Genomic DNA, 144,179 nt, shown 5'->3' on the forward strand with positions numbered 1-144,179 from the left:
AGTTGGGCACAACAACATGATCTTCACGTTATCTTAGATCTGGGATCTGATAAAAAGGTTTTGGTTATGGATGATTTCTCCCCTATGGATGATGTCTTATCTAAATATAAGGACGTTTTCCGAACAGGTCTTGGGAAACTAATTGGTTATGCCCATGAAATTAAATTAAAGGATAGTGCTCATCCTGTCAAACATTCCCTTAGGAGAATACCTGTTTCCATTTGTCAGGAAGTTAAGGATATGCTTGAGGACATGCAGAGGCAAGATATCATCGAGCCGGTGGAAGTCTCTGAGTGGCTTTCTCCGGTCGTAGTCACCAAGAAAAATGATGGTAAACTTTGCTTCTGTGTGGACCTCAATTCACGGGACATAAAAAAACAGGGTCCTATATACACCAATACAGCCTCACTACAATTATCAAAAACATTTCATTCAGTTCCTTAAGATAATAATAATAGCAGTAATGTACATAATTTCAACATTTTTCTCCAGGCAGTTAAATACATTATAAAAACACAATAAAACATCCCATAAAAAGTGCAACAAACTAAAATATATATTACTTCAAGTATCAACCACTCTGACCATCAAGTTCACTTTAGAGTCATTTGTTTGAACCAGCAACAATTTCCCTCCTGTGCATAAGCAATTCTATCTTCCAATACCATATAAGGGCTGTGCAAATACACAAAAAAGTGCATGCAATTAACTGCAATACATAATGGAAAAAGATCAACCAACAAAACTCATTATTCCAAAGCCTTTAGGATTTTTGCTCTCCTATACCACATTGCTTCTAAAAATGTACTTACCGCAAATACTGTTTTTTGTGATGTATCACCTTTCAGAATCCAAAAGGCTTCTAGGTGACTGTGAAGAGCATAGAAACCTTCTCAGGGTCTCACTGATACTTGGTCCTTTTAAACCAAGAAAGAAGAAATTGGCACAGAAGCTGAAATATAAAAAGAATGCATTTATTCACCTCAGATGAGGGAGACTACGTCACACAGAAGCCTTAGCAACTGAATGAGGCAGTCTAAGAAGTACAGAAAACTGGGGCCTTATCTATGCTTAGGGTTACATAATCAGCATAAGACCAAGGGGCAGTCCTGGCTCATGTAAGCATGCAAAATAACTAATATAGGCATGCAAGATCTGCTTGCTCAACAAAGTGGGAGGAGCTAACAGTTGCTAATTCTGGTGAACACATCCTGACATTTACAGACTAGAAACAGCTGCAAGGAAAGGTGCAAGCTGAAATGAGCATGTGCGAAGGTGGAAGATGCTAAATATAGTTTGTTTCTAGGCAGATTACAAGAGCAGTCAACACTGAGGGAGGACAGAGCACATGGCGAGCATGTGGCAGCACGTGGCAAACAAGATGGCTGCCAGAAATACAAAATGGCTTTCAGCTCATGCTAACAAACCCTCCAATCTTTAACAACTGCCTGTGGCAATGCTATGACAGATGGGAACTAGCCATTTACAGCGTATGTAAAAGTACTCTTTGCAAAAAAACAGTACATGCTTCGTCTTCAGGTGCCAGGTTGCAAATATGGCAGATTTCAGTTTCTTAGTTTCCCGACCATTTGCTTGTAAGGATTCTCAGTGGTAAAATTCCATAACAAAATCTTATATACGAGTTTCTGGTTGGAGATGGGAAAATTAAATCTAAAAATTCTTCAAATATTGGAGAGTGCTTATGAGCCAGGAACGTAACAGTTGCAGGGCCATTGTGGGTATTCATAACAGATTGGTCATTTTTATAAGCCCAATACCTATATTTAAGTAGTTTAATATCAGATTTTAAAATAGAATTGGGCTCATCCCACAAGTTCTGCATACTGAGTATGGAAAACCATCCAGAAACAGATTCAATCCAAGGAATTTCCCTGGCTCCTTGAAGGTTCATTACCTCTACCAGAGAGTCTTTAAAGACTATAAGTTCTGGTGTAGACCATAGTCGGATCCCATATACTAAAGTTTTCAAAATGGCCCGGTGAGCAACTTGTTTTATTCCAACATCAAGCTACATGGGGATTAATGGGGTACTAGATGGTAAGTTTAATATCCTTCTAAAAAAGCTGTTCTCTGCAATGGTGTTATAAAACCTTAAAATGGCATTGGATCTGTGTTCAGTAATTAGTTTTCCTAATATATCTGAGATGGTGCTCCTGATGAATAAGGCGAAATTTTTTAGCAAACTCGATTTGTGATCAGCGTATCATCAGGTAGCTTTACACCCTGACTCTCGTAAACTTACAGCTTTCTTAACCATGGAAGGTGCTTTTCAATTTTAGAGGTTTCCTTTCGGACTAGCCTCAGCAGACAGTGTCTTCCAACGCATGATGCACGCTTTGTTGAAAGATTCAGAATGTATATATTATTTTCAAGGGAACATTTTTATTACTGGTAGAGATGTAATTGATCACAACAGCAATTTACATAAAGTGCTTCAAATTTTACTCAATGCAGGCCTTACGTTAAGAAAAGAGAAATGTAAATTCTTGATGGAAGAAGTAGATTATTTAGGCTATACCATCTCAGAGAATGGAGTTAAACCCAAAGAAGATTTATTGAAGGCGATCAGATCGGCACCTGTTCCCTCCAATAAGGATCGACTTAAATATTTTATGGGATTATTTGACTATTATTCCAAATTTGTCAGCAACTTTGCACATAAAACTGAGGCTTTACGCCTTTTACTTAGGAAATGTTTTAATTTACGTGGCAAGCAGCACAAGCTAAATCTTTCCAAAGTATTAAGGATGAGATAATTAATGCAGGAATCATTACCCTCTTTGAACCCAGTAAGAGTACTTTTATTACTGTTGATGTGAGTGCTCATGGACTCGGTGCTGTTCTTTCCCAAATTAAGTATGGTATTGAGAAAACAGTTGCATTTGCTTCACGTACGCTCAGTAACTCTGAAAGTAACTTTGCTGTCATCGAACGTGAAGCATTAGCTGCTGCTTGGGGCATTCAGCATTTTCGCACTTATGTATGGGGTACACGTTTTATTCTCAGGACCGATCATAAGCCCCTCATAAGAATGTTACATCCAGGAGGTGCCAACAATCGTTCTCCTAGTTTAATGAGGATTGCTGCTAGGTTACAAGAGTTATGATCTCGAGTACATCTCTGGCTGGAAGAACATTCAGGCCGATTGTTTTTCCAGATTACCAGTTCAAAATGAACAATGTGCAGAACCAGATGATGATGAAGTAGTGTGTGTTGTGGCCAGTTGGAGGATGGGTGTTATGAGGAATTTAAGTCTATTTCCAAGGAGAAGTGGCATCAGGCTGCTGTTGACGACCCAGATTATTTTGAACTTGTTAACTCTATTCGTTCGGGTTGGAGACATGAGGGAGATGTCAAGCATTCCTTACGCAGTTTTGTTAAATTGCAAGACAAACCTAGCATTGGTCTTACTGATGATTTGGTTATGAGAGGGGAGAAATTTGTACCTCCCGTGTCACTCAGGAAAATACTTTTTCTATTAGCCCATGAAGGTCACCTTGGACAAACCATTACTGTTAAGCGTCTTAAGAATAATTTTTGGTGGCCTGGTCTTGACGATGATGTGCGAAGTTGGGTGGAAAATTGTGCATTGTGTAAGGACAGTGAAAAAGGATTAAAGGTTAATTCTCAAGAATCAGGCTCTATCTCAGATTGCTAAACTGATCTTCCGTGGGAAAAGGTCTGTTTAGACTTTATTGGTCCCATGGATTTTCTATCTTTTGAATATCGCTTTGCTGTGGTCTTGGTGGATGTTTATTCACGGTGGGTCATTGTTGATTTTGTGAAAAACATCACTAGTAGTACTGTTATCAAAGATTTGAGATCCATCTATTTGAAGGAAGGTTTTCCTCACATTTTAGTCACAGATAACGGTACTCAACTTACTTCATTGGCCATGCGCAGTTTTCTTTTGAGTAATGGGTTCAGCCATATGTATACCTCACTATATAACCCGCAAGGCAATGGCATAGTGGAACGTATGAATAGAGTTGTCAAAGGCACCATTCAATTAGTGGTTCAGGGAGGTTGTGATATTCAAAGATGTGTGGATGACATGGTTTGGTCTTATAATACTACGGTGCATAGTGTTACAAATCAGTTTCATTTTGAATAAATGAAAGGGAGAATACTCAAAACTAAGCTCACTCCTCAGTGGATGCTTGAGAATTTGTCTCTAATTTCTCTGATCCCCGTCCCAGCAGTAGTAACAAAGTAGAAGTGGGTGACCTTATCAAAGTTAAACTTGGCAGGAAAGAGCAAGGTATAAACACATTTTCTGATCCTCTTAAAGTAAAAGAGGTGCACAGATGGCATGTTGTATTATGGAAAGTGGAACTTCAGGAGGATTGCTCTTTATTCTAAAAAAAGCTTTTAGCCCCTTGTTGATAATGCAGGGTTGCGGCAACAGAATGTTGGTAAAATGCAAAGACACGTAATGTTCGCCTTCCAGGAAAATTTAAGGGATTTGAAATGGATTAAATGTTGATGCTGCTCATTTTTCTTTGTCTTTTAGTTAATTTCACAGTGGTAAGACTGTACACTGTATTCAACATTGTTGGTAAGCTTTCTTTTGTTTACTTATCTGTATTTTACAATGTTTATTGGCATGTGTCATAGTATAATGATTTGGGTCATAGTACAATGATTTCCTCTTTCTTGTTCTTTTTCAATTTTTGCATTCTGTTATTGTTTTTGTCTATCCTTCTCATTTTGGCTGTAAGAGAAGGAGATGTGTTGTGATGGTATCTTCTTTGTCCTCGTGCTTCACTGCTCCTTGGAGATGGCATGTCATGCTTGGAATGCTGCCGCGTTCCGAGAGTGTCAGTTCATTCTGAGAGAGGCGGTCGTCCGAGGCAGAGGCAGAAGCAGGGAACTTCGTATGGTGAAGAAGTTTGAATAAACTTACCTGTTTGGAACTACCTGGGAGTCCACTTCCATCAATTTCAACCTGAACATTTAGCAGTTCTAATACTGGTAACACTACTGCTGAGATACTTGAGCCAGCTGGGCCAATGTGGCTAACAGTGGCCAGGGCCATAATCTAACATGGCAACCAGTGATGAACAGCACTACTATCAAGCAACGCAGATGGCATCTCACAGCACAAACACTGTGCTATGGGGCTTTAAGTGTGCACCACTACCCGTGATCCAGAGAGCCAGCAAAGAACAGCACTACAGTCACAACTTGTGATCATGGGAAGGCAGTACTATGGGAACAGCAGCACAGTGCTGGCAGAGAGCAACAGGTTCAGCAGGGTAAAGCACTAAACCATGGTGCAAGTAGAGTTCTACCATAGAGCCACTGGCTCAATCAACACAGCACTAACCCACAGACTGCAAGACTACCATTAACCTACTTTGCATAGTAAAGCTATGGAGAGAGCAGAGCACCACACTACCGTCAATCCATGGGGCCCGCAGAAACAGTAGCCCACAGCACTTATATCAAACCATAAAATCTACAGAACACAGCACTACCATCAAGCCATGGAACTAGCAAGGCCAGTAATGACCTCAAACCATAGAACTGTAAGGATCACAGTACCTGGTCCACCATTATACCAGGAGCCTGCATACCACAGCACTGCCAGTGGTAGACTGGATGAGCAGAACACAGCACTGCCACTGAGACATGGTGCTAGCAGAGCACAATGATGGCGTCTCGCGGACTACAGAAAGAGGATAACACAACCAGTGAGGCACGGATGCAGCAGAATCTACCGCCATTATCAAACCATGGAATGAGATACGAAACATGGAGAACACATCACTACAATATAACTAGTAGAGCACAGCTCTATCATTCAGACACTATTATTCAGACACGGCGTGTGAAGATTACAGCACGATTGTCCAACCCTGGGACAAGCAAAATTGTCCAACCCTGGGACAAGCAAAGCGTCTGTGGAGCACAGCACTCTGCAACCCACCTTCAGCATCTATGGAGCACAGCACTGTGCAACCCAGCTTCAGTATCTGCGGAGCACAGCACTCTGCAACCCAGCTTCAGCGTCGGTGGAGCACAGCACTCTGCAACCCAGCGTCGGTGAAGCACAGCACTCTGCAACCCAGCTTCAGCGTCGGTGGAGCACAGCACTCTGCAACCCAGCTTCAGCGTCGGTGGAGCACAGCACTCTGCAACCCAGCTTCAGCGTCACTGGAGCACAGCACTCTGCAACCCAGCTTCAGCGTCGGTGGAGCACAGCATTCTGCAACCCAGCTTCAGCGTCGCTGGAGCACAGCACTCTGCAACCCAGCTTCAGCGTCTGCCGAGGCAGGGCGTCTGTGGAGCACAGCACTGCAATCAAGCCTCATTGTCTGCAGACCACAGAACTGCCACTGAACCACAGTATACGAAGAGCACAGCACTGGCTCAGCCTCTGCATTCTCACCGAGCCATGGCATCTGTGTAGAGCAGCCCTACAACAGAACAACCGTCTCTGCAGAGCACAGGACAGCCACCAAGCCATGGCATCTCTGTAGCACAGCACTGCCACCGAGCCACAACATCTGCAGAGCACAACACTGGAACCAGGCCGCAGCCTTTCCAGAGCCATCATACCCACTGAACCACGGCTCCTGTGGAGCACAGCAATGCCACAGAGCCACAGCACCTTCAGAGCACAGGACTGCTACCAGGCCACCGACATCCTCTACAGAGCACAGGTTTCCCAACGAGCCACGGCATCTGTGGAACACAGCTCTGCTACCAAACCACAGCGTCTCTGGAGCACAGCATTACCACTGAGCCGCAGAGTCTGTGGAGCGCAGCACTGTCCACAGACTCTGTGGCGCACAGGATTACCACTGAGCCACAGCCTCGGTGGAGCACAGCACTGTCAACAGAATCTGTAGAGCACCTGATTCCCACTGAGCCACAGCATCTATGGAGCACAGCACTGCTACCAGACCACCGCGCCTGTAGAGCACAGCATTGCTACTGAGCCACAGCGTCTGCAAAGCACAGCACTGTCACCAGACCACAGCCAACCTCTGCAGAGCATATGATTCCCACCGAGGCACTGCGTCTGTGGAGCACAGCACAGCTGCTGAACCACAGCTCTGCTACCAAACCACAGCGTCTCTGGAGCACATCATTACCACTGAGCCGCAGAGTCTGTGGAGCACAGCACTGTCCACAGACTCTGTGGACCACAGGATTACAACTGAGCCACAGCCTCTGTGGAGCACAGCACTGCTACCGTACCATACCGCCTGTGGAGCACAGCATTACTACTGAGCCACAGTGTCTGCAGAGCACAGCACTGTTACCAGGCCACAACCAACCTCTGCAGAGCATAGGATTCCCTGGAGCCAAGACGTCTGTGGAGCACAGCACTGCTGTTCAACCACAGTGTCGCTACCAAACCACAGCTTCTGTGGAGCACAGCACTGCAACGGAACCACAGTGTCTCTAGAGCACATCATTGCCAATGAGCCGCAGAGTCTGTGGAGCACAGCACTGTCCACAGACTCTGTAGAGCACATGATTCCCACTGAGCCACAGCATCTATGGAGCCCAGCACTGCTACCGTACCACAGCGCCTGTAGAGCACAGCATTGCTACTGAGCCACAGCGTCTGCAGAGCACAGCACTGTCACCAGGCCACAGCCAACCTCTGCAGAGCATAGGATTCCCACCGAGGCACTGTGTCTGTGGAGCACAGCACAGCTGCTGAACCACAGCTCTGCTACCAAACCACAGCGTCTCTGGAGCACAGCATTACCACTAAGCCACAGAGTCTGTGGAGCACATCACTATCACTAGGCCAAAGACTCTGCAGAGCACAGGATTCCCACTGAGGCACAGCATCTGTGGAGCACAGCACTGCTACCGTACCACAGCGCCTGTGGAACACAGCATTGCTACTGAGCCACAGCGTCTGCAGAGCACAGCACTGTCACCAGGCCACAGCCAACCTCTGCAGAGCATGGGATTCCCACTGAGCCACAACGTCTGTGGAGCACAGCACAGCTGCTGAACCACAGCTCTGCTACCAAACCACAGCGTCTCTGGAGCATAGCATTACCACTGAGCCGCAGAGTCTGTGGAGCACAGCACTGTCACCAGGCCACAGCCAACCTCTGCAGAGCATAGGATTCCCACCGAGGCACTGCGTCTGTGGAGCACAGCACAGCTGCTGAACCACAGCTCTGCTACCAAACCACAGTGTCTCTGGAGCACAGCATTACCACTGAGCCTCATAGTCTGTGGAGCACAGCATTACCACTGAGGCGCAGAGTCTGTGGAGCACATCACTATCACTAGGCCAAAGGCTCTGCAGAGCACAGGATTCCCACTGAGCCACAGCATCTGTGGAGCACAGCACTGCTACCGTACCACAGCACCTGTGGAACACAGCATTGCTACTGAGCCACAACGTCTGCAAAGCAGAGCACTGTCACCAGGCCACAGCCAACCTCTGCAGAGCATAGGATTCCCACCGAGGCACAACGTCTGTGGAGCACAGCACTGCTGCTAAACCACAGCGTCGCTGCCGAACACCAGCATCTGTGGAGGACAGCACTGCTACAAAACCACAGTGTCGCTACCGAACCATATCGTCTCTGGAGCACAGCACTGCTACCGAACGACAGCGGCTGTGGAGTACAGCATTACCACAGATCACGGAGTCTGTGGAGCACAGCATTGCCACAGATCACAGCGTCTGTGGAGCACAGTATTACCACTTGGCTACAGCATCTGTGAAGCACAGCATTACCACTGAGCCACAGCCTCTGAGGGGCACAGCATTACCACTGAACCACAGCGTCTGAGGGGCACAGCATTACCACTAATCACAGCACCTGCAGAGCACAGCACTGCTACCGTACCACAGCGCTTGTGGAGCACAGCACTGCTACCTAACCACAGCATTTGTGGAGCACACCTGACAGATCACAGCGCCTGCAGAGCACAGCACTAGTTAAAGCTGCGTCCCAGGCCCAGGCAACAAGAGACTTTTCTATACAAACTAATAATGAGAAGAGATCTCACAGTTGACCTGCAGTCAGCCAGGGGCTGTGACATTTAAAAACAGTATATTGATTTTCTAGCGGCTGCGAGGCTCGGGAGATGAGGACAGGAGCGCGAGATGCCTCAGAACAGAAACTGTCTTTCAAGCGGGCCCAAGAGCACTTACTGTAAGAGCAAGATTCGCTCGCCCAGATGGGAAACTCTCGGCAGACCTATTATTTCAAATATGATTTGCAGTTTGGTTGCCTGGGGCCGGCGAAGATGCATCGAGTGTGCAGTGTGATAGCTGGAGGGCACGCAGGGCGAAATAAGCAATTGTGTATGCCCGCGGAAAGACATTTCCAGCAAATATATCAGCAACTGCGGGCAAAGAGCAACCCATTTTGAAGCAGAGAAAATAAATTATCTGTACTTACAAGGCACTTGGAGGGGGTCTCCCTTCTGCGCGCTGCCACTCGGGGAGTCAGGGGTCATGCTGATGTACCCTTAACCCATCAGTTATTTAAAGGGCTTACTGTGGAAGAGAGGAGGGAAAAATAACCTGATTATTCATTATTAGTATTTATTGGAGGAATTTGAGATGCATGACTTCCTTGTGAGAGAGATACATCTTTGTGCTGCAAGGACAACGTCTGGAGCTCTCGGTGGCCCCTTTTATCATCCTTCAGCCACATTCTGTTTTCGTCCTGAAGTTTTCAGGGTTTTCAATTGCCATCTCTGAACAAGAACAGACCATCCAGATACTAGCCAGGGCCGGATGTATTCATGTTGCAGCAGGTGCAGTGTAGGGTGATAGAGTTTTAAAGCCCAAAACCGGGATATTTCCCAAGACAAGCATTGGCATAGCCAATAGGTCTTGCCTTTGGGACCTGATAAGTATTTAACCATGCAGCACATTATCCCCCACTGGCATGCTTATACGCTCTCAACAATTTAGGATTGTCGTACACGTGTGTTTCTTTGTTTAAATTTGATATTAAACAAGAAATCTTAAAAAGATTTATCCATTGCCACAGAACATATGAACACGGTTTGACCCTCTCAAGGACACACTCTGCACAATTAGTAGTGTGTCTAACAACTATCACACCATGGGTAAGGGGAGCGTAGAACATAATTGGTACAGCAGAACTAACTTAAAGCGCAAAAAACAGCCTCTCAAATCACTCTTGTATTCACAAACAGCAGGACATCAACAGCATGTGCACATCTTTCAGAAAATGCAGTCCTTCAACTATGTATGTATATTGTATTGTATTGTAATTGCATTTATATAGCGCTTACTACCCCTGACGAGGCGTCAAAGCGCTTTTTCGGCGAGTAGCACGCTACTCCGGGACCCATAGAGGATTAGTGTTGAATTAGTATAGTAAAACATGCAAGTACATTTAAAGTGGTGGATAGGTTAGTCAGTTACTTGGATTTGGAATGATAGCAGAAGGATAGAGTAGGACAAAGGTTTGTATTTATGTAGCACTTGTTGACGCACGCTACTCAGGAAGCCTGCATAGGATTAGTGGTGAATTAATATGGTGAAATATGAAGTAATTTCAGTGGTGGATATTAGTCAGTTACTTGGAGTGAGAAGGATAGCGGAGGGATAAAAGGGGAAGAAAGATTTGCATTCATATAGCACTTGTTACCCCTGATGGGTGTTGAGTCGCTTTTCTGGCGAGTAGCACGCCACTCCGGAACCCATAAAGGATTACTGTTGAAAATGAGTATAGTAAAAATAAAAAATAGGAAATAATTTGAGTAGTGGATATGTTATGCAGTTATTTGGGTAGTATATTAGTATAGTTTAATATGGAATTTGAGAAGTGAACATGTTAGTCTGTTAATTTCGATTGAAAAGGATAGTGGAGGGATAAAAAGAGATTTTTTCTTTTTTTTTTAGGTCTTAGCAATAGGAGGAGGCTTTTGGATGAGTAAAAAGGAGTTTTGGAGGGGAGGACTCAGAGGAAAGAGTTTAGAAAGGTTTGTTTTAGGGGATCGGTATAGTAAAGGAGGTATCAGATGATGCAAGGAGGGGTAGAGTAGGAGAAAGTCTAGAAAGGGTTATTTTGGCAATCATAGTAGTGGTATGGGGTTTGGGATAAATGAGGGAGTGGATGTAGAGGATATATTGATAGATGTATAGGATGAGAGACCGGGTAGTGCATTGGAAGGAGTAGTAGAAGAAGTTTGAGATGAGTCAGAAGGTTGGGCTAGAAGATATATTGAGCAAAGTATAGGCTGAGAAATAGGGTAGTGCATTAGAAATGCTAAATTAGAAGAAAGTGATACATGTATAGATCCATAATTACATTGAAAGTATATAGATACATAAAGGAGGTAAGTATATGTAGATTAAAGATATTGATAGAGGCACAGGATGAGAAATAGGGTAGTGCATTGAATATGCTTTTTCAGGAGAAAAGTAACAGACACACAGATCCAAGTACATGGAAGGTACATAGATTCACAATGGAAGTATGTACATGTTGACCAAAGATGATTTTTATTTATTTATTATTATTATTTTTTCTCTCAACAACATAATTATTTTACATGTTTATACAAAGTAATACATAAAGATAGGTACATATCTATAGTGAAAAACAAATGTTTGTATACAGAGGGATATGCTGGTGAAAATATGGCGGCCACTTGAAGCTCGGTCGCGGAGGCTCCCGAGGATGAGAGAGCTGCAATGATCGTTTTTTGAATTCTCAGTGACGGTAAATTAGAAATAAGGGCTGGAGAAGCAGTACGTAGTGTAGACTTGTCAGGATAGAAAGGAATTTATAATAACTAACCTTGTGGCCGTAGGTTTGGAAGCGCGGAGGTGCCGGGTCCTGGGTGTGTGTTCCTCGGTGCAGACACCGAGGTGTCTGCCTGCTACGGTCGGTCTTTGTTCTGTGGCGATGAGGGGTGCTTGGTCTGAATCGTGGAGTCCCGGAGTCTGGAAGCACAGGACTCCTGCTGGTCCTGCGCTGCTGGAGCACTTGGAAGAGGCAGGAAGGCGCTGGGACAGCGTTCGCAGAGAGGGTCCGGTGCCTGGGCTGGTGGGGGTGGTGGCAGAGTCAGAACAAGTCGCACAGGTCCCGGAGGTTTCGTGGTGAAGGTGAGAGAGGTGAAGTGTGGAGCTACGGCTGGTGCTGGGACTAGAGGTGTTTTTGCCCACAAAGGGCTTCAGGTGGAGAGACCAGGTAAGGGGAGAGAGCCCACAAAAAGAATAGAACCCGCTATCAGTGCACTTGCAAGAAAGCCGGCAAATGCGTGTTCTCCATACTCAAGCAGTATATCTTCTGAAGAGAAATCAAGTGACAGGAACATTGATTTAAAGGTGGCAGAACAGATGGGTAACAAAAGGGCCGAGAGAAAAAGTTATCCGGTCTTGTGGCTATAATTTGAGGAAGCTGGAGGCAAGAAAGAAGGTACATTTCACAAACACTGCCCTGTGTGTGCAAAACACTCCAGGCAGAGTTAGTGAAGAAGGTATTGAAGTAGGCCCCCCCAGTCTCCAGGATGTAGACGGGGAGTGGGAGACTCCAAGGACTCCGAAGAAAAAAGGGCCGAGAGGGAGAAAGAAAGATCCACTCTCCAGAGTAAAAGTCACGCCATCCCTGAGATCATATTTTAAAATAGCACCCAAAATAGTGGAACTGAAGAATCCTTCGCTAGGTGTTGCAAACCCGGGAGCTGATATAGCTATTCTAAGTCCTAACAGATATCAGGTACTGGGTGAGATCACCGAAGAGGGTGAGTCTCAGGCCTCGACTCTGCCGAAAAAACAAACAGTGGTACAGATAGAGGAATGAGATCCATCTCCTGGCAATATTAGTATACAAATCAATAGCAATAAACTGCTAGAAGCTCAGGCTGCAGCAAATTTGGTTGCTACAGGGGACATGGCCAGTTTTCACCCTCAAAGTAACTCACAAAACCTGACTCAGCCACAAACACTTACGCAAGCACAAGCACATTCAGTGTCAGAACTTATTCAAATACTGACAATGGAGGTAAGAAGTAGATTTGAGACTTCATAGACAAATCAAAAAGAGATTAGGATGTCCTGCGACAGCTTGGAAAAAAAATTGGACGACATCACCGAAAGGACAATACAGCTAGAGTGTACGGTAAAAGATCTGGAGGAGAAAACCGGGGCAAACCAAAAGCAAATTACAATCTTAAAGGGGAATGAGACTATGATTAGAGAAAAACTAGAATCGTTGGAAAATCACCAAAAGAGAAATAAACTCCGAATTCTAAGAGTACCGGAAGGATCTGAAGGGGAGGATATAAGAGCTTTCGTGGTACGATTAATTAAGCAGGGAGTACAGGTAGACATATCGGAAGAGGAGTTAATCCAAGATATTCAGAGAGGGCATAGAGATCCCTTTAGACCCTTGCAAAGAAACCCAAGCCAAGGAGAATTTTAGTCAACTTCCTTACTTATAAAGTCAAGGAGCAGATACTCTCAAAAGCCTTAAAACAGACAAGCCTATCATTAGACGGAATGATTTTTGATATTAGATCAGATGTGTCGCGGATAACGGCTAGTAAACAGTGGGAGTTGGGTAAGTTGATCGAACCTTTTAGGAAGTATGGTGCAACGGCGCAATTAAGATTCCCTGCTAGCCTGCGCGTCATGCATAACAATAAAATGCAGAACTTCCGAGTTGTAGAAGAGGCTGAAGCGTTTTTGCAATCAATATCCCTTCCGAAGGAAAGATAAGAGAAATGGAAAGTGATGAGAATGGTTTACCTCTGGTTTAAATCTCAGGTTCTAACCCTTTTTTTCTGTTCTTGACACATCAGCTGTCTATCAGCTATTCATCAGATGTGTTTGAGCAAGTGGTAGGTACTTCACCTACTTATTCTTTTTCTTTTCTTTCCTTTGGATTTTAGCCACAGGTGCTGGTGTGTACCTCAATTTAAGCCATGCATATATACGTTTTCTTTTTTTTCCTTTTCTTTTTCTGTTCCTTTTGTCTGAGTTATCACTTTTGTTTCACTGGGAAATGTTAGGGAGATATATCTCAAGTCCCGGGAAGACTCCTTAGGCACATGCCATGAAGGAAAAAGGAAAGGGGGGTTTTCCAAGGGAGGGAAAGGGTAGGACACAGTTAAGGGTGTGGGAGCATAGGGGAAAAAAAAATATTTGTCCTTTATTAGTGCTTTGCAGTCCCGACTATAGGAAAGTGACGGGTGTAAGGATTAGACCATGAGTACCACTAGGGAGGTCCAAATAAATTACTCTCATGGAATGTTAATGGCCTTAGAGTCAAACAGAGAAGAGAAAGAGTTCTACAGTACTTAAAAGATGCCTCTGCTCAGATTATAATTTTGCAAGAGACACACTTAACAAAAGAAGAAACTATGGAGATTTTTAACATCCAGTAAGTGGATCCAGAAAGTGGTATGCACTGACCATCATTTAACTATAAGTATTTTATTTATTTATTTATTTTATTTAAGAGGTTTTATATAGCGCTAGCCAGACCCGAAGGTATCAGAGCGCTTTACAGCGAGTAGAAAAACACATAAAAGAGGAACAAGAAAGCGTAAGTGATCAAAAGATCCAGTGTGCTGTGCGTCCCTCGGAGCACATTGAGGTAGAGTGGTTCCGATGTAGTTTCGATCCGAGGGTAAAGTCCTGAGCTCCGTTTCCCTCCGGGAGTGGAGGAGAGTAGGGGGTTAAGGGGCGTGGATGAGGATGGGAATGTTGGAGCAATTGTCTGTTGGCAGCAAGGTGTCAGCTTGTGCACTTCGGATTTCAGTTTGGGAAGGTACGGTTGAGGTATAAGTCTTTTAGGAGTCTTTTGAATTTTATGAAGGAGGGAGTAGTCCTGATGTCAACCGGGATGGAGTTCCATATTTTGGGTGCGTTTCCTGCGAAAGAACGAGCTGCAGTTTTTTGCTTGCGTGTTTTCAAAGGGATTAGTAGGAGGGTGTTGGAACTCCTAAGGTTTCTTGACTGGCCGGCTTTCTTGAGCTTGGAGGCCAGGTATTCTGGTTTCCCTGTGTGTAAGGCTTTGTGAGTAAGGCAGGCGGTTCTGAAGTTGGCACGCAATTCCACTGGGAGCCATTTTAGTTCTCTGAGTGCGGGAGATAGGTGGTCGTACTTTTTGACTCCGGTGACCATTCTGGCAGCCGCGTTGAGAGTTGTTTTGAGTGGGGCTAGGCGGGAGAGAGCTGTACCGGAGAGAACTGCATTCCCATAGTCCAGTCTAGATAACACCAGTGATTGGGTGGCTTGCTTGAGGTCCGTGGGTGGGATGAAAGGTTTGATTTTGTTGAGGAGCTTCAAATTAAGGAAGGCACTCTTGGCAGAGGTCATGATGTGATTTGTCATGGTTAGTTTTTGGTCGAGGGTGATTCCTAGAGATTTTACTGAGTTAGCCAGGGTGAGATTGCCATTGAGAGCATCTATAGCTTTCAGCCACTCTCTAATTTGCGGGTTTTCATCTTTGTTGGAGATAAGGAGGATTTCGGTTTTTTCATGATTAAGTTTAAGGTGGTTTGTGGCAAGCCATTGTTGAACTTCTTTGAGAGTGTTGTTGAGTCTTAGGATGTCATTAATGGAGGAGGTTTCCAAGTAGATCTGGGTGTCGTCAGCATATAGGTGGAAGGGTATGTTGGCTTTTTGTAGGATGGTTGTGAGGGGTTCCATGTATATGTTGAACAGTTGAGGAGAGAGTACTGAGCCTTGGGGGACGCCTCTGTTGACGGGGAGTGGGTCGGACGTAAAGGATTTGATTTTTATCCTTTGGGAGCGACCATGAAAGAAGGAAGAGAACCATTGAAGGACCACCTCGTCTGCACCTACTCGGTCTTTGAGAGCCTTGATGAGAAGATTGTGATCCACAGTGTCGAAGGCTGCCGAGAGGTCTAGGAGAATGAGTAGGCAACATTGGTCAGAGTCAAGGGATTTGAGGATGTCATCCACGATGTTAAGGATCGCAGTTTCAGTGCTACATCCTTTTCTGAAGCCTGATTGGTGTTGGTCTAGCAGGTTGATATTGTCCAGGTGCCGATTCAGTTGCTGGAGAACGCATTTTTCGAGGAGTTTGGCTAGGAAGGGGAGATTGGAAACCGGTCTGAAGTTGTTCAGGTCATTGGGGTCTAGGCCAGGCTTTTTGAGTAAAGGTGTGACTTGTCCGACTTTGAGACAGTCTGGTATGATGCCAGTTTTTAAGGAACTGTTTATGATTTCGCACCATCGTGGTGCGAGGGAGAGTTTCAGCTTTTTGGTCAGTTGAGAGGGTACAGGGTCGAGGATGTGTGAAGAGGGTTTGGAGTTGGAGATTAGATTGAGAATCTCAGCTACAGGTACGAGGTCGAAGGTTCTCCAGGTTTTAGTGGGACGCGAGCTAGGGGTGGTTTCAATTGCTGGGGCTGAGTTTTTAGAGGCGTGATTGAGGATGGTGCCGAGTGATTGCTCGACCTTGTTGATTTTTTCGTTGAAGAAGGTTGCGAAGTTGTCGCATAGAACTTTGGAGGCCAGCACTGGGGTTGAAGAGGGTTTGCTGCTTAATGATGTTAAAGAGTTCTTTTGGCCTGTTTTTCGCATTGTCGAGGGCGGTGCAGAAGAAACTGGTTTTTTCCTTAATGATATGTTTTTTGTACACTCTTCTTGCAGTTTTGAGTTTTTCGCAGAGGTTAGCAGAGGGATCCTTTCTCCATAGACGTTCTGTGGCTCTAAGCTGCCTCCTTTCGTCGTTAATGTCCTTGTTGAACCAGGATCTGGAGGGGATGTTCCTGGATTTTTTCAGTTTCAGGGGGGCAAGTTGGTCTAGGATAGAGGACATGGTTGTGTTGTAGTGGGATGTGAGGTCTGTTGTGGAGAGACCAACCTGGGGGGTGGGGAGGAGAGTGGTTATTTTTTCTTCCAGGTCATCCATGTTGATCTGTGTTAGGTTTCTTGTCCATGTGGGAGGGTCTTGGATGGGAGGTTGGCGCATGATCGGTTGGGAGATGCGGAATAAGATTAAGTGGTGGTCTGACCAGTCGACAGGTAGGATGCGGACTAATGTGATTACGTTATGTTGGGCGATGATGGCATCCAGAATTGCACCTTTGTTGTGGGTTTCTTCTGAGCAGTACTGGGTGAGGTCGTTGCTCTGTAATAGTTCGTTCAGGTTTTGTATTGGTGCGCTGTTTAAATCATTCCAGTGCATGTTGAGGTCTCCAAGAATTAGGTTGTTGCTGTCTCGTAGAGAGCAGTGGGCGACCAGGTCTGAGAAGTGTTCCATGAACGAGGGGGTGTTGCCAGGAGGGTGGTATAGGAGATGACAGAGTAGTGAATTATTGTTACTGGTGATAATGTTGGTGGCTAGGCATTCGAAGGAGTTGTAATTGAACGTGTCAATTTCTGTCACAGATAGGTTGTTGTTGTGAATGATTGCTAGTCCCCCACCTTTCTGGTCTGGCCTATCTTTGTTGATTATAGAGAAGCCCGGGGGTACAAGCATATCCATGATTGGAGGAGAGGTGTCGTTCAGCCAAGTCTCTGTGATGAAGGCTATATCAATGCCATGTTTGAGGATGGATTCCGCTAACTCTGTGGCATGTTTAGTAGCTGACCTGCAGTTAATGAGCATGCAGTTGGTCAGGGGTGACTCTTCTTTTGGTTCGTTCATGAGGGGGATAGTTGGGATGTTGATGAGGGAGGGTGGGGGTCTAGGGGGTTTCCGGATGGGGTGATCACTTCTGAGTCCAGTGATTACTTGGATCGAGGACTGGGGGGTGTGCGAAGATGGGGTGGTGTACGAGGAGGCCAGCTCGGTCACTTCGACAGGCGACATGGCTTCCATAGTTCTATTGGGTCTTGTAGTTCGGTTCGAGAGGGGGGGGTGAGGTACAGCTGGGCCGCGGAACCTTCGGAGTGGTTTGGTGAGAGAGGTTGGGGGTGATAGGGGTCACGTGGGGGTTTAAAGACGGCACATGACATGTGGCGAGGTTGCTTAGGATGACTTTCATCATAGGTGGTGTGGCAGTCCTTGTTAAGAGTAACCCCCAAATAATAATTGAGGATACTAGAATGGATAATCTAGGCAGGTGGGTAATTGTGAGAATAAGATGCCACAACCAGTTATTTACAAAAGTCGGCTATTATGGCCCAAACCTAGATGATCCTAATCCATTTAGCAATTTATTGGTAGAGCTGTTAGACTTTCCTGACCCAGTGATAATGGCCGGCGATTTTAATGTAGTACTAGATGAGAGATTAGACCGTTCAACTAAAAGTAGAGCTGTGACCCATAATAAAATACGTTCCTTAATTATAAACTCCATTAAAAATCTGGGTTGGTGTGACATCTGGCGGGAGAGGATGGGTGGTCTAAAGAGCTTCACGTTTAACAATATGAAATACAAACATCAATCAAGAATAGATTTTTTTTTAATAGATCAAGGTTTAAAAGAGCAGGTCAGGGATGTCAGCCATGTAGGATCCCACTTATCAGATCACTCGGCGGTGACCTTACGTTTGGCATTATTAAATACTGCACCCCAAAAAAGATGGACTATTGATCGTACTATACTGGCTGATGAAGCCAGAATGGAAGAGCTTTTCTTTGAATAGAACCTAGATAGTGCCCCATTAGGGGTAGTGTGGGATGCCTTCAAATCTTCTTGAGAGGAAGGATTATGTCGATGCAGATTTACAAACACAAACAAGGAAAGGCAGAGATAGCTTCCATTGAAGAAAAAATCCAGATGTTACAGTGTAAGGTGCATACGCAGGGAAGGGCGGAAGGCAATGAGCTGAATGCTATCGAAGCCTTGAGAGTGGAATTGAAAGGTGTCTTGGAGGGAAGAGTACAGGAGAGATGGAAGGCAAGCAGACTGGCTCACTTTAATTATGGAGAGGGTTGTGACAAGCTTCTTACCTGGAAGATAAAAAAACGATCAGGCAAGAAATCATATAAAAGAACTGAAATCAAATGGGTCAGTACCTCTAGCTAGATCAAAGGGATATGCTGTAAATTTCTGTTTGCGTATGGTGCTTATGTGGGGAAGAGCCAAATCTTAAGTAGTTTTCTGAAGATAAGGTGGTTGTCGGTGGACCTTATGTTGGGAGGTAAAGAGTTCCATAGTTTGGCTGCTTGAACTGAGAAGGATGTGCCAACCATGTTTTTTTTCTTGTATGGTGGGATTTTGAGAAGAGATGCTCCTTTAGAGCGGAGGTTCCTTTGTTGAATGTGTTTGGTGATTTTATTCCTGATGAAGAGCGGTCCCATTCCATGTATTGCTTTGTGGGTGATACAAAGCAGCTTGAACGTAAATCTTCTGGCAACCGATAACCAATGCAGGGCTTTCAAGGCAGGGGAGATGTGGTCTTGCGGTTTTATATGCAAGAGTAGTCTGGCAGCCGAATTCTGAATCCGTTGTAGTCTTTTCATGGTCGTTAAAGGTGATCCGTGGTAGAGGCTATTGGCGTAATCAAGTTTGGACAGACAAGGGAGATCCTTCTCCTACCTCGCCGCCAAGACCTGGAACACCCTCCCTACCCACATACGGCAGACCCAACACCTACTTGCCTTCAGAAGACTCCTCAAGACCTGGCTCTTCAAGCAGTAGCAGCACCCCCCTCTCCCCTCAGCACCTTGGGACCCTCAGGGGTAAGTAGCGTGCTTTACAAGTACTCTGATTGATTGATTGATTGATGGTAGCTTGGACCTTGTGTGGAAATCCCAAATGAGGGAAAATTCATTGCAGCGTTTTTATAGTAGCAAAGCTTGATCTTGCTAGTTTATCCACTTGGGCATTCATCGACAGCTTGGAGTCTATGGTCATTCTGAGGTTTCTTACTTCCTTCGATACTTTAGGCACTGATCTCAGTTCATCAGGCCATGCGGCAAGCGAATTGTAATGTTTCCAATCGCCACACGTGAGTATTTCAGTTTTTGAAACATTCAATTTGAGATGGCTCCAGGTCATCCACTGATCCACGGCTCTGAGAGAGCTGAAAATTGGTGATTTTCCAATGTCTTTGGGGCATTCCAGTTGAAGGAATATTTGCGTGTCATCTGCATAGTTATAGCACGTGAGGTGAAATTTATTGATCAGTACTGATAATGACTTCATATAGATATTGAAAAGCATGGACGAGATGATAGAACCTTGAGGGACCCCTGCTTTTGTGGAGTATTGTTTGGATGAGAAAGGTGGGCTATGGATGACATTAGTTCTGTTTCGAAAGTAGGACGCTATCCAGTCTAAAGCAGTTCCCTCTATGCCGGCTTCATAGAGTCTTTGTTTCAGAGTGTCATGGTCAACCATGTCAAAGGCAGCTGAGAGGTCCAAGAGGAGTAGCGCAGCAAGCCCGTTGCGGTCAACTGTATTCTTTAGGTCATCCCAGATGGCAAGGAAGGCAGATTCAGTGCCTCTTCCTGGACGGAATCCTGTTTGGAAGTCTGAAAGTATGTAATTCTCTTCAATGAACTGTGACATCTGGGCGAACGATGCTCTTTCTATCAGTTTGCCCAGGAACGGTCCATTTGTAATGGGTCTGTAGTTGTCATGGTTCAGCGGGTCCAAGTTTGTTTTCTACAGTAAAGGGCGTATGTATGACTTTTTGGGTTCTTCTGGAAATATTCCAGTAGTTAAGGAATTGTTGATGATTCTTCTTACTGGAGTGGCAGCAGAGGTTGTTAAAAAAATTGTCTTGAAAGTTTGTGGCGGACAGGGGTCAGAAGGGCTGCTGGTTGGCCTGCTTTCTTTGACCAGGACCATAAATTCATCGTGTGAGATGTGTCGGAAGGAACGGAGAGGCTTGATTAGAGCATTCTTGGATTGTTGTTTTGTACAAGGGTTAGTGCTGGTGCTTTGTTTCTGTTTTAAGTACGATTCCAATCTGTCTGCTTTGTCCGTGTAATGATTTGCTAGTTTGTCTGTGAAATCTTGAGTAACAGGATAAGTTCCTTCTAGGCAATTTGTTTGCGAAACTCATTGAGTATTTTATAGAATTCTTTATTTGCACATTTAGCGTTTTGAATTCTGCCTGAATAGTACCTTTTCGTAGCTTTTTTTTTATAGTAGACTTGTATAATCTGCAAATTTTCTGTAGGTGAAGTTTGTCTTCTTTGGCGTTTGTTTTGAGCCAAGTACGTTGCAGCTTTCTAATTTGTTGTTTTATGTTTTTATTTCTATGCTTCTCCAAGGCGCTTTTTTTCTTTTGCTATGTTGTGTGGTTGTGAGTGGTATCAGGATGTCAAAAGCTTCCTGTAGCCACTCATATAGATTTTGAACAGAATTTATGCTTTCCAGATTTGTACTGGATGTTTCCAAGTGTTTCAAATTGAGTTTGTTCCACGGCCGATAGGTGGATGGATGTAAGGTAATTTTAGGTGAGTTGCTTCGCGTTGTTTTATGTTGGGCTGGCCCACTGAGAACAGTGAGAGTTTAATTACCTGCTAGAGGTCTACCTTTGTCCAGCAAGTTACAACAGGGGCTTCTCTGGTGGTCAATGTACCACTGTTATAACTCAGTGAGTCATGCACTTGCATTAAAGAGCTGCACATACAGGACCAAACTGGCTACCGGGCAGTTTGGAATGCTGCTGAGCTGGGGGCTTATTTCGTTCCTGGAGACCTGCGTGTGCTAAACGAAATTCGTTTTGCTTTAATTATTTCGAAGCACACGCAGGTCTCCAGGAACGAAATCAGCCCCCACTGCAAGGAAAGCAGCCCTCAGCTCGACAACATTCAAAACTGCCCGGTAGTCAGTCCGGCCATGTGCACATAACCTGGAAGTCATGCATTTGGAACCTTGTAGGTTTTTTCTCAAGATGTCATTATAGTAATTCTGCTAAAATGTATTCATTTGGGTAGCTATACCAACCATTAAAATGGTCTCACATTTAATAGATGCCAATTCTGTGAGAATGCAATATAGTAAATTTCGTCAAAACTGTTTAAACACCCTAAGGATCAATGGCCAATGTATAATGGCACAGATACAGCTGTTATGTCTTGGTATACAATTGCTCCCACTCTTGTCGGACAATGGGAGCTGCTGATTGCCCTTTAGGTGTGTCAAACCGCACTGCTAAATAAAGCTGGGGTTTACTCTGATTATTGGAACAAGACAAGGGAACCCAGGGCGCAATATGCTAAGGACCTTGGGTAGGTACTTATTTTTGAAGACAGTGGTCCTTAGACAGGAAGAAGATTTTAGGCGAATGAATATAGACCAAATGGAACTATATTTTTAAGAAATGTCCAGCCGGACAATTTAATATCTTGATGAAAATAATCACAAAGCAATAAAACACAGAGTGTGATGAAAGTGGGACACCAGCCGATGTCCGACTAACACACTGGGGTGGCACAGACAGAAGTGGAAAATAGTAGGCAATAACGGGTCATCTGAATATCTTAAATCATAAAACAGATAATCCACAAATGTACACATATGCATGAAACATTTTTTGTCAGCTATGCATTTAGTGCATTTTGGTCGACAACGTTTCGAACCATACACAATATCGGTTCATCCTCAGGACAAAGAATAGTTGCCTAAAGAATTAACAATCACAGTTGTACCCACGGTGGGGTGGAGCTGAAAAGAGTTCAGCGCATCACGCAATGTTGAGCAATGATCAATGGGTGAGTCCAAGGCAAAATGTTGAAGTTATCCGCGGGAAAGTGCCCTTGTTGAATGATCTGACAATATGGGAAGCAGGTCCACAATGGGGGTCCTTGCAGGCGTGAAGATTCAACACGGAGTCAACATTGCATGATGCGCTGAACTCTTTTCAGCTCCACCCCACCGTGGGTACAACTGTGATTGTTAATTCTTTAGGCAACTATTCTTTGTCCTGAGGATGAACCGATATTGTGTATAGTTCGAAACATCGTCGACCAAAATGCACTAAATACATAGCTGACAAAAATATTTTCATATATATGTGTACATTTGTGGATTATCTGTTTTATGATTTAAGATATTCAGATGACCCGTTATTGCCTACTATTTTCCCCTTCTGTCTGTGCCCCCCCCAGTGTGTTAGTCGGACATCGGCTGGTGTCCCACTTTCATCACACTCTGTGTTTTATTGCTTTGTGATTATTTTCATCAAGATATTAAATTGTCCGGCTGGACATTTCTTAAAAATATAGTTCCATTTGGTCTATATTCATTCGCCTAAAATCTTCTTCCTGTCTAAGGACCACTGTCTTAAAAAATAAGGGGTTTACTCTGATGGCCTGGAGGTATTGCAACATTCATCCCGGTGTTTACACACTGCACCAGGGCACAGAAAGATGCACCCAGGATTGAATTAGATCAGTCTTAAATAAGTGCTGGATTCAAGCACTACTAACTAAGCAATCTCAGCCTGTGAATAAGCCTACAAGCTAGGATCATCACGTTCCGGATTTCCCCAGACAGTAAAGTTGTTTTGAAATAATGCCTCACATCCCGATATTAAAGGGTCGGCTGAGCGCACAGGGTTCAATGTTGTGCGTGCTCATGTTTTTCAGCCCCACCCTTTCTGCCGCCTTTTATATAAAAGTGCCAATTAATTTATTTGCTACAGTTTTTTTACTTACGTAGTGTAGCTTCAATAGCAACACCAACCTTTGACTAAGTAGCCACACCATTAGTTACTACCAGCGAAGCAATGCTGCGTGCGCGATGCCAGCACCAATTACCAATGCACTACAGGATATACGGGAGTACAAAGAATGCTGCAATCTAGGTTTAATAACAAAGTTAGACCGGGTGCTAATCTCCCATGCATTGGGATGTTTTGCACTCATTTATCTCAAGGATCCAAATGTCCAGAGCCCACATGCCTATTCTAAGCAGGTTTTATAACATCAGCACCCATGACTTACCTTAAACAAACAAGTTGTGGACAGAGTGCCCACACACTGGACTTCGCCGAAGCCTACGAGTACGTACTGTAACATACTCCCATAACTGATGAGGCACCCGAGCTGCGGCTTATATTTGGATTGAAAGCGGCGCCACGCTGAAATGAAGAAAAAAGTTTTTCTGTTAGTGATTTAGAAAGCACAGCAAGTCTCACAACATACCCACCTCAATTTCTTGGCATTGCAGCAAGCTTCTGGGAAGCCTGTGTGCTGCAAACAGTAAACTGAAAGTCCACAAGTTCCTTCCGAGGGCAGAGGGAGAGCTTAACTTGCTGATGAGTGTGCAAATTTGAGGACGCTAGAGATTGTGAAAGTGAAAGCTGAGCTAATAAAACAAGATGACAAGGGAGAGCGAGGGTGAGACAGGCAGTGGAGGAGCAAGCGTGCGCGGCCGCGTTAATTGATAACGATGGCCCTGCGCGCTGCTGTTCGCTCCGTCATGGTGGATGCCTTTTCAAGCATGAGTGAAAAGAGATAACCGATTTTTAAAGGTAATCTCCTAGTGCAGCGCATGCGCGCTGCCTAAGCGAGACTGAAATAGAAGAAGGAATACTATTTTACTTCAAGTGAGTGCTCAGAATTTCAGCGCTCCTCAGCAGAGAATTACAGAACAGGCAGTAAGAACATACATAAAATTCAATTTTTAAACCCAGTAGTTTGCCTGGTCCTTAATATGCTTTCTTGAAACTATTGCTACCTATCCCTGTTTTGTAAAACATAAAACAAGCACGGGCTGTGGGTAACTGCCTGGCTGGGGTAGAATTAGTTGTTAGTAGTTGGGATGAGTAGCAATGCTTCCCCTGGACAAAAACAACAGCTCTCTTGTCCCAGTCCTTCACCCCTAACAATCACCAACAAGAGGTATTCACTTCTCCCAGTCCTGCATCTCTAACAATCACCAGCAAGGGGTGTTCACTTCTCCCAGTCCTTCATCTCTAACACGAGGTGCTCACTTCTCCCAGTACTGTATCTCTAACAATCACCAACAAGAGATGTTCACTTCTCACGGTCCTGCAACTCTAAAAATCAATCACCAAGAGCTGCTCACTTCTCCCAGTCCTGCAACTCTAATAATCAATCACCAACAAGAGGTGTTCACTTCTTTCAGTCCTGCATCTCTAACAAACACCAACAAGAGATGTTCACTTCTCACGGTCCTGCGGCTCTAAAAATCACCAACAAGAGGTGTTCACTTCTCCGAGTCCGTGAATCTCTAACAATCACCAACTAGAGGTGTCCATTTCTCCCAGTCCTGCATCTCTAACAATCACCAACAAGAGGTGTTCATTTCTCCCAGTCCTGCATCTCTAACAATCACCAACAAGAGGTGCTCACTTCTCCCAGTCCGGCATCTCTAACAATCACCAACAATAGGTGTTCATGCCTCCCAGTTCCACAGTCACTTTTCCCATTCCTGTACGAGTGGAATCTGCGCCAAGCTATGGGTATTACACAAGGAGCTCGGCACGCATCTGCAGCCCTTTCTGTATTAGTGTCTGGGTCAACAGACTGTTAAATGATTGTTGAATATTCTGTGATAAAATGACGGACATATCCTTTGATAGTTTGACCAAATACGTTATTTGGGTATTAACATTTTCTTAAAGTTAAAAAAAATAATATAATAAAATAAACTAGTTTTAGGGTAATGCATGTGGGTATGCAGATATTGATTTTGCATATCTGTACGGGATCAGATCTCAATTTGATATTGGACTGTGTCTTTTGCTAGGGCTGCCTTGCCTTCGGAAATTGGTTGGCACCCCTTTGGAGTGCATAACTGAATAGATGCCTGTTCACTGATACACGTACAATGTGTCCCACCGAGTATACTAACTGCACTTGCGTTTGGGAAGTTAATATCTATTTCTACCACTTCCACAAGGCAGACTGTGGGCCTGATGTAGGTCTTCAAAATATCCAACCATGAAAGAGTTCAACTGTACATTAGTGTTGAAGTCTTCACCAAAAACAAGATCCAACTGCACAGAGGCAGCACAGTCTAAAATGTTTTATATTAGTTTGAGAGAGAAACACTCTCCAATAGAACCATATCAAGGATACTGAATCATAAAATGAGAAGGATACCTTCAGGATACTTGTAAAGAATTACTTATAATCATATTAAGACTGACACAGTCTGTTAACGTCAGAACAAGAAACTAAGGTATAACGTGTGGGCCGTGTGTATGTGTAGCGAAGCTGTGTGTGCTGTGCTTCAGTATCGCAGTACAGATGTAAGGGGCATGGAAAGAAAAAGAGGGAAGTAAAGTGTGGGCAGGGGAAGAGGGATAATGGAAGGGTACGTATAAGACAGGGGCATAAAGTCAGTCAAGGAGAGGTCATGATTATGCTCGATTCTAGTGCAATTATTTTTTTCCAATGAACGGCAGACCACATAAGAGATCTAAAGGTGAACCTGGCGGATAGACTGAGAGCTGCGTGCAGGGGCGGCTCCTCGGCAATGGCGGAGGAGCGTGGCCCCACTGGCTCAGAACCAGCAGCTAAAATATAAAACAATAGTTCAATATCATTTAATTTTTAAGCAGCTGGCTCAGCCAGTGTGTGCAGGGTGGTGCGGGGATGGGGCATATGAGGGATGGGGAGAGGAGGAGTGCTATATGCACTCTCTAAGTGAGCATATGTGTTTGGCCGGGAAACAACCTTTACAACGCAGTTATTATATCGCACTACATTTACAACGCAGTCATTACATCGCCACATCCTTTACAACTCATGTCACTACAAAGCAGGCATTACAACGCATACCATTACAACGCATTAAACTACATCGCATGTCACTACAACGCAAGCATTACAACGCATATCATTACAACGCATGAAACTACATCGTGTGTCACTACAACGCAGGTATTATAACGCAAACCATTACAACGCATGGTACCCCTACACTATCCAACATTTACCCCACTGTTGCACCCACTGGAGTTAGAATAAGAATTTTTACCCCTATACTATCCAATACTTACCTTAAATGCAATGTAATGGTATGCGTTGTGCTGGAATGCATTGTACAGGTAGTATGTGATGTAATGGAATGCGTTGTAAATGTAGTTTTTTAAAATGCGATGTAGTGTCATGCGATGTAATGGAATGCGTTGTAGTGTATGTTGCGATATAAAAACTGCATTGTAAGTGCATGCGTTGTAAATATATGCGTTGTGACCTCATACATTCGTTTGGCCTGCCGTCTCAGCTCACTGAAGTTTTTTCTAACCCGTCTGTATCAAAAAGCCGGGCTGGAGAAATCCCACAGACTCCCTAAGCGGAGTGTCTTTTCAGCCCACTCAGGCCAATTTCTGCACTGCTCTCGTAGCAGGAGAGCAGCGCGGGGTTTGGACAGGGAGTCTGTAGGTACCCTTAATGCAGCTGGTGCATGGCACTTGGGCCCCAAGTCCTGTGGGGCCCATTGGATCCTGATAATTGACGTGTTTTATTACCTCAAGATGAGTCAAAGGAGCCAGGTTCCTTGCTTGCACTAGAGCCCATAGCATCCTTGCTACGCTACAGACGAAGATATAGAGAAAGCCAACATGTGAAGGTTACTTCACAAAGAATTTTTGTGCATAAACTGTGACTGCTTTGAAATCCAACCTCAGTACACCAACATCATGAGAAATAAATGTTCATGTTCAAGTGGGATTTTATTGAAAGGGTCCTATAAATATATGTTTTGGTAATGTGCAATATTAAATAATCTAGCAGGAAACCTTTGGATGTGTACAATTAATAACAAAGTGTATGAGGTATACGAATTCCAGTGAAATACTCTAGTAACCCAAAATGCTAAATGCTAAAAGCAATGGAACAGTAATAACCTACATTACATCAGTGTTCACTCCATTATTTCAAATTTAATTGTAATGTGGTGGACTAGCATTAAGCTAAGAGCATTAGCTTATAAAAACAGCTCTAGGGAATAGTGATGTTGAAGCACACAATGCATTTTCTTAAAGAGTGAAATACTGTGATGAGATTAACAGGTGTATGCCAGCGGGACATATGTAGCAGCTGGTTGCTATGGTAACACCTGCTCATAAATTCTCAACTTAAGTTATGTTTTATTCTGACACTGGTATTAGTTGGATAATCGTTAGGCAAAGTGATTATTTTTCAGTTCTTTTCAGTGTCGTATGTACACTCCTAGCATGGTAGTAATTTTGGGATCTCCAAGATTCACAGTTGCGACCCCTGGTTTGCACCCTGCAGCTCCTGGCACTGTCCTTGCGACTCCTGAGCACATGCTGCAAAGGGCAGCACAAGGAACAGAGGAAGCAGGACATTTTAGTCTGAAAATAAAAGCAGCTTTGAGATTTCAAGGCTGCTGCCGTTGTGGTAAAGTAAGGATGTATGGGGTAAAGTAAGGAAGTATGACGGAGCCACGCATGTCATTACCACACATCCATTTCACACATATACCTTTGCCATGCATACCTTTAGAATGAAAATGTAAGTATAGCACATGTGAGTGAAAAGCCTTCTATCTATCTATCTATCTATCTATCTATCTATCTATCTATCTATCTATCTATCTATCTATCTATCTATCTATCTATCTATCTATCTATCTATCTATCTATCTATCTATCTATCTATCTATCTATCTATCTATATATATATATATATATATATATATATATATATATATATATATATATATATATATATCTTCCAACCCTCCCCCAGCAGAGGAGCAAAGGAGGCGCACTCGCACAGTTGGCTTTCAACTTTTAAATAATTATGGCAATCCTGACGCGTTTCGGTCTTACGTAGGCCTATCTCAAAGGTAAGCCAAGCACCCACGGCACTGCTCCAGTCCACAATGATTGCCTCAATTAATTTGTATAGCCCTCAGTATGGTGAGGCAGTTGGGCTAAGGTTATTTCCCTCCTTTACATGGGGCTAGCCGATCTGAAATGCAGTGGCGGCTCCTACGCCAAGGATGGGGTCTCTGGGGCCAAAATGTGCCTGGGGCTAGGGCCCACGCACCCCATCCCCCATTCCAAAAAGTCCTGGCCCCGGGGGATGGGGTCTCCAGGTTTGTCCTAGGGAAGGGAGGCCACATGGCCCCCCTCCCCTAATAAAATATTTGAAAAAAGAAAAAATAGCCGGACGGGGAAGTCGTAGAGGCCCGCTCCCTTTCTTCACCACTCTGCAATCGCGTCTCTTGGGGCACTACTGGTTGGCAGATGATGTCCCCTTCACTCATGAGGGTCCTTTGAGGCCAACTACCCCTACTGTTACCTCCCCTAAGTCCCACACAGCTGGATAGCTGAAAGGTCATGGGAGGCCCACCCCCTTTCTACACCACTTTGCAAATTCGCCTCCTGGCACAACACTGGTTGGGGGATGAAGTCCTCTTGGATGCTTAGGGTGCTTGGGGGCCAAAAAGTCCTCATGTTACCACCAGTAAGTACCAACAAGCGGGATTGCTGATAGGCCATCGGAGTCCCCATCCCCTTTCTCCACCTCTCTGCAAAAAAGCCTTCTGGTGCACAACTGGTTGGGGGGATGAAGTCCCCTTTGCTGCTGAGAGTCCTAGGGGCCAGCAAGCCCTCACCTCCAGTAAGTATAACACAGTAGGATTGCTGTGAGCTGGTTGGAGTCCCTGCCCCATTTCTCTACCACTCTGCAAATGCGCCTCCTGGCGCACTACTGGTTGGAGGGTGAAGTCACCTTAGATGCTGAGGGGTCGTAGGGGACCATTGAGGCCTCCTGTTACCTCCAGCAAGTTCCACACAGCAGGATTCCTAGATCTTGTCAGAGGCCCCACCTCCATCCTCCACCACTCTCTAAAGGCGACTACTGGTTAAAAAACCATAGAAAATCACTTAAAAAAACAAAGGTTACAGGGACGTTATAGTTAGTAAGTAGATTTACCAAAAACTTTAGAAATTCATTTAAAAAGCCAAAGGATTTAGGCACAAAATAGTTAGGCTCAGATTTCACTCATGCAAAACCATAGAACTTCAGCAGTTCTAGTTACCTATGCTAACTATAACTTACGCCCCCGTAATACACTGCTTGTGACCTCACTTATTACACTCATGACATGGTCAGTGACATCAATGATGACATCACAGATGACAACTCAAATAACATCATCCACAGAACTTCTTACACCCACATACAATCTCTTATACACCCACTCACACACCCACACACCTACTCACATACCCATTAACAGACCCATACCAGTACTCACACACCCACTGCTCCATAGAGCCACTCTCATACCCTTCACTCACTCGTACAGCCATTCACACAACCATTCACTCACCCATACCACCACTAATACAACTAGTCACTCAACTGTATAGCCAGTCACATAGCGACACACTCATCCAAACTGGTGTATAAAGAAGGGTCCCTGTGAAACACTATATCATTGTTTATTTTTATTTTCGGAGAAAGTAAAAAACATCCACACACTGTAAATTAATCACAATGGGTTAGACAATATACTTGGTAAATGACGTATCTGCCTCTCGAGAGGCAGATACGAGACGGCGGGACTCACACGCCTTTCTCTTCTAACTGTGGAAGCGGAGACTCGGTGCGATCTTTACCGACGCACGGTTGGGATTCAGTTCTACGGCCCACCCATCCATTTCGGGCATCCTCAGTTGATTGAGTTGAAATAACACCGACTTCTAGATACGACGGCTTACGAATACGTAATTTATTGACACATACCCAGTTTCCTTGCCAGCAGAATGCCATAGAATTTTAGGACCCATACATACTGAATCACCAATTTTCGTCGCCTTTGGTGACAGAAATTGTAGTGTACCCTGTAAAAACTTTGTCCTGATGAAGACCCCGATGTAAGGCAACAAACATACCTACAACTGTAGCGTGGGGTCGAAACGTCGACGGCTACTTTTTTTTTCCGCTTTTCAGTTGACACCGCCCGCAGTAATTTGGATTCTCCTGTGTCAATATAGTCTTTTCCGAGTACTATGGGATATGTGATGATCCCTTATTTTGGCTCTATGTTCTGAAGCCTCTAAAAGATTTGTTGTATTTCGAATGAAATTTGATATTTAATTAATGTCACAAATTTCTACTTTTCACTTTTCTTTTTCTTCACAGCATCACGCTACCTCACTTCCTTCCCTTGGGGCACTGTTATTTACCAAGTATATTGTCTAACCCATTGTGATTAATTTACAGTGTGTGGATGTTTTTTACTTTCTCCGAAAATAAAAATAAACAATGATATAGTGTTTCACAGGGACCCTTCTTTATACACCAGTCAGCACCCAGGTCCCATGTGGATTCCATTGGGTAAAACCCCCCTTTTGATACCAAACACTCATCCATACAGCTGCTCACACACCTACTTATTAACCTGCATAATCACTCACATACCCATACAGCATCTGAATACAGCCACTCACTCACCCACACAAGCACTCACACACTCACTCACTCACACACCCATACAACCACTTGCATACATCTTCACACATTGATACAAGCACTCACACATCTGCTTACTCACCCATGCAGCCATTCACACAGACACTCACTCCCCAATACAGCCCTTCACACACCAACTCACTCACCCATACAGCCATTTACTCCCCAGTCACTCACTCATACAGCCATTCAGAAACCTACTCATTCACCCATACAGTCACTACACTCCCACTCACCCATCCTTAGAGCAACTCACACTGCCACTCACTCACCCATACAGCCCCTGAAATACCCATTCACTCACCAATACAGCCACTCACCCAGCAATGCGCTCACCCACATAGCTACTCACACACCCACTTATACACCCGTACAACCACTCACACACCCATACACACAAGGACACATACAGTCACACAGCCTCTCACATAATATATGTTAGAAGTAGGTTCACTCAGTACTGGTGCATCTACTAAAATAATTAAATTTTGTAGTACGTTAGTATATATATATATATATATATATTTATATATTACCTACTGGCAGTCGCCAGTAGGTATATATAGTTAGGATTTTTTCTCTATGGGATTTTTGAAAATTCTATGTCGAATAACTTTGGCGTTTGAGGACGGAATTGGCTGAAATTTTCAGGAAAATGGAACATTTTGTTTCTGAGCAGCCCATGAAAATTTGGGGGGGTTTCGTCAAGGGGGGGCCGAGAAAAAAGGGGGGTCCCAAAACGCGTTTTTCCCATGCAATTTTCCATAGGGCGGTTGGACTCACTTTTAGCTCGAACGGCTGAATGGATTTCCACGAAACTTGGCAAAATTGTAGGGACTGGTAGCCCGATGTGCCTTTGCTAGGTCTCAATATATGTGCTCCAGTGGATTTTGAGAAATTAACGTTCAAAAAAATATATATATCTGTAAGCGCGCTCCGGGCAGCGCCCCGGTTCGCGTACCTGACGCGTAACGGAACTTCGCGAAGCGAAGCTGATTGGCTCTCCGGTGTCTGTCAACATTCTAAACAGTCCGGAGCGGCCGCCATCTTGTCTCTCGGTAGGATCGAGAGACATGAGGAGGCCAAAACAAAGGGGTAAATGACCATAAGGGGGCATAGCAGATCCTCCCTGACCCCCTAGGTTTGATGTGGAGGCTTCAAAAGGGCCCCGCGGGGCAAAAAAAAAAAATCCTTTTTTTTGCGTGGGAAGCGCCCGGTACGCGCACCGGGAAGCGGTCTGGGGAGCGTACTATAAGGAAAAAAGAATGATAGACTTTTTAAATATTGTATGTTTATTTATTGTTAATTTTGTTGGTTTTTTTTGTTGCTTTTTTTATTAAATATAAATTTATTTTTGTGATTCTTTTTCCAAATTTAACAGAACATTTAACAACACATTGTCGGAAATGTCCTCATTTTCAATCAGCGAATCTACTGCATCTACACATTGAACTAATTCATGGTCCCGTGATTCATCCATGAAATCTGAGTCATCATTGTCCTCAATATCTTTTTCTGTGTTGTTCTCCAGAACAATTTTGTAGGAAATATTCTGCTCTCCTTCCATTTTCTTGCTGTAATTTGCATTAAAAAAAATATATCAGTAGAGATAGGGCACTGTTGGGTTTAAGTTCAGACAGGTACTTGTGAGTTTATAACAGAGAAGTAATCTATGGACACTGTATGGTTTCAGGCGTGAAGTAGTACTATTAAAAAGTGCCTGTGAAGAAGCCTAAGTAAATTCATAATTATACCACAGAAACCTAAATCAATCCATAATTATAATAAACAAGCCTTTCTCAATGTCTAACTCTTACAGAGGGACAGTATATAACTATCTGAAAATGTTTTCCCAAATTAATTTAAAGTGCATGACATAGTTCTCCTTTCAAATTTACAAAATAACATCTTACCTTTTAAAAACAAGTTTAAGTTGTCAGTGAAAATGCTCTTGGAATGTACTTCAGGAAGTAGTAGTCAAAATGGCTGTGTTTCTCTCTCTTTCTTTATATATATTCAGGTACATAACCAATCAAATGTCAGGTAAAAAAAGTAGAAAATGAAAGTAACATTTTAATTGGTTGTCAATTCCAACACTTCAGATGTGTTTTGTGAGGTAATTTACCTCAGGGTATTTAGAGAGGTCTACAGGCTAAATGGCTAAATGGAATTCCAACCAAATTTGTGAAAATGGTAGGGATTGGTATGTAGTATGAGCTAATCTATATTTGGTGAAAGTGTCTCCAGTGGTTTTTCTGTATATTACTTTCCCACCTTTTTTGAGCGAGCGCTTCCCGGTGCGCGCCCCGGTACGCGAACCGGCAGCGTTACGGGAGTCCTCCATTTTGTGTTTCGGTAGAATTGAGATACAAGATGGAGGGCAAATAATGTTGAGAATGGGTAGAAGGGGGCACGGTAGACGTATCCCGACCCCCTAGGTTTTCTGAGGGTGGCTGAGGAGGCCCATATGTGCGAAAAAACCCATTTTTTTCCAAATTTTCGCGCGGTTAGCGTCCGGTGCCCGTACCGGGTAGCGCTCCGGGGAGCGTACTTTGGTGAAAATTAGTGAAAAAAGTTAGAGTAAAATAATAATTGTGAGTGATCACATGTAGGGTAGCTCTGAAAAGAGCTTTTGGGTCCTGTGGCTGATTTAGGTACCTACAAGTAGGTACCAATGCACAGTCTTAAATTCAGGATGAAAATTCTGTTCCCTTCATCTGAGAAGTGAACTCCATCTGCTCTGTATATATCTTGCATGTAGTAACGCAAGTTATTGTTGTAGATGGAGCCCATTCCATGGTCTCTCATGTAAGCTGAAACAGACTTATTTACATGCTTCCTCGATTTCTCAATTTGTGGACAAAATTGGTTGGACCACCTCCATTTCTGTCTTTGGCATATATTTGAATATACCAAGGCAGTTTGAGGAAAAAGTGCCATCAATTGGTCAAAGGTGTCTTTTAAAAGCATTTCCAGACCTACCCCAGTCAAAGTGCCCAAGTCATTTCCTCCACAGTGCACAATTAACAGGTCAGGTTTTGGCAAATGCAAAAAGGTTTTCACCAATGGTATCAATTGGTGACATCTTTATCCTCTGTGGCCAATCCAGTTGATTTCCACATTTTGAGGTTGTGTACATTTCTGTTATCAGCATACCTTTGAGCCCAGTGGATGTAACTATGTCCAATAATCCAGACAGAAAACATGGTGAGAAGAGGTTCTGCTGCAGTCAGATGAAGTGTGGGAATGAAATGGCAGTTGGAACAGTAGGAGTATGTAATGAAAAAAACTGTGGAGTTTCTGTGGTAAATAATCAGTAGCAGTGATTGGTGGATTTTGATTGCTGAGAACAGAAAGTTAGGGTGCATGGATGAGTTCTTTGAAAGATGTAATTTGAATGGTCAAGAAAAAATCATTTTATGAAAGATTGCACTGGATACGCAGGTGTACTGAGAGTTCAGAGTTCAATTGAAACATTGTTGTGTGAACTTGCAAACATGAGAGGTCTTTCAGGAGGTGGTTGCTATGGAAAAAAGGCAGAAAGGGCATAGGGGGAAGGGTGTTGATTTGAAAAAAGTGAGGGAAAAGTTTTGATTGGGTGACATGAGAGATATGTGTGATGAATTACAGCATTTCTGTGCCATTGTTGGTTGCAGCCTCTCGAGTGCATACCTTTTGCTCTGCTGAAGACAAATTGGTGTGTGTCTGAGACTTTTTTGAAACTCAAAAAGTATTTGCTAAGGTGACTAAGGTGAGAAAAGATTCATTTAATTTAGATAGAGCATAGTATGCTTTAGGGAGAAAATTATGAAGAAAGTTGTGTATTTAAAATGTTGCTTTGTTTCATAGGTTGCTTGGGGCATATTTACAAGGCCTTTGAGTCCCTTTGATGTTATTTTTCCCATTTTAATTTAAGACATTTCCCCGTGGTGCAAGGTACTTGTAAATACGCCCCCATGTGTGCTTGGCAAATTTAGATTTTGTTTCTTTGAGTTACATAGCCATGTTAAAAGTGATGCAAAAATGGTGCAAGGGCCTTCAAAATACGCTTTCATGTGTGTTAGGGCATTTTAAGTCACTTCCCCATGAATGTAGTTGAATAACTGCTTTACTTGATGTGTTTAAAAACGTTTATTGAAGTCATTTAAGTTTCTTGATATGTACTGCTAGAGTTTCATAGGCTGCTTGGGGCATATTTACAAGGCCTTTGAGTCCCTTTGATGTTATTTTCCCCATTTTAATTTAAGTCATTTCCCCGTGGTGCAAGGTCCTTGTAAATACGCCCCCATGTGTGCTTGGCGAATTTAGATTTTGTTTCTTTGAATTACATAGCCATGTTAAAAGTGATGGAAAAATGGTGCAAGGGCCTTCAAAATACGCTTTCATGTGTGTTAGGGCATTTTAAGTCACTTCCCCTTGAATGTAGTTGAATAACTGCTTTACTTGGTGTGTTTAAAAACGTTTATTGAAGTCATTTAAGTTTCTTGATATGTACTTCTAAAGTTTCATAGGCTGCTTGGGACATATTTACAAGGCCTTTGAGTCCCTTTGATGTTATTTTCCCCATTTTAATTTAAGTCATTTCCCCGTGGTGCAAGGTCCTTGTAAATACGCCCCCATGTGTGCTTGGCAAATTTAGATTTTGTTTCTTTGAGTTACATAGCCATGTTAAAAGTGATGGAAAAATGGTGCAAGGGCCTTCAAAATACGCTTTCATGTGTGTTAGGGCATTTTAAGTCACTTCCCCTTGAATGTAGTTGAATAACTGCTTTACTTGATGTGTTTAAAAACGTTTATTGAAGTCATTTAAGTTTCTTGATATGTACTGCTAGAGTTTCATAGGCTGCTTGGGGCATATTTACATGGCCTTTGAGTCCCTTTGATGTTATTTTCCCCATTTTAATTTAAGTCATTTCCCCGTGGTGCAAGGTCCTTGTAAATACGCACCCATGTGTGCTTGGCAAATTTAGATTTTGTTTCTTTGAGTTACATAGCCATGTTAAAAGTGATGGAAAAATGGTGCAAGGGCCTTCAAAATATGCTTTCATGTGTGTTAGGGCATTTTAAGTCACTTCCCCTTGAATGTAGTTGAATAACTGCTTTACTTGATGTGTTTAAAAACGTTTATTGAAGTCATTTAAGTTTCTTGATATGTACTGCTAAAGTTTCATAGGCTGCTTGGGGCATATTTACAAGGCCTTTGAGTCCCTTTGATGTTATTTTCCCCATTTTAATTTAAGTCATTTCCCCGTGGTGCAAGGTCCTTGTAAATACGCCCCCATGTGTGCTTGGCAAATTTAGATTTTGTTTCTTTGAGTTACATAGCCATGTTAAAAGTGATGGAAAAATGGTGCAAGGGCCTTCAAAATACGCTTTCATGTGTGTTAGGGCATTTTAAGTCACTTCCCCTTGAATGTAGTTGAATAACTGCTTTACTTGATGTGTTTAAAAACGTTTATTGAAGTCATTTAAGTTTCTTGATATGTACTGCTAGAGTTTCATAGGCTGCTTGGGGCATATTTAAAAGGCATTTGAGTCCCTTTGATGTTATTTTCCCCATTTTAATTTAAGTTATTTCCCCGTGGTGCAAGGTCCTGGTAAATACGCCCCCATGTGTGCTTGGCTAATTTAAGTACTGATAGGGTGTGCTTCTACATAGGACCTGTGTTGTGTTTTCAAATTATGACCAGAAAATCGTTTTTAAAAAAAAAAAACGCTTTTCACATTTATGAGAAGGTCATATTGGTGTCTGCTTCTTTAAATAAATATTGAACTGAGAAATATTAAACTGAGGCTTCTGTAAGTGTCAAAGGAGGTGAGTAATGTACATTGCTCTGTTGCATACAGTCCTCATCCTCTGCGTACTCTTGGATATGGTAGACTAAATCTGCTCAATGAGATAACTAAGCTGAGGAAACACAGGTGATGTGATTGTGAATTGAGCATAAATATTTGCACGTTTTTCAATTACATCACCTGTGTTTCCTAACATTACGAATCACATTGTGCAGATGAGGTTTAGGCCTGTCCAGGGAGATAGAGGAGGTCTGGCCTTTGTTCAAGAGTGCAGTGGACATGACTCACTTCATTGGTAGGCCTGCACATGTATTATCTCCTCTGTACTCTTCAACAAGCCTAAATTTCATCTGCAACCCTGAGTAGGCTTCACCTCAAACAAACCTCTGGATAGGCCACACCTTATCGTCATCCTGAATCAATCATTTAAAATGTTAGGGGCAGATTTATGATGGCCGTGCGCCTCTTTTGTGCCGCTGTTGCGTCACTTTTGTGATGCAGCAGTGATGCAAAAGATGCACCATGTTGCAAGACAGGCCTCACTTCATCTCCAACAAGATACCGTCAGTTTAAACTGTAAACATTTAGGACTGTGTAGGGGGCATGGAGAAGCTGAATCTTCTGTAAATGTCAAAATTGTTGCATACAGTGCTCAACTTCTGCGTAGTCTTTGATATGTTAGTTTCCATCTGCACAATGAGATACCTAAGCAAAGGAAACACAGGTGATGTGATTGTGAAATGAGGAAAAGAAATTCCACATTTTTCAATTACATCACCTGTGTTTCCTAACATTATGAATCACATTGTGCAGTTGAGGTTTAGGCCTGTCCAGGGACACAGAAGAGGTCTAGCCTTTGTTCAAGAGTGAAGTGGACATGACTCACTTCATTGGTAGGCCTGCACATGTATTATCTCCTCTGTACTCTTCAACAAGCCTAAATTTAATCTGCAACCCTGAGTAGGCCTCACCTCAAACAAACCTCTGGATAGTCCACACCTTATCGTCATCCTGAATCAATCATTTAAAATGTTAGGGGCAGATTTATGATGGCCGTGCGCCTCTTTTGCGCCGCTGTTGCGTCACTTTTGTGATGCAGTAGTGATGCAAAAGATGCACCATGTTGCAAGATAGGCCTCACTTCATCTCCAACAAGATACCGTCAGTTTAAACTGTAAACATTTAGGACTGTGTAGGGGGCATGGAGAAGCTGAATCTTCTGTAAATGTCAAAATTGTTGCATACAGTGCTCAACTTCTGCGTACTCTTTGATATGCTAGACTCCATCTGCACAATGAGATACCTAAGCAAAGGAAACACAGGTGATGTGATTGTGAAATGAGGAAAAGAAATTCCACATTTTTCAATTACATCACCTGTGTTTCCTAACATTACGAATCACATTGTGCAGATGAGGTTTAGGCCTGTCCACGGACACAGAAGAGGTCTGACCTTTGTTCAAGAGTGCAGTGGACATGATTCACTTCATTGGTAGGCCTGCACATGTATTATCTCCTCTGTACTCTTCAACAAGCCTAAATTTCATCTGCAACCCTGAGTAGGCCTCACCTCAAACAAACCTCTGGATAGGCCACACCTTATCGTCATCCTGAATCAATCATTTAAAATGTTAGGGACAGATTTATGATAGCCGTGTGCCTCTTTTGCGCCGCTGTGCGTCACTTTTGTGACGCAGCGGCGGTGCAAAAGATTTGCTATGTTGCGACATATTTACAACTTGATGCATCTAGGCAGATGTGTCATGCTGTAAAGTCCTGTGCCACATGAAACCTGCGTCAGATTTCATGTGAGCGTTTTGTTGTAGGGTGGGCAGTCATTTGCATGAAAGCCCTGTAAAACTAACACAGTAAAATTAAGAAGATTTCACTGAGTCACATTTATGGCATTGCTGAATCAAATCCTTACGCCTGTTTGAAACAGGCATAAGGAGTGATGCACCATGCAATGTGTGGCTTGCCCCTGTGCATTGCAGTAGATATGTCGCGCTTACGACGTGATTCCTGCAATGCGCCGTTTTTGTGGAACAGATGCGTGACGCATCTGTGCTGTTTTTGCTCAATGGTGCTCTGCATTGTAAATGCGGCACATCATGGGTGGCAGAGCAGTGGCGCACATTAACTGGTGCATCCCTGGGGATGCGCCAGTTAACATAAATCTGCTACTTTAAATTTAAGTATTAGCAGGGGACACAGTGTTGGTGAGGCTTATCCAAGGTTAAGAAGAGATGAGTCCTGTTCACTGAAAAATTGGACATAGGCCTCACCTCCTCAGCATCGCTGGACATGGTTAAATAATATCTGCAAAATGTTACTCTTGTTAACCAATTTTACAATTATAGTCTCTGAGATTTGTCTCTTACTCTGCAACATCTCATTGTTGTTCTCTTTCTTTAAAGATAACGACAACATCAAGCATGAGTGATAATGAGCAATCTGTTAATCTCGATATTATCATTGAAATTGTGATTGAAACATCAGTGGAAGTAGATCCCTTGGATGATTTAAATCCTGAGGATGATGAAGAACATGATGAGGATGCCGATTTGTCAGAATTGTATGACATAGGGTGGGAAGCTGACCTGCTCGAGCCTATGGAACTATAAACAGTTATTTTTAAAAGTTACTGGAAATGAAAAGTAACCATGTTAACCGTTTCATTTAAAATTAAACACATCTTCAAAAACAGCTTGTGTGAAGTGTCTTTAATAAAATAGGGAAATATGCTGATAAAAATTAGTTCAGATTCACATATAAAATAGCAAAGGTAAAATGTAGAAGCATTCTATTTCTTTGCTACTATTTGTGAGTACTAAATTTGCCAATGCACTAAAAATTATTGTATGTAAAATAGACAAGTAGTGTGTTAATTTTTTGACGACTGTTATTGATTTACTGTTTGGTAATAGTGGTTAATAACATTTTTTATTATATTTTACCACAGATTCAACTGCAGATCATTTCAAAACTACAGTTGCCATCGAAGCAAAGAAGCCGAAAGGCTACAAACGTCAAAGACAGCAGCTTACTACATGCTTGCAGCAGTCCTCTACAATAAAAAGTCATCAAGTCACCAAGAAACCTCCGGGTAAGACAACGAAATCATTCATAAGAAACATTTGCAGAAAAAAAAATATCAGTACAGAAGATGTTTTAGTCCAGAAAAAGAGAGCCAATTTAAACGGAAAGGAAAGGCCAATCAAAAATGTTACTGCTAGAGCAGGAGATAACTCTGTGCATGGTAGTAGAAGGAAAAATCAGTTTAGGGACATTCGTAGACGAATGTTTCGCAACAGGATAATTGGCAATTTGTTAAAAAATGTTAAGAAACGTCAACAAAAAGTGGCTTTTTATAAGAGAAAGAGAAACATTGAGAAAATTATTGATCAGGCCTTCGAAATTAAGCGAAAGTTATTTATTTTGATAATCAATAGAATTAGGAAACTAAACAAGGTAATTTATGATTTCAAAACAAATAGTAGATGGAAGAGAACAGTTAATCGTAGTAATTTTTGTGAAGTTTTTTCAGGAGAATGGATGCATAGTTCAAGTTGTGAGGCATTTTTTAATGAGGAGAGTTATTTCCAGGATAATGATTTGGTGCATGCAGTTGACACCAGTGGTCGAGCATATGAGGTGAAAGATGGTTGTCCGGTTGAAAAAGAAAAACTTGTGTCAACAGAGGCAGAAGAGGTGTTAGGTAATGAGGTTTTAGGAAGACGTCCTAAGGGACCAGTGTACACCTGGAAGTGTAGTAGTATTTGCAGTGTGCGACAGGATTCCATCAATTTGCTTTGTGATTTTGTACGGACATTTAATAAGAAAACTTTAAAACAGAAAATGAAGTTGTTGCAAGAATTAGATCCTTGCAGAGTGAGAGAAGTGACAGGTTTGCATGGTCATTCACTGGCTTGTCTTTCCAGGAGAGTATGCCAGAGTGTTTTTCATCATTTCAGGATGCTAGCAGTGCATCATAATAAAGTGAGGAAATTAGTTAGAATGTTGTATTATGCTAAGAGTCCAGCAATTATGCTTAAACAATTATGCACTGCTCTTTTGCATGGTTCTGAAGTAGATGTGAAGAATATTTGTGAAGAAATTGAGTTTTGTTACTTTGCAAGTAAAGAGAAGAATGTTGAAATTGACCCAGAAGAAGAAGGTAATGTGGAAGAGAGTGTACAAGTTTCCAGTACAGATAATTTTCAGAAGGAAATTGCCACGTTTCAGGTGAAATCAAGTGAGAGGCCTAATTTCACTTGTGTGTGTTGTCGACGCACTTATTATCAGAATCAGACTAAGTTAGTGGATTTATATGCAAAAAGTGAAAGGGAAAATAATGGTGAATGGAAGGATTTCGCAACATACTTGATGGTAGAAAATTGTTTTGATTTGGGATCGGATCAACGTGTGTGTACTTATTGTTGTAACAAATTAAATCAAAACCAGATGCCTGCTAGAGCGGTTCATAATAATCTGGAATTGGTTGAGATTCCTTCTGAATTGAAGGGTTTAAATACTTATGAATCTATTTTGATTCAAAGTGTCCATCCCTTTCAGGCTATTGTACGAATGGAGCCAAAGACAGGGAAATTGCCTCCATCAGATTTACAGAGAGGATTAAAGGGAAGAGTTGTTTATTTGCCTCTAGATTTGAAGAAAAACATTAATACAATTGGAGTAGAGAAAGTGGAAGAGGAACCTCTGGTTATCTTAGTTAATGGGGTTCCGACAAAGAGTAAGAAAATCTGGCAAGATTTAGTGGATGTTAGGAAAGTCAAAAAGGCAACATTGTATTTGAAGAAAAACAATAAGTACTACAAGAATGTATATGTTGCAGAAGAGGAAGTAAGTGAAGAAGAGGATAGCGATTTGTGTGCTGGTCGAATTGAGAAAGTAGAAGCCTCTAAAAATGAAGAAATATATGAACATTATAGTGTTCATCCTTTGCATTCCAAGGAAGTCATGGGGAATGCTATTGAGTTGTTTCAAATGATACAAGCCAAAGGAAGTCCCATTAGTGTTTGGGAGGAAAGTTTGGAAGCTCGGTGTTTCCCACAGCTATTTCCAACAGGTCAAGGAGGAAGATATGATGAGCGACCTGATCAAATTCCTGCTTCTGAATACCGGACGTTACGATTGTATGCAGAAGATCCTAGGTTTCGTCAATGCATTCCCTATTTGTTTCATCTATTGTTTGAAAGCGATCTGTCTGGACTGTCATAGGCAGTGAACCACATCTTGAAAAGTGGTGTACAGATGCAAAATATCTCGGCAAGGGACTTTATGGATAAAGTCAATGTGCAAGACAGTATTTTGGATTCTCACCTGATTAATCTCATGGCATGTCAGCGTGGTACTAATGAGTACTGGTACCGTCGTCATGGTGATTTAAAATGTATGCTGAGGAACTTAGGAACTCCCACATGGTTCCTCACTCTCAGCTGTGCCGAGTATGGCTGGGAAGACTTACTTGAATTTCTACGAGAGGCAAATGGAAACATTATTAATATCGAATTCAAGACACCCGGAGAACTGTGCTCTTTGGATCCAGTGAATGTATGCAGGTACTTCAATCATAGATTTGAAGCTATGATGTCTTTCATCATGAACAAGAAAAATCCACCTCTTGGAGAGGTGTTGGATTTCTTCTGGAGAAAGGAGTACCAAGCAAGAGGTGCTCCTCATATACATATGCTACTGTGGATCAAAGATGCACCCAAATTTGGAACAGATCCGGATGACTTAGTGATGAGTTTCATAGAACAGTATTCTACATGTGCTGTTCCAAAGGCAAAGGAAGACAAAAGCCTAAGAGAACAAGTTTTACGCTTCCAAAGCCATCGTTGTGGACAGTACTGTCGTCGTAAATTCAGAAACAAGGACAAGTTCTACACAAAATGTCATTTCGCCTTTCCACGACCGGTGATTTCTAAAGGAAGAGTGAACAGTTTGATGTCTTCGCTGCGACATAATGCGATGAAGAAATCACCCAAAAATACCTACAATTTGAAAAGGAACGAAGAGTCCAAGTACATCAACGACTACAACCCAGTGATTTTGTCCATGTGGAATGCTAACATGGATATACAGTTTGTGGCTGATAACTGTATGGCTGTGGCTCGGTATGTGACATCTTACATCACCAAAAAAGAAAAGATAGAATTGAAGGATATGTGGGAGGACATTTCCCATGAAAAGAGCCTCAGTAAGAAGTTGTACAGTTTCAGTCTGAAGATGTTGTCGCATCGAGAAATCGGAGCTTACGAATGTTCTGACCGGTTGTCTTCAGCAAGTCTCTATGCCTAATCCACGAGTATCATTTGGGCGAGTCTTGGTCTTGCTGCAACGCGTAATCGAGTTCTGAAACCTGTACGGGAAATTGAGTATTTGGCGGAAAAGGAGCCAAACAGTACAGATATTTTGAAGACCAACATGTTGGATACATATTATCCAAATAGAAACAGTCCCCTCGAGAATGTTTGTCTGTATGAGGTTCTACAAAATTACATATTCAAGAGGAACATCAAAGAAGATATTGATAAAGGAGTTTATGCTGTAATTGGAAGTGAGGGATGTCTGGTCAAGCAAAGAAAATGCCACTTGGTAAACCATCGAAAATTGAGTGGCGAATCTCCTGAAAGAAAAGAGTTTTTCTATTTAGCACTTTTGCAACTTTTCAAGCCTTGGTGTGCAGAAGAGGAACTGCTTGGAGATTTCGTCTGTTACGAAGATTCTTTCAATGCCGCCAAGGAGACCATAGAATGTCCTGTTTTTCCCAAATATCTAGAAATGTTGAATGCGGAAATCGAGCAGGGAGCAACGATTGCAGCCGAGATTGCTAGAGACAGTTCTCAGGACAGTCAGAGTTCTGTTTCATTGAGTCAGGATCCACTAGGAGGACCAGTTATCGAAAATGAAGCTGCCACTGCCATGATTGAAGTGGAAAGAGCCATGGCACATGCTCAGGAGGATGCGGTTAACTTAGAAGACTTGGAAAGACAACTCAACGTTGAGCAGAGGAAAATATATGACGAAGTTACCAACCAAATAGATCATGGATTAAGTCATGAGAAGAAAGAGTGCTCATGTACGTCGTTGAAGCCTGTCCGACTGTACGTGAGTGGAGAAGCGGGAACTGGAAAAAGTTTCCTCATTAAAGCAATTTCATGTTATTTGCAGTAAAGGACTGAGTCATCGCTGTCTTGTGTTGTCACCGCTCCAACTGGACTGGCAGCACATAACATTAAAGGTATTGCTTTGCATCGTCTACTGATGCTGCCAGTAGAGCATGATAACAAATTACAATACCACAAGTTATCTGGAGATGCTTGTTGTGAAGTTTCAAGAGTCTTGAGTAAAATGAAACTTCTTATCATTGACGAAGTAAGCATGGTTTCCAATGTCATGCTTGCCTTTGTGCATTTGAGAATGCAAGAAGTTCTCAAAACAGAGTATGATGTGTTATTTGGTGGCAAACACATCATTGTTTTCGGTGATCTTCTGCAGCTGACACCAGTGAAAGGACAACCTGTGTTCAAAATGCTCACGCATGAAGATACCAGGAAGTGCCTAGGGAGCATTGGCAACGTTAATATATGGTTAAACTTCAATTATGCTGAACTGCGTGAAAATATGCGTCAAGCGAAGGATGAAGATTATAAGAATATTCTATAAGATGTTAGAATCGGAAAAGTGACCGAGCATGGGAAAGAAGCTTTACATGCACGATTACTATCAAATTTGTATCCAGAAGAAGACGTTGTGCCTGAGAATATTTTTCGGAAAATTAGTGAGAAGAAATCTGGAATATGTTTGATGCCAACTCTTGCAGAATGTGCCATCTTCAACAACAAAATGTTGAATTTAGAAAAACAAGAGATTGTGAAACTGGAAGCTATTGACAGAATAGAGCATATGGGAGCAACAATTATTTTGTCTGAGAATTTGAAATCAAAATTGGATTCATTAGAGAAGACTATATCTAAAACTGCTGGTTTTGAAAAGACTCTGAATGTGTGCTTAAATTGCCGTATAATTTTAAGAAGGAATTTACATGTTGAAAGAGGTCTGGTAAATGGATCAATGGGTAATGTTGTTGATTTTGAGAAATACAGAAATAGAGATGGAATTGAATTTTTAAAAATTAAATTTGATGGCATTGAGGAAGTACAGCTAATTGGTCGTTGCTCTGCTAGGTTTTTGCTTGTAAAAGACTTATATGTTCGCCGTAAGCAGTTTCCTGTTTGCTTGGCATATGCGGTGACAATCCATAAATCTCAAGGTTTAAGTGAAGACAGTGCATTGGTGAATATTGGCAGTTCTGTGTTCAAGGAAGGTATGGCATATGTGGCATTGTCACGAGTCAGAACTTTATCGGGATTGTACTTGATTGAGTGTGATGTCACAAACATTTGTGCGGATCTAGATTGTGTTAAGGAATACAATAGGTTAGGAAGAGAGTATGCGCCACATTTGCCTCAATATCCTTTGTTTGAGAAACGTGTGGTAGGCCGGAAACGAAGAAATGTGACCAATGGTAGGGAGGTTGTAGCAAAAAGACGAAAAGCCGATGAACCCAAAATTATAAGCAGAAAAAAAATGGATTCTGTTGAAGATGTTGTTGGTTTTCAATTTGAAAATAGTTCTGGTGTCAACTGCTATGCTAATGTTGTGGTTAATGTTGTCTTTTCTCTAGAAACTTTAAAAGAAGAGATTGTGCTCAATTCGGATCAAAGATTTTGCAGTTTGTTGAATTCTGTGTTAGAGAAATGTAGCACTGATAGAACAAAAATAGAAAGTGTGTCTGAAATTCGAAATCTGTTAGACAAATGTTCAGGTCAAACGCAATTCTCTCAAAATATTCAGCAAGATTGTCAGGAGTTTTTAATGTATATGCTTGATGTATTGCAAGATGAAGGTGTAGATGTAGATCACCTGTTTGGCCTTTCTTATCAATGGCAGCATGACTGCGAGAACTGTAGGGTATCAAGTACTACTAGTGTAGACTCAGAAAGATTTATATATTTAACTTTGCCAGACAGTAAATCAGTGTCCTTTAATAAGCTAGTAAAAGCAGCCGATCACAACATGGAGTGTAGCCAATGTAAGTCTGAAATGTTGTCCACATTATTTATACGAACATATGGCCAGTATGTCATTTTAATGTTCCAACGATGTAGGCCTGATGCAACAAAATTGACAACTTTAATTAAAAATTTTGTGGCTTCGCAGTTGTCAATATCAGGAAGGACTTTTGTAACTGCAGCAATTATATATCATGACGGTCCTTCAACAACATCAGGACATTACACAGCTTATTTGAAGTCTAGAAACGGCTGGTCATTCTGCAATGATTCTGTTTTAACTTTCAAAATAAATTGCCTTTTCACCTTAAAAATTCTTACCTGGTGTTTTTACAACCAAAATTTTAGGGAAAGAATCTCGGGATTTGCTCTGAGGAATTTCAAGAGGTTCTAATGGCTTCTACACTATTTGGCCTTGAGGATAAGTGTAGTACAGAGTCAAAAGTTATTTTTGAGTTTTAAGTAGTTCCTGAAAAAAAAGAAGGTTTTCTTACAGAAAGTGGTGGGCACGGATTAGTTAAAGGACAACAGAGTATTTCCCAAAGCAAACGGTGTTCTTACCATAACACATGACGTCATGGAAAAATAACTGCTCTTTGAATGAGTTCAGAAAAACTGTTTCTTTTAATAAGCTAATTCAAGCAGCCAATCAAAACATGGAGTAGAGGTAATGTAAGTCTGCAATGGTGTCGACATATTTTGAACAAACTTTTGGTTATAATGTCATTTAAAAATTCCAACTATATAAACCTGATGAAAATAAGTTTTCAACTTTAATTACAAATGTTGTGGCTACACAGTCGTTGATTTTAGGAAGAACATTTCTAACTGCAGCTATTATATGACATGATGGTCCTTTGACAACATCCACTTATTACACATCTTATTCAAAATGTAAAAAAAACTGATGTTCCGGAAATAATTCACATTTCACTATGAAACAATGTTGCCTTTTTATTTAAAAATATTCTTACTTTCTGTTTTCAGAATAAAGAATTTAGGGTAGGTAACTGGCCTATAATGATTCTAGGAGTTGATATAATTTTATGTACTGTTTTAAATTGCTTTGTGATTAAAAGTGATGTAGAGAATTAAATAATTGTAGTAGTCATAGAGGTAGTGTAAGTCTGCTTCATAGTAAGCAGTATCAGTGTCATAGGAAATGTGGAACATGAGTGAGCAAGAAGGGTGAGATATTACTAGTACAGGATTGTGAAAGTGATCTTGAACGTTTTCTTTCTGAAAGTTGCGGAAAAAGAAAATGACGGGATTTGCTTAGAAGAATTCCAAGAGTTATAAATGGCTCTTACACGATTTGGCCTTGAGGAGAAGTGCGGTAGAGAGCGAGAAGTCATTTATTGTATGTAACATATTTGTCAAAACGATGGAGCTTTTCTTTCAGAAAGTGGCAGGCTGAAAATAATAACAGCACAACAGAGTGTAAGCTGTTCATAGGACATCCTTCGACGTCATGGAAAGTAAGTTACTTTTGAGGAGTTCTGATTTCTGATTGGTTATGTTATATGGGTTTTTTAAACACAATCATTTTGATTGTGTTTTTTTTCCCCCGCTGTTATATGATGAATACCTTCAAGTCACTGTTTTTAGTGAAATTTGATATATTCTGAGAACAGCAAAAATAAACCATTTAACATGTATAATTAATTCTGTACTTTTTGTATTTATGATATACATTTAGAACTGTGTAGGAGGCAGGGAGAAACTGAGGCTTCTGTAAGTGTCAAGGGAGGTGAGTAATGTACATTGCTCTGTTGCATACAGTCCTCACCTTCTGCGTACTCTTGGATATGCTAGACTACATCTGTACAATGAGATATCTAAGCTGAGGAAATACGGGTGATGTGATTGTTAAATGAGCAAAAATATTTGCACGTTTTTCAATTATATCACCTGTGTTTCCTAACATTACGAATCACATTGTGCAGATGAGGTTTAGGCCTGTCCAGGGAGACAGAGGAGGTCTGGCCTTTGTTCAAGAGTGCAGTGGACATGACTCACTTCATTGGTAGGCCTGCACATGTATTATCTCCTCTGTACTCTTCAACAAGCCTAAATGTAATCTGTAACTCTGAGTAGGCCTCACCTCAAACAAATCTCTGGATAGGCCACACCTTATCGGCATCCTGAAACAATCATTTAAAATGTTAGGGGCAGTTTTATGATGGCCGTGCGCCTCTTTTGCGCCGCCGTTGCGTCACTTTTGTGACACAGCAGCAGTGCAAAAGATGCACCATGTTGCAAGATAGGCCTCACTTCATCTGCAACAAGATACCGTCAGTTTAAAATGTATATATTTAGGACTGTGTAGGGGGCATGGAGAAGCAGAGGCTTCTGTAAGTGTCAAAGTTGTTGCATACAGTGCTCACCTTCTGCGTAGTCTTTCATATGCTAGACTACATCTGCACAATGAGATACCTAAGCAAAGGAAACACAGGTGATGTGATTGTGGAATGAGCAAAAAAAATTGAACGTTTTTCAATTACATTACCTGTGTTTCCTAACATTATGAATCACATTGTGTAGATGCCTCACTCAGTCTGTATCTGACACTCTTTCCTTCACTTCCTCTGTCTCCTCTCTCCCTCACTCTCTTTCCCTTATTCACCCTTTCCTTATATAGTTTACCTTACTCACTTTCATTTAGTAGCTTACACAACTTCAATTTAGTTTTCTCTTCTATCCTTCTTTTCTGTCACTGAAAGTATCTTCTTTTTTTTTCTCTTAGTAATTTACTCTATTTCAATTTCTTTTTGTCTCTGACTGTCTATCACCGTTTCTTTCTCTTTTTTTCTGCATGTTTATCTCTAACTTTATTTCTTTGTAAAATTGGATGATTGTCAATCTTTTCCCTTGCCTTTTCTAATTTTTAAATACATGTTTTAATATTTTTCAAATTTTTGTTCTTTCTTTCACAGATTGAAAGTATAAAAATAACAAGTGACTAAGTTAACGACAATTATAATGTAAATGTTTTGTACTCTTTTCGTTACATTTCTATCACATTTACCTTCTATTAGTTCCACTGCTTCATTTCTTTAACCCTCATTTTCCTGCCTTTGCTACTTCCCTCATTCCTTTCTCTATTACTTACTTACTCTACTCCTTCCACTCCTTTTCTCAGTCCCTCTGTTCTCATAGTTCCTCACTCCTGTTCACTCACTCCGTCTCTATTACTCTCACTGTCTCTGACTGATCACTCTTTCACTACTTGTTCATTATGCTTTCTCCCTGTAGTTCAAGCACACTAAGGGGCATATTATCAACACAGGCGATAAAATTATTGCTGCTTTTATCGGCAGAAAACTGCCGCAAAAGCGGCTTTACTGGCAGTTTTCTGCCACAAAAGCGGCTTTAGCGGCATTTTTCTGCCGATAAAAGCAGCGATAATTTTATCGCCTGTGTTGATAATATGCCCCTATGTTATTTACATTTCTTTGCTGTTTCAATCATTCCTTTTCTGTCACTTCTTCTTTTCTGCTTTCTGTTTTTTCTCTCTGTTATTCCACAAGTTTTAACCTTAGTCACTATCATACATCTTGTTTTATTCCTATTTACTTTTGCTCACTGTTTTCTTAACACTTTCCCTCGGGATTGTTCTTTTAGTCCGGTTCTATCCCTACCTCTTATTCCACATCCTTTACTATTTTTCTTCTTATTTTGAACATTCACTCACATTCTCTAAGAAACTCTTGTTTATTATTCTTCTACTCTCTTTTTTTTCTTTCACTTCCTTATCTATTTTGTTTTTCACAATTATACCCTCTTCCATCTTTTCTTCGGTAAATAGATCTATTAAACAGTATCTCTGTGTTACTCCCTCTAGCTGTCTTTCTTTTAACATTACTCTCTGTTTCCTTCCCTTATACTTACTCTTCTTTTAAAAAAAAATGTCTGGTTCGCTTCCGGTTCGCGTACCGGTGCGCGAACCGGGAAGCGAATCAAAAGAAATAGAGGTTGCCAGAGTGCTAAACATTCTAGCATTTTTTTATAAAGGTAAGGTAGTTCTGAAAATAACTTTTTTTTAAAATTATTTTTGTTGTTTTATATTTTTGTATTATTTTTCTGAACTTTTTTTACTTTTTTTGTATTTTTTGAACGATTTCAAATTTTTTTGTTTTTTTTGAGGGGGAACAACGAAAAACAGGCATTAGAAAGGGCTCAACAGGAGCAAAATGTATTTTTTATTTTTTGGGGCGTTTTGAGCACTTGTGGTTTTCAAATGCTCTGTTTATCAAATTGATACTCATATTTGCACATGAGAGTAGGTCACCACAATAAAGGCACACTATCTTCATGTGCACAAAATTCTGTTGGATGTTTGGGACCGTTTCCCACGCCTCTGGTCCCGACAGAGTTACCTGTGCCGATGTACTGGCCACAGGAGTTGGTGGGTTGTCTTGAAGGTGACGCATCTTTGCAACGCTGTAATTCAGTGGATGCCACCTCTGCATATGACGGTGCATAGTATAGTTACCATAACTATACTTTTTGTCTGTACCTCTAGATAAAACATCTTTACAAATGAGGCATGTCACATGTCGGGCATTCACTTTTCTTTGGCCTCGAGGAAAAGAATAAAACTGCCAAATAAAACTGTCTTTGTGGTGGGATTTCCGGGGCTCTTCACGTAAGAACTGCCTCCTCTCTACTTCCTCTTCCTCTTCTTCTTCCTCTTCCTCCTCTGGGTTGGGAAGGAACTGTGGAGGTGGTCCTTCCTTCCTAGGTGGTTGTGGTGGTGGTGGGGGTCCACCAGCTGCAGCTACTACAGATGCCATTATTTTAAGAAGCAAAAACAGGTCTTCCTCTCACAAAGATGAAAGTCAGAGTGAGGAAAGAAGGTGGGGGCTTTCATCATTTGGGAAAAAAAAATGTTCTAAACCAATGAAAAGTGTTATTTTTAGGTCACATGACCTAGCCTTACATCATTAGGAAACCAAAAGTGAAATGAACCAATAGAAAGTTTTATTAACAAGTCACATGACCTGTTCCGCTTACGTTACGCGCTCCGCGCTGCGCCGCGCCCCGCGCCGCGCCCCGGATCGCTTCCGGGGAGCTGCGCTTCGCGCCTCGGTTCGCGCTCCGGAGCACTTCCGGGTGCACTAATGCGGCGCGTCATAAGACTCATTACGCGGCAACGCGATACGTCGCGCTTACGCGACGCGTCACGATGTTGCTTTCTAACGCAGCAGTTGCGCAAACGGAACGTTTACCGGTTCGCGGACCGGGTCGCGGCACCAAATTAAGCTAACGGGAAGCTACCCGGTGCGCGGACCGGTAGCGAAACAAAAAAATATATATATATATACATAAAAAAATTATATTAAAAACATATAAAATATATTTTTCGATGTAAAGAAGAATACATTTTAAAGCTTTTGATATTTGCTATTAAAAAACCATTGAAATTCACTGAAAAAACCATAGGTTATAGACCATATATATTTAGGAATTAGCATTTACAAAACCTTGAAAATTCACTGAAAAAACCATAGGTTATAGACCATATATAGTTAGGAATTAGCATTTACAAAACCTTATTTTACTCACACAAAGCCATTGAAATTCGCATATATAGTTAGTTGCACTAACTATATATCGCGCACCCGCAATCCACTGCTGATCATGTCACATATTACATCATTCATGACATGGTCAGTGACATCACTGATGACATCACTGATGACATCTCAAATGACATCACTGATGACATCACTGATGACATCTCAAATGACATCACTGATGACATCACTGATGACATCACCGATGACATCTCAAATGACATCTCTTTCTCTTTTTTTCTGCATGTTTATCTCTAACTTTATTTCTTTGTAAAATTGGATGATTGTCAATCTTTTCCCTTGTCTTTTCTAATTTTTAAATACATGTTTTAATATTTTTCAAATTTTTGTTCTTTCTTTCACTGATTGAAAGTATAAAAATAACAAGTGACTAAGTTAACGACAATTATAAGGTAAATGTTTTGTACTCTTTTCGTTACATTTCTATCACATTTAACTTCTATTAGTTCCACTGCTTCATTTCTTTAACCCTCATTTTCCTGCCTTTGCTACTTCCCTCATTCCTTTCTCTATTACTTACTTACTCTACTCCTTCCACTCCTTTTCTCAGTCCCTCTGTTCTCATAGTTCCTCACTCCTGTTCACTCACTCCGTCTCTATTACTCTCACTGTCTCTGACTGATCACTCTTTCACTACTTGTTCATTATGCTTTCTCCCTGTAGTTCAAGCACACTAAGGGGCATATTATCAACACAGGCGATAAAATTATTGCTGCTTTTATCGGCAGAAAACTGCCGCAAAAGAGGCTTTACCGGCAGTTTTCTGCCGCAAAAGCGGCTTTAGCGGCATTTTTCTGCCGATAAAAGCAGCGATAATTTTATCGCCTGTGTTGATAATATGCCCCTATGTTATTTACATTTCTTTGCTGTTTCAATCATTCCTTTTCTGTCACTTCTTCTTTTCTGCTTTCTGTTTTTTCTCTCTATTATTCCACATGTTTTAACCTTAGTCACTATCATACATCTTGTTTTATTCCTATTTACTTTTGCTCACTGTTTTCTTAACACTTTCCCTCAGGATTGTTCTTTTAGTCCGGTTCTATCCCTACCTCTTATTCCACATCCTTTACTATTTTTCTTCTTATTTTGAACATTCACTCACATTCTCTAAGAAACTCTTGTTTATTATTCTTCTACTCTCTTTTTTTTCTTTCACTTCCTTATCTATTTTGTTTTTCACAATTATACTCTCTTCCATCTTTACTTCGGTAAATAGATCTATTAAACAGTATCTCTGTGTTACTCCCTCTAGCTGTCTTTCTTTTAACATTACTCTCTGTTTCCTTCCCTTATAGTTACTCTTCTTTTTTTTTTTTTTTTTATTTTCTGGTTCGCTTCCGGTTCGCCTACCGGTGCGCGAACCGGGAAGCGAATCAAAAGAAATAGAGGTTGCCAGAGTGCTAAACATTCTAGCAATTTTTTATAAAGGGAAGGTAGTTCTGAAAATAACTTTTTTTTAAAATTATTTTTGTTGTTTTATATTTTTTTTATTATTTTTCTGAACATTTTTTAACTTTTTTTGTATTTTTTGAACGATTTCAATTTTGTTTTGTTTTTTTTGAGGGGGAACAACGAAAAACAGGCATTAGAAAGGGCTCAACAGGAGCAAAACATTTTTTTTATTTTTTGGGGCGTTTTGAGCACTTGTGGTTTTCAAATGCTCTGTTTATCAAATTGATACTCATATTTGCACATGAGAGTAGGTCACCACAATAAAGGCACACTATCTTCATGTGCACAAAATTCTGTTGGATGTTTGGGCCCGTTTCCCACGCCTCAGGTCCCGACAGAGTTACCTGTGCCGATGTACTGGCCACAGGAGTTGGTGGGTTGTCTTGAAGGTGACGCATCTCTGCAACGCTGTAATTCAGTGGATGCCACCTCTGCATATGACGGTGCATAGTATAGTTACCATAACTATACTTTTTGTCTGTACCTCTAGATAAAACATCTTTACAAATGAGGCATGTCACATGTCGGGCATTCACTTTTTTTTGGCCTCGAGGAAAAGAATAAAACTGCCAAATAAAACTGTCTTTGTGGTGGGATTTCCGGGGCTCTTCACGTAAGAACTGCCTCCTCTCTACTTCCTCTTCCTCTTCTTCTTCCTCTTCCTCCTCTCGGTTGGGAAGGAACTGTGGAGGTGGTCCTTCCTTCCTAGGTGGTTGTGGTGGTGGTGGGGGTCCACCAGCTGCAGCTACTACAGATGCCATTATTTTAAGAAGCAAAAACAGGTCTTCCTCTCACAAAGATGAAAGTCAGAGTGAGGAAAGAAGGTGGGGGCTTTCATCATTTGGGGAAAAAAAATGTTCTAAACCAATGAAAAGTGTTATTTTTAGGTCACATGACCTAGCCTTACATCATTAGGAAACCAAAAGTGAAATGAACCAATAGAAAGTTTTATTAACAAGTCACATGACCTGTTACGCTTACGTTACGCGCTCCGCGCCGCGCCCCGGATCGCTTCCGGGGAGCTGCGCTTCGCGCCTCGGTTCGCGCTCCGGAGCACTTCCGGGTGCACTAATGCGGCGCGTCATAAGACTCATTACGCGGCAACGCGATACGTCGCGCTTACGCGACGCGTCACGATGTTGCTTTCTAACGTGGCAGTTGCGCAAACGGAACGTTTACCGGTTCGCGGACCGGGTCGCGGCACCAAATTAAGCTAACGGGAAGCTACCCGGTGCGCGGACCGGTAGCGAAACAAAAAAAAACAAAAAAATATATACATAAAAAAATTATATTAAAAACATATAAAATATATTTTTCGATGTAAAGAAGAATACATTTTAAAGCTTTTGATATTTGCTATTAAAAAACCATTGAAATTCACTGAAAAAACCATAGGTTATAGACCATATATAGTTAGGAATTAGCATTTACAAAACCTTGAAAATTCACGGAAAAAACCATAGGTTATAGACCATATATAGTTAGGAATTAGCATTTACAAAACCTTATTTTACTCACACAAAGCCATTGAAATTCGCATATATAGTTAGTTGCACTAACTATATATCGCGCACCCGCAATCCACTGCTGATCATGTCACATATTACATCATTCATGACATGGTCAGTGACATCACTGATGACATCTCAAATGACATCACTGATGACATCTCAAATGACATCACTGATGACATCACTGATGACAACATCCAGTGACTGTATGTTTCTGTAAAGTTAAAATATGTCTTACATATTGAAGAATGAGTGGATGTATTAGTGTCTGGATGAAGGATTTAGTAGGTGCATGACTGACTGTATGAGTGAGTGATTAAATGTGTCTCACTGAGTGCATGGGTTAGTGACTAAACTGTCTTGATTTGTGCATCATTATGTCTGTTGTTCTGTAAACTGCTGCATGTGTTGATCAGTAGCTATATGAGTAACTATATGGGTTATTGATTGGTTGCCCAAGTATTTGTATGGGAGACTGAGTGTGTGTGTGTGGGTGGCTGGGAGGTGTATGACTCTGTGCATAGATGTGTGAGCAGTTGATTCACTAGATGTATGGGTTCAAAAGTGCATGTGGAAACAGCTGTATGGGCGGTTGACTGTGTGCATGAGTGTATTGGTGAGTGAATGGATATCTCAGTGCTACATGTCAAAGTAAGTACATATGTAAAACACAGTATATGTGAGAGTTGACATATATAAATAACTGTGCATAAGAGCTAGTGAATGTGTGAGTGGCTGTATGGATCATTGTGAACTTGTATCAGGGATTGTATAAGAGAGTAAATATGTGTTAGTATATGTTTGAATAAGTAAGGTGTGTATAACTGTATAGTTGAGAAAATGGAGGTGTGATTGATTCTTTGCATGACTGAATAGGTGTGTGAGTAACTCCATGGATGAGTGACAGTCTGTGAGTGTCTGTTTACACTGAGTGTATCTAAGGTTATATTAGAGTCTGAAGAGGTTCATCATATTATCACATGAATAATGTCATCAGTGATGTGCTCAGTAATGTCAAATGAGATGTCATCAGTGATGTCATCAGTGATGTCATTTGAGATGTCATCGGTGATGTAATCAGTGATGTCATCAGTGATGTCATTTGAGATGTCATCAATGATGTCATTTGAGATGTCATCAGTGATGTCATCAGTGATGTCATTTGAGATGTCATCAGTGATGTCACTGACCATGTCATGAATGATGTAATATGTGACATGATCAGCAGTGGATTGTGGGTGCGCGATATATAGTTAGTGCAACTAACTATATATGCGAATTTCAATGGTTTTGTGTGAGTAAAATAAGGTTTTGTAAATGCTAATTCCTAACTATATATGGTCTATAACCTATGGTTTTTTCAGTGAATTTTCAAGGTTTTGTAAATGCTAATTCCTAACTATATATGGTCTATAACCTATGTTTTTTTCAGTGAATATATATATATATATATATATATATATATATTAAACAATCATAAACTCTACTTACACTCACTAGATGATGTCCTCAGTGATGTCATTTGAGATGTCATCAGTGATGTCACTGACCATGTCATGAGTGATGTAATATGTAAGGTCATAAGCAGTGCTGAATTTCTATGGTTGTGTACGAGTGAAATATGAGCCTAACTATAACGCCTATGTAACCTTTGTTTTTGCTAGTGAATTTCTAAGTTTTTTTTAAATATGATATCCTAACTATAACGCCCATGTAACCTTTGGTTTATATATACACACACATATATATATATGATCCATCAAGCAGGGGCCAAGAAAAAGGGGAGTCCCAAAACGCTTTTCCCCCATGCAATGTCTGTGGAGATTTTACAGTTTTTACACACAGCTATAGCCCGAACTGCTGAACTCAATTACACCAACTTTAGGAGAAAGCTAGATCTTGGTCAAGAAAGATCTCTTTTTGTAATTTGGTGTTATTTGTTCAGTACTTTGGGAGTTATTAAAGAAAGACATGTATACATATCTAGGAACACTGAACAACCGGGGGATCTGCGGATAGCCTCTGATCCAAAAGCCACTGGAAAAAAACCCACACACATGCCATACCCCCACCATGCACAGCTGGGTGCATGTGGCCATACCCCAGGCCCTGCAGCCAACACCCCACACACACGGCCAAAGTCCATGCGTGGCGGTGGTTGTATTAACGTACAGTAATTATATATTACTTTATGTAAAAATAACATAGGAATTCACTAAAAAAAACAAAGGTTACACGGATGTTATAGTTAGGTTCACATTTTACCGACACAAATCCATAGAAATTCATCAGTTACAGTTATACTTATACTTACCTAAAGAAACTATAACTCATGCCGTTAAGTAACTTTAGGCCACGAGTTATAGTTTCTTAACATAAGTATAACTATAACTGCTGAATTTGTATGGTTTTGTGTGGGTAAAATGTGAACTTAACTATAACGTCCCTGTAACCTTTGGTTTTTTCAGTGAATATATGTTATCTTATCGACCCCAAACCACTAAACTCAACCACTCCAAAAGCCTAAACATACCCTTGTCACCCAAATGCCCTTACCCACCCTAAAAATACCCTAGTCACCCAAATACCCTTACCCACCCTAAACCCTAATAATACCCTTGCCACCGAAATACCCTTATCCACCATAAACCCTAAAAATATTCTTACCACCTAAATACCTTCACCGCCCCTAAATCCTAAAAATACCCTTACCACCCAAATACCACCCAAATACCCTTAACCAAGCTAAAAATACCCTTGCCACCCAAGCCCCCTTACCTACCCCAAACCCTAAAAATAGCATTGCCACCCATATCCACTTACCCACCCTAAGAATACCCTTATCACCCAATACACTCCCCACCCCACCCCATAGCCGTAAAAGCACCCTTACCCTAAGATATATATAGGATGTTATAGTTAGTTGGACATTTGACTCATATAAAACCAGAGTAATTTGCCCGTTATAGTTAGTAGCTAACTATAACTTGCGCGCATGCAATGCACTGCTGATGACGTCACATATTACATAAACCCAGGCAAAACGGAAGTCTTGCTTCTGGGGAAAGCCACAGCAGTGTGGTCGGAAGACTGGTGGCCATTCCAACTAGGCCCCCCACCAGTGCCCAAACAGTGTGTTAACAACTTGGGCATCAAATTAAATCACACTCTATCTATTCAAGACCATGTAGCGTCAGTCTCTGGGTCCTGCTACTATAGGCTTAGGCTTCTGCGAAAAATTCTACCTTTTGTTCCTAAGGAACACTGCAAAACCCTGACCCAAGCCTTAGTCCTTAGCCGCATGGACTACGGAAACGCCTTATTGGCAGAGGTCGGAATTACCTCTTTGAAGAAATTGCAGGTGGTCCAGAACACCGCAGCTAGGCTGGTCCTGAACATGCCGGCAGGCTCTTCGTCGCGCCCTCTATTGAGAAAACTACACTGGCTGCCGATAAAACAGAGAGCTTTATTTAAAGTCTGCTGTCTGACGTTCTGTGCCCTTCAGGGACAGGGCCCCCTGTATCTCCAGAGGAAATTAATAAAATACACCCCTAGTCGATCTTTAAGATCAAGCACGCTGCAGCTGCTTCATGTGCCCCGTATTAGGCTTCAGAGGTCGGGGTATGGCCTTTTCCTATCTTGCCCCGAAGTATTGGAACAGCCTCCCACTTCATCTACGAGAAATACCTTCCTATTTGATCTTTAGGGAACAGTTAAAAGCATTCTTGTTCCTGGCTTCTCTTCCCCCCCTGTGCTGCCCATCAATCTGGAGTACTCTGGGTAGAGCGCTGAGATGCCCCCCGGTGATTCGAGCGCTATATAAATGAGTATAACATAACATAACATAACATAAAACTCATGACATGGTCAGTGACATCTCAAATGACATCTCAAATGACATCACTGATGACATCACTGATGATGCAGTGCATTGCGGGCACGCAAAATATAGTTAGCTCAACTAACTGTAACGTGCAAATTTCTCTGGTTTTATATAAGTCAAATGTCCAACTAACTATAACGTCGCTGAAACCTATGGCTGTTTAGTGAATTTCAAAGGTTTTTTAAATGCTAATTTCTAACTATAACATCTGTAAAACCTATGTTTTTTAGTGAATTTCGAAAGTTTTTTAAAAGTCAATTTCATATTTTAATATTTATAAGACCTATATTTTTTCTATTATTTTGTAACATTTTGGAACTCTATTTTCCTTTTTTTTACTTTAAAAATTATGTAATGTTTTATATCTTCAAAAAAATGCATATAATTCTTTTTTTTTTTTGAGAAAACTAGAGTCCCGTAACAGTAGTGTACCAAGCTCCATCAGCACGCGAATCCTATCTGCCATATTGCTAAACTTGCAAATGATGCGCATTTCGTATCTGACGGGTTTGTGGCACCGCGTTCCGCGTAACATCATATACCTATGAGGTCGAGCCAGCTGCAACTCTATTATGCGACGAGTACGCAATACAAAGCCGCACATTACATTATGTACTTATGGGGTCGCGCCCGCTGCGCGTTGCGTATGCAACGAGTGTACGCTGCTAGGCCCTGTGTTACGTCATAGATGTATGGTATCGCACCATGTACGCCATTCTCTTTTTTTTATTTCTCAAAACTATCTAAATAAGTGTATATGAGAGCAAGCGATAATCTAAAATATTTTAAACATTGATATATTTCTAACTGTAATACACTTATATTATAGTAAATATATTTTCGCAAAATCGCGTCGGGTGTGGTCTCCTTGCGCACTGGGTGCATGATTGCCATGTGACCTTAAAAAGCATTTGATTAGTTTATAACATTTCCCATTGTAGCAGTTGGAGAACGCCACCCATTTTAGTCAGTCTCTCTACAGCATTTGATGAGACACACCCCTTCTGCTTAAAGAGCTTTTTTGAAAACTTTTTGCTATGTACACCTATCTTACACTACACACAACATGCAACCATCATCTTCATCTATATTCATGGTCTGTAAAGTAGCCTTCCACCTGTGATAGCCATGCACCTAAAAGTTAAATAACTGATGTTTTCCCCACTGCCAGAGGTAACATGGTTGCATATGCTGTCCACAGCACAATGTACTGTGGTACGGCCCAGGGGCAGTATCATGCTTAGATAATGAACACACGGACACAGATAGATATTGGAAGTGGGTACGGGCACGTGTGCTCGACTCCTTTTTATTACCAGGGTCACATATCCAGTGATGTCTGTGCTGGATGTGCGTGGGGTGAGTGTAGACCAGCCCTCAGGGAATGGTTGCTGCTAGCATCAACTACAACAGTAATCATTGGATCACACACAGAGATTCAATATTAAAAGGGTCAATAGTTTGTGCTGCAATAAGGTATGGACAGTAGATGTGAAATAATACAGAAAAGATTCTATTGTACAAGAATCATAACTGGTGGTTTACTGAGACACAGGCAATAGATCTGAAATAATACACAAAAAGATTGTATCATAAAGGGTCCATCAGTTCTAGTGCACTTAGATGGCCACATCAAAAGCATTCAGCATGTGCACAGCGAGCGATGATGCGTGCTGTGGGCGGGCCGTACTAGGAGCAATGTATGTTGCCTACAGGACTGAATCATCTGCAATAGCGTCTCAATCTGAATTGTGAACACTGCTGTCTGCAGTGTAGGCCAGAGAGAGCGGTCAGCAAGCGCCCAAAGCCAGGTGGCGTGGACTTGAGCTGCCCAGTTTGCAATACACGAAGCAACAAAAAGCGTGTGCGGAGCCAGCGATGATGCGTATGCATGGTGCGGACAGAGCGCACTGGAGCAATGTCTTTTGCCTACAGGACTGCATCATCTACAATAGCGACTCGATCTGAATTGTGAACACTGCTGTCTGCAGTGTAAATTAAAGGCAGTAGTCACACAGACATCCATGAATACTTTTTCTCACTTCCTCTTCAAAAAATATAACATAAATTACAGAAAACTCTGCAATAAATAAATCAAAACAAATCTCTGCTGTCCACAGTGTAGACTGTTATTCAGTGTTCATTTCCACTACCAAGAAGAATCTACTCATTGTACTAAACCTATAACTCATCTAAAAAAAGTTCTTCAAGCAAGTATACTAAAAGGATGTTGTGTATATTTCAATAGACATTGTAGTTACTTGACTACTGGATTCTGTAATTAAACAATCACCACTCGATCTGAATTGTGAGCCCTGCTGACCGCAGTGCAGGCCAGAGGCAGTGGTCATTAACGCCTCACAACCATGTGCAGCTGGATTCAGAAGCACAGACTTGGCTGCACCTGATTGGAGGGGGTACACAGAAATCATCAAGACTTTCACTTTTGACATCCTCAATCATAGAATCAAGACCCCGTTTCACTGTTCGGACCTGTGTAGTCTAGCCACTGCAGTCTGCCAAGCCCAATAATCATGGGCAACAGTTAACTACGGAAGCACAGAGTGTGATGCACCTCAACGGAGGGAGTTCTATGAAAACCAAGCACAGATAATATCGGACATCGTCCATTGTAGGATCAAAACACCGTTCCACTGTTGGGACCTAGAGTTGGTTGCTCCTGATCGAAGGGTGTACCTTCTTCTCCGCTCTCAGATGCACTTCTAACATCGTCCATTGTGGGATCAAGACACCGGTCCACTGTTGGGACCTAGAGTTGGTTGCACCTTGTCGACGGGAGTACCTTCATCTCCACTCTCAGATGTAAATGTAAATGTAAATGTAGTAGTACTTGTATAGCGCCCGAATCGACCCCTGAAGAGGTATCTCAGGCATTTGTACGCATACCGCTGTGGAACCCTTCCTGGCTTTTCCACGTGAAGTGCCCACTCCTGGGCACCCCCAAGGTGAAGCCAGGCATCCTAGCATTGTTGGGCCGTTGTGGAGATTAAGCAAGCAATTGCCCAGAGTTGCAGAGTGGGACCCATGATTAGAATAGGCACCGAGGCGAGAAATATCAGGTCCGAGAAAATTGAGCCCAAGACCCTGCCAAGGCGGGAATTGAACCCTGGCCCCGGGCTAGACCTCTGCATCAGGGCTGCCGCTCTAACCATTGAGCCACACTTCCCCACACAAGTGGGGAACATGCAGTTCTAACATCATCCATTGTGGAATCAAGACACCGTTCCACTGTTGGTACCTGTTCGACTACTGTGTTAGTAGTATACAGAGCACACCAGGGTGCCACTGTGTGCCTGTGTCGCGGTAGCCGGTGTTGATCTCAGGAGCCTTCTGAGTTTTCAGACCTCGGCCCAGGAGCTTCCGCTGGCATGTGGTGGGCCCTCTTTCACATACGACGGTGTCAAAAGGTGAACTGTGCGGCATATATGCGTCGCAAGGGCCATGATGGTTTCTGAGTACCAGCAGGCTGAGCGCATCATTCACGCAGCCACCTTCGCTCACTGCATCAACCTTGTGGCGGTGTAAGCTGCGCAGACCTGGCAGACACATTCATCATTCCGGAACAGAACCACACCCAGAGAAACGTGCCTTTTATTCATACCCCTACGCTAGCCTTGCGTACGCCGAGCCAGCCCACTTGCATAAGAATGTTTTTTGAAAAGGCTGAAGACAATAATGTATGGTTTGACGAGAAGGGTACCAAATGTGCTCCTGAGAAGCGCAATGTTTGTGTTCCTCCTCAAAGTTCTGATATGAGTAGAACTATTACCAATTCTGACAAGCACTAGATTGAATCTACTATATAGGAGAGATTGCTGACAGTTCTACTGTTGATAATTTTGTGTTCAAAAAAGGAGTTTGATGAGTACATTTTGCAATATTTTTTTTGTTTTCTTAAAGGATACATGTGGTAATCCTATCCTACCTTTATTTTCATTATAGAATGTAAAGTCATTCATGTCTAATAGGTATTGTTTATGTCAAATGGAACTGTAAAATGTAATGTGGAATTCACTGATGCAGGAGCTTACGTCTGAATACAGCAGAAGCGGTTGGAGTTTGCCTCAGCTGGATGCCTTAGCTCTTACACAAGTGGGTCCATTTATGGCACTTAAATAAAGGCACTTTTTATATAACTTGCAGACTCCATCGCTTTATTACACACAGCCACTCTATTAGACACACCTAATATCACCATTTCTCTTCTGTGGCATTGCAACATTCTGCATTATATTCTTCACAATGATTTATTTATTCCTGCTTGCTAAAACACTGCATTCGAGTCTTCAGACCGGTAGGGGTGAGTAGTTCGCTTCCCACTCCCTGTATAGTATAAATGCATACTAACACTACTTACACAGGTATGCTACAGCGGCCAGTATCCTACAGCGCCCACAGCACATCACTTTTCAGCAATCAGCTCACGGCTTAGGCTCATGGTTTCATCCCCGAGTCTTCAGACCGGTAGGAGTGAGTAGTTTGCTTCCCACTCCCGCTATAGTCTAAACGCATACTAACACCACCTTCACAGCTATGCTACAGCGGCCAGAATGCTACAGCACCCAGAGCACATCAATTTACAGCACTCAGCTCATGGTTTAGGTGCACGCTTTCATTCCCGAGTGTACCGGCACCTCACCTTAGCACCGTCTCACTGTGGGCAAAACAGCACTTTCACACCGGTAGGGGTAAATACTTCACTTCACACTCCCTGTATCGCACACCCTAACCACCCCACAGAGCTCACAGTGCTCCTACCCTCCACTTTCCTACTTTTTTTGCCCTTTTTTCCCCTTACTCACTTCAACGGAATCACAAAATGGCTGCCAACACTTCCTAATTGCAACCGTTCGGAGCCGATAACCAGCAAGCTCGTGCTCGTAACGCCATAGCCAATCAGATGGCAGAATTCCCAAATATCGATATCTGTAAATTTTGTTATTTCTCCAAAGCTACGGAATGGATTTACACCAAAACAAAAGCGTGCTTTCTAGACCAAGACCTATCTCCCTGCCAAATTTGGGGTAATTCCGTTCACCTGTTCGACCTATAGCCTTGTCTAGAGTTTCCTATGGAAATTGCATGAAGAAAACTAGTTTTGGGCCCCTCCTTTTTTCTTGCCCCCCCTTGACGAATCATACCCCAAATTTTCAACATAGGATCTGATATGAACAAAGACTTAGTTTGGAAAATTTCATGAAGATTCATCAAACGACGACAAAGTTATAAGCTAAACAAAAAATGCTCTTTCTGTGGAAACTTGGTCCTAACTATAACTACCTAGTTGCGACCGCCAGTAGGTAATATATATATATATACCAACACCGAGGAATGCGGTAACACCGAAACGCGTATGTTGGCAGGGGAGAGGGTTCCTGCACCTTAAATAAACACTTTTTGAGAAGAATTCCTGTGAGTTCCGTCTTTGTGTTTGGGCTTGGATTGACCTGACAGTGCCGACATATATATATATATATATATATATATATATATATATATATATATATATATATATATATATATATATATATATATATATATATATATATATATATATATATATATATATATATATATATATATATATATATATATATATATATATATATATATATATATATATATATATATATATATATATATATATATATATATACAGCAGTACCCATCCAAGACACCTAATTAGAAGCATCCCTTATGGGGAATTTTTAGGACTCAAAAGGATTTGCAGCAATAGGAATGATCTTGAAGTGTGTCTATCAGAATCAGTGGACAAATTCAAGGCTCATGGTTACAGATTGAAAGATTTACAGACTGTACTTTCTAAAATACAGGAACAGACTGACCAGCAGGAAACAAACAGTGAGGTTATGACATCACCGGACACAATACTGAATGAAGGCAGCAAAAAGTCGGTGGTTAGACTTATCACCCCTTTTAGCAGTCAAGAGAAGCAGGTTAGAAAGATCGTTAACAAACATTGGCCCATCCTTACAACTGACATCACCCTAGCCCCAGAACTAGATTCATATTCGGCAATTACTTTTAGAAGGGCGCCCTCTATGAGGGACGCTTTAGTTAGAAAAAGCCGGGAAATGAGTGAGACCAGCAATTGGTTGGCCAATAGAAAGGTTTTTTTTAAATGCAGTTCATGCAGGGCATATAGGTTTGGGGTCAACAAGTATGAGTTTGTTGATGCTTTCTCTTCTACTCCTTACAGAATTAATGGCCTCTACACAAGTAAGACCGATCATGCAGTCTATGTACTGAAATGTACATGTCAACTTCAAAACGATGGCAGTACAAAACTCTCTGTATTTAACTGTATTTTGCAGCACCTACGGTCGATTGTTAATTCAGATCCCACGTATCCGGTCGCCCGTCATTTCAAGTTGGTGCATCACAATAATCTTAATGACCTCAGCTATTTTGTAATCGATGCAGTCCCCAATTCGATACAGGGAGGCACAAGAGAGAAAAAACTGCGTCGACTAAAGAGTCAATACATTATACGGCTAGATACCAAAATGCCAAATGGCTTAAACACAGGGGAAGACTTGTACAATTTTCTGTAACATTTTCTCTGTAACCTTTACATATTCAGGAGTTTACCTGTTGCTGCTCAATATTGATGAAATTAATTTTTCTATGTATTATGGTATATTTTAGAGATCTGTGTATTTATTTTTGTGTAATTAATTGATTATTTATTGAATTTTAGCTTCACTTTTATCGGATTTTTTACTGGTTTTACTAGATTCCTGGTCTTACTAGTCTTTATTCGGTGTCTGCGTGGTTTTTGAGTCTAATGATAATTGATTTTGCACAATTTTGAAAGCAGATGTTTACTTCCATAAATTGTTCCTCTTTCTTCTCTATTTGGTGGAAGATGATTATGTTAATGTCATCAGGCACTCAGTTTGGCTGCCATTATGCATTTCTACACATTCATATAATAATAATAATAATACTAGTATTTATAAAGCGCGAACAGCTGCCTCAACTAGGAGGCGTCCCGGCGCTGTGAGGGCTTAACAAGAAAGTTAGCTGGGAGTCTGCAGCCTAGAGAGGCACCGAGAACAGCCATGACTTAAGCTGTCTCCTAAAACTTGTTTCTGATTGGGCATTTCGCAGCTCAGGAGGTAGGGAATTCCAGAGACGGGTCACATTGGCTGAAAAGGTCCGACCGCCCAGTCTAGCTCTTTTGACTCGTGGCACACTCAGTAGCACCTGATCATTTGAGCGAAGACAGCGAGACTGTGTATATCTAGGCAGACGGGTTCTCAAATAATTAGGACATGTGCCGTGGAGGGACCTATGAGCCAGAGTAAGAGTTTTAAATTGTATTCTACTGGCAATCGGGAGCCAGTGTAAGGCCCGAAGATGGGGGGAGATGTGCTCCTTAAAAGGAACATGCTTAAGTAGCCTGGCTGCCGCGTTTTGCACCGTTTGCAGCCTTTGGACCAAGTACTTCGGGAGACCGCTATACAGGCCATTAGCATAATCCAATCTCGAAGTGATGGTGGCATGGATCACGGTTTTCCGGCAAGACTCAGGCAAAAGATTCAGGACAGGGCGGAGATTCCTCATTTTGCTCAGGCAGCAACCTGTAACCTGATGGATCTGGGGCCCAAAGGAGAGATTTTCGTCCCACTTGACCCCCAGATTTTTTACCCCCTGGGAGGGGGAGGGTGGAGTACCCATCTTAGTCGGCCACCAAAGCTCAGCTGGAGGGTGACTGCCTTTACCAAAGAAGATCACTTCCGTTTTTCCCGGATTCAGTTTCAGCTTGTTAGTATTCATCCAGGAAGCCACATCCTGAAGGCACCCCTTAAAGTTTGCAAAAGCCGCCTCTGTAACCTCAGAGTAGGGAAAAACCAACTGGGTGTCATCAGCATAAGATATTGCGGTGACTCCCCAGTTGGCAATGAGGGAGAAAAGAGGGGCAAGATAAACGTTAAACAAAAGGGGGCTAAGGGCAGATCCCTGCGGGACCCCGCATCGCAGCAGCTTACGCTTAGAGTCACAGGTGCCTAAGGTGACCCTCTGCGTTCGGTTTGACAAGTAGGACTGCATCCAACCGAGTGCCTGATCTTGTAGGCCAATGTCTGCCAGACGTTGGATCATTCTAACATGATCCACCGTATCAAACGCGGCCGAGAGATCCAGGAGCATCAGCATAGCTGAGTCTCCTGAATCTAACGACCACCTCAGAGAATCAGCCCTTTAGCACTTTATAGCATTAGTTTGTACAGTTGACACTTTAGGCACTTTATTGTATTAACCCCTTCGCTGCTAGGCCTTTTCCCCTCCTGTGCTAAGCCTTTTTTTGGCGATTTGGGGTAGTTCGCGCTTAGGCCCCTGTAACTTTTTGACCACATAAGGTATCCACGCCAAATTTGCATCCTTTTCTTCCAACATGATCTGGATTCTAAAGGTGCCCAGGGTTTGTGGATTCCCTTGGAGGGGTCCCAGAAATTAAGCAAAATACAGTAAAATGTTTGTTTTTTTCAGAAAAATTGGAAAAACGGGCTGCAAATGAAAGCCTCTGGGGTTTTCCCTGCAAATGTTATCAAAAAAGGGTTTGTGGGGCTGAAATCTCCATTTTCTTAGCTTTTAGGGAATGACAGTCTTTTGTCAGAGAACCAACATTTTTCACACAGTTTTGGCATTTTTCTGGGACATAGCCTATTTTTGCTATTTTTAGAGCTTTCAACCTCCTTCCAGTTAATGGTAGAAATGAGTTTGAAAGCAATAATGGATCCTGGAAAGCTTACATTATCGAAAAGTAGACAAAATTCTGAATTCAGAAAGGGGTCATTTGTAAGGGTGGGCGGCCAGCTACGCTCCGTGCACGGAGTGCGCGTAGTGCCGTCTCCTACGCATTTTGCGTAGCGGGCGTAGCCAGGCGGCACTACGCGCACTCCGCAGATGGTGCGTAGCCGGCCGCCACCCGCCTCCCTCCCGCCCTCCCTAAATACTTAAATAAAAGGATTGAAAGCTTTTAAAAACACTTACCTTGTCCGCCGCGTCCCCGGGGCTCCCTCTCGCCGTCCCTGGATTCCCGCCGCCATTTCGGATACTAATGCGCATGTGCGGGCACCCGCGCATGCGCATTTCTCATGAGAAATGCGCTTGCGCGGGCACCCGCGCATGCGCATTAGTATCTGAATCGGTGGCGGCGCGAATCCAGGGACGGCGAGAGGGAGCCCCGGGGACGCGGCGGACAAGGTAAGTGTTTTTAAAAGCTTTCTATCCTTTTATTTAAGTATTTAGGGAGGGCGGGAGGGAGGCGGGCGGCGCGTAGTGGGGCTACGCGGAGTGCGCGGGTGGGCGTAGTTTTGCGCCCACTTCGCGTAGCTCTGCGGAGCCCCACTCCACACTACGCCCAGGGTTAGTAAATCCATGAAGGTTTCTTCATAGAAACTAACAGTTAAATATTGGAATAATTGAAAATTAGTTGACAGCTCTTTGAAATCAATATACCGTTACATCCGTTTGACGTTCCTGGTTGTGGGGTTATATAGGACTTGTAGTTTCAATAAGAACCCGACGAACCCAGAGCCAAAAACTGAGCAGCAACTTGCAATGGTATTTTATTATTTACCGGGTATAGAGCACTTATTCTTGGAAAATGTATACATGGAAAAATCGGTATGAAGGACACCTATGTATTTCTGAATTGGTACAAATTATAGAGTTTAGAAACAGTATATATTTGCACATTTTCAAAATTGGAAATACTCATACTAGCATGAGAATTATTGGTCATTTTTCAAAATGATTTTTTTTTTACACAATGTCTTTCATTGGGAAGGGAGAAATGCATAAAAACTCAATAGGTAATAACAGTTGATTTACAAATCCGAATTACCCTAATTCTCCTGATAAAAATGGTACCTCACTTGTGTGGGTCGGCCTTGTGTCTGCGACAGGAAACGGTGCAAAATGCAACGTGGTCACACCTCAATTTTGCAGTTAAAAATTGACCCTTTTATGGCAAAGTGCATAGCTGTAGTTTTTGCACCCTAGCTCTGCCGGCACCTAGGGAAACCTAGCAAACCTATACATTGTTGAAAACTAGACACCCAGGGGAATCCAGGATGGTGTGACTTGACTGCCTCCCACCAGATTCTGTTACCCTGAATCCCTTGCAAACCTAAAAAATTGGAAAACAAAACACATTTTCCTCACATTTCTGTGGTGGAAAGTTCTGGAATCTGCGTGGATCAACAAATTTCCACCCACCCCGCGTCCCCCAAAGTCTTATGAGAAAAATGGTACCTCACTTGCCTGGGTCTGCCTAGTGCCTGTGACAGGAAATGGCGCAAAACGCAACGTGGTCGCACCTCAATTTCGCAGTCAAAACTGACCCTTTTTTGGCAAAGTGCCTACCTGTAGTTTTTGAACCCTAGCTCTGCCAGCACCTAGGGAAACCTAGCAAACCTATACATTTTTTTAAAACTAGACAACCAGGGAAATTCATGATGGTGTGACTCAACTGCCTCCCACCAGGTTCTGTTACCCAGAATCCCTTGCAAAGCTAAAAAATTGATTAAAAAAACGCATTTTCCTCACATTTCTGTGGTGGAAAGTTCTGAAATCTGCGTGGATCAACGCATTTCCACCCACCCAGCGTTCCCCCAGGTCTCCCGAGAAAAATGGTACCTCACTTGCCTGGGTCTGCCTTGTGCCTGTGACAGGAAACAGCTCAAAACACAACATGGTCGCACCTCAATTTCGCAGTGAAATCGTGCCCTTTTTTGGCAAGAGACTACCTTTTGTTTTTTAACCCTAGCTCTGCCGGCACCGAGGGAAACCTAGCAAACCTATACATTTCTGAAAACTAGACACCCAGGGTAATTCAGGATGGGGTGACTCAGCTGCCTCCCACCAGGTTCTGTTACCCCGAATCCCTTGCAAAGCTAAAAAATTGACAAACAAAACGCATTTTCCTCACATTTCTGTGGTTGAAAGTTTTGGAATCTGCGTGGATCAACAAATTTCCACCCACCCCGTGTTCCCCCAGGTCTCCCGAGAAAAATGGTACCTCACTTGCCTGGGTCTGCCTAGTTCCTGTGACATGAAACGGCGCACAAATGCAACGTGGTCGAACCTCAATTTCGCAGTCAAAACTGGCCCTTTTTTGGCATAGTGCCTACCTTTCGTTTTTGAACCCTAGCTCTGCCGGCCCCTAGGAAAACCTAGCAAACCTATACATTTTTGAAAACTAGACACCCAGGGGAATTCAGGATGGGGTGACTCGACTGCCTACCACCAGGTTCTGTTACCCAGAATCCCTTGCAAAGCTAAGAAATTGACAAAAAAAAACGCATTTCCCTCACATTTCTGTGGTGGAAAGTTCTGGGATCTGCGTGGATCAACAAATTTCCACCCACCCAGCATTCCCCCGGGTCACCCGAAAACAATGGTACCTCACTTGCCTGGGTCTGCCTAGTGCCTGTGACAGGAAACAGCGCAAAACGCAACGTGGTCGCACCTCAATTTCGCAGTGAAATCGTGCCCTTTTTTGGCAAAGAAACTACCTTTTGTTTTTTAACCCTAGCTCTGCCGGCACCGAGGGGAACCTAGCAAACCTATACATTTGTGAAAACTAGACACCCAGGGGAATTCAGGATGAGGTGACTCGACTGCCTCCCACCAGGTTCTGTTACCCAGAATCCCTTGCAAAGCTAAGAAATTGACAAAAAAATGCATTTTCCTCACATTTCTGTGGTGGAAAGTTCTGGAATCTGCGTGGATCAACAAATTTCTACTGACCCCGCGTTCCCCCAGGTCTCCCAAGAAAAATGGTACCTCACTTGCCTGGGTCTGTCTAGTGCCTGCAACAGGAAACGGCGCAAAACGCAACGTGGTCGCACCTCAATTTCGCAGTCAAAACTGGCCCTTTTTTGGCAAAGTGCCTACCTGTAGTTTTTGAACCCTAGCTCTGCCGGCACCTAGGGAAACCTAGCACACCTATATATTTTTGAAATCTAGACACCCAGGGACATTCATGATGGGGTGACTCGACTGCCTCCCACCAGGTTTTGTTAACCAGAATCCCTTTCAAAGCTAATAAATTGCCAAATAAAATGCATTTTCCTCACATTTCTGTGGTGGAAAGTTCTGGAATCTGCGTGGATCAACAAATTTCCACTCACCCCGCGTTCCCCCAGGTCTCCCCCAAAAAAATGGTACCTCACTTGCCTGGGTCTGCCTAGTGCCTGCGACAGGAAACAGCGCAAAACGCAACGTGGTCGCACCTCAATTTCGCAGTGAAAACGGGCCCTTTTTTGGCAAAGTGCCTACCTTTCGTTTTTAAACCCTTGCTCTGCCGGCACCTAGGGAAACCTAGCACACCTGTACATTTTTGAAAACTAGACACCCAGAGGAATTCAGGATGGGGTGACTCAACTGCCTCACACCTGGTTCTGTTACCTAGAATCCCTTGCAAAGCTAAAAAATTGACAAAAAAATGCATTTTCCTCACATTTCTGTGGTGGAAAGTTCTGGAATCTGCGAGGATCAACGCATTTCCACCCACCCAGCGTTCCCCCAGGTCTCCCGCGAAAAATGGTACCTCACTTGCCTGGGTCTGCCTTGTGCCTGTGACAGGAAACAGCTCAAAACACAACATGGTCGCACCTCAATTTCGCAGTGAAAACTGGCCCTTTTTTGGCAAAGTGCCTACCTTTCGTTTTTTAACCTTAGCTCTGCCGGCCCCTAGGGAAACCTAGCAAACCTATAAATTTTTGAAAACTAGACACCCAGGGGAATTCAGGATGGGGTGACTCGACTGCCTACCACCAGGTTTTGTTACCCAGAATCCCTTGCAAAGCTAAGAAATTGACAAAAAAATGCATTTTCCTCACATTTCTGTGGTGGAAAGTTCTGGAATCTGCGAGGATCAACAAATTTCTACCCACCCAGCGTTCCCCCGGGTCTCCCGAAAACAATGGTACCTCACTTGCCTGGGTCTGCCTAGTGCCTGTGACAGGAAACAGCGCAAAACGCAACGTGGTCGCACCTCAATTTCGCAGTGAAATCGTGCCCTTTTTTGGCAAGAGACTACCTTTTGTTTTTTAACCCTAGCTCTGCCGGCACCGAGGGAAACCTAGCAAACCTATACATTTCTGAAAACTAGACACCCAGGGTAATTCAGGATGGGGTGACTCAGCTGCCTCCCACCAGGTTCTGTTACCCCGAATCCCTTGCAAAGCTAAAAAATTGACAAACAAAACGCATTTTCCTCACATTTCTGTGGTTGAAAGTTCTGGAATCTGCGTGGATCAACAAATTTCCACCCACCCCGTGTTCCCCCAGGTCTCCCGAGAAAAATGGTACCTCACTTGCCTGGGTCTGCCTAGTTCCTGTGACATGAAACGGCGCACAAATGCAACGTGGTCGAACCTCAATTTCGCAGTCAAAACTGGCCCTTTTTTGGCATAGTGCCTACCTTTCGTTTTTTAACCCTAGCTCTGCCGGCCTCTAGGAAAACCTAGCAAACCTATACATTTTTGAAAACTAGACACCCAGGGGAATTCAGGATGGGGTGACTCGACTGCCTACCACCAGGTTCTGTTACCCAGAATCCCTTGCAAAGCTAAGAAATTGACAAAAAAAACGCATTTCCCTCACATTTCTGTGGTGGAAAGTTCTGGGATCTGCGTGGATCAACAAATTTCCACCTACCCAGCATTCCCCCGGGTCACCCGAAAACAATGGTACCTCACTTGCCTGGGTCTGCCTAGTGCCTGTGACAGGAAACAGCGCAAAACGCAACGTGGTCGCACCTCAATTTCGCAGTGAAATCGTGCCCTTTTTTGGCAAAGAAACTACCTTTTGTTTTTTAACCCTAGCTCTGCCGGCACCGAGGGGAACCTAGCAAACCTATACATTTGTGAAAACTAGACACCCAGGGGAATTCAGGATGAGGTGACTCGACTGCCTCCCACCAGGTTCTGTTACCCAGAATCCCTTGCAAAGCTAAGAAATTGACAAAAAAACGCATTTTCCTCACATTTCTGTGGTGGAAAGTTCTGGAATCTGCGTGGATCAACAAATTTCTACTGACCCCGCGTTCCCCCAGGTCTCCCAAGAAAAATGGTACCTCACTTGCCTGGGTCTGTCTAGTGCCTGCAACAGGAAACGGCGCAAAACGCAACGTGGTCGCACCTCAATTTCGCAGTCAAAACTGGCCCTTTTTTGGCAAAGTGCCTACCTGTAGTTTTTGAACCCTAGCTCTGCCGGCACCTAGGGAAACCTAGCACACCTATATATTTTTGAAATCTAGACACCCAGGGACATTCATGATGGGGTGACTCGACTGCCTCCCACCAGGTTTTGTTAACCAGAATCCCTTTCAAAGCTAATAAATTGCCAAATAAAACGCATTTTCCTCACATTTCTGTGGTGGAAAGTTCTGGAATCTGCGTGGATCAACAAATTTCCACTCACCCCGCGTTCCCCCAGGTCTCCCCCAAAAAAATGGTACCTCACTTGCCTGGGTCTGCCTAGTGCCTGCGACAGGAAACAGCGCAAAACGCAACGTGGTCGCACCTCAATTTCGCAGTGAAAACGGGCCCTTTTTTGGCAAAGTGCCTACCTTTCGTTTTTGAACCCTTGCTCTGCCGGCACCTAGGGAAACCTAGCACACCTGTACATTTTTGAAAACTAGACACCCAGAGGAATTCAGGATGGGGTGACTCAACTGCCTCACACCTGGTTCTGTTACCTAGAATCCCTTGCAAAGCTAAACAATTGACAAAAAAATGCATTTTCCTCACATTTCTGTGGTGGAAAGTTCTGGAATCTGCGAGGATCAACAAATTTCCACCCACCCAGTGTTTCCCCAGGTCTCCCGATAAAAATGGTACCTCACTTGCGTGGGTAGGCATAGTGGCTGCAACAGGAAAAGGCCCAAACCGTACGGTCGAGACTTAAAAATAACCTATAGCAAAACTACCTTATTTTTGGGGGTGGGGCACCTGAGTTTTTGGCCCAGGGCTCGGCGGCAAACTTTGGAAACTACCAAACCCAAACAGTTCTGAAAACTAGACACCCGGGGGAGTCCAGGGAGGTATGGCATGCGTGGGTCCCCCATCGTATTCCTACCCAAAATTCCCTGCAAAACTTAAAATTAGGTAAAAAAAAACACTTTTCCATACATTCCTGCGTAGGATCTCCGTGCTGGCAAAAATGTCCTACCACTCAGCGTTCCCCTTGTTCTCCCGAGTAAAATGATATCCCACCCGCCCCAGGCCCCAAACTTACCTCTTTCTCCTCCGACGCGCAGGAAGCAAATGGCTTCCCTGCGCGTCGGAGGAGAAAGGGAACCACCAATGACGTCAGCGCGCCTTGCGCGCTGGCGTCATTGATGATGCGGGCGGGGGCAGGGGGAGGCAGGGGAAGGTCTTCCACTGCCTTCCCTGCAGAAACGAAGAAAATCGGGCACCTGCGGGGGGAGCGCTTCCCCCCGCGGGTGGGGCTCATGACGAGCTGAGCTCGTCATGAGCACCCGAGCACTGTATGCCATGACGAGCTTAGCTCGTCATGAGCATACAAGGGGTTAACAGCTGAACTTTGAAAATTATGATATATTAATTGCATCCGCTTTATCTGCTTAAAAAATAACTTTTTCATCCTTTCAATATTATCGCGTTCTCTATGATTTTAATAGTTTACCGATAGGAATTTGCACTTAAAGATATACTTTTTAAATACTAGAGTTTACAACATCATGCATTTGCACATTTAGATATCGACAGAATGTGTTGGGTTTGATTAAGAGCACTTGCCCATTATTGCGGTTTTTGCACATTTGCAAAGATTTGGAGTGAAGCTACTTTAAGAAATGTTAAGTGCCCAAATTCACTTTGAAGCATTTTTTTAAATTTCAACAAATATGTTTACCTATGATGGTAACTTCTTGTTAAAAAATTCGCTGTTATCATTATTAAATTTATTGTGAATAAGTACCTCTTTCACCAAGTTAACTCCCCATGCAAAGTCTGTTGTTTACCTCTATGTTTAGTATAACGGAGGGAATTGTTGTAAAGAGAGTATTTAAACCACGCAGGATTCCAAGCATGTCATGTGATCAAGACCGGGGTGACCCGGTCGAAACGCGCCATGTTGTGATCTGGAAAAATAAACGCACATTAGAAACTTTTCCCTGTGTGGAGGTCCGTTCCTGCAATCATATGCTGTGAAGGAGTTACATGTGAACAGGATCTGGTGTCGATGTGTATATGTATGTATATATATACATATATATATATATTCACTGAAAAAACCATAGGTTATAGACCATATATAGTTAGGAATCAGCATTTACAAAACCTTATTTTACTCACACAAAACCATTGAAATTCGCATATATAGTTAGTTGCACTAACTATATATCGCGCACCCGCAATCCACTGCTGATCATGTCACATATTACATCATTCATGACATGGTCAGTGACATCACTGATGACATCACTGATGACATCTCAAATGACATCACTGATGACATCTCAAATGACATCACGGATGACATCACTGATGACATCTCAAATGACATCACTGATGACATCACTGATGACATCACTGATGACATCACTGATGACATCTCAAATGACATCACTGATGACATCTCATTTGACATTACTGATCACATCACTGATGACATCATTCATGTGATAATACGATGAACCTCTTCAGACTCTAATATAACCTTAGATACACTCAGTGTAAACAGACACTCACAGACTGTCACTCATCCATGGAGTTACTCACACACCTAGTCAGTCATGCAAAGAATCAATCACACCTCAATTTCCTCAACTATACAGTTATACACACCTTACTTATTCAAACATATACTAACACATATTTACTCTCTTATACAATCCCTGATACAAGTTTACAATGATCCATACAGTCACTCACACATTCACTGGCTCTTATGCACAGTTATTTATATATGTCAACTCTCACATGTACTGTGTTTTACATATGTACTTACTTTGACATGTAGCACTGTGATATCCATTCACTCACCAATACACTCATGCACACAGTCAACCGCCCATACAGCTGTTTCCACATGCACTTTTGAACCCATACATCTAGTGAATCAACTGCTCACACATCTATGCACAGCGTCATACACCTCCCAGCCACCCACACACACACTCAGTCTCCCATACAAATACTTGGGCAACCAATCAATAACCCATATACTTACTCATATAGCTACTGATCAACACATGCAGCAGTTTACAGAACAACAGACATAATGATGCACAAATTAAGACAGTTTAGTCACTAACCCATGCACTCAGTGAGACACATTTTATCACTCACCCATACAATCAGTCATGCACCTACTAAATCCTTCATCCAGACACATATACATCCACTCATTCTTCAATATGTAAGACATATTTTAACTTTACAGAAACATACAGTCACTGGGTGTTGTCATCAGTGATGTCATCAGTGATGTCATTTGAGATGTCATCAGTGATGTCATCAGTGATGTCACTGACCATGTCATGAATGATGTAATATGTGACATGATCAGCAGTGGATTGCGGGTGCGCGATATATAGTTAGTGCAACTAACTATATATGCGAATTTCAATGGTTTTGTGTGAGTAAAATAAGGTTTTGTAAATGCTAATTCCTAACTATATATGGTCTATAACCTATGGTTTTTTCAGTGAATTTCAATGGTTTTTTAATAGCAAATATCAAAAGCTGTAAAATGTATTCTTCTTTTAAAAGAAACATATATTTTATATGTATTTAATATAATTTTTTTATGTATATCAATTTTTTGAGGGAACGAATTTATCAACTATCATGCTGAAGAAGAGTGAGGGGAAAAAAATAACAAAGAGGAGGACTAAGAGGAAAGAACAATCAGTTCAAAAATACAATTGCTTTAAAGCATGAAGTGCTTTTCCACACATTTACATTTAAATAACCCATATTAGAACATACAAAATATCTACAGAGGAGACGGTGTACATTGAATTTTAGACTCTTCATTGGTACCTACATGTTGGTACTTACACCACCCACAAAACAAAACAGCTCTATTCAGAGCTACCCTACCTCAAAGCACTCTAAAATATTATTTTAATATTTCCCTTGGTTCTCCCCTTTTTTTTTTTTTACATATATGGGCCTCCTCAGCCACCCTCAGAAAACCTAGGGGGTCAGGATATGTCTCCCGTGCCCCCTTATACCCATTCCCAACATTGTTTATCCTCCATCTAAATTCGTCCAAAACACAAGATGGCGGACTCCCGTTACGCTACCGGTGAGCTACCCGGTTCGCGTACCGGGTAGCGCTTCCACCGCGAAAAATCGAAAAAAAAAATTCTTTTATTTTTTTGCCCCGCGGGGCCCTTTAATAGCCCCCACATCAATCCTAGGGGGTCAGGAGGGGTCTACCTTGCCCCCTTTCATTCATTTCCCCCTTCGTTTATTTCCACCTCTTGTCTCTCGATCCTACTGAGAGACAAGATGGCGGCCGCTCCGGACTGTTTAGAATGTTGACAGTCACCGGAGAGCCAATCCGCTTCTCCTCGCGAAGTTCCGTTACGCGTCTGGTACGCGAACCGGGGCACTAACCGGGACGCTGTCACAGATATATGTATTTTTTTGAACGTTAATTTCTCAAAATCCCCTGGAGCACATATCTTGAGACCTAGCAAAGGCACATCGGGCAAACAGTCTCTACAATTTTGCCAAGTTTCATAGAAATCCATTCAGCCGTTCGAGCTAAAAGTGAGTCCAACCGCCCTATGGAAAACTCAATGTTAAAAACACGTTTTGGGACCCCCCTTTTTTCTCGGTCCCCGCTTGATGAAACCCCCCCAAACTTTCAGGGGACGCTAAGAAACAAAATGTGCCATTTTCCTGAAAATTTCAGCCAATTCCGTCCATCAACGCCAAAGTTATTCAACATAGAATTTTCTGAAATCCCTATTCAAAAAAATCCTAACTATATATACCTACTGGCGACCGCCAGTAGGTAATATATATATATATATATATATATATATATATATATATATATATATATATATATATAACATTTCTATGGCAAAATGAAACCCCTTATTTTGTTCCTTTTCAAATTAAATGTATTAAGTGTTACCACTTTATTCCAATCAAGATGACTTCAGGTGTGCCATACTTTTGTCATAAGTAAGACTGTTAGCGTTCTAGTTGTTCTTTAGAACACTCTGGGACATTCTGTCATTGGGCTATGGTTGGGCTACATCTGGCTGATATTTGGGCTACATTTGGGCTCTTTTGTCTCTGGTGGCCATCTTGGGAGACTGCATATCAGAATTTTTTTAATGACATGAGGATTTGAGAAGTCACTCAAAATGTGCCCTAATTTTTCTTTCTTCAGCACTAATCATAATTTCTATGGCAAAATGAACCCCCTCATTTTGTTCCTTTGCAAATTAAATGTTTTAAGTGTTAACACTTTATTCCAATCAAGATGACTTTAGGTGTGCCATACTTTTGTCATAAGTAAGACTGTTAGCGCTCTAGTTGTTCTTTAGAACACTCTGGGACATTCTGTCACTGGGCTATAGTTGGGCTACATCTGGCTGATATTTGGGCTACATTTGTTTTTTTTTGTCTCTGGTGGCCATCTTTGGGCTACATTGGGCTACATTGGGCTACATTGGGCTACAATTGGGCTCTAACATATATATAGCCCAATGTAGCCCAATATATATTTTTCAAAGTTAATTTTCGTAAAAACCACTGGAGCATATATCTTGAGACATAGCAAAGGCACATCGGGCTACCAGTCCCTACAATTTTGCCAAGTTTTGTGGAAATCCATTCAGCCGTTCGAGCTAAAAGTGAGTCCAACCGCCCTATGGAAAACTCAATGTTAAAAACACATTTTGGGACCCCCCTTTTTTCTCGGCCCCCGCTTGACGAAACCCCCCCAAACTTTCAGGGGACGCTCAGAAACAAAATATGCCATTTTCCTGAAAATTTCAGCCAATTCTGTCCATCAACGCCAAAGTTATTCAACATAGAATTTTCAGAAATCCCTATTCAAAAAAATCCTAACTATATATACCTACTGGCGACCGCCAGTAGGTAATATATATATATATATATATATATATATATATATATATATAATATATATATATATATATATACATATATATATATATATATATATATATATGTTTTTTGTAACCAATCACAAGTAGTAATATAACCCTCTGTAGGTAGGGTATAACTTCCGGTGTGTAAAGGTGCCCAGCACGCTCCGTTAGCCACAACCTATCCCTCTCTGCCACCCTGGAGGTCATCCTACCTACAAAGGGTTATATTACTTCTTATAATTTGGTAGTATAATTATCATTATTACACTTACCTCCCCAACCACCTGTAGATTAGGTGCATCGATCCTGGTGAATTGCCCTTATCGATAGCGACAACATTGGAAAGAAACATGTCAACCTTTATGTATACCACATTTTGAGCTGTTCTGGATCTTTACGTCCATATTAGACCAATTTTTGCTTTTATTCATAGCAAGAGGACCACCATATTAAAAATCCTTCCGGTACACCTTAATTATTTTTAAATTAATTCCACACCCACTGATACATAGAGTGCTTCCACTCACACTTCACAATGGTGTCTTATTTTAAAAGACCTCCGGTAAAGAGCACCCTGTCTGGGGTTCTTTGGACATTGCAGGGCCGGCCCAATGAGAACCTGACTGATAATGAAGCATGACACCCATCTGGATGCGTGAGGGCTCTTGTTTCTGAGCAATCAGACCCCCCCCCCCTAGATCTGCTTGCTTAGTTCCCATCTGACCAACTGGTGTTTTCTGTCCTTTCTTCTTATCAGGAACTGCATACTCCTTGTCTTGACTTGTATGCCCAGGGAGCTTGTTTGCGGGAACTACCATTCCCTTTCATTTTTTTCTGACACTTGTAATAAAAAAGTAAAGCACAGTTCGTTGGAACGGGACTTTTGATGGCAGCTAAGGTAAGATAGAAAGGTTCAAAATGTTGGGTGCATGCTTGTGGGTTTATGTGAGAGCAAGCTTGCGTAAATGTGTGAGCAAGAGTGAATGTGTGTGTCCCCAGCACCTGCTCCATCCGCACGCGCCCTAATGCAGAAATGATCATAGTAGAGGCTTAGAACAGATGTAACTAAAGACACTGGCTTAAATTGTATTGGATGTTTAATAGTTTTGTTTATTTATCAATATATTGATTAGAAGATACTACGCATGCATGTTTAAGATAGAAGGTGACATGTGGCAAAACAGGAAAACAATGCCTCATTGTACTGAATTATAATGAGACTGGAAACTGAAGTGTATAATCTAAACATGGCTTTTAATGCAACACTAGTCAATCCCAACTGGTGTGATGTTGTTTATTGAAAATCAATACAGATTAAAAAAAAATTAAGTGTGAATGTATGTATAAGCATATGTGTGTGAGTGAGTCAGTGACAGACAGTGAATAAGAAAGTGTGTGATTGACTGTCAGTAATTATGTGTGTCATACTGGGTGAAAAACAGTGACTGCAAGTGAGAGAATGAGTAACAATGAGTGTATGGGAGTGTTAGAGAGTGAGAGTAAGAGTGAGTGAGAGTGACAATGAAAACGTGAGTGTGAGTGAGAATGTGGTGTTATGCTTGCAAGTCTGTTGTTGGCCCTAGCATTCTGCAGCTGGTGCTGGCATACTTGAAGCAATTCTTAGCAGGACAGACACCAGTGGCAAACTACTGGCCCTGGCACACTAGAAGCATTTTTTGGCATACTGGACACCCATAAGTAAATACTGGTAATGGAACATTCTTACACTGGCATATTGCTGGCACATGAGAGCACCTGTGACAAAATGCTAGCCCTGGCACAATGGGGCTCATTTTTAGGTCTCGGCTAGCGTATGCTGCGCACATGCGCTGTCTCGCTGGCGAGATTTAATGACTTTGAGTAGCCAGGTTAAACCACGTCCCTCTTCTCCATTGGCTGGCCTCCTAAACGGTGGCCAGCCATTGGAGAAGAGGTCTCAGTGACGTCATTCTCTCGATCTAAGCCCCGTCTTTTTCGGATTGGGGGGCGTGTTTTTTCGTTTCTTTCTCTCCTCTTCTCCAATGGCTGGATGGTAAACAACAAGTCAAAAACACGCCCCTTGTTTACATTCCAGCCAATGGAGAAGATGGGAGAAAGAAAAACACGCCCCCCAGTCTGCAAAGGACGGGGCTTAGAGCAAATGGCGAGCGCTTGTTTACAACTGGAAAAAATACGTGAGTACGAGCGTCCCTTCTTTTCACGAGCAGCCAATCATGCAACGGGATTCAGTTAACCTGTTATAAAATGAATAGACTGTAAGAAAAAGTGTAACAATTTCGAGACAGTGCTTTCGTTGGCCCGGACATTCAAATATGTTTGAACACATTTAACGCCTTAACCGCAGCGGTTTTTCCGCCGCGGTGCGGGCGTTCTATAGGGGGGGCGGGGCCGCGTCGGCCGTTGGACGTACGCAGCACCAGGGAGGTAGCTCGCGCGATGTCCAATGGCCGACGGCAGCAGGAAAGGGGTTAATAAAATAAATGCCTGAACTGACGGTGCACTTCTTACCTGCAGAGTGCACGAAAGAATATTTCAGGTTCTCTGAATAGCTCCCCACGTATTTTTCTAATCCCTGGATGCAAAACAAATCCCTCTGCCTGGCATGGCACGGGGAAAGTCCCAGACAGGAGACAGCCATTGTGTCTAGGTGCGTCGCGTTAGTCCTTCATCTGTGTCGCTAGCACCCCCTCCGCCCCCTGCCCTCCCTGCAGTCTGGAGACCCGGAGGTGTCTGCGTGACGGAGGGAGGCGGCGGGTCACGTGATGTTTTTGACGCGCAGCTTCTGTTCATTCCCCCTCTGTGGGAGTGAGTGTGTACGGAGTGTTTCTGGTTCTACCTGCCGGATGCGTGCGCTCCGAGGGCCCAGGGTGGGTAAAAGCGAGGAGAGACCCCCCCGAGCAGCCATGGCGAGCATGCTGAACTACCAGGACCCGCTGGCTACGGGCTCGCCCTCCACCCCGGGCGGAGAGTGCTGCTGGCTGCCGGAGGAGAGCCCCTACCACCCGCTGAAGCGCTAGTCCAGCGCCTCGCTTTCCCAGGTCCAGGAGGAGCCAGAGGACGACGTGCACAAGTGCGGCTACCTGCGCAAGCATAAGCACGGCCACAAGCACTTCTTCGTGCTGCGCGCGGCCAGCGCCCGGGGCCCGCGGCTGGGATCAGCGCTGCTGGCTGCCGGCTTCGGAGGCAGCCCCTGGATTACTCATGGGAGTGGGAGGGGGCGCACCGTTCCCTCAGTGGCACCGTAACCCGTCTCCCAGAGCCCGTTCAAGATGTTTTATTTTCAGACGAAGAGATAGCAAGCGGCTCACATTCTTGGACAGGTCTCCCGCCCCCCCTCTCCGGTGACAGGCCATAGCCCCCAGCCACCTCCCCATGGTGAAGAAGACGTATGACCTGCTGTTCAAGCTGCTGCTCATCGGCGACTCGGGGGTGGGCAAGACCTGCATGCTCTTCTGCTTCTCAGATGATGCCTTCAACACCACCTTCATCTCCACCATAGGTGAATGTTTGTGGTACCTGCGTAGTGGGGGGGTAACTTTGAAGTATTGGTCCTCCTTCAGTACCAGCTGCTTGTGTTGTGTCATGGGTGGGAGTGGAGTTTGATGACGGTGATTGCATTAATAACAATCGGAGGGCCATCACTATCGTTTTGGGCCTTAGAGGGTGAATTTAAAAAGTATGCAATGGCTTTAGAACCACATCTGCTTCATTACGTGTATGCATCAAAAAAATAAAATATCTTGTTTTCAGTATCTGCTGTTGACCCAGATCACATCATTCTCGCACCTGTCCTCTTGCAACTTACAAAACATCACACGCGTTTGCCACCACTTTACACCATAGTATAAATCATACAAGCAGATGTGCTACTTGCGTCAGAGCCTCAGCTGTGCCGCGTCCCGGGGAGCCCCTGTGTGTGTGTGTGGCTCTGTGTGTGTGTGTGGCTCTGTGTGTGTATGTGTATGTGGCTCTGTGTGTGTGTGTATGTGGCTGTGTGTGTGTGTGTGTGTATGTGGCTCTGTGTGTGTGTGTGTGTGTCTCTGTGTGTGTGTGGCTGTGTGTGGCTCTGTGTGTGGCTTTGTGTGTGTGTGTGTGTAACTCTGTGTGTGTTACTCTGTGTGTGTGTGTGTGTGGCTCTCTGTGTGTGTGGCTCTGTGTGTATGTGGCTCTGTGTGTGTGTGGCTCTGTGTGTGTGCGTGTGGCTGTGTGTGTGTGTGGCTCTGTGTGTGTGGCTCTGTGTGTGTGTGTGTGGCTCTGTGTGTGTGTGTATGGCTCTGTGTGTGGCTCTGTGTGTGTGGCTCTGTGTGTGTGTGGCTCTGTGTATGTGTGGCTGGCTCTGTGTGTGTGGCTGGCTCTGTGTGTGTGTGTGGTTGGCTCTGTGTGTTTGGGTGTGTGTGTGTTGCTCTGTGTGTGTGTTGCTCTGTGTGTGTGTGGCTGTGTGTGTGTGTTGCTCTGTGTGTGTGTTGCTCTGTGTGTGTGTGTGTGGCTCTGTGTGTGTGTGTGGCTCTTTGTGTGTGTGGCTCTGTGTGTATGTGGCTCTGTGTGTGTGGCTCTGTGTGTGTGTGTGTGTGGCTCTGTGTGTGTGTGTGTGTGTCTCTGTGTGTGTGGCTCTGTGTGTGTGTGGCTTTGTGTGTGTGTGTGGCTCTGTGTGTGTGTGTGGCTCTGGGTGTGTGTGTGTGGCTCTGTGTGTTTGGCTCTGTGTGTGTGTGGCTCTGTGTGTGTGTGTGTCTGGCTCTGTGTGTGTGGCTGGCTCTGTGTGTGTGTGGCTGGCTCTGTGTGTGTGTGTGTGTGTGGCTGTGTGTGTGTGGCTCTGTGTGTCGCTCTGTGTGTGTGTGGCTGTGTGTGTGTGGCTGGCTGTGTGTGTGTGGCTGGCTGTGTGTGTGTGGCTGGCTTTGTGTATGTGGCTGGCTGTGTGTGTGGCTCTGTGTGTGTGGCTCTGTGTGTGTGGCTCTGTATGTGTGGCTCTGTGTGTGTGTGGCTCTGTGTCTGTGTGTGTGGCTCTGTGTGTGTGTGTGGGTGCAAATGCAATAGGTCTCGAATTTGCGAGAGATTAAGATATTGGCATTGTAAATGACAATGCCATTTATTTATCTGTTTTCAAAACCAACACATAAATAAAAATGTTGTCATTTACAATGCCAATAGCTCCAACTTTTGCAAAGGCGAGACCGTTGCATTGTAAATGCTTGTTTACATCTGGTGGCATCCATGGCACATTTTTTTTAAATATAGTCAACGTCCTGGGTAGCACCCGGTTTCATTGGCTTGGCACACAATGATAGGATTTGAAAATATAATGGGTGCCCTTGGAGAGACTGTGGTTTTTTTTGAAAATGTATGTTAAAATTGTGCTTTAAAATGCACTATTTGACCACGTTCTTTCAAACATTTTATTGGGGGTAGAAACGCCCTAGTAAAGGCTTGCTTTCTTGCTTTGGGCAAGTATTTAATTCCAAAACTTTCAAAGATCAAGTCCGCACCATATTGTAGGTGGTATCTAGAACGCACCTTTGTCTGTGCTGTGTTGTTATATTTACCAAGCAGTAATAATGGAACTTCATCTGTGTAAAATATTTGATGTCATCATGGTTAAGGACATTGTGCATGACGTCCAGGAAAAAAGTCAGTGTTACAGGCCACGTCCTGCAATGTCATTAAGGTCAAAGGGTATGTGACGTCACTTCCGCTACCCCTGGCATTTTGATGAATGAACGCACATGACTCCTAGGTCTCTTATTATGTTAGGTGACAACATACTTTTTCTATCCGCAGTTTGTCTCCTGGGACAAATCCCCGTCCTAAAATGAATAGTATTATTGATACTGCCCATTAATAAAAAGATAATTCCATTCATATCTTCCATGCGACAGTCTGGATTGTCTTCTGGTGCTTGAATGACAGATCACATCAGGGCTGGCATTAGGACCTTGTGACTGGTGTGCCCACACTGGGCGCTGGCACGTGGAAGGGGTTCTTATCTCGGGGGGGGGGGGGGGGGGCGCTGTATTTAGCAATACCGTATGATAGAGAGCTGAGGGGCACTTGAGCCATGTGGAAGAAAGAGAATCTGAGGAGGTGGTCATGGGGTGTGGGGCGCCAAAATGTATTGTCGCACCGGGCGCTACCAGCGCTAAAGCAGGTCCTGGATGACATTATCACCAAAATCAATAGTGCTTGGTTATTAGTCTCAATTATTAATTCCTCCCATCCCTTTTTTGTATACTTCAGCGCGATGGATATGCCAAAACGTGGATCTCGTGGTCACTGTGCTACTGCAACACAGGGCCGGCGCTAGGCATGAGCAGTGTGGGAAGCTGCCCAGGGCCCCCGGCCCAGCCTACTAACATGAGGCCCCACACGTCTAAGGCCCCTGCCTTGGGCCTCACAACTGTGATGTAGCACTGCGAGGCCTAAGGCTCGCAATCATGTGCAGCCCTGGAAATACTAAGTGCAAGGACGCACTTCCCTGGGTCTTGCCACACTGTGCCATGACTGCGAGGTACAGGGAAGGGCTGCCTCGTCCCCTGGGTCTCGCAGCTCTACACCTTAAGAGTGATGCTCAGAGAACAAAGGACCTCTCCCATGCTAATCACAGCCTGTGATTGGGGATACAGTCTGATGCTTCCCACACAAAGGCACTGCAGGATACCCCATATCCCGCACTTTTAACCATTGAAATGACAAGCAACTCTCTTTTAGCCCTTGACGAGCTGCGAAAGAGATGCTTGTGGATGGCAGACAGGGAGGCTTTGCAGCACACCAGGGGCCTTAAGCAAATCAGCTTAGAGCCTTCAGCTACCGGGATGCAAACATCCTTAAATGAGTGCATGAAACCAAGTCTCAGGACCTGTACTGAGACTATGCCCTTTAAGGTTATATCAAAGTGCTGTCACAATGTTAAATCACTAAAGGAGGCACAGGGAGATTATTATTTGCTCAGAAAGAAACAATTGATTAAATTAGTAGAACCAGGACTTTTACTCACTCCTACTTGGTGCAATGGCTATGTATAGGGCCACTGTAATTATGCAGACAGACAAATTGTGAGGCTGGGTTCACTAAATTATGCGGTAAAATAAAAATGTATGCAGTGTAATGCAGCACATTTTGTCATAGTATTACATCATTATTCTCTCTTTTTATGCTTATTAACACTGTCGGTGCATAGGCTGCCCATCATTAGAATCAGTTTAACACCCAAACATAGTAATAAGCAACTAATAGGTGACAAGTTAATCTTTGAAATGGGCCTTTCATTGCACGGCAACAGGTGTTACTGGGTTTTTAGTAACTTTTGAAGTGTTTGAGCAAGAAACATTTTTGGGGTTAAAATCTGTAGCTTGTGTAGCAGATGATGAAGTATATGGCAAATGCGTCAAATCCATAATTTTGGGAAAGCCACCATGGCCGCTCAATTGCATAGTTTCAGTGTCCCTGGCTATACATTTACCACTGTTTTCCATTTAGGTGAATATACCATGTGACTGGGCACTTCTCCTCTCCTAGGTATGATTTAGGGCCTGATGTCGACTTTGCCGGTCCTCCTGTGGAGCGCCACACCAGTGCTCCAGGGGAGGACCTCCAAAGCCATCCCCATACTGCCAGCTGGATTACGAATGTAATCCTTGGCGGGCGGATGTGCCGCGGCAGTGCCTCTCTAAGGCTCATGGGAGGGCCTTAGATAGGCACCGCCATGGGACTGCTGCCGTACGTACCTTCACTGGAAGGAATGCACCATGTCATGCATTCCTTCCTGTGCAGGAACTGGGGGTGCAAAAATAGAGTCGGGCACGTACCCCCATGCACAGAGGCACAAGGGTACCCTGTTAGGGCCCCCTTTGTTGCCTCACCACCACCCTTTTCATGGCAAAATCACCACCATGAAAAAGATGGCGGTGAGGCAACTAGTAATGTGCTCGGTGGTGCCGCAGCGGCACCACAAGCATATTGCAGCCTCTGACGGATTGCAGCCGCCCTGTGGCGGTCCAACTGCCAAAGTTGTAATACGTTAGGTGGACTGCCACAGTGACTATGGCGGTACAATGGACGGCCACAGTCGTAATCAGGCCCTTAGTCCATGTTGTAATCATACGCTTTCTAGCAGTTCTTAAATTGAATCAAAATACTCCCAATCTTGCCAAAAAAGGAGTACGTCAATAAGTTCAGAAAAGTGATTGCCCAAGAACACACAATTTGGCCAGGTGGGAGGCCAGGATAGAAAAAAGTGGCTCCTCATTCCACATTTATAGCTAGTCCACTGGACCACAACTGCAGAGTCATTGATTCCTATGGCAAGGCCAAGGGGGTGCCCCATTTCTCAGGGAAATGTCATTCCAGTTATAATGTTTATTTCCATCATATCAAGTTGAAATAGTAAAGCTGAGATTAGATGTCAAATATCACAGTTCCCTGGCTAAAGCAGACCCACTAGACAAGGTCCTTTGGCGGTGGTTACCACTAGAAACTGATATTTGCCTGCTAGAAACTGATATTTGCTATTGGTGTTTAAAAGATTAAGCAATTCATTCCATGGGAATACCAGAGTTCATTTTCTAAACTTGTCACTCAAAATTTGAAATAGTGAATTGTTAAGGCTTACTCCAGGACGTGGTAACAGGATCAGAAATCATGTATAGTATGAATAGCAATCAAAATCAATAAACTCAATCTCCAGCTGAATTATTTTAAGATGGTCTGTGTCAGAGGCAGAAATTTAAAATGAAAGTCCAAAAATCTTCTATGTGACTTGCAGTTCCTCTGCTCTGCAAGAAAATTCTGATGTCTCTGCAGACACAATGTGTCTCAAAAGCCACAAAGTGTCCTGTGAAATACAAATTAGACACCCTATTATGCCTCACAGTGCTAGACCATACCTGTGAGCTCCAGGGAACAGGCCCCCTTCTCCTGGGACTCACAGAGATGGGTCATATCAATGTGGCCCAGGAATGGAGACTCTTCTCCCCTGAGACTTGCAGTACTAGACCATTGATGTGAGGCCCAAGTCAGTGGGGCCTCATCTCATGGGCCTCGCCACACCAGCCAGTAGATTTGAGGACCCGGGGATGGGACTACCCTGGGGATGGGAGCCCCACCCTCCCCTTGGCCTAGCAGTGCTAGACCAATGCTGGAGTCTAGGGCCTCACAGCAATAGACCGTAGATGTGAGGCCCTGGGGAAAGCTCCTACCCACTCCCATGGCCCTCGCAGCTCTGGATCATGAGGGAAACGTCTAGGGGAGGAAACCACCACTAACTGGGCTTGCAGCGCCAGATGATCATTGCAAGGCCCGGGAAGATGGATCCATTACACTGGGCTTTGCTCTCTTGGGCCTCACCACTCTCGACCATGTTTGAGAGGGTCTGGGCACTGGGGGGGTCCTCTAGGGCGCGAAGCCGTGGTCCAGTGCTGCAAGGCCCAAAGGAGTGAGACTCCTCACCTACACCTAGTAATGAGCCACGGGTATTAGGTGCCCAATGTACCCAAATGATGGCAGTATTTTACTATGCAGGCAGTGGACAAGGTTGAGGGGACGCTTTTCCTTTGCACCAGGGCCATGGCACCATTGCTATGCAACTTGCCTCTCTTTCATATGCCTCACAGGCCTGTTTCAACACTGTGAGGCTGAGGGCAGATTCTCCCCATGGCCTCTCAGCATGGTTGGATGCCCAGGGCAGGGAGTGCCTCCCATGAGCTTTGAGACACTGTTCAATGGCTATGAAACCATGGGGGGAGGGGCTCTCTCATGGATGTAGTTATCAATAGTGCTTCAGGTGCTGTGGCACCAGGGTTTATGGATGGCAAGGAACCAGTGAACCAAAATTATTGCTGTGTTTTTCTGTCCAGCATCATTTACTTGCATCAGAGCACATACTATGCCAATGGTCCTTTCCCCCATGCACCTCAGAGCCATGACCTAGCGCTGCGAGGACCAGGAAAAGCCAATCCTCTCCTAGGTTTTAAAGCCTTAGTCCAGTTCTCAGAGACTCAAGAAAGGGAGCCTTCTGTCCTACTCCTCCTAGCAGTGGACCAAGGCTCTTAGGGTTGTATCTATAGATAGCATAGCAAGTGCAGTGTCACTATTGCCTTGTGGGGTTTTGGGGTCAATGCACTTAAATTATGGCTGTATTTTATTGTCCATTCAGTGGCCTGAGGAACAATTTACCTTGTTTGCACCAGGGCGGAATGCGCCACTGATACGGCACATGTTCCCCTTCCCTCTCAACCATGTACCTCAGCTACAAGGCCTCCCATCACTGGACCATCACTGTGACACCCCTTGTAGAGGCATAGCTAATTATAGGGCAGCAGGTGCAGTTCAAGTGAAACTCTGGGATATTAGGTCCCTAATGTACCTAAATTATGGCTGTCTTTTACAGGACTATGTCTGTGGGGCCCATGTCAATCAATCAATCAATCAGGACATTTGCTAAGCGTGCTACATACCCATGAGGGTCTCAAGGCGCTGGGGGGGGGGAGGGGTGCTGCTATTGATCGAAGAGCCCGGTCTTGAGAAGTCTTCTGAAGGCCAGTAGATCTTGGGTCTGCCGTAGGTTGGTGGGGAGGGTGTTCCAGGTCTTGGTGGCGAGGTGGGAGAAGGATCTGCCACTGGCGGTTGTTCTTCGGATGCGGGGGACTGTGGCGAGGGCGAAGCCAGCAGAGCAAAGCTTGCGGGTAGGGGTGTAGAAGCTGAGTCGTCTGTTGAGGAATGCTGGGCCGGCGTTGTGGAGGGCCTTGTGTGCGTGGATGAGGAGCTTGAAGGTTATCCTCTTGTTGACGGGGAGCCAGTGTAGGTCTCTCAGGTGGGGTGTGATGTGGCTGCGGTGGGGGATGTTGAGGACCGGTCATGCCAAGGCGTTCTGGATGCGTTCAGCCGTCTCAGGAGCTTGGTTGATGTTCCTGCATAGAGGGCGTTTCCGTAGTCCAGCCTGCTGGTGACGAGGGCCTAGGTGACTGTTTTTCTCGTTTCGGTGGGGATCCACTTGAAGATCCTGCGGACCATTTGGAGGGTGTTAAAGCAGGATGAGGAGATGGCGTTGACCTGCTTGGACATGGAGAGGGTGGAGTGGAGGATGACCCCAAGGTTGCGTGCGTGGTCGGTGGGTGTCGGTGCTGTTCCCAGTGATGTTGGCCACCAGGAGTCGTCCCAGGCTGAAGGGGTGGAGCCAAGGATGAGGACCTCCGTCTTGTCCGAGTTCAGCTTCAGTCGGCTGTTCTTCATCCATTCGGCCACAGCCTTCATTCCTTCGTGGAGGTTGGTTTTGGCTGTGCGAGGGTCTCTGGTGAGGGAGATGATCAACTGGGTGTCATCGGCATAGAAGATGATGTTGAGGTCGTGCTGTTGGGCGACGTGGGCGAGGGGTGCCATGTAGATGTTGAACAGTGTTGGGCTTAGGGAAAAGCCCTGGGGTACGCCGCAGATGATCTAGGTGGCGGCGGAGCGGAAGGGTGGAAGGTAGATGCTCTGAGTTCTGCCAGAGAGGAAGGTTGTGGTCCAGTCCAAGGCCTTCTCTTGGATGCTGGCGCCATGTAGGCGTGTTCGTAGTCTGCAGTGGCAGACTGTGTCGAAGGCGGCTGACAGGTCCAGGAGGATGAGGGCTGCTGTTTCTCCATTGTCGAGCAGGGTCGGTTTCGGTGCTGTGGTTGCTGCGGAAACCAGACTGGGATGGGTCCAGGATGTTGTTATCCTCGAGTTAACGGGTCAGTTGTTTGTTGACGATTTTCTCGGTGACCTTCGCCGGGAACGGGAGACGGGAGATGGGACGGAAGTTCTTGAGGTCCTTGGGTTCTGCCTTGGGCTTCTTGAGTAAGGCGTTGATCTCAGCGTGCTTCCAGCTCTCCGGGAAGGTTGCTGTCTTGAAGGAGATGTTGATAACTTCACGGAGATGGGGGGGCGATGATTGTGCTGGCTTTGTTGAAGACGTGGTGTGTGCATGGGTCGGCGGGGGTCCGGAATGGACGGATTTCATGATCTTGATGGTTTCATCGTCGTTTATGTTGGAACAGGCGGTCAGGCGGCTGGTGGTCGTGGGGGTGGAGGTCTCGATGGTTGGCGGGGCGGTCATGGCATTGAAGCTGTCATGGATCTCGCCGATCTTGTGATCTTGCGGTGGAATAAGGTGGCCAGAGAGTCGCACAGGTGCTGTGAAGGGGGGATGTCGTTAGTGGTGGGGCTGGGGTTGGAGAGTTCCTTCACAATGCTGAAGAGCTATTTGCAGTTGTGTGCGTTGTTATCCAGGCGGTCCTTGAAAGCGGTCCTCTTGGCCGTTCTGATGAGTTGATGGTGTCTGCGGGTGGCGTTCTAGAGCACCCTGTAGTTGTCTGGTGATCGTGCGCGGAGCCAGTTCTTCTCCAATTTCCGGCATGAACGCTTGGAGGCCTGGAGGTCTTCCATGAACCAGGTGGCTTTCTTGCTGGTGTGGCTGTTGGAGGATGTCTTGAGCGGAGCGAGAGTGTTGGCGCAGTCATCGATCCACTGTTGGAGGTTGAGGGCGGCAGTGTTGGGTTCGGTGGGGTCGGCTGGTGGGCTCTGGGCGAGGGTGGTGGCTAGCTGCTCTTCGGTGACTTTGCCCCAGCAGCGACGAGGCATCTGTTGGATGCGGTGGTGTGTGGTGGGCTTTCTGAAGGTAAAATGGACGCAGCGGTGGTCGGTCCAGTGGGGTTCGGTGGTGTGGTTGAAGGAGACGTGCGGAGAAAATAGGGTCAAGCGTGTGACCGGTGGTGTGTGTGGGTGTTGTCACAAGCTGTCTGAGTCCGAGGTTGGCGAGGTTGTCGATCAGGGTGGCGGAGTTGACGTTGTTGTTGTTCTCGAGGTGGAAGTTCAGGTCCCCGAGGAGGATGTAGTCTGTGGAGGCGAGGGCGTGGATGCTGATGAGGTCGGCGATGGAGTCACTGAACTGTGGTCTTGGTCCAGGGGGTCTGTAGATGAGCGTTCCTCTGAGGGTGGTGTTGGGGTCGGTGTGGATCTGGAAGTGCAGGTGTTCGGCGGTGCTGAGGGTGTCGTCGGTGTTGGTCGAGACTCTGAGGGTGTTCTTGTGGACGATAGCAATTCCACCCCCTATTCCGTTGGTGCGGTCTCTGCAGGAGATCTTGTAGCCTTTGGGATGGCTATGGCAATGTCGGGTGCTGAGGCAGGGTTCAGCCAGGTCTCCGTCAGGAAGGCGACAACTGGGGCGGCTGAGTCGAGGAGGTCCCAGAGTTCGACGGCATGTTTGCGGGCGGAGCGAGTGTTGAGGAGGATGCATCTCAGGTAGTTGGGTTCGTTGGTTGGTGGTTTTGCGGGTTGAGTGCGTGGAAGGTGCTGGCGTCGTAGTGCAGACGGGTGTCGTGGTGTCTTCGGGGTCCAGGGGTTCTGGCGCTGGGCGCGGTCCAGGCGCGGACGGGCGCAGACAGGTTTGCCTTAGGCGCGCCATCAGCGCGCCCGCTGCACGGCCATGCAGCAGCCGCCATAAAAGGTTCAAGTGGGAGGGAGGAGCAGCTGGGAGGTGGGAGCGGGGCGGCCAATGGGCAGGAGAGGGGGCAGGGCCACAGGGAGGCAGCGGCGGGGATGGCGATCGGGGTACAGAAGGAAAAAGGGGTCACAAAGGATAAACATTCACAGGGGCAACAGTGGACTCAAGGCAGCAGAAGACAATAAAACAGCAAGTAAAGACAGTAGTTTACCAGCAAAGGGGCGCACGGGAAAAGTATTAGTGCACAGGAGTCACAGCGGAGCGGCGCACTAGCGGCAGCAGCGGGTGGAGAGACACAAGCGCATTGGTGGTGCTGTGCGGCGTGAGGAGCGGCCTGTCCTGCGAGCAGGGTCAAGGGTCGCTCTCAATGCCGTGTAGCTGCCGCCATATAAGGGTCAAGTGGGAGGGAGGAGCAGCAGGGAGGCGGGAGCGGGGCAGGCCAATAGGCGGGTGAGGGGGCGGGGCTGCAGGGAGGCAGCGGCGGGGACGTCGATCGGGGTACGGAAGGAAAAAGGGGTCGCAAAGGATAAACTATCACAGGGGCAACAGTGGACACAAGGCAACAGCAGACAATAAAACAGCAAGTAAAGACAGTAGTTTACCAGCAAATGGGCACACAGGAAAAGTAATAGTGCACAGGAGTCACGGGGGAGCGGCGAACTAGCGGAAGCAATGGGTGGAGAGACACAGGCGCACTGGTGGTGCTGTGCGGCGTGAGGAGCGGCCTGTCCTGCAAGCAGGGCCAAGGGTCGCTCCTAGGGCCTATGTACCATTAGATTCAGAAAAGGGGGTGGTGATGGACAGAGCATCTGAGTTAAACAGAACACTCATACCCAGTCAAAAGATCAGGGCTTGATCCATCACCGTTTTGCTCACTGCACCATCCCAGCTCAGAACCTGGCTATATGCAAATTAGTCTGACCCTGGCCCAGTGCATCATGGGAACAGGGCAGACCAAACTACCAAGCCAATTCTTTACTGGAAAGGAAACAAGCTACCGGGGACCGGTTTCTGGCATTGCAGCCGTCTTCGGCCCGGCTTGCTTGAATCCTGATGGTACAGTGAGCAAGGGACTCATGTCTGAGCATACCCTGCCACTCCTATAGTGGCCAAAACGATTCAGAAAAGGGGGTGGTGATGGACAGAGCATCTGAGTTAACCAGAACACTCATACCCAGTCAAAAGATCAGGGCTTGATCCATCACCGTTTTTTTAGCTCACTGCACCATCCCAGCTCAGAACCTGGCTATATGCAAATTAGTCTGACCCTGGCCCACTGCATCATGGGAACAGGGCAGACCAAACTACCAAGCCAATTCTTTACTGGTAAGGAAACAAGCTTCCGGGGACCGGTTTCTGGCATTGCAGCCGTCTTCGGCCCGGCTTGCTTGAATCCTGATGGTACAGTGGGTAGTTTGGTCTGCCCTGTTCCCATGATGCACTGGGCCAGGGACAGACTAATTTGCATTTAGCCAGGTTCTGAACTGGGATGGTGCAGTGAGCTAAAAAACGGTGATGGATCAAGTCCTGATCTTTTGACTGGGTATGAGTGTTCTGCTTAATTCAGATGCTCTGTCCATCACCACCCCCTTTTCTGAATCGTTTTGGCCACCACAAGCGTGGAAGGGTATGCTCAGATGTGAGTCCCTTGCTCACTGCACCATCAGGATTCAAGCAAGCCGGGCCGAAGACGGCTGTAATGCCAGAAACCGGTCCCAGGAAGCTTGTTTCCTTTCCAGTAAAGAATTGGCTTAGTAGTTTGGTCCGCCCTGTTCCCATGATGCACTGGGCCAGGGACAGACTAATTTGCATGTAGCCAGGTTCTGAACTGGGATGGTGCAGTGAGCTAAAAAACCGTGATGGATCAAGCCCTGATCTTTTGACTGGGTATGAGTGTTCTGCTTAATTCAGATGCTCTGTCCATCACCACCCCCTTTTCTGAATCGTTTTGGCCACCACAAGCGTGGAAGGGTATGCTCAGATGTGAGTCCCTTGCTCACTGCACCATCAGGATTCACGCAAGCCGGGCCGAAGACGACTGTAATGCCAGAAACCGGTCCCCGGAAGCTTGTTTCCTTTCCAGTAAAGAATTGGCTTGGTAGTTTGGTCTGCCCTGTTCCCATGATGCACTGGGCCAGGGACAGACTAATTTGCATGTAGCCAGGTTCTGAACTGGGATGGTGCAGTGAGCTAAAAAACGGTGATGGATCAAGCCCTGATCTTTTGACTGGGTATGAGTGTTCTGCTTAATTCAGATGCTCTGTCCATCACCACCCCCTTTTCTGAATCGTTTTGGCCACCACAAGCGTGGAAGGGTATGCTCAGATGTGAGTCCCTTGCTCACTGCACCATCAGGATTCAAGCAAGCCGGGCCGAAGACGGCTGTAATGCCAGAAACCGGTCCCCGGAAGCTTGTTTCCTTTCCAGTAAAGAATTGGCTTGGTAGTTTGGTCTGCCCTGTTCCCATGATGCACTGGGCCAGGGACAGACTAATTTGCATGTAGCCAGGTTCTGAACTGGGATGGTGCAGTGAGCTAAAAAACGGTGATGGATCAAGCCCTGATCTTTTGACTGGGTATGAGTGTTCTGCTTAATTCAGATGCTCTGTCCATCACCACCCCCTTTTCTGAATCGTTTTGGCCACCACAAGCGTGGAAGGGTATGCTCAGATGTGAGTCCCTTGCTCACTGCACCATCAGGATTCAAGCAAGCCGGGCCGAAGACGGCTGTAATGCCAGAAACCGGTCCCCGGAAGCTTGTTTCCTTTCCAGTAAAGAATTGGCTTGGTAGTTTGGTCTGCCCTGTTCCCATGATGCACTGGGCCAGGGACAGACTAATTTGCATGTAGCCAGGTTCTGAACTGGGATGGTGCAGTGAGCTAAAAAACGGTGATGGATCAAGCCCTGATCTTTGGACTGGGTATGAGTGTTCTGCTTAATTCAGATGCTCTGTCCATCACCACCCCCTTTTCTGAATCGTTTTGGCCACCACAAGCGTGGAAGGGTATGCTCAGATGTGAGTCCCTTGCTCACTGCACCATCAGGATTCAAGCAAGCCGGGCCGAAGACGGCTGTAATGCCAGAAACCGGTCCCCGGAAGCTTGTTTCCTTTCCAGTAAAGAATTGGCTTGGTAGTTTGGTCTGCCCTGTTCCCATGATGCACTGGGCCAGGGACAGACTAATTTGCATGTAGCCAGGTTCTGAACTGGGATGGTGCAGTGAGCTAAAAAACGGTGATGGATCAAGCCCTGATCTTTTGACTGGGTATGAGTGTTCTGCTTAATTCAGATGCTCTGTCCATCACCACCCCCTTTTCTGAATCGTTTTGGCCACCACAAGCGTGGAAGGGTATGCTCAGATGTGAATCCCTTGCTCACTGCACCATCAGGATTCAAGCAAGCCGGGCCGAAGACGGCTGTAATGCCAGAAACCGGTCCCCGGGAGCTTGTTTCCTTTCCAGTAAAGAATTGGCTTGGTAGTTTGGTCTGCCCTATTCCCATGATGCACTGGGCCAGGGACAGACTAATTTGCATGTAGCCAGGTTCTGAACTGGGATGGTGCAGTGAGCTAAAAACGGTGATGGATCAAGCCCTGATCTTTTGACTGGGTATGAGTGTTCTGCTTAATTCAGATGCTCTGTCCATCACCACCCCCTTTTCTGAATCGTTTTGGCCACCACAAGCGTGGAAGGGTATGCTCAGATGTGAGTCCCTTGCTCACTGCACCATCAGGATTCAAGCAAGCCGGGCCGAAGACGGCTGTAATGCCAGAAACCGGTCCCCGGAAGCTTGTTTCCTTTCCAGTAAAGAATTGGCTTGGTAGTTTGGTCTGCCCTGTTCCCATGATGCACTGGGCCAGGGACAGACTAATTTGCATGTAGCCAGGTTCTGAACTGGGATGGTGCAGTGAGCTAAAAAACGGTGATGGATCAAGCCCTGATCTTTTGACTGGGTATGAGTGTTCTGCTTAATTCAGATGCTCTGTCCATCACCACCCCCTTTTCTGAATCGTTTTGGCCACCACAAGCGTGGAAGGGTATGCTCAGATGTGAGTCCCTTGCTCACTGCACCATCAGGATTCAAGCAAGCCGGGCCGAAGACGGCTGTAATGCCAGAAACCGGTCCCCGGAAGCTTGTTTCCTTTCCAGTAAAGAATTGGCTTGGTAGTTTGGTCTGCCCTGTTCCCATGATGCACTGGGCCAGGGACAGACTAATTTGCATGTAGCCAGGTTCTGAACTGGGATGGTGCAGTGAGCTAAAAAACGGTGATGGATCAAGCCCTGATCTTTTGACTGGGTATGAGTGTTCTGCTTAATTCAGATGCTCTGTCCATCACCACCCTCTTTTCTGAATCATCTATGTACCATTAGGGCAGAAGGTACAATGGCACTGGAGCCCAGGGGTGTTTTGGACCATATTTACCAAAATTATGGATGTATTGCACATCGGTCTTGGGATTTGGGCAGGGGGAGAAGAATACTTCATTTACATTGCCTTAACCAAGACCGATGGCACCATTGCTACACCGCTAGCCCATTCACCCACAGTTCACGACCATGATCCAGAGTTGCGAGTCAGTAGAGGCCTTTGCTCCCCTGGACTTCACAACCATAGTACAGCGTTGCGAGTCAGGAGAGGACTTTCTCTCCTGGACATCACAGCCATGGTCCAGTCTAGGGGGGCCCACCAAAAGAGGAAGGCAGTGTGCTGGATTGCTCTGCTCTTTCTTTTAGATGTTTGCACAGCATACTGTAGTGAGCTCCAAAACTATGTCAAACGCATGACATTTTTTGCTTGCCAAGGAACTGATTCAGACAAGCAATCTAGTCAATATGGTGTATAAACAAACAGTTTAGCTGGAAAACCCAGAGCAGCACAGCCCTGTGTATTGTCTTAGCAATGGCTTTTCTGTACAGAGGTGCAGGGGGCAGCATTTACTAACATGGAAACTTGGATGGAGGACTTGTACCAAAGGAAGTGCCATAAACAGGGCACTTTATTAATCATTTTTACCTAAAATTAAGGAATGTAAACTATGGTTATAAATCACCCCAGAACGAGCAGCACTCATCATAAAATCTTTAAGATAATGGCCAGTCAGCTCATGAAATAATGGCAGATAAGAAGTTAAAGGTACAGGAAGAACATGATTTGCCCAAGATCAAACAATCTGGTCAAGTAAGAGAACCAAGATTGAATGTTTGAAGAGACATCATTTTCCCAGTATGCTTAATATGTTAAAGAGAATAGGAGCCTGATTTAGGACAGGGTGTAATGGAATGGAAACCTCAAAATGAACACAGTGATTTTTGGTAACCTCTATTTATACATCTTCTTGGTGAAACCACAAGCATGCTAAGTGTCATGCAAAGCAATATTAGAAAGTTGACTTCAGTCCTAGGTGGATGCCTAGGGATTTTGTGGGTGGAGCTCTTCACATTTATAAGTTAGGCATTGATTCTTTTCATCAAGGGATCCCAGCCAGTACCCGATGCTGCAAGTTCTAAGCGAGGAAGAGCCCTCCCTGTGTTTGCTGTGATGGACATGGTGGGAATGGCTCAGGGATAGGCCATCCCTTCTGTGGGCCTCACAGACATGGTCAAGTGCTGCATGACTTGAGGGGGCCATTCCCTGTCCTATATAAATACTGCATGGACATATACATATCTAATGCACTGGAAACATCCATTATAACACAGGCATTACAACGCAATGGCTTTACAATGTAGTCACTACAATGCAAGCTCCATTACAACGCATGCCATTACAGCGCATATCCCTTACTCACCAGCACCTTCCCTGAGGTAAGCAACTGATGGTGTTAGAATAGTAATTTTCCTTGCAATGGAGCATGCATTGTCATTGCTTGCGTTGTAATGGCATACGTTGCAATGGAAGTTGCGTTGTAAAAACTGCAATGTAAAGGCATGCGTTGTAATAGTTTGCGTTGTAACATCATACATTCCTAATGCACTAATCTGGAAACAAATTGTTAACATCTGGTTGAACTTATACGTTTTGGAAAGACCTAGGCCAAAGCTTTCCTTCCAGTATGACTAACATACTGTATTTCCAGTTAATTGAAATTTAAAATATATGTGCTAATTCATATAGTGTTAATATTTCTGTGACTGTTTTACTGATATCCGCACCAAGAAAGTTGCTTCTTGCAAAGTCGCTCAAAATCGATAATTGATGGCACTTTTTATGATGTCATTTTCTGTGATTTCACGCTGTATGCACATTTGGGGGGCCTCACATATTTCCTTTCTGCCCGGGGGCCCCAAAAGTCCTAGGACAGGCCCTGCTGCAACCAAGCTGCACCCGACTGAAAAACCCCAGCTAGGGTGAAATTTGTCCTGGACTGCTTGTGTCCAGTTTTGAAAGGACCTGACTTGGCAGTTTGGACTGGACTGTTCCAATCAGAGCAGGGTCAAGGGGTCTGATCTAACGTGGTATTCTGGGCAACAACAAAAAACTAGAACGATGAATTGCGAATTATTACCAGCGGCTGTGGTTAATTCAAGCATCACTCCCTTCGCTTTTTTTGTTTACTTCAATTATTAATCTCTGCAGGGTAAAAGGATTAGGGTCAGTGTTGTCCCAATCTGAGTTTCAAACTTTGATAGGCAAATCACACCCAGATCTCTGCAGCTGGAGCTCAGCCCACTGAGCTCTTATTGTTTCCATCAGATCTCTCCATGCCTATGTTTATAACAATGCACGCAGCTGATGCCGTCTGTGGCTTTCACAAAAGAGAACGCAGTCACTTTCCATAATGGGAGCTGCCAATCAGCGGCAAAGACAAGCAATTTAATTGTTCAGGCAGCATGGATAGTTTCAATGCGGCGCCTTTCACGTGTCAGTCCTCCCCTGCCATGTCCCTGATGGCATTTACAGAGCACAACATCATTAGAGGAATGCGGCGGTTCAATCCACTGAGACCTCATTGGTTGCTCGCCCTAGATGGAGCAGGGTACCAGACAGGAACGGGCAGTCTTTCCATAACTGAACGCCCTACCGAAAAGTACCGCAAAGGCGCGCAAGTCAAAAAAGTGTATAGAAGCAACTAGGGAATTTGTGTTCTCCTAAAAATCTTTTCTTATTCTTAATCTAACTCGGACAGTATTTCCCAGGTAACACGTTCTTCAGCACCTGTATATCTGATTGTATGCATTCACTTACTTGTAAGTTTATTTATTACGTTTATGCCCGTTTTCAAACCATTCTGAATTCTCACTATCACCACGATGTCATAAGAGAAAATTAATATTATTTCAGATCAGAAAATTTGAACACCTTCTTCTGAGAGTGTCCTTAAGCTCAGCGTTTATAGATCATCGGCATTCGTGGCTGTTCAAAATATATAGCTTGGGTATGGATCCCATATGTCATGGGGGGGGGGGGGGGGGGGGCGTTTCCCTATTTCCAGAGTCCTCTCAGAAATCTAAAGCATCCATTACGGAGATCTGCGCGGGTACATTTTTAAATCCACGCTGGCCCACTCAGCTATTTATCCTGCTGGGTAATAATTAGCACCAATTATCAGCGCCTAGAGACAATACAAATGCAGAGGTCACTGCATAAGGGTAATTATGCCCAATTCCTCTTTGCAGCATTGCAGGCACATGAGGAGGATGATACAGATGTGTTGGAGATGAGCTTCAAAGCTAAGCTGTACACTGGCACAACCTTGAGCCTCCCAGGGGGCGTGCCCAGCTGGTGTGTTTGCTATCTTGTGCTTTTTCACTCAGACACCAAGTAGCAACAGGTGAGTTTCACAGGTTATAAAACACACCCAGCCCTAAGATGGCACTAAGAGTGCTAGTTCTTTCTGTATATGGTGATCAGTTTCACTGGTACACTTATTCTTAAACAAGATTGTCAAAGTCAATAACTCTTGTCTTTTAAAGGTGATTGCTGGCTTTCTCAACGCCTCTTTGCATTAGCAAAAACAAATTCCAGAATGGCTGCTGGTTTGATATGACACATGTGCACTGATGCAGCTCATGTATAGCCATCTTCAAAGATATTTTTCTTCATGAGAAAAAACACTCCAAGATTACTGCGGTTGTGTTACGACTATATGCCTGGACAGCCATCTTGGAATACATTTTCAAATTAAAAACTGCATAATAAGAATTCTGCAATATGTGTTGTAATGCACTGTAATTTCATGGTATAGCCCATAAAAAGGTATTTTTTAACCAGACAACTGTTTCTGTCTGGCAGGCAGGAACTAAAAATTAAAAAGCAGTTTCCACATGTCAGCAGTGGAAGAATACAACTCAACCAGTCAAAATTATGCTAAAGAAAAAAATTGGGATTCTGTGGTACGAACGAGAGCACAAGCTCCAATTGAAGAAAGGGGTGTATGGGGAAAATCATGCACCCCGTGGCAGGCACCTCATGCTGCCTGCCACACTGTGCATGGTTGGAAAGGGGGTCCCTTTTGTACTGCCATGGGTTCAATTCAATAGGCCCCTGGTGAAGGGGGCCTGCTACAGGCCCCCAAAGGCGGATTCTATCAGCCGTTTCGTTTTGGCAGACCGAATCGGAACGGCTGTCCCAACTGGTCATCGTGATCGCTCGATTGGAAACCGAGTCCATAGAGCTGTACGATTCAACTCTGAAAGACTCGACCTGTCCGAATGCCTTTTGGAACCGATTTGGACAGCCCTAACGGTTTCCGGGCATCTTAATCGGTTGTTGGGAACTGTGTACGATTTGGTCAGAAACAAGGGTTCCAAATCGGCCCTTCCGAACGGCATCGTAATCAACACCTTAATGTAATATGTGAATAAAAATGAATAAACAATTAAATAAAAATTAAAACATATAACTTAATCAAAAAGATAGTCAATTTGCATCAATTAATTTACAATTAATAATAGAACAATAAGACCATAACAAATATAACAATGTCTTTCTAGAAATATAATACTTTTTCAATAACATAGTAAAATAAAACCATAACAAAATACAAGATAAAACCATAATAAAACTATATTATAGTAAAATAATATTGTACATTTTAACATTTTTTAAGAAGATGCACGCACCTTTTATATTTTGGTCCTCGATATTTTCGTAGTCACAATATTTTGACCCTTCTTCCTCCTGATGATGTTACTATGCCACCTAATATTTGCTGACAAACCAAAGTTCAATGCCAGTCCTCTTCCTCCTGATAATGTTACTATGTCACCTAATACTTGCTGACCAATCAAGGTTTAGTGCCAGTCCTCTTTCTTTAGACCCTGCTCTACACTAAAATTCAATGTTAGACCTAACACATTTCCAGCCTCGGCCTCAAGTAATTTTCAGAACTGACCAGGCTATCCTTGTGTGGCCCCAAGGGCAGAGACAATAAGAGACCATTTACACTATTTCAGTATCGTTGAGCCTGGGCATACATCGATTGTTACACAAACTTCAACCGCTTTCATGTCACTACCCAACACCTCTTCTGACCACTTCCACAATGACACATCAAATAAAATTATTTCATGACATCATTCTAAACAAGCATTTACAATGCAACGGTTCCGCCTTACAAAAAGTTAGACACACTTTCAATTTTAGTAGAGGAGACCCCTTGCCTCCCACTGCAGCTGAAGTATTTCAGCGCTGTGAATTAACCCCCTCCTGGGAGAGTTAGGTTTATTTTTTCAGAGAACTTTTAAGGCATCTGCAAAGTGGACTCTGGCCCATGGTCCCAGCCTTTCAAAGGGGGTGGGAGTAAAGGGGAGGTGTGGTGTGAAAGAGTCAGCTCAGTTCTACAGATTTTTGCGCTCATCACTTATATTAATTTTTAACGACAATCTTGTAAATAGTTTATTTGTTAATTTATTTTTAATGTATATTAGACAATTTGCAGACAAAATGTGTTATACTAGGAAGCCATAGCTGGATGGATTAGTGAAAGTATGAATGGATGAGTGAAGGGGGGAATGGAATGATGAGGGAAAGGATGGATAGATGAGTGAATGAGTGGAAGGATGGATGAGAGAAAGCGTAAATAAATAGATGTATGTGTGAAACGGTGGATGTATGCGTAAGGGTGGATGGATGAGTGAAAGGATGGATAGATGAGTGAAAGGGTGGATGGATGAGTGAAAGGATGGATCATGAGTGAAGGGTGAATGGATAATTAGTGAAAAGATGGATGGCTGCATGAGTGGAATGTTGGATTAGAGTAAATTAATTATTTTATTGGTGGAAGAGTAGATGGATGTGTAAAAAAAAGGTGGATGTATTATTGAAATGGTGGATGGATCAATGAAAGGGAGGCTGATGCATCAGTCAGTGGATGGATGAGAGAAATTATGGATGCATTGATGTATTGATAAGTGAAAGGATGAATGAATAGATAGATGGATGAGTGAAAGCGTCGATGTAAGGATGTATGAGTGTGTGAGGAGCGTAGAAAAGACTGTGTGGATGAGTTGTTAATGGATGAATTAATGAGTGGATGAGCAAATGGATGAGTGGGTGGATGGGTGAAGGGCGGATAGAAGGATGGGTGTTTAATTGAAAGGGGAATGGAGAGTTAAATGGAGGATGGATAGATGGATGAGTTATTTGCAGAATGTATGGGCAAATTTGTGCATGGATGAGTGAAAAGAAGAACCTAAAGATGTATTAGTAAAAGAATGCATACTTGAATGAAAGGGAGGATGTATAGCTGGAAGGCTGGATGCGTGGATGGATGTGTGCAATGTTGAATGGGTGAATGGATGAGTGACTGTGTGGATGAATGAGTAAGTGAAAGGATGGCTGGATGAGTGAAAGTGTAAAGTGTTGGATGTAGTATTGAATGGATGGATGCGTGGAAGAGTGGATGGATCAGTGGAAGAGTGGATGGATGAGTGAAAGGATAGTTTTGGTGAACGTGTACATAGTTGGATGGATGAGTGAATGGATTGATGGGTGGAAGAGAGGATGTGTTAGAACCCGGGGTCTCTGATTGGCAGAGGTAAGTACCTTAGACCAAGTAGGGACCCTAGCTTCCAGTCAGGGTGACGGAATAACCCTCTGAGATAACCCCTGCTCACCCTCTAGGTAGCATGGCGCGAGCAGTCTAGGCTAAACAGAGGCAATGTGGATAACATTTGCACTTAACACAACAATAATCCCCAATCCACCACAAACCGAGACCACACAGGTAAGTATATTTTATAAAAATATATAGCTTTATCTAGTGTCAGCAAGTAATTAAAGCAGTTGCATGATAATCACCTCTTTAGAAAAATGTTGCATTCAATCTTACGGGTTGCACTTAATCTTTAGGATGGTACTTGTAAATAGGAAGTTCTTATGGAAAAAAAATAATGTCTCAAGTCTCTTTAATCAGTCGTGAGAAATAATGCCACGGATTTATGTTCACTTAGCTCTGAAAACGAACATTAACGCTACTGCCCACGTGCCAGGCCGTGCAGTTCGCACGCGGCCGGTCCCCTGCCCTCTCCCGCCCGCTCTCGACAATCCAACGAGCGGCGGGGGAGGCGGTGCTGCTCACCTGGTGGGGGACGGCTGGCCAGGGGTGCGGGACGCTTCAGATTCCCTCGGCGAGGTCGGCTCTCGCTGAGGGGTCGTCTCCTCTCCTCCTCCTCTCCACGCCGGGACCAACCAATCCCGTCGCGGCGTTGGGTCGAGCCTCCCGCAGCACCCGGGAGTCAGCCAATGGCAGTGCGGCTCCCGGGACAGGCCAACGATGACGCTCCGCTCCTTCGGCCAATCACGGCCCTCCACCACTGATGACGCTGCGCCGCACGGGCCAATCCCGTCGCGGCGTTAGTGAGGGGGCTCGGCTCCCTCAGCCAATGGGAGCGCGGCGGCTTCGTTCTTCGCCGCTTCAGCTCCCCAACGATCGGCGACCTTCTGGGGGGTATTCCTGGCCCCGGGCCGCGATGGGGATTTGGCGGCAAAGGGTTTTCGAGGGCGCTGGTCACGAGGAGACCCCCCTCTCGGCTCACAACCCCTTGGGAGCGGATTTCACGAGGGGAGGCACCACAAGCCTCCAACCCTCGCTGGGAATGTGCCGATGAGCACACCGATCCCCTCCTCACGCTCCCCGGTCGAGTGCCACTCGTCCAAGGTCACCACAGCGCGATCTTTCAGCTGTTTTCTGGGACAGTTTTAGGAACCTTTAGCCCTGGGTTCCCAACAGGAGGCCAGCTCTTCTCAGGCCCTTGGAGATTCAGTTGTAGACACAGCACACAGCAGAGTCTTGGCAGTTTCAAGTAGGCAGGGTCACAGCACACAGCAAAGTCCCTTTCTCCTCCTTAGCTTCCAGTTGGACAGTAGAACAGGTCAACCCTTAGAGCACACAGCAAGGCAGTCTTCCTTTAGTTCTCTAGCTGTCCTCCTTGCAGCAAAGGTTCCTTCTTGCTTGCAGAATTTCGGAATCTGACTTCTGTAGTCAGGGGTCCTTTCCTTATACCCCTCAATGTCTTTGAAGTCCTTTGAAGTCTTTGTGCATGGAGGCCCTGGGTCCAGTCTAAACCAGTTCTGGGGGTTGCGGAGCACTGAGGTGTCTCTGGTTTTCTTCTTCCTGTCAGCTTCAGGGCCAGAGGTGTCAGTTGACCACCAGGAGGGAGCTAGCAGGGGGAGGCAGGCCAGCACAGCCCAGCACTTATCAGGCATTCCTTCCTCCCACCTCCCAGGCAAGCAGATGTGCCCTTTCATCCCCGGGCTGGCTCCGACCCTCTCCTCCGGGGCTCTGCAGCCCCCCCCTGTCACATCCAGACCAGGCAGGCATTCCACAAACCCAGGCACACAGAAAGGTTTAGACAAGAGAACAGCCACTTTCTAAAAGTGCTATTCTCCAACACAGGATTTAAAAACACCCTTCACTAAAAGATGTGTCATTAAATTCTGAGTTCAGGGATATCTTTCACTTATGTCCCATCTTGTTCCTATGGGAAGATAGGCTGGCATCACATGGGGCCAGTCTCCTCCATGTTACTCTATGGAGCAAGAGAGCCTTACAGCAGTGAGCACATAAAATGGCTGCTGCCCACTACCAGAGCATGTGACCTGCACTAGTACATGCTCTACCTTAGCTATACACTGCACCCTGCCCAGGGGGGTACCTTGAGCCTTCCATAGGGGTGGCTGATGTGCACAGACAGGGAAGGGTTAGGCCCAGCCAGTGGAGACACTGGCCAGGGGGACAGGGCAGTCCACTGACTGCACACAGGCCCTGCGCTGGCAGGCCTGAGTCACTATTTTAAAGCTACTCATGTGGGTGGCACAATCTGCGCTGCAGGCCCACTAGTAGCATTTGTCATCACCAGCCCTGGCACACACAGTGCACTTTACTAGGGACTTCGTGGTGATACAAATATGCCAATCAGGTATATTCAATCAATATCACAATTCACAGAGGGAGCACTTACACTCTGGCACTGATCAGCAGTGGCAGAGTGTCCAAAGCATCTAAATCAGCAAAAACGAAATCCAGCACACCATCAAAACACATGAGTCAGAGGCAAAAAGATGGGGGAAGAACCACGCCAAAAGGTGTCAGGTCTAACAGGATGTATTAGTGAAAGGATGTATTTTTGTGAACAGATGGATGGATGATGGATGGATGAGTTAAAGAATGTATATATGAGTGAAAGGGATGGTGGAGAGCAGGAAGATAGGGTGGATGGATGAGTGAAATATTGAATGGGTGGACGGATGAGTGACTGGGTGGATGTATTACTAAGTGAAAGGTTGGCTGAATGAGTGAAAATGTAAATTGTTGGATGGAATATTGAAAGGATAGCTTGTTTGAAAGTGTAAATTGGACCTGAAAAAGAAATAAATAAACATAAGATTAGCACAATAAACAAAATGCCTTACCTCTAACAGCAAAACAGCAGCATATCGGGACCAGTTCGTGCACAGCAGTGCACACAGCTGCACGGAGACGCCACGGGCCATATTGGACCTGAAAAAGAAAGAAATAAACATAAGATTAGCACAATAAACAAAATGCCTTACCTGCACCAGCAAAACAGCAGCATACATACCAGTCGGAATAACTTCGTGCACAGCAGTGCACACAGCTGCACGGAGACGCCACGGGCCATATTGGACCTGAAAAAGAAAGAAATAAACATAAGATTAGCACAATAAACAAAATGCCTTACCTGCGCCAGCAAAACAGCAGCATACATACCAGTCGGAATAACTTCGTGCACAGCAGTGCACACAGCTGCACGGAGACGCCACGGGCCATATTGGACCTGAAAAAGAAAGAAATAAACATAAGATTAGCACAATAAACAAAATGCCTTACCTGCACCAGCAAAACAGCAGCATACATACCAGTCGGAATAACTTCGTGCACAGCAGTGCACACAGCTGCACGGAGACGCCACGGGCCATATTGGACCTGAAAAAGAATGAAATAAACATAAGATTAGCACAATAAACAAAATGCCTTACCTCTAACAGCAAAACAGCAGCATATTGGGACCAGTTCGTGCACAGCAGTGCACACAGCTGCACGGAGACGCCACGGGCCATATTGGACCTGAAAAAGAAAGAAATAAACATAAGATTAGCACAATAAACAAAATGCCTTACCTGCACCAGCAAAACAGCAGCATACATACCAGTCGGAATAACTTCGTGCACAGCAGTGCACACAGCTGCACGGAGACGCCACAGGCCATATTGGACCTGAAAAAGAAATAAATAAACATAAGATTAGCACAATAAACAAAATGCCTTACCTCTAACAGCAAAACAGCAGCATATCAGGACCAGTTCGTGCACAGCAGTGCACACAGCTGCACAGAGACGCCACGGGCCATATTGGACCTGAAAAAGAAAGAAATAAACATAAGATTAGCACAATAAACAAAATGCCTTACCTCTAACAGCAAAACAGCAGCATACATACCAGTCGGAATAACTTCGTGCACAGCAGTGCACACAGCTGCACGGAGACGCCACGGGCCATATTGGACCTGAAAAAGAAATAAATAAACATAAGATTAGCACAATAAACAAAATGCCTTACCTGCGCCAGCAAAACAGCCAGTTCGTGCACAGCAGTGCACACAGCTGCACGGAGACGCCACGGGCCATATTGGACCTGAAAAAGAAAGAAATAAACATAAGATTAGCACAATAAACAAAATGCCTTACCTGCACCAGCAAAACAGCAGCATACATACCAGTCGGAATAACTTCGTGCACAGCAGTGCACACAGCTTCACGGAGACGCCACGGGCCATATTGGACCTGAAAAAGAAATAAATAAACATAAGATTAGCACAATAAACAAAATGCCTTACCTGCACCAGCAAAACAGCAGCATACATACCAGTCGGAATAACTTCGTGCACAGCAGTGCACACAGCTGCACGGAGACGCCACGGGCCATATTGGACCTGAAAAAGAAGGAAATAAACATAAGATTAGCACAATAAACAAAATGCCTTACCTCGAACAGCAAAACGGCAGCATATCGGGACCAGTTCGTGCACAGCAGTGCACACAGCTGCACAGAGACGCCACGGGCCATATTGGACCTGAAAAAGAAAGAAATAAACATAAGATTAGCACAATAAACAAAATGCCTTACCTGCACCAGCAAAACAGCAGCATACATACCAGTCGGAATAACTTCGTGCACAGCAGTGAACACAGCTGCACGGAGACGCCACGGGCCATATTGGACCTGAAAAAGAAAGAAATAAACATAAGATTAGCACAATAAACAAAATGCCTTACCTCTAACAGCAAAACAGCAGCATATCGGGACCAGTTCGTGCACAGCAGTGCACACAGCTGCACAGAGACGCCACGGGCCATATTGGACCTGAAAAAGAAAGAAATAAACATAAGATTAGCACATTAAACAAAATGGCTTACCTGCACCAGCAACACAGCAGCATACATACCAGTCGGAATAACTTCGTGCACAGCAGTGCACACAGCTGCACGGAGACGCCACGGGCCATATTGGACCTGAAAAAGAAAGAAATAAACATAAGATTAGCACAATAAACAAAATGCCTTACCTCTAACAGCAAAACAGCAGCATATTGGGACCAGTTCGTGCACAGCAGTGCACACAGCTGCACAGAGACGCCACGGGCCATATTGGACCTGAAAAAGAAAGAAATAAACATAAGATTAGCACAATAAACAAAATGCCTTACCTGCACCAGCAAAACAGCAGCATACATACCAGTCGGAATAGCTTCGTGCACAGCAGTGCACACAGCTGCACGGAGACGCCACGGGCCATATTGGACCTGAAAAAGAAATAAATAAACATAAGATTAGCACAATAAACAAAATGCCTTACCTCTAACAGCAAAACAGCAGCATATCGGGACCAGTTCGTGCACAGCAGTGCACACAGCTGCACAGAGACGCCACGGGCCATATTGGACCTGAAAAAGAAAGAAATAAACATAAGATTAGCACAATAAACAAAATGCCTTACCTGCACCAGCAAAACAGCAGCATACATACCAGTCGGAATAAATTCGTGCACAGCAGTGCACACAGCTGCACGGAGACGCCACGGGCCATATTGGACCTGAAAAAGAAATAAATAAACATAAGATTAGCACAATAAACAAAATGCCTTACCTCTAACAGCAAAACAGCAGCATATCGGGACCAGTTCGTGCACAGCAGTGCACACAGCTGCACGGAGACGCCACGGGCCATATTGGACCTGAAAAAGAAAGAAAGAAACATAAGATTAGCACAATAAACAAAATGCCTTACCTCTAACAGCAAAACAGAAGCATATCGGGACCAGTTCGTGCACAGCAGTGCACACAGCTGCACAGAGACGCCACGGGCTATATTGGACCTGAAAAAGAAAGAAATAAACATAAGATTAGCACAATAAACAAAATGCCTTACCTGCACCAGCAAAACAGCAGCATACATACCAGTCGGAATAACTTCGTGCACAGCAGTGCACACAGCTGCACGGAGACGCCACGGGCCATATTGGACCTGAAAAAGAAAGAAATAAACATAAGATTAGCACAATAAACAAAATGCCTTACCTCGAACAGCAAAACAGCAGCATATCGGGACCAGTTCGTGCACAGCAGTGCACACAGCTGCACAGAGACGCCACGGGCCATATTGGACCTGAAAAAGAAAGAAATAAACATAAGATTAGCACAATAAACAAAATGCCTTACTTGCACCAGCAAAACAGCAGCATACATACCAGTCGGAATAACTTCGTGCACAGCAGTGCACACATCTGCACGGAGACGCCACGGGCCATATTGGACCTGAAAAAGAAAGAAATAAACATAAGATTAGCACAATAAACAAAATGCCTTACCTCTAACAGCAAAACAGAAGCATATCGGGACCAGTTCGTGCACAGCAGTGCACACAGCTGCACAGAGACGCCACGGGCCATATTGGACCTGAAAAAGAAAGAAATAAACATAAGATTAGCACAATAAACAAAATGCCTTACCTCTAACAGCAAAACAGCAGCATATCGGGACCAGTTCGTGCACAGCAGTGCACACAGCTGCACAGAGACGCCACGGGCCATATTGGACCTGAAAAAGAAAGAAATAAACATAAGATTAGCACAATAAACAAAATGCCTTACATCGAACAGCAAAACAGCAGCATATCGGGACCAGTTCGTGCACAGCAGTGCACACAGCTGCACGGAGACACCACGGGCCATATTGGACCTGAAAAAGAAAGAAATAAACATAAGATTAGCACAATAAACAAAATGCCTTACATCGAACAGCAAAACAGCAGCATATCGGGACCAGTTCGTGCACAGCAGTGCACACAGCTGCACGGAGACGCCACGGGCCATATTGGACCTGAAAAACAAAGAAATAAACATAAGATTAGCAAAATAAACAAAATGCCTTACCTGCACCAGCAAAACAGCAGCATACATACCAGTCGGAATAACTTCGTGCACAGCAGTGCACACAGCTGCACGGAGACGCCACGGGCCATATTGGACCTGAAAAAGAAAGAAATAAACATAAGATTAGCACAATAAACAAAATGCCTTACATCGAACAGCAAAACAGCAGCATATCGGGACCAGTTCGTGCACAGCAGTGCACACAGCTGCACGGAGACGCCACGGGCCATATTGGACCTGAAAAACAAAGAAATAAACATAAGATTAGCAAAATAAACAAAATGCCTTACCTGCACCAGCAAAACAGCAGCATACATACCAGTCGGAATAACTTCGTGCACAGCAGTGCACACAGCTGCACGGAGACGCCACGGGCCATATTGGACCTGAAAAAGAAATAAATAAACATAAGATTAGCACAATAAACAAAATGCCTTACCTCTAACAGCAAAACAGAAGCATATCGGGACCAGTTCGTGCACAGCAGTGCACACAGCTGCACAGAGACGCCACGGGCCATATTGGACCTGAAAAAGAAAGAAATAAACATAAGATTAGCACAATAAACAAAATGCCTTACCTGCATCAGCAAAACAGCAGCATACATACCAGTTGGAATAACTTCGTGCACAGCAGTGCACACAGCTGCACGGAGACGCCACGGGCCATATTGGACCTGAAAAAGAAAGAAATAAACATAAGATTAGCACAATAAACAAAATGCCTTACCTCTAACAGCAAAACAGAAGCATATCGGGACCAGTTCGTGCACAGCAGTGCACACAGCTGCACAGAGACGCCACGGGCCATATTGGACCTGAAAAAGAAAGAAATAAACATAAGATTAGCACAATAAACAAAATGCCTTACCTCTAACAGCAAAACAGCAGCATATCGGGACCAGTTCGTGCACAGCAGTGCACACAGCTTCACAGAGACGCCACGGGCCATATTGGACCTGAAAAAGAAAGAAATAAACATAAGATTAGCACAATAAACAAAATGCCTTACCTTTAACAGCAAAACAGAAGCATATCGGGACCAGTTCGTGCACAGCAGTGCACACAGCTGCACGGAGACACCACGGGCCATATTGGACCTGAAAAAGAAATAAATAAACATAAGATTAGCACAATAAACAAAATGCCTTACCTCGAACAGCAAAACAGCAGCATATCGGGACCAGTTCGTGCACAGAAGTGCACACAGCTGCACGGAGACGCCACGGGCCATATAGGACCTGAAAAATACAGAAATAAACATAAGATTAGCACAATAAACAAAATGCCTTACCTGCACCAGCAAAACAGCAGCATACATACCAGTCGGACCAACTTCGTGCACAGCAGTGCACACAGCTGCACGGAGACGCCACGGGCCATATTGGACCTGAAAAAGAAATAAATAAACATAAGATTAGCACAATAAACAAAATGCCTTACCTCTAACAGCAAAACAGCAGCATATCGGGACCAGTTCGTGCACAGCAGTGCACACAGCTGCACGGAGACGCCACGGGCCATATTGGACCTGAAAAACAAAGAAATAAACATAAGATTAGCAAAATAAACAAAATGCCTTACCTGCACCAGCAAAACAGCAGCATACATACCAGTCGGAATAACTTCCTGCACAGCAGTGCTCACAGCTGCACGGAGACGCCACGGGCCATATTGGACCTGAAAAAGAAAGAAATAAACATAAGATTAGCACAATAAACAAAATGCCTTACCTGCACCAGCAAAACAGCAGCATACATACCAGTCAGAATAACTTCGTGCACAGCAGTGCACACAGCTGCACGGAGACGCCACGGGCCATATTGGACCTGAAAAAGAAATAAATAAACATAAGATTAGCACAATAAACAAAATGCCTGACCTCTAACAGCAAAACAGCAGCATATCGGGACCAGTTCGTGCACAGTAGTGCACACAGCTGCACAGAGACGCCACGGGCCATATTGGACCTGAAAAAGAAAGAAATAAACATAAGATTAGCACAATAAACAAAATGCCTTACCTGCACCAGCAAAACAGCAGCATACATACCAGTCGGAATAACTTCGTGCACAGCAGTGCACACAGCTGCACGGAGACGCCACGGGCCATATTGGACCTGAAAAAGAAAGAAATAAACATAAGATTAGCACAATAAACAAAATGCCTTACCTCTAACAGCAAAACAGCAGCATATCGGGACCAGTTCGTGCACAGCAGTGCACACAGCTGCACAGAGACGCCACGGGCCATATTGGACCTGAAAAAGAAAGAAATAAACATATGATTAGCATAATAAACAAAATGCCTTACCTGCACCAGCAAAACAGCAGCATACATACCAGTCGGAATAACTTTGTGCACAGCAGTGCACACAGCTGCACAGAGACGCCACGGGCCATATTGGACCTGAAAAAGAAAGAAATAAACATAAGATTAGCACAATAAACAAAATGCCTTACCTGCACCAGCAAAACAGCAGCATACATACCAGTCGGAATAACTTCGTGCACAGCAGTGCACACAGCTGCACGGAGACGCCACGGGCCATATTGGACCTGAAAAAGAAAGAAATAAACATAAGATTAGCACAATAAACAAAATGCCTTACCTCGAACAGCAAAACAGCAGCATATGGGACCAGTTCGTGCGCAGCAGTGCACACAGCTGCACGGAGACGCCACGGGCCATATTGGACCTGAAAAACACAGAAATAAACATACGATTAGCAAAATAAACACATTAGTAAAGAGTCAGCATTAAACACACATTAGCATTAGCAGTTACTAAAAATAAATTATAAAAAAAAGTCTTACCTCTCATACTCGTAATGAACACAACAAAAACAAAATGCCGTGACGAAAAAAGGGGCGGAGGGCGGGTGACGAAAGCCGTGACGAAAAAAGGGGCGGGACTTAAAAAAAGGCACGGGAACGCCCCGATTCGTGTCCGGACGGGCAAAGAGTGACGGACAACAATGTCTGCCAATGGCTAGCCTCCATGTATGGAGCTAGCCAATGGTAGACTAAGGCGGGACATTGCCACATACTGTAGATCAACAGATTTCGCCTGCGCGAACGCTGCTGCGCAGCGGACGCCAGGCGAAACCTAAAAACTGATGACTTCACCACATATACACCACCAGCTCACAGCAGCACACAAACTAATATATCCCAACCATGTCATATCGACACAAGTCACACAGCAACAACACCCTCCTTTAAAGGGCAAGCGATCATCCACATACCACTGCAATTCAGAGATTGCAACCATGATTTTCTCGGTTGACCACATCAACAACACATGATACAACTGCTTACAAAATAAAAAACACTTACATGTGACATCACAAGGTGATAAATAACATGCCAGACCTTATCATATATCACATCCTCCAGATCACCCTGAAGACAATGCCAGACTCCACCGAAGGGGACTATTCCACACACAACATCACATATCCACTAGACTGCACAACAGCGCATGATTACCCCCCCGACTGCTGTAAACATCACACCAACTCACTCCACAACTTTTGCAACTTCCATGCATTCAACATACTACCCAACGATAACAAATAGCAAGTTGCTACTAATCAACTTGTAACAAATATATATCACCCAAAATGTAGACACTTCACTTCACTGTACTGCCTGATACAAAGCCACAACATACTACTCCACAACATACCACAACCTACATGACACGCCACATCATATAGCACCACCAACAACAACAAATTGCAAAAATAGCCCCTCCTCAAAAAACACATCGCATCCATTATTCAGAAAAAGAATTGGCCTACGTTGCGCAACCCTTCTCTTCTGTTGAAGCACAACAGTTGGGAAACTCTCACATTCTCAACCTCATGTGCCTTACTTGCACCAGAGCTGACCGTTGGCTCCTCTTCCCCAAACAGAAGTACCTCTGAGAGCAGACCCACAACTGGAAACTGCTGTGCGCCATGAAGCGCTGAGACCCCTAGCAGTGACGATGGAGGGTGTTGGCTTGAGTTAAGCGTAAGTGCTAGGAGTGAGCTTCAGTCTGGTAGCGGTGGTTACTATGAGCACTGGCAGTGACTGTGATTAGAGTATGGTAGTACTGGTGACTGGGAGGACTGATATTGCTGGTGTAGGTTGGTTCTAGTAGGACTGTTGACTCAGTGCATTGATTGTGTTCCTGACTGGGAAACCTGGATGTCTTGGTGACGTAGGGCCCATGGGAGTGCTGGCCGCTGAGATGGCACTGGCTGTGATCTAAGGGGAGAAACTGGCAATGGAAGTGAACTGTGTCACTTGCATAGATGATGAATGAGAACACTCACTTAATGTTAACTGGGGCACTGTCCCTAAGGGTAACAAGGATGCTAGCTGCTATGATAATTGTGAGCACTATTGCTAATGGTGACTTGCAGACTGACACCGTAAAGAATGGTCACTAGGGATGCTGGCCCTTGGCAGAAGGGGTAACCGGGGGCAAGTGGTAACCGGGGTCACGTGCACACCCTGAAGGTTACCCTACAGACTGGTTAGCACCCTTCACCAGTGCCCGCTGGCGGCGAGTCCTCCGCTATGGCAGAGGAGTGTCCCCCCTCCATCACCCCCACCCTGGCTTGAGTGCTAAGCAGCAGACAGAAACAGGAAAAATAAAATGTTACTAAAACCATTTTATTATCATTGTATTTTCCTTTCTGCTGCAGTCAGCCAAGTCTGGGCGAGGCGGTCCATGAGGCGTTCAGGAGTAGTGCACACTGTAAACTGCAGATGAGGGTTTGGCCGGCTGTTTAATGCCGTCCAAACCGACATGCGCACTTTGGTCTCTCTCCACCCGAGCTGTGCTGCATACCTGGGTGGAGTAGAGGCACAGGCTAATAGGCCCGGAGCGAGCGTTAAACAAGATTGCTCAGGCCAATCAATGAGCTGCTCTCAGGAGAGCGGCGTCTACAATGGCGTCTAGGAGCCTGCGCAATGTGCAGGAACCCCGAGGAGAAGAATCCCAAAACGGCAGCCTGCAGCTCAGCAGCAGGTACGTGCTTTTAAATGTATTTATTATATTCCCTCTACCCCCACACCACTTCCCCTGACTCACCACTTGTTAAGACAGCGAGCCACTACTGGTGCCTGCAGGTGAGGTAGAACACTGAGGTGGAGGCACAAACGTATGTGTGACACTGGTATACTGTGAGGCACCACTGTGCAAGACAGGTGACAGTGCACACCGTCAACAAAGGTGCAACAAAGGACACAAACCCACCTGTGGATTCATTGTCAGACCTCACAATGTAGGGGCTTTGAATCATGCTAGAGCAGTGCATTTGTACTTCCGGTAAGGTGGTCTGAGCCTGATGGGTGTTAGATATTAGCTCACTGCAATAAGTAATATTGGCGTAATCATGCCACAAACATGCTGCTGCTATGGAGGGGAGGAGGCGAGGAGGAAACACCTACTTGCACCCCTGGTTCAGCCACTTGTACTTTGCCTTCCAATGACTTTGGGAATTAGAAGGTGTTATTGATCACATCTGGTAGCAGCACTACGTCACAATAACGAGGCAGTGGATTCCAGATACTGACACATCAATTGATGCAGTGAGTATCATGGACTCTGATCAAGTCACGACAGCACAAAAAAATATATAAATAAAATGCATCATACATTGTGATTATTTTCGTTGACTTACGCTTGAATTGTTAAATACTTTGGAATAAACTCTGCGAATTGTTATGATTTTAGAGTTTGAGTGAATAGTCAGAAATGTGGGGTGCATATTTTGCAAGGTGGAGAGCTATACAACAATGATCGTGCACTCTAAGAAGTTGACCTGGATCAAGAAGGGTAGAGACTAAGGACAAAGTTCTGTTGATGAAATGTTTTGAAAAACCGCGTGACAAAAGTTCAAAGCCTTGGAGGATATTCATTCCTTTTTAGAAAGTTGCAATTAGAAGACCCACTCACGCCTTAAGATTCCAAAAAGAAGGATCTGACGGACAGAAGTTAGGTTATCTTTATGGAATGCTCCTTTCATGAAAGCACTAGACACATTTTTCACTTTTTGCATGTGCTCACTTGTCGTATCTGTTTGCATTTCTCTACTTGTTGCTTGGTCTGCTTGCGGCAAATGCCTGCTTGCTCCATATATCCTCCAGTTACATCCAATCGTATATTGCGTGTGACTGTTTGTGTTACATGTTTGTTGCTTACGTATGTCCGCTTGTTGTCCATAGCGGCTTGCTGCAACTTTCTGCTTGTTTCTTTTGAGCATGTGATCCATGTGTCCCACTGTTGCATCTGGCAACTTTAATCGGAAACTCTTCTGTGTCTGGCTTTTTTTCACCAGGATCCTATATCTGGCCTTGGCGGCCTCGAGCCAGAACCTATGTGTAGATTTTATTTGCATGCTTCTACTTGTTGCATTGTCTGTTTTTACACCCCTACTCTACCTGCAACTTTTAGCGCCTCTACTCTCGCTACTCCTGCCTCTTGTTGCCACTGTCACTTGTTGCTTCTTTGAGTATTTTTGTTGATCATCTCTTATTGTGTTTAGAGCTTGCTGTAGCTAGCTTCTTCTTACAATGTGTCATTTGCTGCAACTATGCATACTTAACAACTGGCCTTTTTTAGGGCTCGCCCCTTTCCTATTCCGCAGGAATAGGAAACGAGCCCTAATGCAGCCAAACCATACTTCAGGCCAAGCAAGGGCTCTCCAGCGGATTTTGGGAAGTGCACGCCTCGTGCACGAGCTTGCCTGAGCCTTCTGCCTATCAGCCTGCCAGTTCTCCTCCCCTAATTATTCACTTCACTCACTCTGGCTCTTCAAAGGCTCTGCTCCCCGCTCCCTCCCCCCCCCCCCCCCCCCCCCCCCCGCCTGCACTTCACGGCTGCTTGCCTTCTGTCCCTTAATCTCCCCGTGACTCCCCCCATCACCTCTCCCACTCCACTGCTTCAGGCCCCCACCATTTTCTCAGGACATTGCTTGTTAATGCAGGCACTTAATTTAATTAGTCAGGCGTGGCACGCAACTAGTGATATCTGAGTGTTACATTTTCAGTATCTTTGGTTAAATTAGAAGATTTTTTTTTCGTTAAATGAGAAATGCAAGTTTTGCTTTTTGAAAGGTGTAGACGTGAAGAAAAAATTAAATGTCTTCCAAACCACATTTTCCCACTACATTTTCCAAGTTGTGTATAGTCGGAAACATATACACACATGAAAATATTTTTTATTTAAAAAAAATTGCATCAAGATAGTCAGTCTCGCAACTACGGAGCAAGGAATAGGGACATTCTGATAAGCTGCCTAGACTAGAGCACAACAGCGGTCCAACTTTTATCCATAAGAGTCACATCTATGTCAGATTTTCCGCATATTTACGTCAGATAAATCCTTGTGAAATAAATCTGAATAGGAATCCATGTTGTTGTTGAAAGGTTCTAATGAAAAACAGTATGGCATTGAACCTCGTGGAATAAGACAGGACACCCACACACTTTCTTCAAGTGAGCACAGGGAGTGATTCACCTGCTTTCTACAGCATTCAATTTTCAGTTGCCATCAATTTTCAAACAAACTGTTCATGCTAAAAAAAAAAATCAGCATCATTTGCTTGCGTACACATGGATTATGTTTACACCACTGTCCAATCGCAAAACACTAAGAATTCTTCCCAGAGGCACTTCTGCTTTATTGGTGAGGCAGTCGGGTTACTGCAATGTAATGGAGGATGGAGGTAATACACATGTCCCTTCTCAAAATACGTATATGTCAGATGAATCTCCAGATCTGCCCATTAGCTATGACCCCTGTCACGACACACAGGTTACCGATTAATGTGGGGTTCAGCTTCATAAGTCACTGGGGTATTCCAGGAAACATCAGAGTTTTAATACGTCATCTCTTATGTCTGGCATTATTGTGATACGTTAAGGTATTTTTTTTCTTTCTCACCACAATGGCTGTATCCGTATCCCACCTTTCTGCTCATTCCGTGTTCTCCCTTTCCCGTTCTACCATCTCCTCACCCACCCTTCCTTCACCCCTAGCCCTCTCTATGCCACCTCACCCCACCTAACTCTCTCTTCATGCAATCTCCCCACTCTCCAACTCCACCACCAACTCCACCTCCGACTCCACACTCCAACTCCACCCTCCAACTCCATCCTCCAGCTCCAACTCCACCCTTCAACTCCAACTCCACCAACTCCACCACCAACTCCACCTCCAACTCCACCTCCGACTCCACCCTCCAACTCCACCCTCCAACTCCACCCTTCAGCTCCAACTCCACCCTTCAACTCCAACTCCACCCTCCAACTCCAACTCCACCCTCCAACTCCAACTCCACCCTCCAACTCCAACTCCACCCTCCAACTCCACCACCAACTCCACCATCAACTCCACCACCAACTCCACCTCCAACTCCACCTCCAACTCCACCTCCAACTCCACCTCTGACTCCACCCTTCAACTCCACGCTCCAACTCCACCCTCCACCCTCCACCCTCCAACTCCACCACCAACTCCACCACCAACTCCACCACCAACTCCACCACCAACTCCTCCCTCCAACTCCACCCTCCAACTCCACCCTCCAACTCCACCCTCCAACTTCACCCTCCAACTTCACCCTCCAACTGCACCCTCCAACTTCACCCTCCAACTTCACCCTCCAACTTCACCCTCCAACTCCACCCTCCATCACTCAGTCACACCACCACACACCCTCCAACTCCACCCTCCAACTCCACCCTCCATCACTCAGGAACACCACCACACACCCTCCAACTCCAACTCCACCCTCCAACTCCACCCTCCAACTCCACCCTCCAACTTCACCCTCCAACTTCACCCTCCAACTGCACCCTCCAACTTCACCCTCCAACTTCACCCTCCAACTTCACCCTCCAACTTCACCCTCCAACTCCACCCTCCATCACTCAGGAACACCACCACATCACTCAGGGACACCACCACATCACTCGGGAACACTACCACATCACTCGGGGACACCACCACATCACTCGAGGACACCACCACATCACTCGGGGACACCACCACATCACACGGGGACACCACCACATTACTCTGGAACACCACCACATCACTCTAATACACCATCACATCACTCTAATACACCACCACATCACTCAGCCCAATCACATCATCACTCAGCACCACAACAGCACTGTCCTTGCTTGCTGCCAACAAGCATTTCCATAGCCAATAGGACTCGCATTAGGAAAGTGTAAGCTATTGGCTTTGTGAATAATGATGCTATTAACTTATATATTTTCAAAGTCGATACATATTAAAAAAATGTGTCATTTACAATACCAATAGCTCACACTTTCCTAATGCGAGACCTATTGCATTGCAAATGCTTGTTTTGCATATGTACTCTTGTTGCATGTCTGTTAATTTACTGCATTTTATTTATTTATTTTATTTATTTATTAAGTTTATAGAGCGCGACAGCTACCCGTGAGGGTTTCCCGGCGCTAATTGACCGAAGCAACCTAACACCAAACAAGGAAAAAAAAAACTACTGATTAAAGAGCCAGGTCTTCACTGCTCTTCCAAAGCGAGCATGGCTGTCCTCCATCAAAATACAGTTTGCTTTTTGATACTCGTTGCATATGACTGATACTTTTTTCTGTCTGTTCACGTTTTATATTTACCTTTCAAGATGTGTAGTGGAGAAACTAACCCAACATATGAAGGACAACAACCTTCTTGCTGAATTTCAATCTGGCTTCAATCAAGGCTGCTGATTCAGGTTATCGATGATGATCTTCGAGTTATTGACTCAGGCAGCTCTTGCCTCCTGATCCTTCTGGACCCCTTCTGAGCCTTTAACACTGTAAACCATGACATACCTCTTAACACACTAAAACAAAGAATGGGAATCCAAGGTGTTGTGCTTTAATGGTTTAAATTGTACCTCATGGGGGCAGATCTTAGATGATTAGAATTGAAAACTCTCTCTCAACTCCAAAGGCTGTGCATCAAGGCTCTATCTTTGCTTCGACCCTATTCAATCTTTACATGGATCCGCCGGGAGACCTACTATAAAAGATAAGGATCCTTTATCAACTCTATGCTGACAACACCCAACTCTACCTATAGATATCCTCTGCATATGACATTTCCCTTCCAGCCACCACCCACAACTCCATCCAAGAATGGATGACGTCTAATCACCAAAAACGGAATCATTCTAAAACCGAATTCCTTCTTATCTCAACCTCAAAGTTTTCACCTCCTTTTTAATCAAGGATGGATAATCTGAACATTTCTAACGACAAACCTACCATAATTGACAGTGCCAAATCCCTAGGAGCCATCCTAGACAAAATACTTTTTCTCCAATCCCAAATCAACACTGTGGCCAAGAATGCACCCTTCCCATTGCGCCTTCTCTGGGGGATCTGATGTTTCAATCTTTAAGTAAGACCTGAAATTTCTTGTTCAATCGTTGGTACTCTCCAAGCTGGACTTCTATAATTCTCTCCTTGCAGGCCTCCACAAGGCCCACCTATCTCCTTTAAAATACATCCTCCAGTCTGCTTCGTGTTTCGTCTACAGGGCCAAAAGAAACATACCATATCACCCCTATGCTGCTAACTCTTCGCTGGCTTCCTATTAAAGCTAGATCAATATACAAGACTGCTTGTATCACCCATAAATCCATTCACACTTCCACCCCTCACTACCCAGCTAAGAAACTCAAAAGATCAGATAGCTCCAGACCCTCACGTAATGCTGGAAATCCACTGCTTGAACCTCCAACTTTCAAAAGGGGAAAAAAATTATTTTTATTTATTTATATGTTTACTTACCTGTAAACCTCCGTAATCCATAGTTTACTACCCCCCACTCTGCCCCTCTCCACATCACCACCCGGCAGGTACTCCCACTACCGACCGCGGCTGGGTATGAAGTGGTAATCCACTGCTCCACAAGCAAGGATTTGTAATTATTGTAATGTCAGTCAGTGTTGGAATTATTCTGTGTATAAAATATAATCGTCATTTGTGTCCGTTGCTGCAATGACAGAGCACACCATATTCCCTCCTTAGCCTTAAAGCGCTTTACACAGCTTGCAACAACCCTATTATCCCAAAATTCTCACATCTTTCGAGACAAATACCAGCCACTTGTTAACATTTTAAGTTAGTTCAAAGGTTCGGACATGATTCTGAATTAGAACTTTAAACAAAATCATCTGTTTTCATTTTTGGCGTTGCCTTAAAGGCTAGGGTGCAGGTGCACAGGAACATATACTGCCTATGCAGAGAAAACTCAAAAAAACTCGGGCCTACCTTTGAAAGGGTGCTAGAAACACCATGTGGGCGCTGCTGGTGCCATCTGTGATTATACTCCTCTGTAGGCATTAATTGCAACGTCAATTCGACCGCTGTCCCCTCTCACTGAGCACCCACGAGCATCCAGTGAGGACTCACTAATTTTGTCATCTATTCAGTGGTGTACAGCAGGAGAGTTCTAAGGTGGTGAGCGGGACATATTACAGCTTTATGCATTTTTTTTTACACAAAATGCCTTCATGGCCATAGTTTTGGTCAAACCTCTAATTATGTTGGCCACACCACTTTCAGAAACACCCCCCACCAACCCCCAGTTTTGTGATCCCTTTTAAAGCCCTGTTCTTGCCTCTCCATGGATAACCTTACCTAGGGCAACCCATCACGAGCTCTGCACTCCAAAAATCACCATCTCCCTTTTGCACCCAATCCAACAACCGCTTAATCCAGTTAAATGCTCCACCCTCACCAATGGATCATACATCTCACTGGGCTCTGTGCAACTCACCCTTTACCACATTTAAGATCTTGGTCGACCGATTGGCTTCGTGATTGGCACGGATCTTCCACTGAGTAGCCCTACGTGAGGTAGGATTGCTTAGAAGATGAGTTATTACTTGAGTATGTGAGTGACACACACCAGGTGATTTAAAATAGCTCCAGCTTGATGGATACCTAAAAGTGATTGCGCATACCAGCAGTCTTGAATTGATCAGAGTAAGCATGCAACAAGAAAAGGGATGAATAATAACAATGTTTCATCAGAATCTTCAACACACGAAGGGTTGTTGGCCGTATATGATAATCCATGTATTCTATATTTGTTTAAACGTTTACATTTAGCTTGGGTTTTCAGATATGCCCCTGAGGAAGGGACCTTGTTGGCCCGAAATGCATCAGGCATGAAAATGAATGGGATATCAATATTTTGTGTAATGCATAAAATGTTATGATGTCCTGTTTATATTGATATTTTGTATTAAAAAAATCTATGATATATGTTGTGTTGTTAGGAATGAGCATGAGGTACTAGAAGTATGGTGCCAAACACAATGAAATAATAATATACAATGAAGAAATAAATATATGCATGAGAATGCAGTAACAAGCTAATTGTGTTTTATATTGTGATTAACAAATACACGAATTTAGTTCAAAGTGAACAGTGCACACCGCATCCAAGTCAGTGTACTTGTTATATGCTGTTAGTTTATGTAACATGTGTCGACAGCAAGTGAAGCATTACTAGATTAACTTGAAAATATTTTCATTTGAGACGGAATATATATTGGAAATAGGAGTGCACCCCTCCACAAAATACTGCCCAAGATACAACAAACCATCCAAAACATTTTTAACATTCACTTCTCCCCAACCCTTCTGACGTCAACGCTCGGTTTTGCTGCACATCATCCTTTCATACCCTATCCTTTCAAGACTGACTTTTACTCGACCTTATGCTAGCCCTAGGCACTCAAACAATTCTGTTGGATTGGAAATCCACTACAGAAACCTCCTACAAGAGACGGTGGAACATTTTATGTGCCACTAGAAGTGCCGACAATGTCATGTACAAGAAAACTCACAACACCTCTGGCTCACGGGGTCTATGGGACTCACTCGAGCTTTATCTCCAAAAAGTGGACCCCCATAGTCCTGACATACCAGGGCTAAAACAACAAACACACATCCTAGGGCTTGCGGACCCCACTTGCACCGCTTACAAAACAGGTGACCAAAATTCCTCCTCCCCTCCCGCCTTCCCTTACTCCCGTCCCCTCTTTCTCCCTCTCTCCTCTATGTCTCCCTCTCTGGCACACTCTTGCATTCCATTCTGCAATCAATTAGTGAATGCCAGTGTCTACTCAGTTCTTGCGCGCGGGCGCACTTGCTGCTACCCCCTTTCTTACCTACAGTAGGCCCATAGCCACCACCATTACTATTATTAACACGACCTGTAAGACCATACCTCATGTAATGTAATGTTGTTCTACAATAAAATTGTATACTGTTATAAACCTTTCCTGGCAGGGTGCAACCATCTCTCACTATGTATTTGCTTATTGCTTTTCTGTTTTTCTTTTATATATATTTTGACAATAAAAACGTTTGAACCAAAAATAACTTTGATATACATCCAATATTTAAGGAATACACTTTTCTCCTTTTAGGGCTTTTTAAATTGAAATGAATAAGCATGTACATCACATTTATTCATGTACATTTTTTATATAACCATCATTTTTATTGCCATTTCTCTTGTGTTGTTGTGCAATGGTTTTAACTATACCCTTTGAGGATACATTTGAATTTGAATTACACTTGTGTATAAATGCAAAGCTCTATAATCAGTCTCCCGCCATTCTTGCTCTGCCACCTCGTTGTGAATTTGTGAATGCGATTAAGGCTGAGGCGTTGACTGCACAATTGCCCCCTTTGCAGTTTCCTGGCAGCTTTGTTCCTGGCCCAGCCTGTAACACCGCCTGTCGCCGGCCATGTCTTCTGGAGCCATGAAGCTGCGTCAGTTCCAGGAATCACGCCTCGCGGCCTTTCTCCGTTGCCATTGCAACCGGATGTGGACGTGTCAAAAGAATAACTGCGATTGACCTACTAAGCATCATAAGAATAGCCCAATGGCTCCAACGCCAGTAAATGTGCCACCGCAAGACCCCACCGTGTTGTGTGTTGCTTGTGTGTTAATGCTATACAGAGACATTTTAAGGCATAGGCAAAGTGGGCTCTAGCCCCGGGCCCCAGCCTTTCAGGGCCCCCCTGGTAGAGTCAGCTCTGTTGATGGCCTTGTATAATCCTTAAACAGATTGTTTTAAATAGCGTTTTCCTTTATTTTACTTTTAATGTGGGTGATGCATGTAAGTCTATTGCAGACATCTTGCAGACAAATGTAGATTTTACATCTCATGCAACATCCATAAAGCAGTTTCTTTTAGATAAAAACAGGACCTCACATATGAGAAATGGGAGGATGTCACAGAAATTATTTCCAGCAATAATAGTGAGCTGCTACCGTGTTACAATATTTAAAACACAAACTACTACACCTGTATATCAGATATAAATACATTTAGAATTTGTGCTAGTGCGCTTGTGCACTGTCTGTGACCTGGCCAAAGAGGGCATGAAAGAGCTGGAGCATAAATTTAAAGCTGTTCCGAATAGGCGTCCCAAAAATGCGTTTGTCCCAGGGCCCCTAAAATCTTTAAGATTCCTGAGACTACATAGGGCCTTCTTGCGATTCTGCACTGGCTGACTCCACCTGGGAATGTTTCATCACACCTGTTTTTTTAGGGTATGGGAGAATGCGACCTCATTTTACAGTGCGGTTATTCAAAATGACAAAATATCACGAGTCTGTGACCACAACAGCAGCCAAGTATCATTTCCTACTTTTTTTGTGACAGAGAGGGGCACACAATGCCACTCCCTTGCAGTGATAATCTTCCCCTTCCCTCCTCTACGCCACCCACCTTGCTTGCTCAACCTACATCCCATCCAGTGGTCCCTACAAAAATGTACCAGCTACACGAAGAAAGAGAATTGGGAATTCCGGGTGGTATTTCTGACTGGAAAACTTGGATTCACACAGTAATTCCCCATTCCATGGGGTTTCATTTATAATGGCACTGTACCGGGCCAGGATTACCGCACAGTAACAGTAAATGTTAATGCAAGCTTGCAATCTGGTAAATCCACCCCTATATGGTGCAACTCGTAAACCCCTCCCAGGGGCGAGCTCCCCCTCGCTGTGTCCACAAACTGCTTCCCTTTTCTACCTTAATTATTCCAGTGACAACGTGATTTGGTGCATTGAAAGGTTGCAGTTTCTTCAAACACAACGGTTGTACATTGCGTAGTTTTATTTGATCATTCATAACATCCGTGCCTTTGTATACCTTCATTGTCTTTGTAACATCACTTGTAGTTGTTTGCTTCCAGACAGCACAGTTTTTGCTCAAGGTTCCCCTTTTGCCGGCCCTCTGTGTTTGCGGTTCCAGGCTTCCCTTCCTAACGATTTCTGTGGGCGTCCTTTAGGCAGGCACGGCCCGTGCAGGGCGTTATACCGGGGTGGTGACATCAGGCGGGGGAGGGTCAGGGTGAGGGGTTGTAAAATGCGGGATATGGACCATTACAGGTAAGTACCGGAAAAAAAAAAGAATTTTGTTGCCCGCGCTGCATCACATTTGGCGATGCAGCGCAGGTAATGAAATTCGCCCCGGTATAACGCCCTGCACGGGCCGTGCCTGCCTTTAGGACCTGCCCGGGCTGCAAACGCTGTTCCGCCTGCCCTGGACCCTTTGTTGGCCCCTCGACTGCTCCTCAGGGCCCCTTCCGTGTGGCATCCCAAGGGCCCTGTGGGAGCGTCACATCTACTCTGCCTGTGGCTGTGTGCTGTCCTTAGCTCCCTCAGTGCCCCTACCGTGAGGCATCCCAAGGACACTGTGTGAGCCTTCTATCTGCCTCTAGTAATTTTCTCTTTTGTTTACCTTTTCTGGGCTTCTTCCGCCCCTCCCACTACCTTGCGGTTGCGACGCCCGCTTCCTTTGGCGCGGGTGGGTAGGATTCCGTCTTTGTCTAGGGGGGTGGTTGAATGTTGGAACTGGGCCCTGTGCCCTGTGCCCCTTTTTAATCCCCCCAGCCTCTTGCCACCTCATTCCCTGATTGGGGGCGCCAGCGGCTACTTCGGAGCAATCCTGTCCGCCCCTTCTTTCGCAGGCTTTCCGCAACGGGGTTAGGGCCTCCCGCCACCGGCTGGCGTATGACCTGGGCCCCCAGCCGCCTTCCCTGGCCCGGGTTTCATGAGGCCATAGTATGCACTACCATGCTTCTCACTGACCCCCCACGCACATTTGTACTCAGCTGCAAATGCGCATGGTCTTGGACTGCCGGCCACCTCCCCCCTTTAACACTGACTGAATTACCCAATTCAACCAGACAACACATGGGGGTCTTTGGAAGTCAAGGGGGGGTACAGGCCCCCCCCCCTGGCCATATTTATTAAAATATAAAACAAATCAAAAATTTTAATCAAATAAACATTTCTGACAATTATTAAAATGCACACTTTTCAGAAGATTAGATTGACATCCGTTTCGACATGGTATGATGGGCTAACCTTAACAAATAGCTAGTACAGCGTGTTTCCTAACGTAATCTAATCATCCTGAAAATTAAACTGCATTCTAATATTTTTAATAAAGTCCTACGGCAAGGTCGCCAACCGGTGTCAGATCCTTTTACAGCTGCGCTCTCACGTTGAAGATGCGCATGCGCAACCCAGGGCACGTTACACCCACGTGCGCTCCCTGAACTCCATTTAACCATAACAGGAGGGCCCAGACACTCGCGCACCTTAGTGACGTCATAGTGTTGTGAGGGGTGGCTACCAGCCTGAGGAAAGCGTAGACTCCCTCCCCCGCACCCTTTAAAACGGGATATCATATCCTGCCCCTGAAGTTCTGAGAGAGACCAATGGCCCCTCCCGCGGGCGGCCCCTTTCGTGAATGGGTCCGCCCCCCCGTAAGGACCTTAAAATGCTGCTCACCGATTAATGACCTTACCGCTAGACACACATAATAAATACGACATTGCTATTCTAAAAGGAAAAAAGGCCTAAGGAGAAAATTGTTAATACGCCGCAGAACACACAACATAATACATATACCCATACTCCTGTAAGCGGAAAAAGGCCTAAGGAGAGAATTTTAGTTAAAATATCACGACACTGCACAAAATATTTACATCTGTTCTACCTTCCAGTAAACGGAAAGTACAAGGCCCACTGGATCAAGCCCCCTAAACCTACAGTCCGGCACATTGACAAACCTGATACTTACCATTTGTCAGGCCCTAAGGACTGCTACCAAGGGATGGAGGGTGGGGAAAATTACACGGCCCCACGGTGGGGCGAGGAGCGAGCCTGGGAGCGCGGGCACAAAGAGGCCGCTTCCCGCGCTCCCCAGGCTTTTAACCCTTTCGCTGCTGCGACCCCTCCCCCTCGCCCCGGAAGCACACCAGTACTTCCGGGGCGAGGGCGCGGGGCAAGCGGCCCCGAAAGGGACGGGGTGTGGGAGGGGCCGGGCCCCGCCATGCTTGCGTGGGGGCCTATTGGCCCCCCCTTGTATCATGGTCTTGGACTGCCGGCCACCTCCCCCCTTTAACACTGACTGAATTACCCAATTCAACCAGACAACACATGGGGGTCTTTGGAAGTCAAGGGGGGGGTACAGGCCCCCCCCCGGCCGTATTTATTAAAATATAAAACAAATCAAAATTTTTAATCAAATAAACATTTCTGACAATTATTAAAATGCACACTTTTCAGAAGATTAGATTGACATCCGTTTCGATATGGTATGATGGGCTAACCTTAACAAATAGCTAGTACAGCGTGTTTCCTAACGTAATCTAATCATCCTGAAAATTAAACTGCATTCTAATATTTTTAATAAAGTCCTACGGCAAGGTCGCCAACCGGTGTCAGATCCTTTTACAGCTGCGCTCTCACGTTGAAGATGCGCATGCGCAACCCAGGGCACGTTACACCCACGTGCGCTCCCTGAACTCCATTTAACCATAACAGGAGGGCCCAGACACTCGCGCACCTTAGTGACGTCATAGTGTTGTGAGGGGTGGCTACCAGCCTGAGGAAAGCGTAGACTCCCTCCCCCGCACCCTTTAAAACGGGATATCATATCCTGCCCCTGAAGTTCTGAGAGAGACCAATGGCCCCTACCGCGGGCGGCCCCTTTCGTGAATGGGTCCGCCCCCCCGTAAGGACCTTAAAATGCTGCTCACCGATTAATGACCTTACCGCCACAGGCCAGGTAGTTGACCGACTATCTGGCCCCCCCCAACCTAGGTCATATCTTCCTAATCAAGAAACCCTCTACCCCTGCTAGTTTGTTCCCTATCCTTAGGACATTCCTTGACTGTCAGCTGGACCCCCCACCCTGAGTAGAGACAACCCCTCCAATAATTGTCCCCTCTTCATTATCAGCCGACTGGCAATTACTGTGTTTGAACTAATTTCTCAAACCAAGTGCTGATCCTCTTTATCGAGTGATTCTTCACCGAGTGACTCCGTGCACTCGCCTAGTCCCACCCCCCTTGTACGTGCAGCCTGGGGAAAAAACTGCCCCCTTATGGTGCAGTCTGAGTCCTACCATCGTTACCCCATGTCCTATAATGCATGAGGGTGTGGGGGCACGCCTAACGAGGATCCCTGCAGATGCTGTGACCGGAGGTATCCTGGTACTATCATTCTACCCCTCCCACTGGCATACTGTACAGTCTGCTAACCATCCACACCTAGCCACTACGCTCTGGAAAGTGTTAAGTGTATGGTACTACTTTTACTATGGAAGTCACCGCTTCCTGAACAGGGGAAATGAGGCGTTGCATAGGCCTATCATTCCCGGGGTTGCCGAGGCCAGGACTGCATACCCTTGTGTACTGTCCCATCTCTACCGTTGTCACTACCAACTGGTGATCAATGCATATACCATGCTGACACTGGTGGCCCTGCGTGCACAGGCGCCATTACTGTAGGTATACAATTTCCTGTTAAGGCAAATACTGCCATTTTTTGTGAAGCAACATTCTGCTACCAATTAAGGGCTTACACACCAAAACAATCAACTCTGTGTTGGCACCTCCTGCGTCTTTTGATCGCTCGCCCATCCCACTTGCGTTGTTGCTTGCCATCCTCTACCTGACGTAAGCATCCCTTGGGCTGTCCACCTGTAGCAGCTGTTGTGATGTGGAGCACTCCAGATATCCACCGTGGACCCGGCCATACATAAATGGAAAAGATAAACACAAACCATTAGTGTTTCTGGCGATAACTGCTGTACACGTGCTAGTCTTACATTGCCATCACTTGCTAAGTTTAGATAAGACGCCAGACACATACTCATTAACACTCCCAACTGCAAGTGCTCAGCACAGCCTCAGTTTGTGTCCCATGTAATGTGTTTCAATTAGTGTTACGGAGAGTGCCTTGTAGAATGACCTTCATTAGAGAATAATATCCAGTGTGCAGTACAGTGACCCAGTGCATGGGGCCCACCGTGATTACCATAGCGCCCTCATGACTCCTCAAGGACGATACACAGTGTGAAGTGCGGTGCCACGGCACATACATGGTTACTACCATTCTGTAGCAGACCAGGACATCACCACCTATTCCTGGTTTTCTACCCACGTCTTTTGGCGATAGGATCTAGGTTTGAAAGGGACAGTCTGCTTGCCAGTGCGGCATCTAAATCTTCAAGCATAGGATCCGCCCTAACCATAGGATCTATGTGTGAAAAAGGACAGTCTGTTTGACAGTGCAGCATCAAAGTCTTTACCCAAAAGGATTAGCACAGCCCTAACTATGCGAGGCTGTAAAAATTGGCACAAGAGCCACTTTAGCTCCCCACTTTGACTTCTGGTAAATACCATCCCAGTCAACCAGACATGATCGCAAGCATCCCCAGAATCTTAGTACTAACATGAGATGACCTGTGAGATAAAGGATTTTCCTTCGCGTGGGCCCCCATGTGTCACTACTTTGGGTTCTTCCTAATGGCCCCCCGTTCTAAAGGCTGCAGGCCTTGTCAGGATGCCTGCCGTGGTCCGTATACCACTTACTTGATATATGGTCCGGTACGCCCCTAGGGCACTACGTATACTGTGCTAAGTTACTGCGTGTTAAATAAGTTTACTGACTGTAATTCTTTGCCTCATAGCCTCCTAATGGGACCAGAGGGATGTGTTTAGAATAAATACCTATATTTAATATCCACCTCGTGTGGTACAACTTTCATTCCCTCACTCGAGAGATTTTATACTGGTAAAACCAAGCTGCTTTTACCTCCCTACCAGCCTTAGCCTGACGGCTGGTCTCCACAGTTACCACTAGGATAGCTTTACTAATAAGGTTGTCTTTAACCTGCCCTCCATAAGGGTCGTTTGGACTGGTGTAATGTGCCCCCTAGAATAGTGGGCAGCGTATGTCAGGGAAACCTTCCCACACTATGCTCACATAATTTGTCTCCCTGATCTGGCTGGATCAATGTTTAAGGCCTTCTGAACCGTCTACCAATCATCTCACGGAAAAGGAGAAACACTACAACAAAAATGTAAGAAATGCAGGCAAAACAGTGGTAACGCCTCGGATTCCCACTCAGGTTTCAATAAGAAATCCACTTGAGGACGCCCTTTTCTGGTCCCAGTGGCTAAGCCCTGGAAGTCATCGCCACCTAAGATTCGTTGCATTCAGTAATGCATAGAGTTCAGAAGAGAAGAGTTGCTAGGATAGCTTACTCATAAGGTTGTCTTTAACCTACCATCAATAAGGGTCTTTAGACTGGAGCACTGTGCCCCCTAGAATATTGGGCAGCATATGTCAGGAAACCCTCTCGCACTATGCTCACATAACTTGGCTCCCTGACCTGGCTAGAACAATGTTTAAGGCCTTCTGAACCACCTACAAATCATCTCAAGGAAAAGGAGGAACACTGACAAACAAACTGTGAGCAGTGCAGACAACAAGAGTGGCAACACCTCAGATTCTCAGTCAGGTTTCAATAAGAAATCCACTTGATGACTCCCTTTTTGGTCCCAGTGGCCAAGGCCTGGAAGTCATAGTACCCTAAGACTCGTTGCATTCAGTACTGCATAAAGTTCAGAATAGAAGAGTTGGACGTTCATGGGATAACCACATGACGCACCCCCCCTAAGAATGAGCAACATTCGACTCTTAATACCAGAGCCACGGCAGAATGCTAATCTAATCCCTATGTTAGGCTTTCTGCCCTGAGTTGCAACAGAACGTGGTTGACGTCTGTGCTTGGCAGAGAAACAGAACTTTACTAGGCAATGTCTTTTTCCTGAATGTGTCACCTGTCTTATTTGACTAAACGAGCACGTCACAGTCTGTTTTACTGGTATCTGTTAAGGAAATTGGTTTACTGGCACCAATAAGCAACCCGAAGGCCAGTTCATAATGACTTCCCTAGTGGGAAGTTGCTAAAGGTGTCAGTGTGCATACCGCACGTTCCATATACAAACACTTCTTGGACCAGGTCATGATCGAGTTCATACCTGCACTTTCTTTCTCCTAGCGCTGAACTATGAAGCAAGATGTTTCGGATTTTTCAGGACGGCTGCCTTGGCCCTGTACTCCGAAATATAAATTTTGTGACATAAATTTTTTGGACCATCTGACGTCCACTTTCAATCGTGCAAGGGAAGAGTTTCTGCTTCTCAGTGCAAGCATGGGGTCTCCCCCTCACGAGAATAGAGGTAGAGGCCTCGTGTCACCTGAGACACCTTCAGCCACTCCTGGCTTTTTCCCCAACCTCAAAATTGCATCCTGGGAAAATGTTCCCAGCTCAAACCTGCACAAGCTAACGGTCTAAAACAAAACTTATGTCCCACTTGGCACTTACAGTTCATTCTGCGTATAATATCACCCACGTGCTGCTTGTCAGGTACGAAAACTGTGCAGATTGGCACCCTTTACAGTTTATTCAAATGAAACCTCGCACAAAACTGTTCTTGTTGCTCCTCCCTGAAATACCCAGCACTCCTCTGCGACCCACGTGTGGTAAAATAATCACAAACCAACACTTTGAGCTAAATGATAAACCGAGAGCTTCATTACTTCAATAAACCAAAGTTAAAAGTACGTAACACATTTGAAATTTACGTTGGAGGCGCCCCTCCTTCCATTTTCCACTTTAAATTCCACCCCGTCCATGTTTGCTCTCAGAGTCCCTACTCTCCCCTGGTTAGACGAGCATTATTGGCAGCAGCTCCCAGTCTCAGCTTGTGGCCATTTTGAAACTATTAGAAAGCGATAGCGGGGCACCATGGCAGCAACAGTCTACACAGATATCAATCTAATTACTCATTCAAATGAACATGTTCTGGATATTGCAAATGAGGTCCCAGATCGGTGCACACCGAATTATAGCGAGCTGCAGTGAAATTTCTCACAACGGTTACATTGCTAAGCACTTGTAGACGTTCCTATGCTCAAATTTGCAATGAAGGTTGTAACTTGACTTGAAGATACAAAGCTTGTTACGCAAGTATGCATTGTTAAACATTTTGCCTTGGAATGACGATATCTACTCAGCAGCCCTTGACATACGCTAATGCATGCTGCCTAATTTCACCACGTTAAACAATGCACAGCACTTTTCCCTAATATTCCTGGCGCAGTTTCCATGAAAATTGCATTTGATCTTAAAATCAGCGCTAACTACACGCTTCTATGATTTGTAAATTGTATATAAAACAGCGTCCCATTCAGTACAGAACGAAACGTTTACCACTGCATATTGCTGTTCCACCCTCCCACGGTTTACTTGTAGATAAGGCATGCTCTCTGGGCATTACTAAAGCATTATAGCCCATCGCAAAAGTGCTACTGTAGCTTTTCATAACACTTATTGGGTGCATAGGATAAGGTCCTCGACTGTGTTCAGTTTTTTAGTAATTCTGCACTCCCACATAATTATAAACTGTTTTGTAGACTCTAACACCGCATAAAACCGTGCTACTGTAGCTTTTCATAACGCTTATTGGGTGCATAGGCTAAGGTCCTCGACTGTGTTCAGTTTTTTAGTAATTCTGCACTCCCACATAATTATAAACTGTTTTGTAGACTCTAACACCGCATAAAACCGTGCTAAACATTTAAGTAATTCATTAAATATATGCTCAATCTTTTCATGGCACGAATATTTTAAAATAACTAAACAACGATGTTAGAACTGCAGTTCTGCCGGCCTCCTTTCTAGAAGGGCTGTTGTGTGTGTGAACGCCTGTCACCAACTTACTCATAATCATAAAAACATGCGAGAGAGACAATTGTGCGACCAAATCAATTGTATCCTTATTTGCCCCTAGGCCATGGAAGAACTAACAATGGTGCCGACAGCGCAGTGCTCAAATGAGACATTGCTGGGAACTGTACCCTATGATACACCCATACATTCAGGGCTGCAGAGGAAGCTTTAGCGGCGCCCTCTCCGCACGGCCCCGGCACTAGTATTGTAAAAAAACCCCGGTATGTGCCCAAGAAAACAAACGTGCGCCATGGAAGTAAGCCCTCGCAGGTATCAGCGCACCGCACAACAACCACTCTAATGATGGCAGCCTTCAATTGTAGCGTGCCCCCTCGAAGCAACTTAACTTCAAAATGTTCCTGTATCCTCGAGGACGACGCCGCTGCTCTCCCTCGGACCGGAGACCTGAAAACCGATTCACCCGCACTTCACAGCACTTCACCCTCGCGCGCCATGATTCACCCGCAGCCTCGGGCCACTTCACCCACGTTGTCCGCTCCTTCACACGATCTAGCTCCTCCGCCATTCCGGGTGACTTGCTAGCCTCGCTCCCTAGTAGGAGACCGCACACCTGCAGAGGGGACAAAATGAAAAGAAATTACGGGCCGCTGGGGGGGCCCGGGTGCTGCAGCATGTTCCGTAGGGCAAAACAATCCACCACAGTTGTCGCCCCGATGCACGTCGCTCCACGTTGCCCGCTACTTCCCAGGATCTAGCTCCAGCTGAGACTGCAAAACCTGCAGAAAGGACAAAATTAGAAGAAAATTACACGGCCCCACGGTGGGGCGAGGAGCGAGCCTGGGAGCGCGGGCACAAAGAGGCCGCTTCCCGCGCTCCCCAGGCTTTTAACCCTTTCGCTGCCGCGACCCCGCCCCCTCGCCCCGGAAGCACACCAGTACTTCCGGGGCGAGGGCGCGGGGCAAGCGGCCCCGAAAGGGACGGGGTGTGGGAGGGGCCGGGCCCGCCATGCTTGCGTGGGGGCCTATTGGCCCCCCCTTGTATGACACTAGCCCAGTAAAATGGACGCCCTGTAAAAATACTCTATTAGGCGACGGGTGTAGCACAATACGATAAAAAAGAAAGAACAACATCATCGTGATGGTTGCTGAGGCGCCTTCAGAGAGTGATTTAATGGTGATTTCAATTCAGGCCTTAGGCTTATAATGATGCCTATGCCAAACACTAATCTTATGAAGATTTTTGAATAGATACAACTGGATTTGTCTTCATATTTTAGCTTGATTTTGTCTTTGGTTAGTGCGGCCAGTAGCACAGAGGTAGCGTGTCAACTCTGCACTTTGTTTCATCTGCTAGGCGCATACACACAGCCGGAAGTAGTGCTACGTCCTATGGTTTACGGTTCTAAAAACTGTTGTCTTCACGTCTTCCTGTCATGTAACATGGCGCCATCGAGGTGAGGTTTTCTTCCTATCACTTTATTATTAGTCTTTATGAAAAATAAAAGCTACTTCCTGCCAGACCCAAATATAGGCGAACAAACCCCCCCACCGCCAAATGGGGCAGATTAAAACACACAGCAATCAGTGTACTAAACATAGAGGTAACTCTTCAAGGTGAGTGTGCTACGTCGATAAACAACATTTGTTTTCCAGAGACTGCGCTGGGATTTTCAGCATGTAGACGTAATTCTTGCATATTTTTACTCAGGAGCTCCTGCTAGAGTGAGTGGGCACAGAGCTAGGAAATGCCAGGTGGACAGATGGCACAGGGGCGACGAGTACAGGTGCTGGTGATACATTCCGGAATCCGGAGCAGCTTGCAGGGGCGGGTGACGAAACACGGATGCTGTCGAAAATAGTCAATTTGCTGAGAAGGCAACATTTATATGAATGGGAACAGTTGCGTTTTTCGTTTTTTAGGTCTAGCTTGAAAGTGCATCTGTGAGTTGACCAGCTGTTACTAATTCTGTGAAATATTCATAGAGTGGGCATTGGCTTCAGCCAGAGGAGTATCTTTATCTTACCTCATGCTATTGGTATCATTGAGTGCTTGGTTTGAGATGCACGAGGGACTACTTTACATCTCAAAAGCACACTGAATCATCACACATGAAATTATTTATCTCATAGCTGCATTGCATATAGAAAAGAATAATTTGCTGCATTGTTTTTACGAATATTTTAGTCAGGACTTGAATACAAGCCAGACGTCTTGGTTGCGCCAATGGATGTTATTCTTGTTGGGTTACATTTTAATAGGGTGCAAAACATGATGGCTAACCAGGAAGGATTGCCTCAGAGCAGTGATCTTCAAACTTTTTAATGCCCCGGCCACTCCAGTGTAAAAAAAAATATCACTGCCCCCCCCCCAACTAAATTGTATTTTTCTCAATTATTCTATAACATTGACAATCTTTGAATATGTATAAACATATTCAAACATCGCTGCTATCTGTTTTAAATATGCAATCAAATACAAGATTGCCAACATACTATTCTGGCCAGCCAGGTCTCATTAAAGTGTAAAAGTATCATTCACTGGTCCTCCTCCTTGGACCACCACTCCCAGTCATCATATGAATGACAAAAGATGTTAGTGGAGGACCATTACAAAGTGGCCTTCTGCCCCTCGGATTTCTTTCAGTAAGAACAAAGCACTATTATCAGCATGATGATTCTCTTGGACAGTGCCTGGTGCCCACCCTGGGATCCCACCCAGTTTAAAGACCTCTGTCTTAGAGGGTTCATGTCTTGTTGTTAATATAGATCATACAGTGTCCAATAAAGTGTAATAATCATATCCACCTGCTGTGTGAATAATAACACACACTCTCTCCCTCTCTCTCTTTCTCTCTGTGTATGTATATATATATTCACTGAAAAAACCATAGGTTATAGACCATATATAGTTAGGAATTAGCATTTACAAAACCTTATTTTACTCACACAAAACCATTGAAATTCCATATATAGTTAGTTGCACTAACTATATATCGCGCACCCGCAATCCACTGCTGATGATGTCACATATTACATCATTCATGACATGGTCAGTGACATCACTGATGACATCACTGATGACATCTCAAATGACATCACTGATTACATCACTGATGACATCTCATTTGACATCAATGGTCACATCACTGATGATATCATTCATGTGACAATACAATGCATCTCCTCACCCTTTAATCTAACCTCTGTTACACCCAGTGTTAAATACAGAATATAATTTTTTAAACCATTGACACACCAATACTAGTTACTACATACGCACTCACTGATTCCTATGTATACACACACATTCACTCATTCACCCATACAATCATTCATACATACAATCACTCATCTTTACAACACTATCATATGCACTCATACACCTATACAGACACTCACACTCTGCCACTCATCCATGGAGTTACTCACACACCTAGTCAGTCCTGTAAATAATCAATCACACTTCCATTTTCTAATCTATACAGTTAAACATAGAGTACCTTACATTTTCAAACATATACTAACACATACTTACTCTCTTATACAATCATTGATACAAGTACACACTGATCTGCACAGAGTCACACATCTCCCAGCCAGCCACACACACACTCAGTCTCCCATACAAATACTTGGACAATCAATCAATAACCCATATAGTTACTCATATAGCTACTGATCAACACATGCAGCAGTTTACAGAACAACAGACATAATGATGCACAAATTAAGACAGTTTAGTCACTAACCCATGCACTCAGTGAGACACATTTAATCACTCACTCATACAGTCAGTCACGCACCTACTAAATCCTTCATCCAGACACTTATACATCTACTCATTCTTCAATATGTAAAACATATTTAAACTTTACAGAAACACACAGTCACTGGATGATGTCATCAGTGATGTCATCAGTGATGTCATTTGAGATGTCATCAGTGATGTCATCAGTGATGTCACTGACCATGTCATGAATGATGTAATATGTGATATCATCAGCAGTGGATTGCGGGTGCGCGATATATAGTTAGTGCAACTAACTATATATGGAATTTCAATGGTTTTGTGTGAGTAAAATAAGGTTTTGTAAATGCTAATTCCTAACTATATATGGTCTATAACCTATGGTTTTTTCAGTGAATTTTCAAGGTTTTGTAAATGCTAATTCCTAACTATATATGGTCTATAACCTATGGTTTTTTCAGTGAATTTCAATGGTTTTTTAATAGCAAATATCAAAAGCTTTTTTGTGGAAAATGACTAAAATTAGGTATACATAAGCGGCGTTCATTTATGTTCACCACAGCCACTGTTGAAAGTAAAGTGAAAGTCGCGAAACAGTGGCCACGGCATCTTGTCCCTTTTAGGCCCCATCATGCACGTAAGTGACAGCCATTTTGTGTGTCATGGCCTCTCTGCCCACTGCCAATAGCCTATGATCGTTCGGAATTGGTTCTCTTTGGGTGATTCTCTATTCACAAATAAGCACAGAGTTGCAATACTCTGTTTAGTCTTTGCGGATAGTGAAGGATAGGTAGTGCAGACTTTTGTCCCCTTTGTAACCCGTCATGCCTATCTCTGCCCCGTTTGTTGGTAGTTGGTTCAACCCGGACCGTTTATTAGAGGTAAATCATCCGACTCCACCGGAGGACACCCCTAATAAAAAGGACATATATATAAAATGCGGACTAGCCGCTGTATCGTGCTAGCAAACTATAACATAAAAATCGTTAGAAAAAACAAAAGGAATCGAGCAAAATCAGTAGGCCACAGATGGGATCTCTTTTTGACCTCGCTAAAATAGAAACATTAGGAACAACCCCTCATGAGAAATATGAAACTAGTGAGAGGAACCGAGCTCGACGCCATGATGGCTGCAAGACAGCTCGGCTCCGCCGCCCACCCCGCCCAAAATAACGACAAACCCTATGCAAATATTATAAATATATACAACACAGCAGCAAAGTAACAGGGTAAAACGTTTTATTAAATAACTATTTACATGGCAGGCTGCTGCAACATCGATCCAAATGCATGACGCTGTTCCTGTCCCTCCTTCCTTAAAGTAGCAATGTTGGGCTACTTTGGGCTACTTTTTAGTAGGATTTGGGCTTTAGAAAGTCTACAAAGGCAATCAGCCGGCGAGGTAGCATAGGTGGCGGCCTAGGGGTGGAGGACCGTTGTGCAAATAGCCCGGGGGCGACACCACGCGCCAAGGCTCGTCCCCAGTACATCCAGAGGTGATGTCCGACAAGTTGTGTGGGGGGATGCCTGGCTGATGCCGCCACCCCCCCCCCACCTTCTTGTTGCCTGATCCGGCCAGCTCAATCGATCGAGCATGAGACTCTCAAACCCAGGGTCGTAGGCCCGGCCATCTTGTGGGGCGCCCGCAGGAGAGACGGCGCGGACGGCCCCCTCTCACCTCACCCCCAGGTGGAGCTGCAGCAGGGCGACCCTTAGCGTTTCACTCGCCGGTCATCTGAAGCAGGGCGACCCTTAGCGTTTCACTCGCCGGTCAGCTGAAGCAGGGCGACCCTTATCGTTTCACTCCCCGGTCAGCTGCACCAGGACTGCCATTGGCGTTCCACTCGGTTGGTTGGCCGGGGACCCGCTCCGGTGGCCGGGGTGAAGAGCGGCTGTTGCTGCGGAACGCTCAAAATGGCGGCCGACTCCCCGGATTTGGGCCTGGTCCACTAGAACGGCTCTGGACTACCCTGGAACTCGAATGCTTGCCTGCTCGGGCATGAGCCCCACTCTTGAAGACGTCCTCTCAGTTTTAAAGGTTCTACGAGAGTCGTTGGCCCTCGACTCCCGCGGGCTTCCGATGGGGGCAACTGCCACTGTTGCTCGACTATCCCCCATGGATATACCGCTGCCACGGGTGTCCGCCGCCTTATCCACATCTGGTGCCGTGAGGGAGGCTGATTCAGTGCATCGGCGGAGGGATACGCCTGCTGTCCCGCTCTCCGGAAGTGGCCACAACATTGTCACAGGATGGTAGTGCTCTCATGCTGACGCCTGTTTTTGTCCGAATTACTAAGAGACACTGTAGACTGCCAACTTGATCAGCTCCGGTGGGACCTCAGCGTGACCCGGTAGGGAAGATTTTGCCTCCCTCGCCTTTGAGTCATGGTTCATGCTGCCTGTTCTTTCTGTTGGCGCTAACAAACTTTTTGAACTGCCTAAAGGGATTCTGGTCCTGCCGCTAGTTATTGGAGACATTGAACTATACTCTGGACTGTAGAAGTTACAAGAAATTAAGAATATAAATAGGGAAATTGCTATAGTTTGAAGACAATTCTGAGGATTTTGTGATTATCAAACAATTTCAGTAATTAATGTAATTTATTGCTATCCAGGATTAGTGGCAGAGCGTCCAAAATCCACAAAAAACACCACTGCCAACTCTTCAATAACTTCCATCACCCAGCACCGCATTTCCAAAGAAACAGCATAGCAAGCTTTCGTGGCCTTTAGAGTTTTCGGAAGCAGTTTCCCAAGACCATCACTGCAGCCATTGCAATCCAACAGAGGAACTTTTTCCAAGATCGGCATATTAACAGGGCTGCTGGTGTAATCGGGGCTCTTGCAGCCATTCAACTTAATTGAAGCTTTCACAATGACAGACCGCCCACTGAACTTCGTGCCATGACATTTACTTATAACATTCTGCTGGGTCTTCGCCAAACTGAAGTCTACAAATGCAAAGCATTTCATTCCTCTTTGACATTTCTTGACATGTAGTGGGTTAAAGTCTTTAAAGAGGTCCACAATTTGCTCCTCAGTCACATCACTTGAAAGATTCCCCAAGCCAGGCAGGTCCCACACCACTTGAAAGGACCTGCCTGGCCTCGACCAAAATGGCGCCAGTATGAGAGCAACTTGCAACTCCTAATGACGTTCTAGTTACTTAGCCTTGACGTTATGGGGGATGTATGCGGTCTTTGTGCACATGGCGGGCGGGGAAGGGTACTGACTGGGCATACGGACAACCCTATTGATGTCGGTTTTTCATTATTGATTATTGTATTATTAAAGCTTCGAAGTAATGTTACTCATGATACTCGCCCTTGGTGTGCGTATGGACGATTTTATTGTAACTGATCCTGTTATGCTTTTAATTATAAAATCAACCTTCACTGATCCTGCAACCGTTTGTCACGTTTATTTTTTTCAATTAAATGGCTCGCTTGTTACATACTCCTATACCCCTGGCTTTTGACCCTTTCCTACGCGCGGTCTGTACTACTGCCCTCGGGCCATCTATGTAATGAACAGACTACCATTGCCGAGACACAAGGGAATGCATCTCAGAGAGATAAGTCAAGTACGTGGTAGATAAAAACATTTTCGTGTTTATGCACGCTGATGTGCTTTGAACACTGCCCCCCCCCCTCTTTTCTTTTTCTGCAGGTTACATTGGAATTTCAGCTGAAGTATGGAGAAGACCTAAACCGCACCGTGTTCCACGCGAGGAAAAATAGGCTAGCTCTGTGAGACGGTACATTATATGTAATGTAATGTAATGTAGGGGACACTTATATAGCGCATCTATCACTCCATGGAGTATCTTGGCGCTCAACCAGATGGAAAACAGTTTAGGAAAAGATAGATCGATGGGAGCGCTTAAACCAATGCTGTGCAGGCTGCGTCTGTAAGGGAAAACACCCAGGTCTTTAGCGCCTTCCTGAACTGTGTTTCATGACATAGTAACCTAAGGTGAGAGGGAAGCTTGTTCCAAGCTCTGGAACCCAGGACAAAGAGAGACTTTCCTCCCTTGGTAGCCAATCTAAATCTGGGGATGGTTAATAGATTCTGGTTGGCAGACCTCAGGCAGCGAATGGGATAGTATCGCTTAAAGCCAGTGCACAGATATTTAGGCCCCTGCTGATGGAAGGCCCTGAATGTGATCAGCAAGATTTTGAAAAGGATCCTTTTACCAACTGACAACCAGTGTAGCGCTTTTAGTGCAGCTGACGCAGATGACTTTCGGGGCCAGCGTAGCACCAGTCTGGCAGCAGCATGTTGGATCATCTGCAGCCTATGGAGTACGGACTTATTAACTCCGGCATACAGGCTGTTACAATAATCTAGCCTTGAGCTTATTAAGGCTACTGCGACTGCTTTCCTGGCTGACAGAGGAAGGAGATCAAAAAACTTCCTCAAAGATTTAATGGTGTGAAAACACAGGCCGGCTACGGCCACCGCTTGCTGTTTAAAGCACAACTGGTCGTCAAATTTGATGCCCAAATTCCGAGCAGATGTTATAGTTTCGGGGGGTGATTCAGCATCAGCATTACATTACATATCCTAAATGTACACCCAAAATAATGCGCACCACTAAGTCAATTTATGTGCTGACTAAATAAGAGAAGTTAAGAGTACCCAGGGTTGAAGTTCATCCAAGATCCCCCTCAGCCCAGAAATTAGGGATATTGTTATGTTTTAGATTTACCCCTTCTTCTTCCACCCTCGTAGAAAAGTCAGAATTGTACCATCGCACGTCCGACTGACACCCCTCCTTTACATCAGCTTGGATCATCATTTTCTAGATGTTGGAAGGCCCCACCGTGAGTATAAGCACGACTGGACTAGTGTCCGACCAACTAAAAAAGGAGTAAGTGTTTTCGAAAACGAGGTTACCAACAAAAATTGTCTACTATTAGGAAGGAAGGAGAACAAAGAGCTCGACCCCCAAATGAATTAATTGGAATACTGAGAATACGCAACGCGCATGAAAAGTCCCTTTTCCCAAAATAGCTCTGTGTTTTGTCTTAGGTTTCCGTACTTGATGTATGTAATGTCGCACCCTGTCTGGTATTTGTGTGTACGTAAACTATGAATTTATGTTTTCCCTCAGCTTGTGTTTTATACGTGAAACCGACCCGTACTGTTCTATATGTGTGTGCACTGAATAACCTATTATTATACACGTTTTTCTCTCTCTCTCTTTATGTTGTACGTGTACTAATAGCCTATTTGGTGCGCACGACGCTCTCTCCCTCTGAGGGCTCCCTTGCTCCCTTTTGAAAAAATGACGACACTGTACCTCGCCGGTACAGGTATAATTGGCTTTAGACACGACAGTGTTTGAACAAATTGATAGAAACAAAACGATCGTATTTTGCCGTATTACTACCTCTCCTTTCTGTAAAATGTTGGAACTTAATTGGCTGAGAAAGAAAGGACAGGTAAGACGACTGATGTCCCCTAATCTGACCCTTAAAAGGGAACTATATGTCAGTGGTTTTTTGTTTTAATGCCTTAGTAACACCACCCTCATCATTTAGATTACCACCGCCCATTGCACAAAAGCGTACCGGGCGCTCCCCACGCAAAAAAACCGATATTTTTTTTTGGTTCTTTTTTTTTTGCCCCGCGGGGCCCTTTTAAAGCCTCCACATCAAACCTAGGGGGTCAGGGAGGATCTACTATGCCCCCTTATGGTCATTTCCCCCTTTGTTTTGGCCTCCTCTTGTCTCTCGATCCTACCGAGAGACAAGATGGCGGCCGCTCCGGACTGTTTAGAATGTTGACAGACACCGGAGAGCCAATCAGCTTCGCTTCGCGAAGTTCCTTTACGCGTCAAGTACGCTAACCGGAGCGCTACCCGGAGCGCTGTTACAGATATATATATTTTTTTGAACGTTAATTTATCAAAATCCACTGGAGCACATATATTGAGACCTAGCAAAGGCACATCGGGCTAACAGTCCCTACAATTTTGCCAAGTTTCATGCAAATCCATTCAGCCGTTCGGGCTAAAAGTGAGGCCAACCGCCCTATGGAAGTTAACATGGGAAAAACGCGTTTTGGGACCCCCCTTTTTTTCTCGGCCCCCCCTTGACGAACCCCCCCAAATTTTCAGGGGCTGCTCAGAAACAAAATGTTCCATTTTCCTGAAAATTTCAGCCAATTCCGTCCACAAACGCCAAAGTTATTAGACATAGAATTTTCCAAAATCCCATAGAGAAAAAATCCTAACTATATATACCTACTGGCGACCGCCAGTAGGTAATATATATATATATGTATGTATATATATATATATATATATATATATATTCACTGAAAAAACCATTGGTTATAGACCATATATAGGGGCTCATTAGGATGGCGGACGGAAGAGCCACCGCGGCCCTGGAGTAGGCGGAAAAAGCCTTTTCCGTGTCCGCCTGCCGCGGATACTCCGTCCGCCATATCAGGATAGGAAAACGTGTCAAATTTCCGTCCGCGACGGAAAAGCACGCTCCGCCGCCGAACTACACACGAGACCGTGGCGGACGGAACACATCCGGAGGCCCCGCCGTACGTACTGACGTCGAAGACCGTCCCCCAAATGAAGATGGCGGAAAATACACATAAAACCGCAGCGGAAAAACAACCTGTCTGAACACGGCGGAATCCCCACTGCGAAGATAGGTGACATAGCAGAGATACCCACCGCAAGCTGACCACCACCATGGACCCAGCGCTACACGCTTTCCCGATGCTCTTCGCGATCCACCACGTCCTAGTCATGGCCCACCATGGACGACGACGCAGGTAAGGCACAAACCATTGGCTGTCTGCAGGGGAATACCAGTAAGGGACGTGACGTAGGGAGGGGGAGTGTCATGTTACCGAAACCACTGATGAGAAGCAAATACAAATACACATTAGTAGTACGCAAGCAGGAATGACAACGACAGACCACGAGACCTGATAGACTACCTTTATTGTACAAAATAGGGGTATAATCACAGTGTATGCGTGAGCATGGGCAAAGTGGGCACCACAGCAGCTACATCATTGGCAGTCAACGAGAGGGCAGAATGCAGTATCAGAGCATCAACAGGGCATTGTGGAGTACAGAACAGGTACATCATAGG

The sequence above is a fragment of the Lissotriton helveticus genome, chromosome 5_1 (assembly GCF_964261635.1).
Source record: "Lissotriton helveticus chromosome 5_1, aLisHel1.1, whole genome shotgun sequence".
Taxonomy (NCBI): Eukaryota; Metazoa; Chordata; class Amphibia; order Caudata; family Salamandridae; genus Lissotriton; species Lissotriton helveticus.